Genomic DNA, 144,179 nt, shown 5'->3' with positions numbered 1-144,179 from the left:
GAAAAATGCATCCTGAATCAAGTCTGAGGGCTAAAACCTCTGTTTCGGGTTTTACCACATTGAGCTCAGAACGTAAGGTCCGGACCTGAAATTTGGAGCCAAAATTGAAATTTTCACTTTGGCTGAAATTGCATGAAATATGTGTCCCCCGTGGAAGCCCATGCCATCCCAGGTGAGAAAATGCATCCTGAATCAAGCCTGAGGGCTAAATCCTCTGTTTCGGGTTTTACCACATTGAGCCCAGAACGTAAGGGCCGGACCTGAAATTTGGAGCCAAAATTCAAATTTTCACTTTGGCTGAAATTGCATGAAATATGTGTCCCCTGTGGAAGCCCATGCCATCCCAGGTGAGAAAAATGCATCCTGAATCAAGTCTGAGGGCTAAATCCTCTGTTTCGGGTTTTACCACATTGAGCCCAGAACGTAAGGGCCGGACCTGAAATTTGGAGCCAAAATTCAAATTTTCACTTTGGCTGAAATTGCATGAAATATGTGTCCCCTGTGGAAGCCCATGCCATCCCAGGTGAGAAAAATGCATCCTGAATCAAGTCTGAGGGCTAAAACCTCTGTTTCGGGTTTTACCACATTGAGCCCAGAACGTAAGGTCCGGACCTGAAATTTGGAGCCAAAATTCAAATTTTCACTTTGGCTGAAATTGCATGAAATATGTGTCCCCCGTGGAAGCCCATGCCATCCCAGGTGAGAAAAATGCATCCTGAATCAAGTCTGAGGGCTTACACCTCTGTTTCGGGTTTTACCACACTGAGCTCAGAACGTAAGGGCGGGACCTGAAATTTGGAGCCAAAATTGAAATTTTCACTTTGGCTGAAATTGCATGAAATATGTGTTCCCCGTGGAAGCCCATGCCATCCCAGGTGAGAAAAATGCATCCTGAATCAAGTCTGAGGGCTAAATCCTCTGTTTCGGGTTTTACCACATTGAGCCCAGAACGTAAGGTCCGGACCTGAAATTTGGAGCCAAAATTCAAATTTCACTTTGGCTGAAATTGCATGAAATTTGTGTTCCCTGTGGAAGCCCATGCCATCCCGGGTGAGAAAAATGCATCCTGAATCAAGTCTGAGGGCTAAAACCTCTGTTTCGGGTTTTACCACATTGAGCCCAGAACGTAAGGGCCGGACCTGAAATTTGGAGCCAAAATTGAAATTTTCACTTTGGCTGAAATTGCATGGAATATGTGTCCCCCGTGGAAGCCCATGCCATCCCAGGTGAGAAAAATGCATCCTGAATCAAGTCTGAGGGCTAACACCTCTGTTTCAGGTTTTACCACACTGAGCTCAGAACGTAAGGTCTGGACCTGAAATTTGGAGCCAAAATTGAAATTTTCACTTTGGCTGAAATTGCATGAAATATGTGTCCCCCGTGGAAGCCCATGCCATCCCAGGTGAGAAAAATGCATCCTGAATCAAGTCTGAGGGCTAAAACCTCTGTTTCGGGTTTTACCACATTGAGCTCAGGACGTAAGGTCTGGACCTGAAATTTGGAGCCAAAATTGAAATTTTCACTTTGGCTGAAATTGCATGAAATATGTGTCCCCCGTGGAAGCCCATGTCATCCCAGGTGAGAAAAATGCATCCTGAATCAAGTCTGAGGGCTAAAACCTCTGTTTCGGGTTTTACCACATTGAGCCCAGAACGTAAGGTCCGGACCTGAAATTTGGAGCCAAAATTCAAATTTTCACTTTGGCTGAAATTGCATGAAATATGTGTCCCCCGTGGAAGCCCATGCCATCCCAGGTGAGAAAAATGCATCCTGAATCAAGTCTGAGGGCTTACACCTCTGTTTCGGGTTTTACCACACTGAGCTCAGAACGTAAGGTCCGGACCTGAAATTTGGAGCCAAAATTCAAATTTTAACTTTGGCTGAAATTGCATGAAATATGTGTCCCCCGTGGAAGCCCATGCCATCCCAGGTGAGAAAAATGCATCCTGAATCAAGTCTGAGGGCTAAATCCTCTGTTTCGGGTTTTACCACATTGAGCCCAGAACGTAAGGGCCGGACCTGAAATTTGGAGCCAAAATTGAAATTTTCAATTTGGCTGAAATTGCATGAAATATGTGTCTCCCCTGGAAGCCCATGCCATCCCAGGTGAGAAAAATGCATCCTGAATCAAGTCTGAGGGCTAAAACCTCTGTTTCGGGTTTTACCACATTGAGCCCAGAACGTAAGGGCCGGACCTGAAATTTGGAGCCAAAATTGAAATTTTCACTTTGGCTGAAATTGCATGAAATATGTGTCCCCCGTGGAAGCCTATGCCATCCCAGGTGAGAAAAATGCATCCTGAATCAAGTCTGAGGGCTAAAACCTCTGTTTCGGGTTTTACCACATTGAGCCCAGAACGTAAGGTCCGGACCTGAAATTTGGAGCCAAAATTCAAATTTCACTTTGGCTGAAATTGCATGAAATATGTGTCCCCCGTGGAAGCCCATGCCATCCCAGGTGAGAAAAATGCATCCTGAATCAAGTCTGAGGGCTAAAACCTCTGTTTCGGGTTTTACCACATTGAGCCCAGAACGTAAGGGCCGGACCTGAAATTTGGAGCCAAAATTGAAATTTTCACTTTGGCTGAAATTGCATGAAATTTGTGTTACCCGTGGAAGCCCATGCCATCCCGGGTGAGAAAAATGCATCCTGAATCAAGTCTGAGGGCTAAAACCTCTGTTTCGGGTTTTACCACATTGAGCCCAGAACATAAGGGCCGGACCTGAAATTTGGAGCCAAAATTGAAATTTTCACTTTGGCTGAAATTGCATGAAATATGTGTCTCCCGTGGAAGCCCATGCCATCCCAGGTGAGAAAAATGCATCCTGAATCAAGTCTGAGGGCTAAAACCTCTGTTTCGGGTTTTACCACATTGAGCCCAGAACGTAAGGGCCGGACCTGAAATTTGGAGCCAAAATTCAAATTTTCACTTTGGCTGAAATTGCATGAAATATGTGTCCCCCGTGGAAGCCCATGCCATCCCAGGTGAGGAAAATGCATCCTGAATCAAGTCTGAGAGCTAAAACCTCTGTTTCGGGTTTTACCACATTGAGCCCAGAACGTAAGGGCCGGACCTGAAATTTGGAGCCAAAATTGAAATTTTCAATTTGGCTGAAATTGCATGAAATATGTGTCTCCCCTGGAAGCCCATGCCATCCCAGGTGAGAAAAATGCATCCTGAATCAAGTCTGAGGGCTAAAACCTCTGTTTCGGGTTTTACCACATTGAGCCCAGAACGTAAGGGCCGGACCTGAAATTTGGAGCCAAAATTGAAATTTTCTCTTTGGCTGAAATTGCATGAAATATGTGTCCCCCGTGGAAGCCCATGCCATCCCAGGTGAGAAAAATGCATCCTGAATCAAGTCTGAGGGCTAAAACCTCTGTTTCGGGTTTTACCACATTGAGCCCAGAACGTAAGGGCCGGACCTGAAATTTGGAGCCGAAATTGAAATTTTCACTTTGGCTGAAATTGCATGAAATTTGTGTTACCCGTGGAAGCCCATGCCATCCCAGGTGAGAAAAATGCATTCTGAATCAAGTCTGAGGGCTAAAACCTCTGTTTCGGGTTTTACCACATTGAGCCCAGAACGTAAGGGCCGGACCTGAAATTTGGAGCCAAAATTGAAATTTTCACTTTGGCTGAAATGGCATGAATAATGTGTCCCCCGTGGAAGCCCATGCCATCCCAGGTGAGAAAAATGCATCCTGAATCAAGTCTGAGGGCTAACACCTCTGTTTCGGGTTTTACCACATTGAGCCCAGAACGTAAGGGCCGGACCTGAAATTTGGAGCCGAAATTGAAATTTTCACTTTGGCTGAAATTGCATGAAATATGTGTCCCCCGTGGAAGCCCATGCCATCCCAGGTGAGAAAAATGCATCCTGAATCAAGTCTGAGGGCTAAAACCTCTGTTTCGGGTTTTACCACATTGAGCCCAGAACGTAAGGGCCGGACCTGAAATTTGGAGCCAAAATTGAAATTTTCACTTTGGCTGAAATTGCATGAAATTTGTGTTACCCGTGGAAGCCCATGCCATCCCAGGTGAGAAAAATGCATCCTGAATCAAGTCTTAGGGCTAAAACCTCTGTTTCGGGTTTTACCACATTGAGCCCAGAACATAAGGGCCGGACCTGAAATTTGGAGCCGAAATTGAAATTTTCACTTTGGCTGAAATTGCATGAAATATGTGTCTCCCGTGGAAGCCCATGCCATCCCAGGTGAGAAAAATGCATCCTGAATCAAGTCTGAGGGCTAAAACCTCTGTTTGGGGTTTTACCACATTGAGCCCAGAACGTAAGGGCCGGACCTGAAATTTGGAGCCAAAATTCAAATTTTAACTTTGGCTGAAATTGCATGAAATATGTGTCCCCCGTGGAAGCCCATGCCATCCCAGGTGAGAAAAATGCATCCTGAATCAAGTCTGAGGGCTAAAACCTCTGTTTCGGGTTTTACCACATTGAGCCCAGAACGTAAGGGCCGGACCTGAAATTTGGAGCCAAAATTGAAATTTTCTCTTTGGCTGAAATTGCATGAAATATGTGTCCCCCGTGGAAGCCCATGCCATCCCAGGTGAGAAAAATGCATCCTGAATCAAGTCTGAGGGCTTACACCTCTGTTTCGGGTTTTACCACACTGAGCTCAGAACGTAAGGTCCGGACCTGAAATTTGGAGCCAAAATTCAAATTTTAACTTTGGCTGAAATTGCATGAAATATGTGTCCCCCGTGGAAGCCCATGCCATCCCAGGTGAGAAAAATGCATCCTGAATCAAGTCTGAGGGCTAAATCCTCTGTTTCGGGTTTTACCACATTGAGCCCAGAACGTAAGGGCCGGACCTGAAATTTGGAGCCAAAATTGAAATTTTCAATTTGGCTGAAATTGCATGAAATATGTGTCTCCCCTGGAAGCCCATGCCATCCCAGGTGAGAAAAATGCATCCTGAATCAAGTCTGAGGGCTAAAACCTCTGTTTCGGGTTTTACCACATTGAGCCCAGAACGTAAGGGCCGGACCTGAAATTTGGAGCCAAAATTGAAATTTTCACTTTGGCTGAAATTGCATGAAATATGTGTCCCCCGTGGAAGCCTATGCCATCCCAGGTGAGAAAAATGCATCCTGAATCAAGTCTGAGGGCTAAAACCTCTGTTTCGGGTTTTACCACATTGAGCCCAGAACGTAAGGTCCGGACCTGAAATTTGGAGCCAAAATTGAAATTTTCACTTTGGCTGAAATTGCATGAAATATGTGTCCCCCGTGGAAGCCCATGCCATCCCAGGTGAGAAAAATGCATCCTGAATCAAGTCTGAGGGCTAAAACCTCTGTTTCGGGTTTTACCACATTGAGCCCAGAACATAAGGGCCGGACCTCAAATTTGGAGCCGAAATTGAAATTTTCACTTTGGCTGAAATTGCATGAAATATGTGTCTCCCGTGGAAGCCCATGCCATCCCAGGTGAGCAAATGCATCCTGAATCAAGTCTGAGGGCTAAAACCTCTGTTTCGGGTTTTACCACATTGATCCCAGAACGTAAGGGCCGGACCTGAAATTTGGAGCCAAAATTCAAATTTTCACTTTGGCTGAAATTGCATGAAATATGTGTCCCCCGTGGAAGCCCATGCCATCCCAGGTGAGGAAAATGCATCCTGAATCAAGTCTGAGAGCTAAAACCTCTGTTTCGGGTTTTACCACATTGAGCCCAGAACGTAAGGGCCGGACCTGAAATTTGGAGTCAAAATTGAAATTTTCAATTTGGCTGAAATTGCATGAAATATGTGTCTCCCCTGGAAGCCCATGCCATCCCAGGTGAGAAAAATGCATCCTGAATCAAGTCTGAGGGCTAAAACCTCTGTTTCGGGTTTTACCACATTGAGCCCAGAACGTAAGGTCCGGACCTGAAATTTGGAGCCAAAATTGAAATTTTCTCTTTGGCTGAAATTGCATGAAATATGTGTCCCCCGTGGAAGCCCATGCCATCCCAGGTGAGAAAAATGCATCCTGAATCAAGTCTGAGGGCTAAAACCTCTGTTTCGGGTTTTACCACATTGAGCCCAGAACGTAAGGGCCGGACCTGAAATTTGGAGCAAAAATTGAAATTTTCACTTTGGCTGAAATTGCATGAAATTTGTGTTCCCTGTGGAAGCCCATGCCATCCCGGGTGAGAAAAATGCATCCTGAGTCAAGTCTGAGGGCTAAAACCTCTGTTTCGGGTTTTACCACATTGAGCCCAGAACGTAAGGGCCGGACCTGAAATTTGGAGCCAAAATTGAAATTTTCACTTTGGCTGAAATTGCATGAAATTTGTGTTCCCTGTGGAAGCCCATGCCATCCCAGGTGAGAAAAATGCATCCTGAATCAAGTCTGAGGGCTAAAACCTCTGTTTCGGGTTTTACCACATTGAGCCCAGAACGTAAGGTCCGGACCTGAAATTTGGAGCCAAAATTGAAATTTTCACTTTGGCTGAAATTGCATGAAATATGTGTCCCGTGGAAGCCCATGCCATCCCAGGTGAGAAAAATGCATCCTGAATCAAGTCTGAGAGCTAAAACCTCTGTTTCGGGTTTTACCACATTGAGCCCAGAACGTAAGGTCCGGACCTGAAATTTGGAGTCAAAATTGAAATTTTCAATTTGGCTGAAATTGCATGAAATATGTGTCTCCCCTGGAAGCCCATGCCATCCCAGGTGAGAAAAATGCATCCTGAATCAAGTCTGAGGGCTAAAACCTCTGTTTCGGGTTTTACCACATTGAGCCCAGAACGTAAGGTCCGGACCTGAAATTTGGAGCCAAAATTGAAATTTTCACTTTGGCTGAAATTGCATGAAATTTGTGTTCCCTGTGGAAGCCCATGCCATCCCGGGTGAGAAAAATGCATCCTGAATCAAGTCTGAGGGCTAAAACCTCTGTTTCGGGTTTTACCACATTGAGCCCAGAACGTAAGGGCCGGACCTGAAATTTGGAGCCAAAATTGAAATTTTCACTTTGGCTGAAATGGCATGAATAATGTGTCCCCCGTGGAAGCCCATGCCATCCCAGGTGAGAAAAATGCATCCTGAATCAAGTCTGAGGGCTAACACCTCTGTTTCGGGTTTTACCACATTGAGCCCAGAACGTAAGGGCCGGACCTGAAATTTGGAGCCAAAATTGAAATTTTCACTTTGGCTGAAATTGCATGAAATTTGTGATCCCCGTGGAAGCCCATGCCATCCCGGGTGAGAAAAATGCATCCTGAATCAAGTCTGAGGGCTAAAACCTCTGCTTCGGGTTTAACCACATTGGGCTCAGAACGTAAGGGCCGGACCTGAAATTTGGAGCCAAAATTGAAATCTTCAGTTTGGCTGAAATTGCATGAAATATGTGTCCCCCGTGGAAGCCCATGCCATCCCAGGTGAGAAAAATGCATCCTGAATCAAGTCTGAGGGCTAAAACCTCTGTTTCGGGTTTTACCACATTGAGCCCAGAACGTAAGGTCCGGACCTGAAATTTGGAGCCAAAATTGAAATTTTCACTTTGGCTGAAATTGCATGAAATATGTGTCCCCCGTGGAAGCCCATGCCATCCCAGGTGAGAAAAATGCATCCTGAATCAAGTCTGAGGGCTAAAACCTCTGTTTGGGGTTTTACCACATTGAGCCCAGAACGTAAGGGCCGGACCTGAAATTAAGAGCCAAAATTGAAATTTTCACTTTGGCTGAAATTGCATGAAATTTGTGTTCCCTGTGGAAGCCCATGCCATCCCAGGTGAGAAAAATGCATCCTGAATCAAGTCTGAGGGCTAAAACCTCTGTTTCGGGTTTTACCACATTGAGCCCAGAACGTAAGGTCCGGACCTGAAATTTGGAGCCAAAATTGAAATTTTCACTTTGGCTGAAATTGCATGAAATATGTGTCCCGTGGAAGCCCATGCCATCCCAGGTGAGAAAAATGCATCCTGAATCAAGTCTGAGAGCTAAAACCTCTGTTTCGGGTTTTACCACATTGAGCCCAGAACGTAAGGTCCGGACCTGAAATTTGGAGTCAAAATTGAAATTTTCAATTTGGCTGAAATTGCATGAAATATGTGTCTCCCCTGGAAGCCCATGCCATCCCAGGTGAGAAAAATGCATCCTGAATCAAGTCTGAGGGCTAAAACCTCTGTTTCGGGTTTTACCACATTGAGCCCAGAACGTAAGGTCCGGACCTGAAATTTGGAGCCAAAATTGAAATTTTCACTTTGGCTGAAATTGCATGAAATATGTGTCCCCCGTGGAAGCCCATGCCATCCCAGGTGAGAAAAATGCATCCTGAATCAAGTCTGAGGGCTAAAAACTCTGTTTCGGGTTTTACCACATTGAGCCCAGAACGTAAGGGCCGGACCTGAAATTTGGAGCCAAAATTGAAATTTTCAATTTGGCTGAAATTGCATGAAATATGTGTCTCCCCTGGAAGCCCATGCCATCCCAGGTGAGAAAAATGCATCCTGAATCAAGTCTGAGGGCTAAAACCTCTGTTTCGGGTTTTACCACATTGAGCCCAGAACGTAAGGGCCGGACCTGAAATTTGGAGCCAAAATTGAAATTTTCTCTTTGGCTGAAATTGCATGAAATATGTGTCCCCCGTGGAAGCCCATGCCATCCCAGGTGAGAAAAATGCATCCTGAATCAAGTCTTAGGGCTAAAACATCTGTTTCGGGTTTTACCACATTGAGCCCAGAACGTAAGGGCCGGACCTGAAATTTGGAGCCGAAATTGAAATTTTCACTTTGGCTGAAATTGCATGAAATTTGTGTTACCCGTGGAAGCCCATGCCATCCCAGGTGAGAAAAATGCATTATGAATCAAGTCTGAGGGCTAAAACCTCTGTTTCGGGTTTTACCACATTGAGCCCAGAACATAAGGGCCGGACCTGAAATTTGGAGCCAAAATTGAAATTTTCACTTTGGCTGAAATGGCATGAATAATGTGTCCCCCGTGGAAGCCCATGCCATCCCAGGTGAGAAAAATGCATCCTGAATCAAGTCTGAGGGCTAACACCTCTGTTTCGGGTTTTACCACATTGAGCCCAGAACGTAAGGGCTGGAATAAAAATTTTGACCCAAAATTCAAATTTTCACTTTGGCTGAAATTGCATGAAATATGTGTCCCCCGTGGAAGCCCATGCCATCCCAGGTGAGAAAAATGCATCCTGAATCAAGTCTGAGGGCTAAAACCTCTGTTTCGGGTTTTACCACATTGAGCCCAGAACGTAAGGGCCGGACCTGAAATTTGGAGCCAAAATTGAAATTTTCACTTTGGCTGAAATTGCATGAAATTTGTGTTACCCGTGGAAGCCCATGCCATCCCGGGTGAGAAAAATGCATCCTGAATCAAGTCTTAGGGCTAAAACCTCTGTTTCGGGTTTTACCACATTGAGCCCAGAACATAAGGGCCGGACCTGAAATTTGGAGCCGAAATTGAAATTTTCACTTTGGCTGAAATTGCATGAAATATGTGTCTCCCGTGGAAGCCCATGCCATCCCAGGTGAGAAAAATGCATCCTGAATCAAGTCTGAGGGCTAAAACCTCTGTTTCGGGTTTTACCACATTGAGCCCAGAACGTAAGGGCCGGACCTGAAATTTGGAGCCAAAATTCAAATTTTAACTTTGGCTGAAATTGCATGAAATATGTGTCCCCCGTGGAAGCCCATGCCATCCCAGGTGAGAAAAATGCATCCTGAATCAAGTCTGAGGGCTAAAACCTCTGTTTCGGGTTTTACCACATTGAGCCCAGAACGTAAGGGCCGGACCTGAAATTTGGAGCCAAAATTGAAATTTTCTCTTTGGCTGAAATTGCATGAAATATGTGTCCCCCGTGGAAGCCCATGCCATCCCAGGTGAGAAAAATGCATCCTGAATCAAGTCTGAGGGCTTACACCTCTGTTTCGGGTTTTACCACACTGAGCTCAGAACGTAAGGTCCGGACCTGAAATTTGGAGCCAAAATTGAAATTTTAACTTTGGCTGAAATTGCATGAAATATGTGTCCCCCGTGGAAGCCCATGCCATCCCAGGTGAGAAAAATGCATCCTGAATCAAGTCTGAGGGCTAAATCCTCTGTTTCGGGTTTTACCACATTGAGCCCAGAACGTAAGGGCCGGACCTGAAATTTGGAGCCAAAATTGAAATTTTCACTTTGGCTGAAATGGCATGAATAATGTGTCCCCCGTGGAAGCCCATGCCATCCCAGGTGAGAAAAATGCATCCTGAATCAAGTCTGAGGGCTAACACCTCTGTTTCGGGTTTTACCACATTGAGCCCAGAACGTAAGGGCCGGACCTGAAATTTGGAGCCAAAATTGAAATTTTCACTTTGGCTGAAATTGCATGAAATTTGTGATCCCCGTGGAAGCCCATGCCATCCCGGGTGAGAAAAATGCATCCTGAATCAAGTCTGAGGGCTAAAACCTCTGCTTCGGGTTTAACCACATTGGGCTCAGAACGTAAGGGCCGGACCTGAAATTTGGAGCCAAAATTGAAATCTTCAATTTGGCTGAAATTGCATGAAATATGTGTCCCCCGTGGAAGCCCATGCCATCCCAGGTGAGAAAAATGCATCCTGAATCAAGTCTGAGGGCTAAAACCTCTGTTTCGGGTTTTACCACATTGAGCCCAGAACGTAAGGTCCGGACCTGAAATTTGGAGCCAAAATTGAAATTTTCACTTTGGCTGAAATTGCATGAAATATGTGTCCCCCGTGGAAGCCCATGCCATCCCAGGTGAGAAAAATGCATCCTGAATCAAGTCTGAGGGGTAAAACCTCTGTTTCGGGTTTTACCACATTGAGCCCAGAACGTAAGGGCCGGACCTGAAATTTGGAGCCAAAATTGAAATTTTCAATTTGGCTGAAATTGCATGAAATATGTGTCTCCCCTGGAAGCCCATGCCATCCCAGGTGAGAAAAATGCATCCTGAATCAAGTCTGAGGGCTAAAACCTCTGTTTCGGGTTTTACCACATTGAGCCCAGAACGTAAGGTCCGGACCTGAAATTTGGAGCCAAAATTGAAATTTTCACTTTGGCTGAAATTGCATGAAATATGTGTCCCCCGTGGAAGCCCATGCCATCCCAGGTGAGAAAAATGCATCCTGAATCAAGTCTGAGGGCTAACACCTCTGTTTCGGGTTTTACCACACTGAGCTCAGAACGTAAGGTCCGGACCTGAAATTTGGAGCCAAAATTGAAATTTTCACTTTGGCTGAAATTGCATGAAATATGTGTCCCCCGTGGAAGCCCATGCCATCCCAGGTGAGAAAAATGCATCCTGAATCAAGCCTGAGGGCTAAATCCTCTGTTTCGGGTTTTACCACATTGAGCCCAGAACGTAAGGGCCGGACCTGAAATTTGGAGCCAAAATTCAAATTTCACTTTGGCTGAAATTGCATGAAATATGTGTCCCCTGTGGAAGCCCATGCCATCCCAGGTGAGAAAAATGCATCCTGAATCAAGTCTGAGGGCTAAAACCTCTGTTTCGGGTTTTACCACATTGAGCCCAGAACGTAAGGTCCGGACCTGAAATTTGGAGCCAAAATTCAAATTTTCACATTGGCTGAAATTGCATGAAATATGTGTCCCCCTTGGAAGCCCATGCCATCCCAGGTGAGAAAAATGCATCCTGAATCAAGTCTGAGGGCTAAAACCTCTGTTTCGGGTTTTACCACACTGAGCCCAGAACATAAGGGCCGGACCTGAAATTTGGAGCCAAAATTGAAATTTTCACTTTGGCTGAAATTGCATGAAATATGTGTCCCCTGTGGAAGCCCATGCCATCCCAGGTGAGAAAAATGCATCCTGAATCAAGTCTGAGGGCTAAAACCTCTGTTTCGGGTTTTACCACATTGAGCCCAGAATGTAAGGTCCGGACCTGAAATTTGGAGCCAAAATTGAAATTTTCACTTTGGCTGAAATTGCATGAAATTTGTGTTCCCTGTGGAAGCCCATGCCATCCCGGGTGAGAAAAATGCATCCTGAATCAAGTCTGAGGGCTAAAACCTCTGTTTCGGGTTTTACCACATTGAGCCCAGAACGTAAGGTCCGGACCTGAAATTTGGAGCCAAAATTGAAATTTTCACTTTGGCTGAAATTGCATGAAATATGTGTCTCCCCTGGAAGCCCATGCCATCCCAGGTGAGAAAAATGCATCCTGAATCAAGTCTGAGGGCTAACACCTCTGTTTCAGGTTTTACCACACTGAGCTCAGAACGTAAGGTCTGGACCTGAAATTTGGAGCCAAAATTGAAATTTTCACTTTGGCTGAAATTGCATGAAATATGTGTCCCCCGTGGAAGCCCATGCCATCCCAGGTGAGAAAAATGCATCCTGAATCAAGTCTGAGGGCTAAAACCTCTGTTTCGGGTTTTACCACATTGAGCCCAGAACGTAAGGTCCGGACCTGAAATTTGGAGCCAAAATTGAAATTTTCACTTTGGCTGAAATTGCATGAAATATGTGACTCCCGTGGAAGCCCATGCCATCCCAGGTGAGAAAAATGCATCCTGAATCAAGTCTGAGGGCTAAATCCTCTGTTTCGGGTTTTACCACATTGAGCCCAGAACGTAAGGGCCGGACCTGAAATTTGGAGCCAAAATTGAAATTTTCAATTTGGCTGAAATTGCATGAAATATGTGTCCCCCATGGAAGCCCATGCCATCCCAGGTGAGAAAAATGCATCCTGAATCAAGTCTGAGGGCTAAAACCTCTGTTTCGGGTTTTACCACATTGAGCCCAGAACGTAAGGTCCGGACCTGAAATTTGGAGCCAAAATTGAAATTTTCACTTTGGCTGAAATTGCATGAAATATGTGACCCCCGTGGAAGCCCATGCCATCCCAGGTGAGAAAAATGCATCCTGAATCAAGTCTGAGGGCTAAAACCTCTGTTTCGGGTTTTACCACATTGAGCCTAGAACGTAAGGGCCGGACCTGAAATTTGGAGCCAAAATTGAAATTTTCACTTTGGCTGAAATTGCATGGAATATGTGTCCCCCGTGGAAGCCCATGCCATCCCAGGTGAGAAAAATGCATCCTGAATCAAGTCTGAGGGCTAACACCTCTGTTTCGGGTTTTACCACACTGAGCTCAGAACGTAAGGTCCGGACCTGAAATTTGGAGCCAAAATTGAAATTTTCACTTTGGCTGAAATTGCATGAAATATGTGTCCCCCGTGGAAGCCCATGCCATCCCAGGTGAGAAAAATGCATCCTGAATCAAGTCTGAGGGCTAAAACCTCTGTTTCGGGTTTTACCACATTGAGCCCAGAACGTAAGGTCCGGACCTGAAATTTGGAGCCAAAATTGAAATTTTCACTTTGGCTGAAATTGCATGAAATATGTGACTCCCGTGGAAGCCCATGCCATCCCAGGTGAGAAAAATGCATCCTGAATAAAGTCTGAGGGCGAAATCCTCTGTTTCGGGTTTTACCACATTGAGCCCAGAACGTAAGGGCCGGACCTGAAATTTGGAGCCAAAATTGAAATTTTCACTTTGGCTGAAATTGCATGAAATATGTGTCTCCCCTGGAAGCCCATGCCATCCCAGGTGAGAAAAATGCATCCTGAATCAAGTCTGAGGGCTAAAACCTTTGTTTCGGGTTTTACCACATTGAGCCCAGAACGTAAGGTCTGGACCTGAAATTTGGAGCCAAAATTGAAATTTTCACTTTGGCTGAAATTGCATGGAATATGTGTCCCCCGTGGAAGCCTATGCCATCCCAGGTGAGAAAAATGCATCCTGAATCAAGTCTGAGGGCTAAAACCTCTGTTTCGGGTTTTACCACATTGAGCCCAGAACGTAAGGGCCGGACCTGAAATTTGGAGCCAAAATTGAAATTTTCACTTTGGCTGAAATTGCATGAAATATGTGTCCCCCGTGGAAGCCCATGCCATCCCAGGTGAGAAAAATGCATCCTGAATCAAGTCTGAGGGCTTACACCTCTGTTTCGGGTTTTACCACATTGAGCTCAGGACGTAAGGTCTGGACCTGAAATTTGGAGCCAAAATTGAAATTTTCACTTTGGCTGAAATTGCATGAAATATGTGTCCCCCGTGGAAGCCCATGCCATCCCAGGTGAGAAAAATGCATCCTGAATCAAGTCTGAGGGCTAACACCTCTGTTTCGGGTTTTACCACACTGAGCTCAGAACGTAAGGTCCGGACCTGAAATTTGGAGCCAAAATTGAAATTTTCACTTTGGCTGAAATTGCATGAAATATGTGTCCCCCGTGGAAGCCCATGCCATCCCAGGTGAGAAAAATGCATCCTGAATCAAGTCTGAGGGCTAAAACCTCTGTTTCGGGTTTTACCACATTGAGCCCAGAACGTAAGGGCCGGACCTGAAATTTGGAGCCAAAATTGAAATTTTCAATTTGGCTGAAATTGCATGAAATATGTGTCCCCCGTGGAAGCCCATGCCATCCCAGGTGAGAAAAATGCATCCTGAATCAAGTCTGAGGGCTAACACCTCTGTTTCGGGTTTTACCACACTGAGCTCAGAACGTAAGGTCCGGACCTGAAATTTGGAGCCAAAATTTAAATTTTCACTTTGGCTGAAATTGCATGAAATATGTGTCCCCCGTGGAAGCCCATGCCATCCCAGGTGAGAAAAATGCATCCTGAATCAAGTCTGAGGGCTAAAACCTCTGTTTCGGGTTTTACCACATTGAGCCCAGAACGTAAGGTCCGGACCTGAAATTTGGAGCCAAAATTGAAATTTTCACTTTGGCTGAAATTGCATGGAATATGTGTCCCCCGTGGAAGCCTATGCCATCCCAGGTGAGAAAAATGCATCCTGAATCAAGTGTGAGGGCTAAAACCTCTGTTTCGGGTTTTACCACATTGAGCCCAGAACGTAAGGGCTGGACCTGAAATTTGGAGCCAAAATTCAAATTTTCACTTTGGCTGAAATCGCATGAAATATGTGTCCCCCGTGGAAGCCTATGCCATCCCAGGTGAGAAAAATGCATCCTGAATCAAGTCTGAGGGCTAAAACCTCTGTTTCGGGTTTTACCACATTGAGCCCAGAACGTAAGGGCCGGACCTGAAATTTGGAGCCAAAATTGAAATTTTCACTTTGGCTGAAATTGCATGAAATATGTGTCCCCCGTGGAAGCCCATGTCATCCCAGGTGAGAAAAATGCATCCTGAATCAAGTCTGAGGGCTAAAACCTCTGTTTCGGGTTTTACCACATTGAGCCCAGAACGTAAGGTCCGGACCTGAAATTTGGAGCCAAAATTCAAATTTTCACTTTGGCTGAAATTGCATGAAATATGTGTCCCCCGTGGAAGCCCATGCCATCCCAGGTGAGAAAAATGCATCCTGAATCAAGTCTGAGGGCTTACACCTCTGTTTCGGGTTTTACCACACTGAGCTCAGAACGTAAGGTCCGGACCTGAAATTTGGAGCCAAAATTCAAATTTTAACTTTGGCTGAAATTGCATGAAATATGTGTCCCCCGTGGAAGCCCATGCCATCCCAGGTGAGAAAAATGCATCCTGAATCAAGTCTGAGGGCTAAATCCTCTGTTTCGGGTTTTACCACATTGAGCCCAGAACGTAAGGGCCGGACCTGAAATTTGGAGCCAAAATTGAAATTTTCAATTTGGCTGAAATTGCATGAAATATGTGTCTCCCCTGGAAGCCCATGCCATCCCAGGTGAGAAAAATGCATCCTGAATCAAGTCTGAGGGCTAAAACCTCTGTTTCGGGTTTTACCACATTGAGCCCAGAACGTAAGGGCCGGACCTGAAATTTGGAGCCAAAATTCAAATTTTCACTTTGGCTGAAATTGCATGAAATATGTGTCCCCCGTGGAAGCCCATGCCATCCCAGGTGAGAAAAATGCATCCTGAATCAAGTCTGAGGGCTAAAACCTCTGTTTCGGGTTTTACCACATTGAGCCCAGAACGTAAGGGCCGGACCTGAAATTTGGAGCCAAAATTCAAATTTTCACTTTGGCTGAAATTGCATGGAATATGTGTCCCCCGTGGAAGCCCATGCCATCCCAGGTGAGAAAAATGCATCCTGAATCAAGTCTGAGGGCTAACACCTCTGTTTCGGGTTTTACCACACTGAGCTCAGAACGTAAGGTCCGGACCTGAAATTTGGAGCCAAAATTGAAATTTTCACTTTGGCTGAAATTGCATGAAATTTGTGTTACCCATGGAAGCCCATGCCATCCCGGGTGAGAAAAATGCATCCTGAATCAAGTCTTAGGGCTAAAACCTCTGTTTCGGGTTTTACCACATTGAGCCCAGAACATAAGGGCCGGACCTGAAATTTGGAGCCGAAATTGAAATTTTCACTTTGGCTGAAATTGCATGAAATATGTGTCTCCCGTGGAAGCCCATGCCATCCCAGGTGAGAAAAATGCATCCTGAATCAAGTCTGAGGGCTAAAACCTCTGTTTCGGGTTTTACCACATTGAGCCCAGAACGTAAGGGCCGGACCTGAAATTTGGAGCCAAAATTCAAATTTTAACTTTGGCTGAAATTGCATGAAATATGTGTCCCCCGTGGAAGCCCATGCCATCCCAGGTGAGGAAAATGCATCCTGAATCAAGTCTGAGAGCTAAAACCTCTGTTTCGGGTTTTACCACATTGAGCCCAGAACGTAAGGGCCGGACCTGAAATTTGGAGCCAAAATTGAAATTTTCACTTTGGCTGAAATGGCATGAATAATGTGTCCCCCGTGGAAGCCCATGCCATCCCAGGTGAGAAAAATGCATCCTGAATCAAGTCTGAGGGCTAACACCTCTGTTTCGGGTTTTACCACATTGAGCCCAGAACGTAAGGGCCGGAATAAAAATTTTGACCCAAAATTCAAATTTTCACTTTGGCTGAAATTGCATGAAATATGTGTCCCCCGTGGAAGCCCATGCCATCCCAGGTGAGAAAAATGCATCCTGAATCAAGTCTGAGGGCTAAAACCTCTGTTTCGGGTTTTACCACATTGAGCCCAGAACGTAAGGGCCGGACCTGAAATTTGGAGCCAAAATTGAAATTTTCACTTTGGCTGAAATTGCATGAAATTTGTGTTACCCGTGGAAGCCCATGCCATCCCGGGTGAGAAAAATGCATCCTGAATCAAGTCTTAGGGCTAAAACCTCTGTTTCGGGTTTTACCACATTGAGCCCAGAACATAAGGGCCGGACCTGAAATTTGGAGCCGAAATTGAAATTTTCACTTTGGCTGAAATTGCATGAAATATGTGTCTCCCGTGGAAGCCCATGCCATCCCAGGTGAGAAAAATGCATCCTGAATCAAGTCTGAGGGCTAAAACCTCTGTTTCGGGTTTTACCACATTGAGCCCAGAACGTAAGGGCCGGACCTGAAATTTGGAGCCAAAATTCAAATTTTAACTTTGGCTGAAATTGCATGAAATATGTGTCCCCCGTGGAAGCCCATGCCATCCCAGGTGAGAAAAATGCATCCTGAATCAAGTCTGAGGGCTAAAACCTCTGTTTCGGGTTTTACCACATTGAGCCCAGAACGTAAGGGCCGGACCTGAAATTTGGAGCCAAAATTGAAATTTTCTCTTTGGCTGAAATTGCATGAAATATGTGTCCCCCGTGGAAGCCCATGCCATCCCAGGTGAGAAAAATGCATCCTGAATCAAGTCTGAGGGCTTACACCTCTGTTTCGGGTTTTACCACACTGAGCTCAGAACGTAAGGTCCGGACCTGAAATTTGGAGCCAAAATTGAAATTTTAACTTTGGCTGAAATTGCATGAAATATGTGTCCCCCGTGGAAGCCCATGCCATCCCAGGTGAGAAAAATGCATCCTGAATCAAGTCTGAGGGCTAAATCCTCTGTTTCGGGTTTTACCACATTGAGCCCAGAACGTAAGGGCCGGACCTGAAATTTGGAGCCAAAATTGAAATTTTCACTTTGGCTGAAATTGCATGAAATATGTGTCTCCCCTGGAAGCCCATGCCATCCCAGGTGAGAAAAATGCATCCTGAATCAAGTCTGAGGGCTAAAACCTCTGTTTCGGGTTTTACCACATTGAGCCCAGAACGTAAGGGCCGGACCTGAAATTTGGAGCCAAAATTGAAATTTTCACTTTGGCTGAAATTGCATGAAATATGTGTCCCCCGTGGAAGCCTATGCCATCCCAGGTGAGAAAAATGCATCCTGAATCAAGTCTGAGGGCTAAAACCTCTGTTTCGGGTTTTACCACATTGAGCCCAGAACGTAAGGTCCGGACCTGAAATTTGGAGCCAAAATTCAAATTTTCACTTTGGCTGAAATTGCATGAAATATGTGTCCCCCGTGGAAGCCCATGCCATCCCAGGTGAGAAAAATGCATCCTGAATCAAGTCTGAGGGCTAAAACCTCTGTTTCGGGTTTTACCACATTGAGCCCAGAACATAAGGGCCGGACCTCAAATTTGGAGCCGAAATTGAAATTTTCTCTTTGGCTGAAATTGCATGAAATATGTGTCTCTCGTGGAAGCCCATGCCATCCCAGGTGAGAAAAATGCATCCTGAATCAAGTCTGAGGGCTAAAACCTCTGTTTCGGGTTTTACCACATTGAGCCCAGAACGTAAGGGCCGGACCTGAAATTTGGAGCCAAAATTCAAATTTTCACTTTGGCTGAAATTGCATGAAATATGTGTCCCCCGTGGAAGCCCATGCCATCCCAGGTGAGGAAAATGCATCCTGAATCAAGTCTGAGAGCTAAAACCTCTGTTTCTGGTTTTACCACATTGAGCCCAGAACGTAAGGGCCGGACCTGAAATTTGGAGTCAAAATTGAAATTTTCAATTTGGCTGAAATTGCATGAAATATGTGTCTCCCCTGGAAGCCCATGCCATCCCAGGTGAGAAAAATGCATCCTGAATCAAGTCTGAGGGCTAAAACCTCTGTTTCGGGTTTTACCACATTGAGCCCAGAACGTAAGGTCCGGACCTGAAATTTGGAGCCAAAATTGAAATTTTCTCTTTGGCTGAAATTGCATGAAATATGTGTCCCCCGTGGAAGCCCATGCCATCCCAGGTGAGAAAAATGCATCCTGAATCAAGTCTGAGGGCTAAAACCTCTGTTTCGGGTTTTACCACATTGAGCCCAGAACGTAAGGGCCGGACCTGAAATTTGGAGCAAAAATTGAAATTTTCACTTTGGCTGAAATTGCATGAAATTTGTGTTCCCTGTGGAAGCCCATGCCATCCCGGGTGAGAAAAATGCATCCTGAATCAAGTCTGAGGGCTAAAACCTCTGTTTCGGGTTTTACCACATTGAGCCCAGAACGTAAGGGCCGGACCTGAAATTTGGAGCCAAAATTGAAATTTTCACTTTGGCTGAAATGGCATGAATAATGTGTCCCCCGTGGAAGCCCATGCCATCCCAGGTGAGAAAAATGCATCCTGAATCAAGTCTGAGGGCTAACACCTCTGTTTCGGGTTTTACCACATTGAGCCCAGAACGTAAGGGCCGGACCTGAAATTTGGAGCCAAAATTGAAATTTTCACTTTGGCTGAAATTGCATGAAATTTGTGATCCCCGTGGAAGCCCATGCCATCCCGGGTGAGAAAAATGCATCCTGAATCAAGTCTGAGGGCTAAAACCTCTGCTTCGGGTTTAACCACATTGGGCTCAGAACGTAAGGGCCGGACCTGAAATTTGGAGCCAAAATTGAAATCTTCAATTTGGCTGAAATTGCATGAAATATGTGTCCCCCGTGGAAGCCCATGCCATCCCAGGTGAGAAAAATGCATCCTGAATCAAGTCTGAGGGCTAAAACCTCTGTTTCGGGTTTTACCACATTGAGCCCAGAACGTAAGGTCCGGACCTGAAATTTGGAGCCAAAATTGAAATTTTCACTTTGGCTGAAATTGCATGAAATATGTGTCCCCCGTGGAAGCCCATGCCATCCCAGGTGAGAAAAATGCATCCTGAATCAAGTCTGAGGGCTAAAACCTCTGTTTGGGGTTTTACCACATTGAGCCCAGAACGTAAGGTCCGGACCTGAAATTAAGAGCCAAAATTGAAATTTTCACTTTGGCTGAAATTGCATGAAATATGTGTCCCGTGGAAGCCCATGCCATCCCAGGTGAGAAAAATGCATCCTGAATCAAGTCTGAGGGCTAAAACCTCTGTTTCGGGTTTTACCACATTGAGCCCAGAACGTAAGGGCCGGACCTGAAATTTGGAGCCAAAATTGAAATTTTCAATTTGGCTGAAATTGCATGAAATATGTGTCTCCCCTGGAAGCCCATGCCATCCCAGGTGAGAAAAATGCATCCTGAATCAAGTCTGAGGGCTAAAACCTCTGTTTCGGGTTTTACCACATTGAGCCCAGAACGTAAGGTCCGGACCTGAAATTTGGAGCCAAAATTGAAATTTTCACTTTGGCTGAAATTGCATGAAATATGTGTCCCCCGTGGAAGCCCATGCCATCCCAGGTGAGAAAAATGCATCCTGAATCAAGTCTGAGGGCTAACACCTCTGTTTCGGGTTTTACCACACTGAGCTCAGAACGTAAGGTCCGGACCTGAAATTTGGAGCCAAAATTGAAATTTTCACTTTGGCTGAAATTGCATGAAATATGTGTCCCCCGTGGAAGCCCATGCCATCCCAGGTGAGAAAAATGCATCCTGAATCAAGCCTGAGGGCTAAATCCTCTGTTTCGGGTTTTACCACATTGAGCCCAGAACGTAAGGGCCGGACCTGAAATTTGGAGCCAAAATTCAAATTTCACTTTGGCTGAAATTGCATGAAATATGTGTCCCCTGTGGAAGCCCATGCCATCCCAGGTGAGAAAAATGCATCCTGAATCAAGTCTGAGGGCTAAAACCTCTGTTTCGGGTTTTACCACATTGAGCCCAGAACGTAAGGTCCGGACCTGAAATTTGGAGCCAAAATTCAAATTTTCACATTGGCTGAAATTGCATGAAATATGTGTCCCCCTTGGAAGCCCATGCCATCCCAGGTGAGAAAAATGCATCCTGAATCAAGTCTGAGGGCTAAAACCTCTGTTTCGGGTTTTACCACACTGAGCCCAGAACATAAGGGCCGGACCTGAAATTTGGAGCCAAAATTGAAATTTTCACTTTGGCTGAAATTGCATGAAATATGTGTCCCCTGTGGAAGCCCATGCCATCCCAGGTGAGAAAAATGCATCCTGAATCAAGTCTGAGGGCTAAAACCTCTGTTTCGGGTTTTACCACATTGAGCCCAGAACGTAAGGTCCGGACCTGAAATTTGGAGCCAAAATTGAAATTTTCACTTTGGCTGAAATTGCATGAAATTTGTGTTCCCTGTGGAAGCCCATGCCATCCCAGGTGAGAAAAATGCATCCTGAATCAAGTCTGAGGGCTAAAACCTCTGTTTCGGGTTTTACCACATTGAGCCCAGAACGTAAGGTCCGGACCTGAAATTTGGAGCCAAAATTGAAATTTTCACTTTGGCTGAAATTGCATGAAATATGTGTCTCCCCTGGAAGCCCATGCCATCCCAGGTGAGAAAAATGCATCCTGAATCAAGTCTGAGGGCTAACACCTCTGTTTCAGGTTTTACCACACTGAGCTCAGAACGTAAGGTCTGGACCTGAAATTTGGAGCCAAAATTGAAATTTTCACTTTGGCTGAAATTGCATGAAATATGTGTCCCCCGTGGAAGCCCATGCCATCCCAGGTGAGAAAAATGCATCCTGAATCAAGTCTGAGGGCTAAAACCTCTGTTTCGGGTTTTACCACATTGAGCCCAGAACGTAAGGTCCGGACCTGAAATTTGGAGCCAAAATTGAAATTTTCACTTTGGCTGAAATTGCATGAAATATGTGACTCCCCTGGAAGCCCATGCCATCCCAGGTGAGAAAAATGCATCCTGAATCAAGTCTGAGGGCTAAATCCTCTGTTTCGGGTTTTACCACATTGAGCCTAGAACGTAAGGGCCGGACCTGAAATTTGGAGCCAAAATTGAAATTTTCAATTTGGCTGAAATTGCATGAAATATGTGTCTCCCCTGGAAGCCCATGCCATCCCAGGTGAGAAAAATGCATCCTGAATCAAGTCTGAGGGCTAAAACCTCTGTTTCGGGTTTTACCACATTGAGCCCAGAACGTAAGGGCCGGACCTGAAATTTGGAGCCAAAATTGAAATTTTCACTTTGGCTGAAATTGCATGAAATATGTGTCCCCCATGGAAGCCCATGCCATCCCAGGTGAGAAAAATGCATCCTGAATCAAGTCTGAGGGCTAAAACCTCTGTTTCGGGTTTTACCACATTGAGCCCAGAACGTAAGGTCCGGACCTGAAATTTGGAGCCAAAATTGAAATTTTCACTTTGGCTGAAATTGCATGAAATATGTGACTCCCGTGGAAGCCCATGCCATCCCAGGTGAGAAAAATGCATCCTGAATCAAGTCTGAGGCTAAAACCTCTGTTTCGGGTTTTACCACATTGAGCCTAGAACGTAAGGGCCGGACCTGAAATTTGGAGCCAAAATTGAAATTTTCAATTTGGCTGAAATTGCATGAAATATGTGTCTCCCCTGGAAGCCCATGCCATCCCAGGTGAGAAAAATGCATCCTGAATCAAGTCTGAGGGCTAAAACCTCTGTTTCGGGTTTTACCACATTGAGCCCAGAACGTAAGGGCCGGACCTGAAATTTGGAGCCAAAATTGAAATTTTCACTTTGGCTGAAATTGCATGGAATATGTGTCCCCCGTGGAAGCCCATGCCATCCCAGGTGAGAAAAATGCATCCTGAATCAAGTCTGAGGGCTAACACCTCTGTTTCGGGTTTTACCACACTGAGCTCAGAACATAAGGGGCGGACCTGAAATTTGGAGCCAAAATTGAAATTTTCACTTTGGCTGAAATTGCATGAAATATGTGTCCCCCGTGGAAGCCCATGCCATCCCAGGTGAGAAAAATGCATCCTGAATCAGTCTGAGGGCTAAAACCTTTGTTTCGGGTTTTACCACATTGAGCCCAGAACGTAAGGGCCGGACCTGAAATTTGGAGCCAAAATTGAAATTTTCACTTTGGCTGAAATTGCATGAAATATGTGTCCCCCGTGGAAGCCCATGCCATCCCAGGTGAGAAAAATGCATCCTGAATCAAGTCTGAGGGCTAAAACCTCTGTTTCGGGTTTTACCACATTGAGCCCAGAACGTAAGGGCCGGACCTGAAATTTGGAGCCAAAATTGAAATTTTCACTTTGGCTGAAATTGCATGGAATATGTGTCCCCCGTGGAAGCCCATGCCATCCCAGGTGAGAAAAATGCATCCTGAATCAAGTCTGAGGGCTAACACCTCTGTTTCGGGTTTTACCACACTGAGCTCAGAACGTAAGGTCCGGACCTGAAATTTGGAGCCAAAATTGAAATTTTCACTTTGGCTGAAATTGCATGAAATATGTGTCCCCCGTGGAAGCCCATGCCATCCCAGGTGAGAAAAATGCATCCTGAATCAAGTCTGAGGGCTAAAACCTCTGTTTCAGGGTTTACCACATTGAGCCCAGAACGTAAGGTCCGGACCTGAAATTTGGAGCCAAAATTCAAATTTTCACTTTGGCTGAAATTGCATGGAATATGTGTCCCCCGTGGAAGCCCATGCCATCCCAGGTGAGAAAAATGCATCCTGAATCAAGTCTGAGGGCTTACACCTCTGTTTCGGGTTTTACCACATTGAGCCTAGAACGTAAGGGCCGGACCTGAAATTTGGAGCCAAAATTGAAATTTTCAATTTGGCTGAAATTGCATGAAATATGTGTCTCCCCTGGAAGCCCATGCCATCCCAGGTGAGAAAAATGCATCCTGAATCAAGTCTGAGGGCTAAAACCTCTGTTTCGGGTTTTACCACATTGAGCCCAGAACGTAAGGGCCGGACCTGAAATTTGGAGCCAAAATTGAAATTTTCACTTTGGCTGAAATTGCATGGAATATGTGTCCCCCGTGGAAGCCCATGCCATCCCAGGTGAGAAAAATGCATCCTGAATCAAGTCTGAGGGCTAACACCTCTGTTTCGGGTTTTACCACACTGAGCTCAGAACATAAGGGGCGGACCTGAAATTTGGAGCCAAAATTGAAATTTTCACTTTGGCTGAAATTGCATGAAATATGTGTCCCCCGTGGAAGCCCATGCCATCCCAGGTGAGAAAAATGCATCCTGAATCAGTCTGAGGGCTAAAACCTTTGTTTCGGGTTTTACCACATTGAGCCCAGAACGTAAGGGCCGGACCTGAAATTTGGAGCCAAAATTGAAATTTTCACTTTGGCTGAAATTGCATGAAATATGTGTCCCCCGTGGAAGCCCATGCCATCCCAGGTGAGAAAAATGCATCCTGAATCAAGTCTGAGGGCTAAAACCTCTGTTTCGGGTTTTACCACATTGAGCCCAGAACGTAAGGGCCGGACCTGAAATTTGGAGCCAAAATTGAAATTTTCACTTTGGCTGAAATTGCATGGAATATGTGTCCCCCGTGGAAGCCCATGCCATCCCAGGTGAGAAAAATGCATCCTGAATCAAGTCTGAGGGCTAACACCTCTGTTTCGGGTTTTACCACACTGAGCTCAGAACGTAAGGTCCGGACCTGAAATTTGGAGCCAAAATTGAAATTTTCACTTTGGCTGAAATTGCATGAAATATGTGTCCCCCGTGGAAGCCCATGCCATCCCAGGTGAGAAAAATGCATCCTGAATCAAGTCTGAGGGCTAAAACCTCTGTTTCAGGGTTTACCACATTGAGCCCAGAACGTAAGGTCCGGACCTGAAATTTGGAGCCAAAATTCAAATTTTCACTTTGGCTGAAATTGCATGGAATATGTGTCCCCCGTGGAAGCCCATGCCATCCCAGGTGAGAAAAATGCATCCTGAATCAAGTCTGAGGGCTTACACCTCTGTTTCGGGTTTTACCACACTGAGCTCAGAACGTAAGGTCCGGACCTGAAATTTGGAGCCAAAATTCAAATTTTAACTTTGGCTGAAATTGCATGAAATATGTGTCCCCCGTGAAAGCCCATGCCATCCCAGGTGAGAAAAATGCATCCTGAATCAAGTCTGAGGGCTAAAACCTCTGTTTCGGGTTTTACCACATTGAGCCCAGAACGTAAGGGCCGGACCTGAAATTTGGAGCCAAAATTGAAATTTTCACTTTGGCTGAAATTGCATGGAATATGTGTCCCCCGTGGAAGCCCATGCCATCCCAGGTGAGAAAAATGCATCCTGAATCAAGTCTGAGGGCTAACACCTCTGTTTCTGGTTTTACCACACTGAGCTCAGAACGTAAGGTCCGGACCTGAAATTTGGAGCCAAAATTGAAATTTTCACTTTGGCTGAAATTGCATGAAATATGTGTCCCCCGTGGAAGCCCATGCCATCCCAGGTGAGAAAAATGCATCCTGAATCAAGTCTGAGGGCTAAAACCTCTGTTTCGGGTTTTACCACATTGAGCCCAGAACGTAAGGTCCGATCCTGAAATTTGGAGCCAAAATTCAAATTTTCACTTTGGCTGAAATTGCATGAAATATGTGTCTCCCGTGGAAGCCCATGCCATCCCAGGTGAGAAAAATGCATCCTGAATCAAGTCTGAGGGCTTACACCTCTGTTTCGGGTTTTACCACACTGAGCTCAGAACGTAAGGTCCGGACCTGAAATTTGGAGCCAAAATTCAAATTTTCACTTTGGCTGAAATTGCATGAAATATGTGTCCCCCGTGGAAGCCCATGCCATCCCAGGTGAGAAAAATGCATCCTGAATCAAGTCTGAGGGCTAAAACCTCTGTTTCGGGTTTTACCACATTGAGCCCAGAACGTAAGGGCCGGACCTGAAATTTGGAGCCAAAATTGAAATTTTCACTTTGGCTGAAATTGCATGAAATATGTGTCCCCCGTGGAAGCCCATGCCATCCCAGGTGAGAAAAATGCATCCTGAATCAAGTCTGAGGGCTAAAACCTCTGTTTCGGGTTTTACCACATTGAGCCCAGAACGTAAGGTCCGGACCTGAAATTTGGAGCCAAAATTGAAATTTTCACTTTGGCTGAAATTGCATGAAATATGTGTCTCCCGTGGAAGCCCATGCCATCCCAGGTGAGAAAAATGCATCCTGAATCAAGTCTGAGGGCGAAATCCTCTGTTTCGGGTTTTACCACATTGAGCCCAGAACGTAAGGGCCGGACCTGAAATTTGGAGCCAAAATTGAAATTTTCACTTTGGCTGAAATTGCATGAAATATGTGTCTCCCCTGGAAGCCCATGCCATCCCAGGTGAGAAAAATGCATCCTGAATCAAGTCTGAGGGCTAAAACCTTTGTTTCGGGTTTTACCACATTGAGCCCAGAACGTAAGGTCTGGACCTGAAATTTGGAGCCAAAATTGAAATTTTCACTTTGGCTGAAATTGCATGGAATATGTGTCCCCCGTGGAAGCCTATGCCATCCCAGGTGAGAAAAATGCATCCTGAATCAAGTCTGAGGGCTAAAACCTCTGTTTCGGGTTTTACCACATTGAGCCCAGAACGTAAGGGCCGGACCTGAAATTTGGAGCCAAAATTGAAATTTTCACTTTGGCTGAAATTGCATGAAATATGTGTCCCCCGTGGAAGCCCATGCCATCCCAGGTGAGAAAAATGCATCCTGAATCAAGTCTGAGGGCTAAAACCTCTGTTTCGGGTTTTACCACATTGAGCCCAGAACGTAAGGGCCGGACCTGAAATTTGGAGCCAAAATTGAAATTTTCACTTTGGCTGAAATTGCATGGAATATGTGTCCCCCGTGGAAGCCCATGCCATCCCAGGTGAGAAAAATGCATCCTGAATCAAGTCTGAGAGCTAAAACCTCTGTTTCGGGTTTTACCACACTGAGCTCAGAACGTAAGGTCCGGACCTGAAATTTGGAGCCAAAATTGAAATTTTCACTTTGGCTGAAATTGCATGAAATATGTGTCCCCCGTGGAAGCCCATGCCATCCCAGGTGAGAAAAATGCATCCTGAATCAAGTCTGAGGGCTAAAACCTCTGTTTCGGGTTTTACCACATTGAGCCCAGAACGTAAGGTCCGGACCTGAAATTTGGAGCCAAAATTGAAATTTTCACTTTGGCTGAAATTGCATGAAATATGTGTCTCCCGTGGAAGCCCATGCCATCCCAGGTGAGAAAAATGCATCCTGAATCAAGTCTGAGGGCGAAATCCTCTGTTTCGGGTTTTACCACATTGAGCCCAGAACGTAAGGGCCGGACCTGAAATTTGGAGCCAAAATTGAAATTTTCACTTTGGCTGAAATTGCATGAAATATGTGTCTCCCCTGGAAGCCCATGCCATCCCAGGTGAGAAAAATGCATCCTGAATCAAGTCTGAGGGCTAAAACCTTTGTTTCGGGTTTTACCACATTGAGCCCAGAACGTAAGGGCCGGACCTGAAATTTGGAGCCAAAATTGAAATTTTCACTTTGGCTGAAATTGCATGGAATATGTGTCCCCCGTGGAAGCCCATGCCATCCCAGGTGAGAAAAATGCATCCTGAAGCAAGTCTGAGGGCTAAAACCTCTGTTTCGGGTTTTACCCCATTGAGCCCAGAACGTAAGGGCCGGACCTGAAATTTGGAGCCAAAATTGAAATTTTCACTTTGGCTGAAATTGCATGAAATATGTGTCCCCCGTGGAAGCCCATGCCATCCCAGGTGAGAAAAATGCATCCTGAATCAAGTCTGAGGGCTAAAACCTCTGTTTCGGGTTTTACCACATTGAGCCCAGAACGTAAGGTCCGGACCTGAAATTTGGAGCCAAAATTCAAATTTTCACTTTGGCTGAAATTGCATGAAATTTGTGTTACCCGTGGAAGCCCATGCCATCCCAGGTGAGAAAAATGCATCCTGAATCAAGTCTGAGGGCTAAATCCTCTGTTTCGGGTTTTACCACATTGAGCCCAGAACGTAAGGGCCGGACCTGAAATTTGGAGCCAAAATTGAAATTTTCAATTTGGCTGAAATTGCATGAAATATGTGTCTCCCCTGGAAGCCCATGCCATCCCAGGTGAGAAAAATGCATCCTGAATCAAGTCTGAGGGCTAAAACCTCTGTTTCGGGTTTTACCACATTGAGCCCAGAACGTAAGGGCCGGACCTGAAATTTGGAGCCAAAATTGAAATTTTCACTTTGGCTGAAATTGCATGAAATATGTGTCCCCCGTGGAAGCCTATGCCATCCTAGGTGAGAAAAATGCATCCTGAATCAAGTCTGAGGGCTAAAACCTCTGTTTCGGGTTTTACCACATTGAGCCCAGAACGCAAGGTCCGGACCTGAAATTTGGAGCCAAAATTGAAATTTTCACTTTGGCTGAAATTGCATGAAATATGTGTCCCCCGTGGAAGCCCATGCCATCCCAGGTGAGAAAAATGCATCCTGAATCAAGTCTGAGGGCTAAAACCTCTGTTTCGGGTTTTACCACATTGAGCCCAGAACGTAAGGGCTGGACCTGAAATTTGGAGCCAAAATTCAAATTTTCACTTTGGCTGAAATTGCATGAAATTTGTGTCCCCCGTGGAAGCCCATGCCATCCCAGGTGAGAAAAATGCATCCTGAATCAAGTCTGAGGGCTAAAACCTCTGTTTCGGGTTTTACCACATTGAGCTCAGAACGTAAGGTCTGGACCTGAAATTTGGAGCCAAAATTCAAATTTTAACTTTGGCTGAAATTGCATGAAATATGTGTCCCCCGTGGAAGCCCATGCCATCCCAGGTGAGAAAAATGCATCCTGAATCAAGTCTGAGGGCTAAAACCTCTGTTTCGGGTTTTACCACATTGAGCCCAGACAAAAGGGCCGGACCTGAAATTTGGAGCCAAAATTGAAATTTTCACTTTGGCTGAAATTGCATGGAATATGTGTCCCCCGTGGAAGCCCATGCCATCCGAGGTGAGAAAAATGCATCCTGAATCAAGTCTGAGGGCTAACACCTCTGTTTCGGGTTTTACCGCACTGAGCTCAGAACGTAAGGTCCGGACCTGAAATTTGGAGCCAAAATTGAAATTTTCACTTTGGCTGAAATTGCATGAAATATGTGTCCCCCGTGGAAGCCCATGCCATCCCAGGTGAGAAAAATGCATCCTGAATCAAGTCTGAGGGCTAAAACCTCTGTTTCGGGTTTTACCACATTGAGCCCAGAACGTAAGGTCCGGACCTGAAATTTGGAGCCAAAATTGAAATTTTCACTTTGGCTGAAATTGCATGAAATATGTGTCTACCGTGGAAGCCCATGCCATCCCAGGTGAGAAAAATGCATCCTGAATCAAGTCTGAGTGCTAAATCCTCTGTTTCGGGTTTTACCACATTGAGCCCAGAACGTAAGGGCCGGACCTGAAATTTGGAGCCAAAATTGAAATTTTCACTTTGGCTGAAATTGCATGAAATATGTGTCTCCCCTGGAAGCCCATGCCATCCCAGGTGAGAAAAATGCATCCTGAATCAAGTCTGAGGGCTAAAACCTCTGTTTCGGGTTTTACCACATTGAGCCCAGAACGTAAGGGCCGGACCTGAAATTTGGAGCCAAAATTGAAATTTTCACTTTGGCTGAAATTGCATGGAATATGTGTCCCCCGTGGAAGCCTATGCCATCCCAGGTGCGAAAAATGCATCCTGAATCAAGTCTGAGGCTAAAACCTCTGTTTCGGGTTTTACCACATTGAGCCCAGAACGTAAGGTCCGGACCCTGAAATTTGGAGCCAAAATTGAAATTTTCACTTTGGCTGAAATTGCATGAAATATGTGTCCCCCGTGGAAGCCCATGCCATCCCAGGTGAGAAAAATGCATCCTGAATCAAGTCTGAGGGCTAAAACCTCTGTTTCGGGTTTTACCACATTGAGCCCAGAACGTAAGGGCCGGACCTGAAATTTGGAGCCAAAATTGAAATTTTCACTTTGGCTGAAATTGCATGAAATATGTGTCCCCCGTGGAAGCCCATGCCATCCCAGGTGAGAAAAATGCATCCTGAATCAAGTCTGAGGGCTAACACCTCTGTTTCGGGTTTTACCACACTGAGCTCAGAACATAAGGGCCGGACCTGAAATTTGGAGCCAAAACTGAAATTTTCACTTTGGCTGAAATTGCATGAAATATGTGTCCCCCGTGGAAGCCCATGCCATCCCAGGTGAGAAAAATGCATCCTGAATCAGTCTGAGGGCTAAAACCTTTGTTTCGGGTTTTACCACATTGAGCCCAGAACGTAAGGTCCGGACCTGAAATTTGGAGCCAAAATTGAAATTTTCACTTTGGCTGAAATTGCATGAAATATGTGTCCCCCGTGGAAGCCCATGCCATCCCAGGTGAGAAAAATGCATCCTGAATCAAGTCTGAGGGCTAAAACCTCTGTTTCGGGTTTTACCACATTGAGCCCAGAACGTAAGGGCCGGACCTGAAATTTGGAGCCAAAATTGAAATTTTCACTTTGGCTGAAATTGCATGGAATATGTGTCCCCCGTGGAAGCCCATGCCATCCCAGGTGAGAAAAATGCATCCTGAATCAAGTCTGAGGGCTAACACCTCTGTTTCGGGTTTTACCACACTGAGCTCAGAACGTAAGGTCCGGACCTGAAATTTTGAGCCAAAATTGAAATTTTCACTTTGGCTGAAATTGCATGAAATATGTGTCCCCCGTGGAAGCCCATGCCATCCCAGGTGAGAAAAATGCATCCTGAATCAAGTCTGAGGGCTAAAACCTCTGTTTTGGGTTTTACCACATTGAGCCCAGAACGTAAGGGCCGGACCTGAAATTTGGAGCCAAAATTGAAATTTTCACTTTGGCTGAAATTGCATGAAATATGTGTCCCTCGCGGAAGCCCATGCCATCCCAGGTGAGAAAAATGCATCCTGAATCAAGTCTGAGGGCTAAAACCTCTGTTTCGAGTTTTACCACATTGAGCCCAGAACGTAAGGTCCGGACCTGAAATTTGGAGCCAAAATTGAAATTTTCACTTTGGCTGAAATTGCATGAAATATGTGTCCCCCGTGGAAGCCCATGCCATCCCAGGTGAGAAAAATGCATCCTGAATCAAGTCTGAGGGCTAAAACCTCTGTTTCGTGTTTTACCACATTGAGCCCAGAACGTAAGGTCCGGACCTGAAATTTGGAGCCAAAATTGAAATTTTCACTTTGGCTGAAATTGCATGAAATATGTGTCCCCCGTGGAAGCCCATGCCATCCCAGGTGAGAAAAATGCATCCTGAATCAAGTCTGAGGGCTAACACCTCTGTTTCGGGTTTTACCACACTGAGCTCAGAACGTAAGGTCCGGACCTGAAATTTGGAGCCAAAATTGAAATTTTCACTTTGGCTGAAATTGCATGAAATATGTGTCCCCCGTGGAAGCCCATGCCATCCCAGGTGAGAAAAATGCATCCTGAATCAAGTCTGAGGGCTAAAACCTCTGTTTCGGGGTTTACCACATTGAGCCCAGAACGTAAGGGCCGGACCTGAAATTTGGAGCCAAAATTCAAATTTTCACTTTGGCTGAAATTGCATGGAATATGTGTCCCCCGTGGAAGCCCATGCCATCCCAGGTGAGAAAAATGCATCCTGAATCAAGTCTGAGGGCTTACACCTCTGTTTCGGGTTTTACCACACTGAGCTCAGAACGTAAGGTCCGGACCTGAAATTTGGAGCCAAAATTCAAATTTTAACTTTGGCTGAAATTGCATGAAATATGTGTCCCCCGTGGAAGCCCATGCCATCCCAGGTGAGAAAAATGCATCCTGAATCAAGTCTGAGGGCTAAAACCTCTGTTTCGGGTTTTACCACATTGAGCCCAGAACGTAAGGGCCGGACCTGAAATTTGGAGCCAAAATTGAAATTTTCACTTTGGCTGAAATTGCATGGAATATGTGTCCCCCGTGGAAGCCCATGCCATCCCAGGTGAGAAAAATGCATCCTGAATCAAGTCTGAGGGCTAACACCTCTGTTTCGGGTTTTACCACACTGAGCTCAGAACGTAAGGTCCGGACCTGAAATTTGGAGCCAAAATTGAAATTTTCACTTTGGCTGAAATTGCATGAAATATGTGTCCCCCGTGGAAGCCCATGCCATCCCAGGTGAGAAAAATGCATCCTGAATCAAGTCTGAGGGCTAAAACCTCTGTTTCGGGTTTTACCACATTGAGCCCAGAACGTAAGGTCCGGACCTGAAATTTGGAGCCAAAATTGAAATTTTCACTTTGGCTGAAATTGCATGGAATATGTGTCTCCCGTGGAAGCCCATGCCATCCCAGGTGAGAAAAATGCATCCTGAATCAAGTCTGAGGGCTTACACCTCTGTTTCGGGTTTTACCACACTGAGCTCAGAACGTAAGGTCGGGACCTGAAATTTGGAGCCAAAATTGAAATTTTCACTTTGGCTGAAATTGCATGAAATATGTGTCCCCCGTGGAAGCCCATGCCATCCCAGGTGAGAAAAATGCATCCTGAATCAAGTCTGAGGGCTAAAATCTCTGTTTCGGGTTTTACCACATTGAGCCCAGAACGTAAGGTCCGGACCTGAAATTTGGAGCCAAAATTCAAATTTTCACTTTGGCTGAAATTGCATGGAATATGTGTCCCCCGTGGAAGCCCATGCCATCCCAGGTGAGAAAAATGCATCCTGAATCAAGTCTGAGGGCTTACACCTCTGTTTCGGGTTTTACCACACTGAGCTCAGAACGTAAGGTCCGGACCTGAAATTTGGAGCCAAAATTCAAATTTTAACTTTGGCTGAAATTGCATGAAATATGTGTCCCCCGTGGAAGCCCATGCCATCCCAGGTGAGAAAAATGCATCCTGAATCAAGTCTGAGGGCTAAAACCTCTGTTTCGGGTTTTACCACATTGAGCCCAGAACGTAAGGGCCGGACCTGAAATTTGGAGCCAAAATTGAAATTTTCACTTTGGCTGAAATTGCATGGAATATGTGTCCCCCGTGGAAGCCCATGCCATCCCAGGTGAGAAAAATGCATCCTGAATCAAGTCTGAGGGCTAACACCTCTGTTTCGGGTTTTACCACACTGAGCTCAGAACGTAAGGTCCGGACCTGAAATTTGGAGCCAAAATTGAAATTTTCACTTTGGCTGAAATTGCATGAAATATGTGTCCCCCGTGGAAGCCCATGCCATCCCAGGTGAGAAAAATGCATCCTGAATCAAGTCTGAGGGCTAAAACCTCTGTTTCGGGTTTTACCACATTGAGCCCAGAACGTAAGGTCCGGACCTGAAATTTGGAGCCAAAATTGAAATTTTCACTTTGGCTGAAATTGCATGGAATATGTGTCTCCCGTGGAAGCCCATGCCATCCCAGGTGAGAAAAATGCATCCTGAATCAAGTCTGAGGGCTTACACCTCTGTTTCGGGTTTTACCACACTGAGCTCAGAACGTAAGGTCCGGACCTGAAATTTGGAGCCAAAATTCAAATTTTAACTTTGGCTGAAATTGCATGAAATATGTGTCCCCCGTGGAAGCCCATGCCATCCCAGGTGAGAAAAATGCATCCTGAATCAAGTCTGAGGGCTAAAACCTCTGTTTCGGGTTTTACCACATTGAGCCCAGAACGTAAGGGCCGGACCTGAAATTTGGAGCCAAAATTGAAATTTTCACTTTGGCTGAAATTGCATGGAATATGTGTCCCCCGTGGAAGCCCATGCCATCCCAGGTGAGAAAAATGCATCCTGAATCAAGTCTGAGGGCTAACACCTCTGTTTCGGGTTTTACCACACTGAGCTCAGAACGTAAGGGCCGGACCTGAAATTTGGAGCCAAAATTGAAATATTCACTTTGGCTGAAATTGCATGAAATATGTGTCCCCCGTGGAAGCCCATGCCATCCCAGGTGCGAAAAATGCATCCTGAATCAAGTCTGAGGGCTACAACCTCTGTTTCGGTTTTACCACATTGAGCCCAGAACGTAAGGTCCGGACCTGAAATTTGGAGCCAAAATTGAAATTTTCACATTGGCTGAAATTGCATGAAATATGTGTCTCCCGTGGAAGCCCATGCCATCCCAGGTGAGAAAAATGCATCCTGAATAAAGTCTGAGGGCGAAATCCTCTGTTTCGGGTTTTACCACATTGAGCCCAGAACGTAAGGGCCGGACCTGAAATTTGGAGCCAAAATTGAAATTTTCACTTTGGCTGAAATTGCATGAAATATGTGTCTCCCCTGGAAGCCCATGCCATCCCAGGTGAGAAAAATGCATCCTGAATCAAGTCTGAGGGCTAAAACCTTTGTTTCGGGTTTTACCACATTGAGCCCAGAACGTAAGGGCCGGACCTGAAATTTGGAGCCAAAATTGAAATTTTCACTTTGGCTGAAATTGCATGGAATATGTGTCCCCCGTGGAAGCCTATGCCATCCCAGGTGAGAAAAATGCATCCTGAATCAAGTCTGAGGGCTAAAACCTCTGTTTCGGGTTTTACCACATTGAGCCCAGAACGTAAGGGCCGGACCTGAAATTTGGAGCCAAAATTGAAATTTTCACTTTGGCTGAAATTGCATGAAATATGTGTCCCCCGTGGAAGCCCATGCCATCCCAGGTGAGAAAAATGCATCCTGAATCAAGTCTGAGGGCTAAAACCTCTGTTTCGGGTTTTACCACATTGAGCCCAGAACGTAAGGTCCGGACCTGAAATTTGGAGCCAAAATTGAAATTTTCACTTTGGCTGAAATTGCATGAAATATGTGTCTCCCGTGGAAGCCCATGCCATCCCAGGTGAGAAAAATGCATCCTGAATCAAGTCTGAGGGCGAAATCCTCTGTTTCGGGTTTTACCACATTGAGCCCAGAACGTAAGGGCCGGACCTGAAATTTGGAGCCAAAATTGAAATTTTCACTTTGGCTGAAATTGCATGAAATATGTGTCCCCCGTGGAAGCCCATGCCATCCCAGGTGAGAAAAATGCATCCTGAATCAAGTCTGAGGGCTAAAACCTCTGTTTCGGGTTTTACCACATTGAGCCCAGAACGTAAGGTCCGGACCTGAAATTTGGAGCCAAAATTGAAATTTTCACTTTGGCTGAAATTGCATGGAATATGTGTCTCCCGTGGAAGCCCATGCCATCCCAGGTGAGAAAAATGCATCCTGAATCAAGTCTGAGGGCTTACACCTCTGTTTCGGGTTTTACCACACTGAGCTCAGAACGTAAGGTCCGGACCTGAAATTTGGAGCCAAAATTGAAATTTTCACTTTGGCTGAAATTGCATGAAATATGTGTCCCCCGTGGAAGCCCATGCCATCCCAGGTGAGAAAAATGCATCCTGAATCAAGTCTGAGGGCTAAAATCTCTGTTTCGGGTTTTACCACATTGAGCCCAGAACGTAAGGTCCGGACCTGAAATTTGGAGCCAAAATTGAAATTTTCACTTTGGCTGAAATTGCATGGAATATGTGTCCCCCGTGGAAGCCCATGCCATCCCAGGTGAGAAAAATGCATCCTGAATCAAGTCTGAGGGCTTACACCTCTGTTTCGGGTTTTGCCACACTGAGCTCAGAACGTAAGGTCCGGACCTGAAATTTGGAGCCAAAATTCAAATTTTAACTTTGGCTGAAATTGCATGAAATATGTGTCCCCCGTGGAAGCCCATGCCATCCCAGGTGAGAAAAATGCATCCTGAATCAAGTCTGAGGGCTAAAACCTCTGTTTCGGGTTTTACCACATTGAGCCCAGAACGTAAGGGCCGGACCTGAAATTTGGAGCCAAAATTGAAATTTTCACTTTGGCTGAAATTGCATGGAATATGTGTCCCCCGTGGAAGCCCATGCCATCCCAGGTGAGAAAAATGCATCCTGAATCAAGTCTGAGGGCTAACACCTCTGTTTCGGGTTTTACCACACTGAGCTCAGAACGTAAGGTCCGGACCTGAAATTTGGAGCCAAAATTGAAATTTTCACTTTGGCTGAAATTGCATGAAATATGTGTCCCCCGTGGAAGCCCATGCCATCCCAGGTGAGAAAAATGCATCCTGAATCAAGTCTGAGGGCTAAAACCTCTGTTTCGGGTTTTACCACATTGAGCCCAGAACGTAAGGTCCGGACCTGAAATTTGGAGCCAAAATTGAAATTTTCACTTTGGCTGAAATTGCATGGAATATGTGTCTCCCGTGGAAGCCCATGCCATCCCAGGTGAGAAAAATGCATCCTGAATCAAGTCTGAGGGCTTACACCTCTGTTTCGGGTTTTACCACACTGAGCTCAGAACGTAAGGTCCGGACCTGAAATTTGGAGCCAAAATTCAAATTTTAACTTTGGCTGAAATTGCATGAAATATGTGTCCCCCGTGGAAGCCCATGCCATCCCAGGTGAGAAAAATGCATCCTGAATCAAGTCTGAGGGCTAAAACCTCTGTTTCGGGTTTTACCACATTGAGCCCAGAACGTAAGGGCCGGACCTGAAATTTGGAGCCAAAATTGAAATTTTCACTTTGGCTGAAATTGCATGGAATATGTGTCCCCCGTGGAAGCCCATGCCATCCCAGGTGAGAAAAATGCATCCTGAATCAAGTCTGAGGGCTAACACCTCTGTTTCGGGTTTTACCACACTGAGCTCAGAACGTAAGGTCCGGACCTGAAATTTGGAGCCAAAATTGAAATTTTCACTTTGGCTGAAATTGCATGAAATATGTGTCCCCCGTGGAAGCCCATGCCATCCCAGGTGCGAAAAATGCATCCTGAATCAAGTCTGAGGGCTACAACCTCTGTTTCGGTTTTACCACATTGAGCCCAGAACGTAAGGTCCGGACCTGAAATTTGGAGCCAAAATTGAAATTTTCACTTTGGCTGAAATTGCATGAAATATGTGTCTCCCGTGGAAGCCCATGCCATCCCAGGTGAGAAAAATGCATCCTGAATAAAGTCTGAGGGCGAAATCCTCTGTTTCGGGTTTTACCACATTGAGCCCAGAACATAAGGGCCGGACCTGAAATTTGGAGCCAAAATTGAAATTTTCACTTTGGCTGAAATTGCATGAAATTTGTGTCTCCCCTGGAAGCCCATGCCATCCCAGGTGAGAAAAATGCATCCTGAATCAAGTCTGAGGGCTAAAACCTTTGTTTCAGGTTTTACCACATTGAGCCCAGAACGTAAGGGCCGGACCTGAAATTTGGAGCCAAAATTGAAATTTTCACTTTGGCTGAAATTGCATGGAATATGTGTCCCCCGTGGAAGCCTATGCCATCCCAGGTGAGAAAAATGCATCCTGAATCAAGTCTGAGGGCTAAAACCTCTGTTTCGGGTTTTACCACACTGAGCCCAGAACGTAAGGGCCGGACCTGAAATTTGGAGCCAAAATTGAAATTTTCACTTTGGCTGAAATTGCATGAAATATGTGTCCCCCATGGAAGCCCATGCCATCCCAGGTGAGAAAAATGCATCCTGAATCAAGTCTGAGGGCTAAAACCTCTGTTTCGGGTTTTACCACATTGAGCCCAGAACGTAAGGTCCGGACCTGAAATTTGGAGCCAAAATTGAAATTTTCACTTTGGCTGAAATTGCATGAAATATGTGTCTCCCGTGGAAGCCCATGCCATCCCAGGTGAGAAAAATGCATCCTGAATCAAGTCTGAGGGCGAAATCCTCTGTTTCGGGTTTTACCACATTGAGCCCAGAACGTAAGGGCCGGACCTGAAATTTGGAGCCAAAATTGAAATTTTCACTTTGGCTGAAATTGCATGAAATATGTGTCTCCCCTGGAAGCCCATGCCATCCCAGGTGAGAAAAATGCATCCTGAATAAAGTCTGAGGGCTAAAACCTTTGTTTCGGGTTTTACCACATTGAGCCCAGAACGTAAGGGCCGGACCTGAAATTTGGAGCCAAAATTGAAATTTTCACTTTGGCTGAAATTGCATGGAATATGTGTCCCCCGTGGAAGCCTATGCCATCCCAGGTGAGAAAAATGCATCCTGAATCAAGTCTGAGGGCTAAAACCTCTGTTTCGGGTTTTACCACATTGAGCCCAGAACGTAAGGGCCGGACCTGAAATTTGGAGCCAAAATTGAAAGTTTCACTTTGGCTGAAATTGCATGAAATATGTGTCCCCCGTGGAAGCCCATGCCATCCTAGGTGAGAAAAATGCATCCTGAATCAAGTCTGAGAGCTAAAACCTCTGTTTCGGGTTTTACCACATTGAGCCCAGAACGTAAGGGACGGACCTGAAATTTGGAGCCAAAATTGAAATTTTCACTTTGGCTGAAATTGCATGAAATATGTGTCCCTCGCGGAAGCCCATGCCATCCCAGGTGAGAAAAATGCATCCTGAATCAAGTCTGAGGGCTAAAACCTTTGTTTCGGGTTTTACCACATTGAGCCCAGAACGTAAGGGCCGGACCTGAAATTTGGAGCCAAAATTGAAATTTTCACTTTGGCTGAAATTGCATGAAATATGTGTCTCCCGTGGAAGCCCATGCCATCCCAGGTGAGAAAAGTGCATCCTGAATCAAGTCTGAGGGCTTACACCTCTGTTTCGGGTTTTACCACACTGAGCTCAGAACGTAAGGTCCGGACCTGAAATTTGGAGCCAAAATTCAAATTTTAACTTTGGCTGAAATTGCATGAAATATGTGTCTCCCGTGGAAGCCCATGCCATCCCAGGTGAGAAAAATGCATCCTGAATCAAGTCTGAGGGCTAAAACCTCTGTTTCGGGTTTTACCACATTGAGCCCAGAACGTAAGGGCCGGACCTGAAATTTGGAGCCAAAATTGAAATTTTCACTTTGGCTGAAATTGCATGGAATATGTGTCCCCCGTGGAAGCCCATGCCATCCCAGGTGAGAAAAATGCATCCTGAATCAAGTCTGAGGGCTAACACCTCTGTTTCGGGTTTTACCACACTGAGCTCAGAACGTAAGGTCCGGACCTGAAATTTGGAGCCAAAATTGAAATTTTCACTTTGGCTGAAATTGCATGAAATATGTGTCCCCCGTGGAAGCCCATGCCATCCCAGGTGAGAAAAATGCATCCTGAATCAAGTCTGAGGGCTAAAACCTCTGTTTCGGGTTTTACCACATTGAGCCCAGAACGTAAGGTCCGGACCTGAAATTTGGAGCCAAAATTGAAATTTTCACTTTGGCTGAAATTGCATGGAATATGTGTCTCCCGTGGAAGCCCATGCCATCCCAGGTGAGAAAAATGCATCCTGAATCAAGTCTGAGGGCTTACACCTCTGTTTCGGGTTTTACCACATTGAGCCCAGAACGTAAGGGCCGGACCTGAAATTTGGAGCCAAAATTGAAATTTTCACTTTGGCTGAAATTGCATGGAATATGTGTCCCCCGTGGAAGCCTATGCCATCCCAGGTGAGAAAAATGCATCCTGAATCAAGTCTGAGGGCTAAAACCTCTGTTTCGGGTTTTACCACATTGAGCCCAGAACGTAAGGGCCGGACCTGAAATTTGGAGCCAAAATTGAAATTTTCACTTTGGCTGAAATTGCATGGAATATGTGTCCCCCGTGGAAGCCCATGCCATCCCAGGTGAGAAAAATGCATCCTGAATCAAGTCTGAGGGCTAAAACCTTTGTTTCGGGTTTTACCACATTGAGCCCAGAACGTAAGGGCCGGACCTGAAATTTGGAGCCAAAATTGAAATTTTCACTTTGGCTAAAATTGCATGAAATATGTGTCTCCCGTGGAAGCCCATGCCATCCCAGGTGAGAAAAATGCATCCTGAATCAAGTCTGAGGGCGAAATCCTCTGTTTCGGGTTTTACCACATTGAGCCCAGAACGTAAGGGCCGGACCTGAAATTTGGAGCCAAAATTGAAATTTTCACTTTGGCTGAAATTGCATGAAATATGTGTCTCCCCTGGAAGCCCATGCCATCCCAGGTGAGAAAAATGCATCCTGAATCAAGTCTGAGGGCTAAAACCTTTGTTTCGGGTTTTACCACATTGAGCCCAGAACGTAAGGGCCGGACCTGAAATTTGGAGCCAAAATTGAAATTTTCACTTTGGCTGAAATTGCATGGAATATGTGTCCCCCGTGGAAGCCTATGCCATCCCAGGTGAGAAAAATGCATCCTGAATCAAGTCTGAGGGCTAAAACCTCTGTTTCGGGTTTTACCACATTGAGCCCAGAACGTAAGGTCCGGACCTGAAATTTGGAGCCAAAATTGAAATTTTCACTTTGGCTGAAATTGCATGAAATATGTGTCCCCCGTGGAAGCCCATGCCATCCCAGGTGAGAAAAATGCATCCTGAATCAAGTCTGAGAGCTAAAACCTCTGTTTCGGGTTTTACCACACTGAGCCCAGAACGTAAGGGCCGGACCTGAAATTTGGAGTCAAAATTGAAATTTTCACTTTGGCTGAAATTGCATGAAATATGTGTCCCCCGTGGAAGCCCATGCCATCCCAGGTGAGAAAAATGCATCCTGAATCAAGTCTGAGGGCTAACACCTCTGTTTCGGGTTTTACCACACTGAGCTCAGAACGTAAGGTCCGGACCTGAAATTTGGAGCCAAAATTGAAATTTTCACTTTGGCTGAAATTGCATGAAATATGTGTCCCCCGTGGAAGCCTATGCCATCCCAGGTGAGAAAAATGCATCCTGATTCAAGTCTGAGGGCTAAAACCTCTGTTTCGGGTTTTACCACATTGAGCCCAGAACGTAAGGTCCGGACCTGAAATTTGGAGCCAAAATTGAAATTTTCACTTTGGCTGAAATTGCATGAAATATGTGTCTCCCGTGGAAGCCCATGCCATCCCAGGTGAGAAAAATGCATCCTGAATCAAGTCTGAGGGCTAACACCTCTGTTTAGGGTTTTACCACATTGAGCCCAGAACGTAAAGGCCGGACCTGAAATTTGGAGCCAAAATTGAAATTTTCACTTTGGCTGAAATTGCATGAAATTTGTGTTACCCGTGGAAGCCCATGCCATCCCAGGTGAGAAAAATGCATCCTGAATCAAGTCTGAGGGCTAAAACCTTTGTTTCGGGATTTACCACATTGAGCACAGAACGTAAGGGCCGGACCTGAAATTTGGAGCCAAAATTGAAATTTTCACTTTGGCTAAAATTGCATGAAATATGTGTCTCCCGTGGAAGCCCATGCCATCCCAGGTGAGAAAAATGCATCCTGAATCAAGTCTGAGGGCGAAATCCTCTGTTTCGGGTTTTACCACATTGAGCCCAGAACGTAAGGGCCGGACCTGAAATTTGGAGCCAAAATTGAAATTTTCACTTTGGCTGAAATTGCATGAAATATGTGTCTCCCCTGGAAGCCCATGCCATCCCAGGTGAGAAAAATGCATCCTGAATCAAGTCTGAGGGCTAAAACCTTTGTTTCGGGTTTTACCACATTGAGCCCAGAACGTAAGGGCCGGACCTGAAATTTGGAGCCAAAATTGAAATTTTCACTTTGGCTGAAATTGCATGGAATATGTGTCCCCCGTGGAAGCCTATGCCATCCCAGGTGAGAAAAATGCATCCTGAATCAAGTCTGAGGGCTAAAACCTCTGTTTCGGGTTTTACCACATTGAGCCCAGAACGTAAGGTCCGGACCTGAAATTTGGAGCCAAAATTGAAATTTTCACTTTGGCTGAAATTGCATGAAATATGTGTCCCCCGTGGAAGCCCATGCCATCCCAGGTGAGAAAAATGCATCCTGAATCAAGTCTGAGAGCTAAAACCTCTGTTTCGGGTTTTACCACACTGAGCCCAGAACGTAAGGTCCGGACCTGAAATTTGGAGCCAAAATTGAAATTTTCACTTTGGCTGAAATTGCATGAAATATGTGTCCCCCGTGGAAGCCCATGCCATCCCAGGTGAGAAAAATGCATCCTGAATCAAGTCTGAGGGCTAACACCTCTGTTTCGGGTTTTACCACACTGAGCTCAGAACGTAAGGTCCGGACCTGAAATTTGGAGCCAAAATTGAAATTTTCACTTTGGCTGAAATTGCATGAAATATGTGTCCCCCGTGGAAGCCTATGCCATCCCAGGTGAGAAAAATGCATCCTGATTCAAGTCTGAGGGCTAAAACCTCTGTTTCGGGTTTTACCACATTGAGCCCAGAACGTAAGGTCCGGACCTGAAATTTGGAGCCAAAATTGAAATTTTCACTTTGGCTGAAATTGCATGAAATATGTGTCTCCCGTGGAAGCCCATGCCATCCCAGGTGAGAAAAATGCATCCTGAATCAAGTCTGAGGGCTAACACCTCTGTTTAGGGTTTTACCACATTGAGCCCAGAACGTAAAGGCCGGACCTGAAATTTGGAGCCAAAATTGAAATTTTCACTTTGGCTGAAATTGCATGAAATTTGTGTTACCCGTGGAAGCCCATGCCATCCCAGGTGAGAAAAATGCATCCTGAATCAAGTCTGAGGGCTAAAACCTTTGTTTCGGGATTTACCACATTGAGCACAGAACGTAAGGGCCGGACCTGAAATTTGGAGCCAAAATTGAAATTTTCACTTTGGCTAAAATTGCATGAAATATGTGTCTCCCGTGGAAGCCCATGCCATCCCAGGTGAGAAAAATGCATCCTGAATCAAGTCTGAGGGCGAAATCCTCTGTTTCGGGTTTTACCACATTGAGCCCAGAACGTAAGGGCCGGACCTGAAATTTGGAGCCAAAATTGAAATTTTCACTTTGGCTGAAATTGCATGAAATATGTGTCTCCCCTGGAAGCCCATGCCATCCCAGGTGAGAAAAATGCATCCTGAATCAAGTCTGAGGGCTAAAACCTTTGTTTCGGGTTTTACCACATTGAGCCCAGAACGTAAGGGCCGGACCTGAAATTTGGAGCCAAAATTGAAATTTTCACTTTGGCTGAAATTGCATGGAATATGTGTCCCCCGTGGAAGCCTATGCCATCCCAGGTGAGAAAAATGCATCCTGAATCAAGTCTGAGGGCTAAAACCTCTGTTTCGGGTTTTACCACATTGAGCCCAGAACGTAAGGTCCGGACCTGAAATTTGGAGCCAAAATTGAAATTTTCACTTTGGCTGAAATTGCATGAAATATGTGTCCCCCGTGGAAGCCCATGCCATCCCAGGTGAGAAAAATGCATCCTGAATCAAGTCTGAGAGCTAAAACCTCTGTTTCGGGTTTTACCACACTGAGCCCAGAACGTAAGGGCCGGACCTGAAATTTGGAGTCAAAATTGAAATTTTCACTTTGGCTGAAATTGCATGAAATATGTGTCCCCCGTGGAAGCCCATGCCATCCCAGGTGAGAAAAATGCATCCTGAATCAAGTCTGAGGGCTAACACCTCTGTTTCGGGTTTTACCACACTGAGCTCAGAACGTAAGGTCCGGACCTGAAATTTGGAGCCAAAATTGAAATTTTCACTTTGGCTGAAATTGCATGAAATATGTGTCCCCCGTGGAAGCCTATGCCATCCCAGGTGAGAAAAATGCATCCTGATTCAAGTCTGAGGGCTAAAACCTCTGTTTCGGGTTTTACCACATTGAGCCCAGAACGTAAGGTCCGGACCTGAAATTTGGAGCCAAAATTGAAATTTTCACTTTGGCTGAAATTGCATGAAATATGTGTCTCCCGTGGAAGCCCATGCCATCCCAGGTGAGAAAAATGCATCCTGAATCAAGTCTGAGGGCTAACACCTCTGTTTAGGGTTTTACCACATTGAGCCCAGAACGTAAGGGCCGGACCTGAAATTTGGAGCCAAAATTGAAATTTTCACTTTGGCTGAAATTGCATGAAATTTGTGTTACCCGTGGAAGCCCATGCCATCCCAGGTGAGAAAAATGCATCCTGAATCAAGTCTGAGGGCTAAAACCTTTGTTTCGGGATTTACCACATTGAGCACAGAACGTAAGGGCCGGACCTGAAATTTGGAGCCAAAATTGAAATTTTCACTTTGGCTGAAATTGCATGAAATATGTGTCCCCCGTGGAAGCCTATGCCATCCCAGGTGAGAAAAATGCATCCTGAATCAAGTCTGAGGGCTAAAACCTCTGTTTCGGGTTTTACCACATTGAGCCCAGAACGTAAGGGCCGGACCTGAAATTTGGAGCCAAAATTGAAATTTTCACTTTGGCTGAAATTGCATGAAATATGTGTCCCCCGTGGAAGCCCATGCCATCCCAGGTGAGAAAAATGCATCCTGAATCAAGTCTGAGAGCTAAAACCTCTGTTTCGGGTTTTACCACATTGAGCCCAGAACGTAAGGGCCGGACCTGAAATTTGGAGTCAAAATTGAAATTTTCAATTTGGCTGAAATTGCATGAAATATGTGTCTCCCCTGGAAGCCCATGCCATCCCAGGTGAGAAAAATGCATCCTGAATCAAGTCTGAGGGCTAAAACCTCTGTTTCGGGTTTTACCACATTGAGCCCAGAACGTAAGGTCCGGACCTGAAATTTGGAGCCAAAATTGAAATTTTCACTTTGGCTGAAATTGCATGAAATTTGTGTTACCCGTGGAAGCCCATGCCATCCCAGGTGAGAAAAATGCATCCTGAATCAAGTCTGAGGGCTAAAACCTCTGTTTCGGGTTTTACCACATTGAGCCCAGAACATAAGGGCCGGACCTGAAATTTGGAGCCAAAATTGAAATTTTCACTTTGGCTGAAATGGCATGAATAATGTGTCCCCCTTGGAAGCCCATGCCATCCCAGGTGAGAAAAATGCATCCTGAATCAAGTCTGAGGGCTAACACCTCTGTTTCGGGTTTTACCACATTGAGCCAAGAACGTAAGGGCCGGACCTGAAATTTGGAGCCAAAATTGAAATTTTCACTTTGGCTGAAATTGCATGAAATTTGTGTTCCCCGTGGAAGCCCATGCCATCCCAGGTGAGAAAAATGCATCCTGAATCAAGTCTGAGGGCGAAATCCTCTGTTTCGGGTTTTACCACATTGAGCCCAGAACGTAAGGGCCGGACCTGAAATTTGGAGCCAAAATTGAAATTTTCACTTTGGCTGAAATTGCATGAAATATGTGTCCCCCGTGGAAGCCCATGCCATCCCAGGTGAGAAAAATGCATCCTGAATCAAGTCTGAGGGCTAAAACCTCTGTTTCGGGTTTTACCACACTGAGCCCAGAACGTAAGGGCCGGACCTGAAATTTGGAGCCAAAATTGAAATTTTCACTTTGGCTGAAATTGCATGAAATATGTGTCCCCCGTGGAAGCCCATGCCATCCCAGGTGAGAAAAATGCATCCTGAATCAAGCCTGAGGGCTAAATCCTCTGTTTCGGGTTTTACCACATTGAGCCCAGAACGTAAGGTCCGGACCTGAAATTTGGAGCCAAAATTGAAATTTTCACTTTGGCTGAAATTGCATGAAATATGTGTCCCCCGTGGAAGCCCATGCAATCCCAGGTGAGAAAAATGCATCCTGAATCAAGTCTGAGGGCTAAAACCTCTGTTTCGGGTTTTACCACATTGAGCCCAGAACGTAAGGTCCGGACCTGAAATTTGGAGCCAAAATTGAAATTTTAACTTTGGCTGAAATTGCATGAAATATGTGTCTCCCCTGGAAGCCCATGCCATCCCAGGTGAGAAAAATGCATCCTGAATCAAGTCTGAGGGCGAAATCCTCTGTTTCGGGTTTTACCACATTGAGCCCAGAACGTAAGGGCTGGACCTGAAATTTGGAGCCAAAATTGAAATTTTCAATTTGGCTGAAATTGCATGAAATATGTGTCTCCCCTGGAAGCCCATGCCATCCCAGGTGAGAAAAATGCATCCTGAATCAAGTCTGAGGGCTAAAACCTTTGTTTCGGGTTTTACCACATTGAGCCCAGAACGTAAGGGCCGGACCTGAAATTTGGAGCCAAAATTGAAATTTTCACTTTGGCTGAAATTGCATGAAATATGTGTCCCCCGTGGAAGCCTATGCCATCCCAGGTGAGAAAAATGCATCCTGAATCAAGTCTGAGGGCGAAATCCTCTGTTTCGGGTTTTACCACATTGAGCCCAGAACGTAAGGGCCGGACCTGAAATTTGGAGCCAAAATTGAAATTTTCACTTTGGCTGAAATTGCATGAAATATGTGTCTCCCGTGGAAGCCCATGCCATCCCAGGTGAGAAAAATGCATCCTGAATCAAGTCTGAGGGCGAAATCCTCTGTTTCGGGTTTTACCACATTGAGCCCAGAACGTAAGGGCCGGACCTGAAATTTGGAGCCAAAATTGAAATTTTCACTTTGGCTGAAATTGCATGAAATATGTGTCTCCCCTGGAAGCCCATGCCATCCCAGGTGAGAAAAATGCATCCTGAATCAAGTCTGAGGGCTAAAACCTTTGTTTCGGGTTTTACCACATTGAGCCCAGAACGTAAGGGCCGGACCTGAAATTTGGAGCCAAAATTGAAATTTTCACTTTGGCTGAAATTGCATGGAATATGTGTCCCCCGTGGAAGCCTATGCCATCCCAGGTGAGAAAAATGCATCCTGAAGCAAGTCTGAGGGCTAAAACCTCTGTTTCGGGTTTTACCCCATTGAGCCCAGAACGTAAGGGCCGGACCTGAAATTTGGAGCCAAAATTGAAATTTTCACTTTGGCTGAAATTGCATGAAATATGTGTCCCCCGTGGAAGCCCATGCCATCCCAGGTGAGAAAAATGCATCCTGAATCAAGTCTGAGAGCTAAAACCTCTGTTTCGGGTTTTACCACATTGAGCCCAGAACGTAAGGTCCGGACCTGAAATTTGGAGCCAAAATTGAAATTTTCACTTTGGCTGAAATTGCATGGAATATGTGTCCCCCGTGGAAGCCTATGCCATCCCAGGTGAGAAAAATGCATCCTGAATCAAGTGTGAGGGCTAAAACCTCTGTTTCGGGTTTTACCACATTGAGCCCAGAACGTAAGGGCTGGACCTGAAATTTGGAGCCAAAATTCAAATTTTCACTTTGGCTGAAATCGCATGAAATATGTGTCCCCCGTGGAAGCCCATGCCATCCCAGGTGAGAAAAATGCATCCTGAATCAAGTCTGAGGGCTAAAACCTCTATTTCGGGTTTTACCACATTGAGCCCAGAACGTAAGGGCCGGACCTGAAATTTGGAGCCAAAATTGAAATTTTCACTTTGGCTGAAATTGCATGAAATATGTGTCTCCCGTGGAAGCCCATGCCATCCCAGGTGAGAAAAATGCATCCTGAATCAAGTCTGAGGGCGAAATCCTCTGTTTCGGGTTTTACCACATTGAGCCCAGAACGTAAGGGCCGGACCTGAAATTTGGAGCCAAAATTGAAATTTTCACTTTGGCAGAAATTGCATGAAATATGTGTCTCCCCTGGAAGCCCATGCCATCCCAGGTGAGAAAAATGCATCCTGAATCAAGTCTGAGGGCTAAAACCTTTGTTTCGGGTTTTACCACATTGAGCCCAGAACGTAAGGGCCGGACCTGAAATTTGGAGCCAAAATTGAAATTTTTACTTTGGCTGAAATTGCATGGAATATGTGTCCCCCGTGGAAGCCTATGCCATCCCAGGTGAGAAAAATGCATCCTGAATCACGTCTGAGGGCTAAATCCTCTGTTTCGGGTTTTACCACATTGAGCCCAGAACGTAAGGTCCGGACCTGAAATTTGGAGCCAAAATTCAAATTTTCACTTTGGCTGAAATTGCATGGAATATGTGTCCCCCGTGGAAGCCTATGCCATCCCGGGTGAGAAAAATGCATCCTGAATCAAGTCTGAGGGCTAAAACCTCTGCTTCGGGTTTAACCACATTGGGCTCAGAACGTAAGGTCCGGACCTGAAATTTGGAGCCAAAATTGAAATTTTCACTTTGGCTGAAATTGCATGAAATATGTGTCTCCCGTGGAAGCCCATGCCATCCCAGGTGAGAAAAATGCATCCTGAATAAAGTCTGAGGGCGAAATCCTCTGTTTCGGGTTTTACCACATTGAGCCCAGAACGTAAGGGCCGGACCTGAAATTTGGAGCCAAAATTGAAATTTTCACTTTGGCTGAAATTGCATGAAATATGTGTCTCCCCTGGAAGCCCATGCCATCCCAGGTGAGAAAAATGCATCCTGAATCAAGTCTGAGGGCTAAAACCTTTGTTTCGGGTTTTACCACATTGAGCCCAGAACGTAAGGTCTGGACCTGAAATTTGGAGCCAAAATTTAAATTTTCACTTTGGCTGAAATTGCATGGAATATGTGTCCCCCGTGGAAGCCTATGCCATCCCAGGTGAGAAAAATGCATCCTGAATCAAGTCTGAGGGCTAAAACCTCTGTTTCGGGTTTTACCACATTGAGCCCAGAACGTAAGGGCCGGACCTGAAATTTGGAGCCAAAATTGAAATTTTCACTTTGGCTGAAATTGCATGAAATATGTGTCCCCCGTGGAAGCCCATGCCATCCCAGGTGAGAAAAATGCATCCTGAATCAAGTCTGAGGGCTAAAACCTCTGTTTCGGGTTTTACCACATTGAGCTCAGGACGTAAGGTCTGGACCTGAAATTTGGAGCCAAAATTGAAATTTTCACTTTGGCTGAAATTGCATGAAATATGTGTCCCCCGTGGAAGCCCATGCCATCCCAGGTGAGAAAAATGCATCCTGAATCAAGTCTGAGGGCTAACACCTCTGTTTCGGGTTTTACCACACTGAGCTCAGAACGTAAGGTCCGGACCTGAAATTTGGAGCCAAATTGAAATTTTCACTTTGGCTGAAATTGCATGAAATATGTGTCCCCCGTGGAAGCCCATGCCATCCCAGGTGAGAAAAATGCATCCTGAATCAAGTCTGAGGGCTAACACCTCTGTTTCGGGTTTTACCACATTGAGCCCAGAACGTAAGGGCCGGACCTGAAATTTGGAGCCAAAATTGAAATTTTCACTTTGGCTGAAATTGCATGAAATATGTGTCCCCCGTGGAAGCCCATGCCATCCCAGGTGAGAAAAATGCATCCTGAATCAAGTCTGAGGGCTAACACCTCTGTTTCGGGTTTTACCACACTGAGCTCAGAACGTAAGGTACGGACCTGAAATTTGGAGCCAAAATTTAAATTTTCACTTTGGCTGAAATTGCATGAAATATGTGTCCCCCGTGGAAGCCCATGCCATCCCAGGTGAGAAAAATGCATCCTGAATCAAGTCTGAGGGCTAAAACCTCTGTTTCGGGTTTTACCACATTGAGCCCAGAACGTAAGGTCCGGACCTGAAATTTGGAGCCAAAATTGAAATTTTCACTTTGGCTGAAATTGCATGGAATATGTGTCCCCCGTGGAAGCCTATGCCATCCCAGGTGAGAAAAATGCATCCTGAATCAAGTGTGAGGGCTAAAACCTCTGTTTCGGGTTTTACCACATTGAGCCCAGAACGTAAGGGCTGGACCTGAAATTTGGAGCCAAAATTCAAATTTTCACTTTGGCTGAAATCGCATGAAATATGTGTCCCCCGTGGAAGCCTATGCCATCCCAGGTGAGAAAAATGCATCCTGAATCAAGTGTGAGGGCTAAAACCTCTGTTTCGGGTTTTACCACATTGAGCCCAGAACGTAAGGGCTGGACCTGAAATTTGGAGCCAAAATTCAAATTTTCACTTTGGCTGAAATCGCATGAAATATGTGTCCCCCGTGGAAGCCTATGCCATCCCGGGTGAGAAAAATGCATCCTGAATCAAGTCTGAGGGCTAAAACCTCTGTTTCGGGTTTTACCACATTGAGCCCAGAACGTAAGGGCCGGACCTGAAATTTGGAGCCAAAATTGAAATTTTCACTTTGGCTGAAATTGCATGAAATATGTGTCCCCCGTGGAAGCCCATGTCATCCCAGGTGAGAAAAATGCATCCTGAATCAAGTCTGAGGGCTAAAACCTCTGTTTCGGGTTTTACCACATTGAGCCCAGAACGTAAGGTCCGGACCTGAAATTTGGAGCCAAAATTCAAATTTTCACTTTGGCTGAAATTGCATGAAATATGTGTCCCCCGTGGAAGCCCATGCCATCCCAGGTGAGAAAAATGCATCCTGAATCAAGTCTGAGGGCTTACACCTCTGTTTCGGGTTTTACCACACTGAGCTCAGAACGTAAGGTCCGGACCTGAAATTTGGAGCCAAAATTCAAATTTTAACTTTGGCTGAAATTGCATGAAATATGTGTCCCCCGTGGAAGCCCATGCCATCCCAGGTGAGAAAAATGCATCCTGAATCAAGTCTGAGGGCTAAATCCTCTGTTTCGGGTTTTACCACATTGAGCCCAGAACGTAAGGGCCGGACCTGAAATTTGGAGCCAAAATTGAAATTTTCAATTTGGCTGAAATTGCATGAAATATGTGTCTCCCCTGGAAGCCCATGCCATCCCAGGTGAGAAAAATGCATCCTGAATCAAGTCTGAGGGCTAAAACCTCTGTTTCGGGTTTTACCACATTGAGCCCAGAACGTAAGGGCCGGACCTGAAATTTGGAGCCAAAATTGAAATTTTCACTTTGGCTGAAATTGCATGAAATATGTGTCCCCCGTGGAAGCCTATGCCATCCCAGGTGAGAAAAATGCATCCTGAATCAAGTCTGAGGGCTAAAACCTCTGTTTCGGGTTTTACCACATTGAGCCCAGAACGTAAGGTCCGGACCTGAAATTTGGAGCCAAAATTCAAATTTTCACTTTGGCTGAAATTGCATGAAATATGTGTCCCCCGTGGAAGCCCATGCCATCCCAGGTGAGAAAAATGCATCCTGAATCAAGTCTGAGGGCTAAAACCTCTGTTTCGGGTTTTACCACATTGAGCCCAGAACGTAAGGGCCGGACCTGAAATTTGGAGCCAAAATTGAAATTTTCACTTTGGCTGAAATTGCATGAAATTTGTGTTACCCGTGGAAGCCCATGCCATCCCGGGTGAGAAAAATGCATCCTGAATCAAGTCTTAGGGCTAAAACCTCTGTTTCGGGTTTTACCACATTGAGCCCAGAACATAAGGGCCGGACCTGAAATTTGGAGCCGAAATTGAAATTTTCACTTTGGCTGAAATTGCATGAAATATGTGTCTCCCGTGGAAGCCCATGCCATCCCAGGTGAGAAAAATGCATCCTGAATCAAGTCTGAGGGCTAAAACCTCTGTTTCGGGTTTTACCACATTGAGCCCAGAACGTAAGGGCCGGACCTGAAATTTGGAGCCAAAATTCAAATTTTCACTTTGGCTGAAATTGCATGAAATATGTGTCCCCCGTGGAAGCCCATGCCATCCCAGGTGAGGAAAATGCATCCTGAATCAAGTCTGAGAGCTAAAACCTCTGTTTCGGGTTTTACCACATTGAGCCCAGAACGTAAGGGCCGGACCTGAAATTTGGAGCCAAAATTGAAATTTTCAATTTGGCTGAAATTGCATGAAATATGTGTCTCCCCTGGAAGCCCATGCCATCCCAGGTGAGAAAAATGCATCCTGAATCAAGTCTGAGGGCTAAAACCTCTGTTTCGGGTTTTACCACATTGAGCCCAGAACGTAAGGGCCGGACCTGAAATTTGGAGCCAAAATTGAAATTTTCTCTTTGGCTGAAATTGCATGAAATATGTGTCCCCCGTGGAAGCCCATGCCATCCCAGGTGAGAAAAATGCATCCTGAATCAAGTCTGAGGGCTAAAACCTCTGTTTCGGGTTTTACCACATTGAGCCCAGAACGTAAGGGCCGGACCTGAAATTTGGAGCCGAAATTGAAATTTTCACTTTGGCTGAAATTGCATGAAATTTGTGTTACCCGTGGAAGCCCATGCCATCCCAGGTGAGAAAAATGCATCCTGAATCAAGTCTGAGGGCTAAAACCTCTGTTTCGGGTTTTACCACATTGAGCCCAGAACGTAAGGGCCGGACCTGAAATTTGGAGCCAAAATTGAAATTTTCACTTTGGCTGAAATGGCATGAATAATGTGTCCCCCGTGGAAGCCCATGCCATCCCAGGTGAGAAAAATGCATCCTGAATCAAGTCTGAGGGCTAACACCTCTGTTTCGGGTTTTACCACATTGAGCCCAGAACGTAAGGGCCGGAATAAAAATTTTGACCCAAAATTCAAATTTTCACTTTGGCTGAAATTGCATGAAATATGTGTCCCCCGTGGAAGCCCATGCCATCCCAGGTGAGAAAAATGCATCCTGAATCAAGTCTGAGGGCTAAAACCTCTGTTTCGGGTTTTACCACATTGAGCCCAGAACGTAAGGGCCGGACCTGAAATTTGGAGCCAAAATTGAAATTTTCACTTTGGCTGAAATTGCATGAAATTTGTGTTACCCGTGGAAGCCCATGCCATCCCGGGTGAGAAAAATGCATCCTGAATCAAGTCTTAGGGCTAAAACCTCTGTTTCGGGTTTTACCACATTGAGCCCAGAACATAAGGGCCGGACCTGAAATTTGGAGCCGAAATTGAAATTTTCACTTTGGCTGAAATTGCATGAAATATGTGTCTCCCGTGGAAGCCCATGCCATCCCAGGTGAGAAAAATGCATCCTGAATCAAGTCTGAGGGCTAAAACCTCTGTTTCGGGTTTTACCACATTGAGCCCAGAACGTAAGGGCCGGACCTGAAATTTGGAGCCAAAATTCAAATTTTAACTTTGGCTGAAATTGCATGAAATATGTGTCCCCCGTGGAAGCCCATGCCATCCCAGGTGAGGAAAATGCATCCTGAATCAAGTCTGAGAGCTAAAACCTCTGTTTCGGGTTTTACCACACTGAGCCCAGAACGTAAGGGCCGGACCTGAAATTTGGAGTCAAAATTGAAATTTTCAATTTGGCTGAAATTGCATGAAATATGTGTCTCCCCTGGAAGCCCATGCCATCCCAGGTGAGAAAAATGCATCCTGAATCAAGTCTGAGGGCTAAAACCTCTGTTTCGGGTTTTACCACATTGAGCCCAGAACGTAAGGTCCGGACCTGAAATTTGGAGCCAAAATTGAAATTTTCTCTTTGGCTGGAATTGCATGAAATATGTGTCCCCCGTGGAAGCCCATGCCATCCCAGGTGAGAAAAATGCATCCTGAATCAAGTCTGAGGGCTAAAACCTCTGTTTCGGGTTTTACCACATTGAGCCCAGAACGTAAGGGCCGGACCTGAAATTTGGAGCAAAAATTGAAATTTTCACTTTGGCTGAAATTGCATGAAATTTGTGTTCCCTGTGGAAGCCCATGCCATCCCGGGTGAGAAAAATGCATCCTGAATCAAGTCTGAGGGCTAAAACCTCTGTTTCGGGTTTTACCACATTGAGCCCAGAACGTAAGGTCCGGACCTGAAATTTGGAGCCAAAATTGAAATTTTCACTTTGGCTGAAATGGCATGAATAATGTGTCCCCCGTGGAAGCCCATGCCATCCCAGGTGAGAAAAATGCATCCTGAATCAAGTCTGAGGGCTAACACCTCTGTTTCGGGTTTTACCACATTGAGCCCAGAACGTAAGGGCCGGACCTGAAATTTGGAGCCAAAATTGAAATTTTCACTTTGGCTGAAATTGCATGAAATTTGTGATCCCCGTGGAAGCCCATGCCATCCCGGGTGAGAAAAATGCATCCTGAATCAAGTCTGAGGGCTAAAACCTCTGTTTCGGGTTTAACCACATTGGGCTCAGAACGTAAGGGCCGGACCTGAAATTTGGAGCCAAAATTGAAATCTTCAATTTGGCTGAAATTGCATGAAATATGTGTCCCCCGTGGAAGCCCATGCCATCCCAGGTGAGAAAAATGCATCCTGAATCAAGTCTGAGGGCTAAAACCTCTGTTTCGGGTTTTACCACATTGAGCCCAGAACGTAAGGTCCGGACCTGAAATTTGGAGCCAAAATTGAAATTTTCACTTTGGCTGAAATTGCATGAAATATGTGTCCCCCGTGGAAGCCCATGCCATCCCAGGTGAGAAAAATGCATCCTGAATCAAGTCTGAGGGCTAAAACCTCTGTTTGGGGTTTTACCACATTGAGCCCAGAACGTAAGGGCCGGACCTGAAATTAAGAGCCAAAATTGAAATTTTCACTTTGGCTGAAATTGCATGAAATTTGTGTTCCCTGTGGAAGCCCATGCCATCCCAGGTGAGAAAAATGCATCCTGAATCAAGTCTGAGGGCTAAAACCTCTGTTTCGGGTTTTACCACATTGAGCCCAGAACGTAAGGTCCGGACCTGAAATTTGGAGCCAAAATTGAAATTTTCACTTTGGCTGAAATTGCATGAAATATGTGTCCCGTGGAAGCCCATGCCATCCCAGGTGAGAAAAATGCATCCTGAATCAAGTCTGAGGGCTAAAACCTCTGTTTCGGGTTTTACCACATTGAGCCCAGAACGTAAGGGCCGGACCTGAAATTTGGAGCCAAAATTGAAATTTTCAATTTGGCTGTAATTGCATGAAATATGTGTCTCCCCTGGAAGCCCATGCCATCCCAGGTGAGAAAAATGCATCCTGAATCAAGTCTGAGGGCTAAAACCTCTGTTTCGGGTTTGACCACATTGAGCCCAGAACGTAAGGTCCGGACCTGAAATTTGGAGCCAAAATTGAAATTTTCACTTTGGCTGAAATTGCATGAAATATGTGTCCCCCGTGGAAGCCCATGCCATCCCAGGTGAGAAAAATGCATCCTGAATCAAGTCTGAGGGCTAACACCTCTGTTTCGGGTTTTACCACACTGAGCTCAGAACGTAAGGTCCGGACCTGAAATTTGGAGCCAAAATTGAAATTTTCACTTTGGCTGAAATTGCATGAAATATGTGTCCCCCGTGGAAGCCCATGCCATCCCAGGTGAGAAAAATGCATCCTGAATCAAGCCTGAGGGCTAAATCCTCTGTTTCGGGTTTTACCACATTGAGCCCAGAACGTAAGGGCCGGACCTGAAATTTGGAGCCAAAATTCAAATTTCACTTTGGCTGAAATTGCATGAAATATGTGTCCCCTGTGGAAGCCCATGCCATCCCAGGTGAGAAAAATGCATCCTGAATCAAGTCTGAGGGCTAAAACCTCTGTTTCGGGTTTTACCACATTGAGCCCAGAACGTAAGGTCCGGACCTGAAATTTGGAGCCAAAATTCAAATTTTCACATTGGCTGAAATTGCATGAAATATGTGTCCCCCTTGGAAGCCCATGCCATCCCAGGTGAGAAAAATGCATCCTGAATCAAGTCTGAGGGCTAAAACCTCTGTTTCGGGTTTTACCACACTGAGCCCAGAACATAAGGGCCGGACCTGAAATTTGGAGCCAAAATTGAAATTTTCACTTTGGCTGAAATTGCATGAAATATGTGTCCCCTGTGGAAGCCCATGCCATCCCAGGTGAGAAAAATGCATCCTGAATCAAGTCTGAGGGCTAAAACCTCTGTTTCGGGTTTTACCACATTGAGCCCAGAACGTAAGGTCCGGACCTGAAATTTGGAGCCAAAATTGAAATTTTCACTTTGGCTGAAATTGCATGAAATTTGTGTTCCCTGTGGAAGCCCATGCCATCCCAGGTGAGAAAAATGCATCCTGAATCAAGTCTGAGGGCTAAAACCTCTGTTTCGGGTTTTACCACATTGAGCCCAGAACGTAAGGTCCGGACCTGAAATTTGGAGCCAAAATTGAAATTTTCACTTTGGCTGAAATTGCATGAAATATGTGTCTCCCCTCGAAGCCCATGCCATCCCAGGTGAGAAAAATGCATCCTGAATCAAGTCTGAGGGCTAAAACCTCTGTTTCAGGTTTTACCACACTGAGCTCAGAACGTAAGGTCTGGACCTGAAATTTGGAGCCAAAATTGAAATTTTCACTTTGGCTGAAATTGCATGAAATATGTGTCCCCCGTGGAAGCCCATGCCATCCCAGGTGAGAAAAATGCATCCTGAATCAAGTCTGAGGGCTAAAACCTCTGTTTCGGGTTTTACCACATTGAGCCCAGAACGTAAGGTCCGGACCTGAAATTTGGAGCCAAAATTGAAATTTTCACTTTGGCTGAAATTGCATGAAATATGTGACTCCCGTGGAAGCCCATGCCATCCCAGGTGAGAAAAATGCATCCTGAATCAAGTCTGAGGGCTAAATCCTCTGTTTCGGGTTTTACCACATTGAGCCTAGAACGTAAGGGCCGGACCTGAAATTTGGAGCCAAAATTGAAATTTTCAATTTGGCTGAAATTGCATGAAATATGTGTCTCCCCTGGAAGCCCATGCCATCCCAGGTGAGAAAAATGCATCCTGAATCAAGTCTGAGGGCTAAAACCTCTGTTTCGGGTTTTACCACATTGAGCCCAGAACGTAAGGGCCGGACCTGAAATTTGGAGCCAAAATTGAAATTTTCACTTTGGCTGAAATTGCATGAAATATGTGTCCCCCATGGAAGCCCATGCCATCCCAGGTGAGAAAAATGCATCCTGAATCAAGTCTGAGGGCTAAAACCTCTGTTTCGGGTTTTACCACATTGAGCCCAGAACGTAAGGTCCGGACCTGAAATTTGGAGCCAAAATTGAAATTTTCACTTTGGCTGAAATTGCATGAAATATGTGACTCCCGTGGAAGCCCATGCCATCCCAGGTGAGAAAAATGCATCCTGAATCAAGTCTGAGGGCTAAAACCTCTGTTTCGGGTTTTACCACATTGAGCCTAGAACGTAAGGGCCGGACCTGAAATTTGGAGCCAAAATTGAAATTTTCAATTTGGCTGAAATTGCATGAAATATGTGTCTCCCCTGGAAGCCCATGCCATCCCAGGTGAGAAAAATGCATCCTGAATCAAGTCTGAGGGCTAAAACCTCTGTTTCGGGTTTTACCACATTGAGCCCAGAACGTATGGGCCGGACCTGAAATTTGGAGCCAAAATTGAAATTTTCACTTTGGCTGAAATTGCATGGAATATGTGTCCCCCGTGGAAGCCCATGCCATCCCAGGTGAGAAAAATGCATCCTGAATCAAGTCTGAGGGCTAACACCTCTGTTTCGGGTTTTACCACACTGAGCTCAGAACATAAGGGGCGGACCTGAAATTTGGAGCCAAAATTGAAATTTTCACTTTGGCTGAAATTGCATGAAATATGTGTCCCCCGTGGAAGCCCATGCCATCCCAGGTGAGAAAAATGCATCCTGAATCAGTCTGAGGGCTAAAACCTTTGTTTCGGGTTTTACCACATTGAGCCCAGAACGTAAGGGCCGGACCTGAAATTTGGAGCCAAAATTGAAATTTTCACTTTGGCTGAAATTGCATGAAATATGTGTCCCCCGTGGAAGCCCATGCCATCCCAGGTGAGAAAAATGCATCCTGAATCAAGTCTGAGGGCTAAAACCTCTGTTTCGGGTTTTACCACATTGAGCCCAGAACGTAAGGGCCGGACCTGAAATTTGGAGCCAAAATTGAAATTTTCACTTTGGCTGAAATTGCATGGAATATGTGTCCCCCGTGGAAGCCCATGCCATCCCAGGTGAGAAAAATGCATCCTGAATCAAGTCTGAGGGCTAACACCTCTGTTTCGGGTTTTACCACACTGAGCTCAGAACGTAAGGTCCGGACCTGAAATTTGGAGCCAAAATTGAAATTTTCACTTTGGCTGAAATTGCATGAAATATGTGTCCCCCGTGGAAGCCCATGCCATCCCAGGTGAGAAAAATGCATCCTGAATCAAGTCTGAGGGCTAAAACCTCTGTTTCAGGGTTTACCACATTGAGCCCAGAACGTAAGGGCCGGACCTGAAATTTGGAGCCAAAATTGAAATTTTCACTTTGGCTGAAATTGCATGGAATATGTGTCCCCCGTGGAAGCCTATGCCATCCCAGGTGAGAAAAATGCATCCTGAATCAAGTCTGAGGGCTAAAACCTCTGTTTCGGGTTTTACCACATTGAGCCCAGAACGTAAGGTCCGGACCTGAAATTTGGAGCCAAAATTGAAATTTTCACTTTGGCTGAAATTGCATGAAATATGTGTCCCCCGTGGAAGCCCATGCCATCCCAGGTGAGAAAAATGCATCCTGAATCAAGTCTGAGAGCTAAAACCTCTGTTTCGGGTTTTACCACACTGAGCCCAGAACGTAAGGGCCGGACCTGAAATTTGGAGTCAAAATTGAAATTTTCACTTTGGCTGAAATTGCATGAAATATGTGTCCCCCGTGGAAGCCCATGCCATCCCAGGTGAGAAAAATGCATCCTGAATCAAGTCTGAGGGCTAACACCTCTGTTTCGGGTTTTACCACACTGAGCTCAGAACGTAAGGTCCGGACCTGAAATTTGGAGCCAAAATTGAAATTTTCACTTTGGCTGAAATTGCATGAAATATGTGTCCCCCGTGGAAGCCTATGCCATCCCAGGTGAGAAAAATGCATCCTGATTCAAGTCTGAGGGCTAAAACCTCTGTTTCGGGTTTTACCACATTGAGCCCAGAACGTAAGGTCCGGACCTGAAATTTGGAGCCAAAATTGAAATTTTCACTTTGGCTGAAATTGCATGAAATATGTGTCTCCCGTGGAAGCCCATGCCATCCCAGGTGAGAAAAATGCATCCTGAATCAAGTCTGAGGGCTAACACCTCTGTTTAGGGTTTTACCACATTGAGCCCAGAACGTAAGGGCCGGACCTGAAATTTGGAGCCAAAATTGAAATTTTCACTTTGGCTGAAATTGCATGAAATTTGTGTTACCCGTGGAAGCCCATGCCATCCCAGGTGAGAAAAATGCATCCTGAATCAAGTCTGAGGGCTAAAACCTTTGTTTCGGGATTTACCACATTGAGCACAGAACGTAAGGGCCGGACCTGAAATTTGGAGCCAAAATTGAAATTTTCACTTTGGCTGAAATTGCATGAAATATGTGTCCCCCGTGGAAGCCTATGCCATCCCAGGTGAGAAAAATGCATCCTGAATCAAGTCTGAGGGCTAAAACCTCTGTTTCGGGTTTTACCACATTGAGCCCAGAACGTAAGGGCCGGACCTGAAATTTGGAGCCAAAATTGAAATTTTCACTTTGGCTGAAATTGCATGAAATATGTGTCCCCCGTGGAAGCCCATGCCATCCCAGGTGAGAAAAATGCATCCTGAATCAAGTCTGAGAGCTAAAACCTCTGTTTCGGGTTTTACCACATTGAGCCCAGAACGTAAGGGCCGGACCTGAAATTTGGAGTCAAAATTGAAATTTTCAATTTGGCTGAAATTGCATGAAATATGTGTCTCCCCTGGAAGCCCATGCCATCCCAGGTGAGAAAAATGCATCCTGAATCAAGTCTGAGGGCTAAAACCTCTGTTTCGGGTTTTACCACATTGAGCCCAGAACGTAAGGTCCGGACCTGAAATTTGGAGCCAAAATTGAAATTTTCACTTTGGCTGAAATTGCATGAAATTTGTGTTACCCGTGGAAGCCCATGCCATCCCAGGTGAGAAAAATGCATCCTGAATCAAGTCTGAGGGCTAAAACCTCTGTTTCGGGTTTTACCACATTGAGCCCAGAACATAAGGGCCGGACCTGAAATTTGGAGCCAAAATTGAAATTTTCACTTTGGCTGAAATGGCATGAATAATGTGTCCCCCTTGGAAGCCCATGCCATCCCAGGTGAGAAAAATGCATCCTGAATCAAGTCTGAGGGCTAACACCTCTGTTTCGGGTTTTACCACATTGAGCCAAGAACGTAAGGGCCGGACCTGAAATTTGGAGCCAAAATTGAAATTTTCACTTTGGCTGAAATTGCATGAAATTTGTGTTCCCCGTGGAAGCCCATGCCATCCCAGGTGAGAAAAATGCATCCTGAATCAAGTCTGAGGGCGAAATCCTCTGTTTCGGGTTTTACCACATTGAGCCCAGAACGTAAGGGCCGGACCTGAAATTTGGAGCCAAAATTGAAATTTTCACTTTGGCTGAAATTGCATGAAATATGTGTCCCCCGTGGAAGCCCATGCCATCCCAGGTGAGAAAAATGCATCCTGAATCAAGTCTGAGGGCTAAAACCTCTGTTTCGGGTTTTACCACACTGAGCCCAGAACGTAAGGGCCGGACCTGAAATTTGGAGCCAAAATTGAAATTTTCACTTTGGCTGAAATTGCATGAAATATGTGTCCCCCGTGGAAGCCCATGCCATCCCAGGTGAGAAAAATGCATCCTGAATCAAGCCTGAGGGCTAAATCCTCTGTTTCGGGTTTTACCACATTGAGCCCAGAACGTAAGGTCCGGACCTGAAATTTGGAGCCAAAATTGAAATTTTCACTTTGGCTGAAATTGCATGAAATATGTGTCCCCCGTGGAAGCCCATGCAATCCCAGGTGAGAAAAATGCATCCTGAATCAAGTCTGAGGGCTAAAACCTCTGTTTCGGGTTTTACCACATTGAGCCCAGAACGTAAGGTCCGGACCTGAAATTTGGAGCCAAAATTGAAATTTTAACTTTGGCTGAAATTGCATGAAATATGTGTCTCCCCTGGAAGCCCATGCCATCCCAGGTGAGAAAAATGCATCCTGAATCAAGTCTGAGGGCGAAATCCTCTGTTTCGGGTTTTACCACATTGAGCCCAGAACGTAAGGGCTGGACCTGAAATTTGGAGCCAAAATTGAAATTTTCAATTTGGCTGAAATTGCATGAAATATGTGTCTCCCCTGGAAGCCCATGCCATCCCAGGTGAGAAAAATGCATCCTGAATCAAGTCTGAGGGCTAAAACCTTTGTTTCGGGTTTTACCACATTGAGCCCAGAACGTAAGGGCCGGACCTGAAATTTGGAGCCAAAATTGAAATTTTCACTTTGGCTGAAATTGCATGAAATATGTGTCCCCCGTGGAAGCCTATGCCATCCCAGGTGAGAAAAATGCATCCTGAATCAAGTCTGAGGGCGAAATCCTCTGTTTCGGGTTTTACCACATTGAGCCCAGAACGTAAGGGCCGGACCTGAAATTTGGAGCCAAAATTGAAATTTTCAATTTGGCTGAAATTGCATGAAATATGTGTCTCCCGTGGAAGCCCATGCCATCCCAGGTGAGAAAAATGCATCCTGAATCAAGTCTGAGGGCGAAATCCTCTGTTTCGGGTTTTACCACATTGAGCCCAGAACGTAAGGGCCGGACCTGAAATTTGGAGCCAAAATTGAAATTTTCACTTTGGCTGAAATTGCATGAAATATGTGTCTCCCCTGGAAGCCCATGCCATCCCAGGTGAGAAAAATGCATCCTGAATCAAGTCTGAGGGCTAAAACCTTTGTTTCGGGTTTTACCACATTGAGCCCAGAACGTAAGGGTCGGACCTGAAATTTGGAGTCAAAATTGAAATTTTCACTTTGGCTGAAATTGCATGGAATATGTGTCCCCCGTGGAAGCCTATGCCATCCCAGGTGAGAAAAATGCATCCTGAAGCAAGTCTGAGGGCTAAAACCTCTGTTTCGGGTTTTACCCCATTGAGCCCAGAACGTAAGGGCCGGACCTGAAATTTGGAGCCAAAATTGAAATTTTCACTTTGGCTGAAATTGCATGAAATATGTGTCCCCCGTGGAAGCCCATGCCATCCCAGGTGAGAAAAATGCATCCTGAATCAAGTCTGAGAGCTAAAACCTCTGTTTCGGGTTTTACCACATTGAGCCCAGAACGTAAGGGCCGGACCTGAAATTTGGAGCCAAAATTGAAATTTTCACTTTGGCTGAAATTGCATGAAATATGTGTCCCCCGTGGAAGCCCATGCCATCCCAGGTGAGAAAAATGCATCCTGAATCAAGTCTGAGGGCTAAAACCTCTATTTCGGGTTTTACCACATTGAGCCCAGAACGTAAGGGCCGGACCTGAAATTTGGAGCCAAAATTGAAATTTTCACTTTGGCTGAAATTGCATGAAATATGTGTCTCCCGTGGAAGCCCATGCCATCCCAGGTGAGAAAAATGCATCCTGAATCAAGTCTGAGGGCGAAATCCTCTGTTTCGGGTTTTACCACATTGAGCCCAGAACGTAAGGGCCGGACCTGAAATTTGGAGCCAAAATTGAAATTTTCACTTTGGCAGAAATTGCATGAAATATGTGTCTCCCCTGGAAGCCCATGCCATCCCAGGTGAGAAAAATGCATCCTGAATCAAGTCTGAGGGCGAAATCCTCTGTTTCGGGTTTTACCACATTGAGCCCAGAACGTAAGGGCCGGACCTGAAATTTGGAGCCAAAATTGAAATTTTCACTTTGGCAGAAATTGCATGAAATATGTGTCTCCCCTGGAAGCCCATGCCATCCCAGGTGAGAAAAATGCATCCTGAATCAAGTCTGAGGGCTAAAACCTTTGTTTCGGGTTTTACCACATTGAGCCCAGAACGTAAGGGCCGGACCTGAAATTTGGAGCCAAAATTGAAATTTTTACTTTGGCTGAAATTGCATGGAATATGTGTCCCCCGTGGAAGCCTATGCCATCCCAGGTGAGAAAAATGCATCCTGAATCACGTCTGAGGGCTAAATCCTCTGTTTCGGGTTTTACCACATTGAGCCCAGAACGTAAGGTCCGGACCTGAAATTTGGAGCCAAAATTCAAATTTTCACTTTGGCTGAAATTGCATGGAATATGTGTCCCCCGTGGAAGCCTATGCCATCCCGGGTGAGAAAAATGCATCCTGAATCAAGTCTGAGGGCTAAAACCTCTGCTTCGGGTTTAACCACATTGGGCTCAGAACGTAAGGTCAGGACCTGAAATTTGGAGCCAAAATTGAAATTTTCACTTTGGCTGAAATTGCATGAAATATGTGTCTCCCGTGGAAGCCCATGCCATCCCAGGTGAGAAAAATGCATCCTGAATAAAGTCTGAGGGCGAAATCCTCTGTTTCGGGTTTTACCACATTGAGCCCAGAACGTAAGGGCCGGACCTGAAATTTGGAGCCAAAATTGAAATTTTCACTTTGGCTGAAATTGCATGAAATATGTGTCTCCCCTGGAAGCCCATGCCATCCCAGGTGAGAAAAATGCATCCTGAATCAAGTCTGAGGGCTAAAACCTTTGTTTCGGGTTTTACCACATTGAGCCCAGAACGTAAGGTCTGGACCTGAAATTTGGAGCCAAAATTTAAATTTTCACTTTGGCTGAAATTGCATGGAATATGTGTCCCCCGTGGAAGCCTATGCCATCCCAGGTGAGAAAAATGCATCCTGAATCAAGTCTGAGGGCTAAAACCTCTGTTTCGGGTTTTACCACATTGAGCCCAGAACGTAAGGGCCGGACCTGAAATTTGGAGCCAAAATTGAAATTTTCACTTTGGCTGAAATTGCATGAAATATGTGTCCCCCGTGGAAGCCCATGCCATCCCAGGTGAGAAAAATGCATCCTGAATCAAGTCTGAGGGCTAAAACCTCTGTTTCGGGTTTTACCACATTGAGCTCAGGACGTAAGGTCTGGACCTGAAATTTGGAGCCAAAATTGAAATTTTCACTTTGGCTGAAATTGCATGAAATATGTGTCCCCCGTGGAAGCCCATGCCATCCCAGGTGAGAAAAATGCATCCTGAATCAAGTCTGAGGGCTAACACCTCTGTTTCGGGTTTTACCACACTGAGCTCAGAACGTAAGGTCCGGACCTGAAATTTGGAGCCAAATTGAAATTTTCACTTTGGCTGAAATTGCATGAAATATGTGTCCCCCGTGGAAGCCCATGCCATCCCAGGTGAGAAAAATGCATCCTGAATCAAGTCTGAGGGCTAACACCTCTGTTTCGGGTTTTACCACATTGAGCCCAGAACGTAAGGGCCGGACCTGAAATTTGGAGCCAAAATTGAAATTTTCACTTTGGCTGAAATTGCATGAAATATGTGTCCCCCGTGGAAGCCCATGCCATCCCAGGTGAGAAAAATGCATCCTGAATCAAGTCTGAGGGCTAACACCTCTGTTTCGGGTTTTACCACACTGAGCTCAGAACGTAAGGTACGGACCTGAAATTTGGAGCCAAAATTTAAATTTTCACTTTGGCTGAAATTGCATGAAATATGTGTCCCCCGTGGAAGCCCATGCCATCCCAGGTGAGAAAAATGCATCCTGAATCAAGTCTGAGAGCTAAAACCTCTGTTTCGGGTTTTACCACATTGAGCCCAGAACGTAAGGGCCGGACCTGAAATTTGGAGCCAAAATTGAAATTTTCACTTTGGCTGAAATTGCATGAAATATGTGTCCCCCGTGGAAGCCCATGCCATCCCAGGTGAGAAAAATGCATCCTGAATCAAGTCTGAGGGCTAAAACCTCTATTTCGGGTTTTACCACATTGAGCCCAGAACGTAAGGGCCGGACCTGAAATTTGGAGCCAAAATTGAAATTTTCACTTTGGCTGAAATTGCATGAAATATGTGTCTCCCGTGGAAGCCCATGCCATCCCAGGTGAGAAAAATGCATCCTGAATCAAGTCTGAGGGCGAAATCCTCTGTTTCGGGTTTTACCACATTGAGCCCAGAACGTAAGGGCCGGACCTGAAATTTGGAGCCAAAATTGAAATTTTCACTTTGGCAGAAATTGAATGAAATATGTGTCTCCCCTGGAAGCCCATGCCATCCCAGGTGAGAAAAATGCATCCTGAATCAAGTCTGAGGGCGAAATCCTCTGTTTCGGGTTTTACCACATTGAGCCCAGAACGTAAGGGCCGGACCTGAAATTTGGAGCCAAAATTGAAATTTTCACTTTGGCAGAAATTGCATGAAATATGTGTCTCCCCTGGAAGCCCATGCCATCCCAGGTGAGAAAAATGCATCCTGAATCAAGTCTGAGGGCTAAAACCTTTGTTTCGGGTTTTACCACATTGAGCCCAGAACGTAAGGGCCGGACCTGAAATTTGGAGCCAAAATTGAAATTTTTACTTTGGCTGAAATTGCATGGAATATGTGTCCCCCGTGGAAGCCTATGCCATCCCAGGTGAGAAAAATGCATCCTGAATCAAGTCTGAGGGCTAAAACCTCTGTTTCGGGTTTTACCACATTGAGCCCAGAACGTAAGGTCCGGACCTGAAATTTGGAGCCAAAATTCAAATTTTCACTTTGGCTGAAATTGCATGGAATATGTGTCCCCCGTGGAAGCCTATGCCATCCCGGGTGAGAAAAATGCATCCTGAATCAAGTCTGAGGGCTAAAACCTCTGCTTCGGGTTTAACCACATTGGGCTCAGAACGTAAGGTCAGGACCTGAAATTTGGAGCCAAAATTGAAATTTTCACTTTGGCTGAAATTGCATGAAATATGTGTCTCCCGTGGAAGCCCATGCCATCCCAGGTGAGAAAAATGCATCCTGAATAAAGTCTGAGGGCGAAATCCTCTGTTTCGGGTTTTACCACATTGAGCCCAGAACGTAAGGGCCGGACCTGAAATTTGGAGCCAAAATTGAAATTTTCACTTTGGCTGAAATTGCATGAAATATGTGTCTCCCCTGGAAGCCCATGCCATCCCAGGTGAGAAAAATGCATCCTGAATCAAGTCTGAGGGCTAAAACCTTTGTTTCGGGTTTTACCACATTGAGCCCAGAACGTAAGGTCTGGACCTGAAATTTGGAGCCAAAATTTAAATTTTCACTTTGGCTGAAATTGCATGGAATATGTGTCCCCCGTGGAAGCCTATGCCATCCCAGGTGAGAAAAATGCATCCTGAATCAAGTCTGAGGGCTAAAACCTCTGTTTCGGGTTTTACCACATTGAGCCCAGAACGTAAGGGCCGGACCTGAAATTTGGAGCCAAAATTGAAATTTTCACTTTGGCTGAAATTGCATGAAATATGTGTCCCCCGTGGAAGCCCATGCCATCCCAGGTGAGAAAAATGCATCCTGAATCAAGTCTGAGGGCTAAAACCTCTGTTTCGGGTTTTACCACATTGAGCTCAGGACGTAAGGTCTGGACCTGAAATTTGGAGCCAAAATTGAAATTTTCACTTTGGCTGAAATTGCATGAAATATGTGTCCCCCGTGGAAGCCCATGCCATCCCAGGTGAGAAAAATGCATCCTGAATCAAGTCTGAGGGCTAACACCTCTGTTTCGGGTTTTACCACACTGAGCTCAGAACGTAAGGTCCGGACCTGAAATTTGGAGCCAAATTGAAATTTTCACTTTGGCTGAAATTGCATGAAATATGTGTCCCCCGTGGAAGCCCATGCCATCCCAGGTGAGAAAAATGCATCCTGAATCAAGTCTGAGGGCTAACACCTCTGTTTCGGGTTTTACCACATTGAGCCCAGAACGTAAGGGCCGGACCTGAAATTTGGAGCCAAAATTGAAATTTTCACTTTGGCTGAAATTGCATGAAATATGTGTCCCCCGTGGAAGCCCATGCCATCCCAGGTGAGAAAAATGCATCCTGAATCAAGTCTGAGGGCTAACACCTCTGTTTCGGGTTTTACCACACTGAGCTCAGAACGTAAGGTACGGACCTGAAATTTGGAGCCAAAATTTAAATTTTCACTTTGGCTGAAATTGCATGAAATATGTGTCCCCCGTGGAAGCCCATGCCATCCCAGGTGAGAAAAATGCATCCTGAATCAAGTCTGAGGGCTAAAACCTCTGTTTCGGGTTTTACCACATTGAGCCCAGAACGTAAGGTCCGGACCTGAAATTTGGAGCCAAAATTGAAATTTTTACTTTGGCTGAAATTGCATGGAATATGTGTCCCCCGTGGAAGCCTATGCCATCCCAGGTGAGAAAAATGCATCCTGAATCAAGTGTGAGGGCTAAAACCTCTGTTTCGGGTTTTACCACATTGAGCCCAGAACGTAAGGGCTGGACCTGAAATTTGGAGCCAAAATTCAAATTTTCACTTTGGCTGAAATCGCATGAAATATGTGTCCCCCGTGGAAGCCTATGCCATCCCAGGTGAGAAAAATGCATCCTGAATCAAGTGTGAGGGCTAAAACCTCTGTTTCGGGTTTTACCACATTGAGCCCAGAACGTAAGGGCTGGACCTGAAATTTGGAGCCAAAATTCAAATTTTCACTTTGGCTGAAATCGCATGAAATATGTGTCCCCCGTGGAAGCCTATGCCATCCCGGGTGAGAAAAATGCATCCTGAATCAAGTCTGAGGGCTAAAACCTCTGTTTCGGGTTTTACCACATTGAGCCCAGAACGTAAGGGCCGGACCTGAAATTTGGAGCCAAAATTGAAATTTTCACTTTGGCTGAAATTGCATGAAATATGTGTCCCCCGTGGAAGCCCATGTCATCCCAGGTGAGAAAAATGCATCCTGAATCAAGTCTGAGGGCTAAAACCTCTGTTTCGGGTTTTACCACATTGAGCCCAGAACGTAAGGTCCGGACCTGAAATTTGGAGCCAAAATTCAAATTTTCACTTTGGCTGAAATTGCATGAAATATGTGTCCCCCGTGGAAGCCCATGCCATCCCAGGTGAGAAAAATGCATCCTGAATCAAGTCTGAGGGCTTACACCTCTGTTTCGGGTTTTACCACACTGAGCTCAGAACGTAAGGTCCGGACCTGAAATTTGGAGCCAAAATTCAAATTTTAACTTTGGCTGAAATTGCATGAAATATGTGTCCCCCGTGGAAGCCCATGCCATCCCAGGTGAGAAAAATGCATCCTGAATCAAGTCTGAGGGCTAAATCCTCTGTTTCGGGTTTTACCACATTGAGCCCAGAACGTAAGGGCCGGACCTGAAATTTGGAGCCAAAATTGAAATTTTCAATTTGGCTGAAATTGCATGAAATATGTGTCTCCCCTGGAAGCCCATGCCATCCCAGGTGAGAAAAATGCATCCTGAATCAAGTCTGAGGGCTAAAACCTCTGTTTCGGGTTTTACCACATTGAGCCCAGAACGTAAGGGCCGGACCTGAAATTTGGAGCCAAAATTGAAATTTTCACTTTGGCTGAAATTGCATGAAATATGTGTCCCCCGTGGAAGCCTATGCCATCCCAGGTGAGAAAAATGCATCCTGAATCAAGTCTGAGGGCTAAAACCTCTGTTTCGGGTTTTACCACATTGAGCCCAGAACGTAAGGTCCGGACCTGAAATTTGGAGCCAAAATTCAAATTTTCACTTTGGCTGAAATTGCATGAAATATGTGTCCCCCGTGGAAGCCCATGCCATCCCAGGTGAGAAAAATGCATCCTGAATCAAGTCTGAGGGCTAAAACCTCTGTTTCGGGTTTTACCACATTGAGCCCAGAACGTAAGGGCCGGACCTGAAATTTGGAGCCAAAATTGAAATTTTCACTTTGGCTGAAATTGCATGAAATTTGTGTTACCCGTGGAAGCCCATGCCATCCCGGGTGAGAAAAATGCATCCTGAATCAAGTCTTAGGGCTAAAACCTCTGTTTCGGGTTTTACCACATTGAGCCCAGAACATAAGGGCCGGACCTGAAATTTGGAGCCGAAATTGAAATTTTCACTTTGGCTGAAATTGCATGAAATATGTGTCTCCCGTGGAAGCCCATGCCATCCCAGGTGAGAAAAATGCATCCTGAATCAAGTCTGAGGGCTAAAACCTCTGTTTCGGGTTTTACCACATTGAGCCCAGAACGTAAGGGCCGGACCTGAAATTTGGAGCCAAAATTCAAATTTTCACTTTGGCTGAAATTGCATGAAATATGTGTCCCCCGTGGAAGCCCATGCCATCCCAGGTGAGGAAAATGCATCCTGAATCAAGTCTGAGAGCTAAAACCTCTGTTTCGGGTTTTACCACATTGAGCCCAGAACGTAAGGGCCGGACCTGAAATTTGGAGCCAAAATTGAAATTTTCAATTTGGCTGAAATTGCATGAAATATGTGTCTCCCCTGGAAGCCCATGCCATCCCAGGTGAGAAAAATGCATCCTGAATCAAGTCTGAGGGCTAAAACCTCTGTTTCGGGTTTTACCACATTGAGCCCAGAACGTAAGGGCCGGACCTGAAATTTGGAGCCAAAATTGAAATTTTCTCTTTGGCTGAAATTGCATGAAATATGTGTCCCCCGTGGAAGCCCATGCCATCCCAGGTGAGAAAAATGCATCCTGAATCAAGTCTGAGGGCTAAAACCTCTGTTTCGGGTTTTACCACATTGAGCCCAGAACGTAAGGGCCGGACCTGAAATTTGGAGCCGAAATTGAAATTTTCACTTTGGCTGAAATTGCATGAAATTTGTGTTACCCGTGGAAGCCCATGCCATCCCAGGTGAGAAAAATGCATCCTGAATCAAGTCTGAGGGCTAAAACCTCTGTTTCGGGTTTTACCACATTGAGCCCAGAACGTAAGGGCCGGACCTGAAATTTGGAGCCAAAATTGAAATTTTCACTTTGGCTGAAATGGCATGAATAATGTGTCCCCCGTGGAAGCCCATGCCATCCCAGGTGAGAAAAATGCATCCTGAATCAAGTCTGAGGGCTAACACCTCTGTTTCGGGTTTTACCACATTGAGCCCAGAACGTAAGGGCCGGAATAAAAATTTTGACCCAAAATTCAAATTTTCACTTTGGCTGAAATTGCATGAAATATGTGTCCCCCGTGGAAGCCCATGCCATCCCAGGTGAGAAAAATGCATCCTGAATCAAGTCTGAGGGCTAAAACCTCTGTTTCGGGTTTTACCACATTGAGCCCAGAACGTAAGGGCCGGACCTGAAATTTGGAGCCAAAATTGAAATTTTCACTTTGGCTGAAATTGCATGAAATTTGTGTTACCCGTGGAAGCCCATGCCATCCCGGGTGAGAAAAATGCATCCTGAATCAAGTCTTAGGGCTAAAACCTCTGTTTCGGGTTTTACCACATTGAGCCCAGAACATAAGGGCCGGACCTGAAATTTGGAGCCGAAATTGAAATTTTCACTTTGGCTGAAATTGCATGAAATATGTGTCTCCCGTGGAAGCCCATGCCATCCCAGGTGAGAAAAATGCATCCTGAATCAAGTCTGAGGGCTAAAACCTCTGTTTCGGGTTTTACCACATTGAGCCCAGAACGTAAGGGCCGGACCTGAAATTTGGAGCCAAAATTCAAATTTTAACTTTGGCTGAAATTGCATGAAATATGTGTCCCCCGTGGAAGCCCATGCCATCCCAGGTGAGGAAAATGCATCCTGAATCAAGTCTGAGAGCTAAAACCTCTGTTTCGGGTTTTACCACACTGAGCCCAGAACGTAAGGGCCGGACCTGAAATTTGGAGTCAAAATTGAAATTTTCAATTTGGCTGAAATTGCATGAAATATGTGTCTCCCCTGGAAGCCCATGCCATCCCAGGTGAGAAAAATGCATCCTGAATCAAGTCTGAGGGCTAAAACCTCTGTTTCGGGTTTTACCACATTGAGCCCAGAACGTAAGGTCCGGACCTGAAATTTGGAGCCAAAATTGAAATTTTCTCTTTGGCTGGAATTGCATGAAATATGTGTCCCCCGTGGAAGCCCATGCCATCCCAGGTGAGAAAAATGCATCCTGAATCAAGTCTGAGGGCTAAAACCTCTGTTTCGGGTTTTACCACATTGAGCCCAGAACGTAAGGGCCGGACCTGAAATTTGGAGCAAAAATTGAAATTTTCACTTTGGCTGAAATTGCATGAAATTTGTGTTCCCTGTGGAAGCCCATGCCATCCCGGGTGAGAAAAATGCATCCTGAATCAAGTCTGAGGGCTAAAACCTCTGTTTCGGGTTTTACCACATTGAGCCCAGAACGTAAGGTCCGGACCTGAAATTTGGAGCCAAAATTGAAATTTTCACTTTGGCTGAAATGGCATGAATAATGTGTCCCCCGTGGAAGCCCATGCCATCCCAGGTGAGAAAAATGCATCCTGAATCAAGTCTGAGGGCTAACACCTCTGTTTCGGGTTTTACCACATTGAGCCCAGAACGTAAGGGCCGGACCTGAAATTTGGAGCCAAAATTGAAATTTTCACTTTGGCTGAAATTGCATGAAATTTGTGATCCCCGTGGAAGCCCATGCCATCCCGGGTGAGAAAAATGCATCCTGAATCAAGTCTGAGGGCTAAAACCTCTGTTTCGGGTTTAACCACATTGGGCTCAGAACGTAAGGGCCGGACCTGAAATTTGGAGCCAAAATTGAAATCTTCAATTTGGCTGAAATTGCATGAAATATGTGTCCCCCGTGGAAGCCCATGCCATCCCAGGTGAGAAAAATGCATCCTGAATCAAGTCTGAGGGCTAAAACCTCTGTTTCGGGTTTTACCACATTGAGCCCAGAACGTAAGGTCCGGACCTGAAATTTGGAGCCAAAATTGAAATTTTCACTTTGGCTGAAATTGCATGAAATATGTGTCCCCCGTGGAAGCCCATGCCATCCCAGGTGAGAAAAATGCATCCTGAATCAAGTCTGAGGGCTAAAACCTCTGTTTGGGGTTTTACCACATTGAGCCCAGAACGTAAGGGCCGGACCTGAAATTAAGAGCCAAAATTGAAATTTTCACTTTGGCTGAAATTGCATGAAATTTGTGTTCCCTGTGGAAGCCCATGCCATCCCAGGTGAGAAAAATGCATCCTGAATCAAGTCTGAGGGCTAAAACCTCTGTTTCGGGTTTTACCACATTGAGCCCAGAACGTAAGGTCCGGACCTGAAATTTGGAGCCAAAATTGAAATTTTCACTTTGGCTGAAATTGCATGAAATATGTGTCCCGTGGAAGCCCATGCCATCCCAGGTGAGAAAAATGCATCCTGAATCAAGTCTGAGGGCTAAAACCTCTGTTTCGGGTTTTACCACATTGAGCCCAGAACGTAAGGGCCGGACCTGAAATTTGGAGCCAAAATTGAAATTTTCAATTTGGCTGTAATTGCATGAAATATGTGTCTCCCCTGGAAGCCCATGCCATCCCAGGTGAGAAAAATGCATCCTGAATCAAGTCTGAGGGCTAAAACCTCTGTTTCGGGTTTGACCACATTGAGCCCAGAACGTAAGGTCCGGACCTGAAATTTGGAGCCAAAATTGAAATTTTCACTTTGGCTGAAATTGCATGAAATATGTGTCCCCCGTGGAAGCCCATGCCATCCCAGGTGAGAAAAATGCATCCTGAATCAAGTCTGAGGGCTAACACCTCTGTTTCGGGTTTTACCACACTGAGCTCAGAACGTAAGGTCCGGACCTGAAATTTGGAGCCAAAATTGAAATTTTCACTTTGGCTGAAATTGCATGAAATATGTGTCCCCCGTGGAAGCCCATGCCATCCCAGGTGAGAAAAATGCATCCTGAATCAAGCCTGAGGGCTAAATCCTCTGTTTCGGGTTTTACCACATTGAGCCCAGAACGTAAGGGCCGGACCTGAAATTTGGAGCCAAAATTCAAATTTCACTTTGGCTGAAATTGCATGAAATATGTGTCCCCTGTGGAAGCCCATGCCATCCCAGGTGAGAAAAATGCATCCTGAATCAAGTCTGAGGGCTAAAACCTCTGTTTCGGGTTTTACCACATTGAGCCCAGAACGTAAGGTCCGGACCTGAAATTTGGAGCCAAAATTCAAATTTTCACATTGGCTGAAATTGCATGAAATATGTGTCCCCCTTGGAAGCCCATGCCATCCCAGGTGAGAAAAATGCATCCTGAATCAAGTCTGAGGGCTAAAACCTCTGTTTCGGGTTTTACCACACTGAGCCCAGAACATAAGGGCCGGACCTGAAATTTGGAGCCAAAATTGAAATTTTCACTTTGGCTGAAATTGCATGAAATATGTGTCCCCTGTGGAAGCCCATGCCATCCCAGGTGAGAAAAATGCATCCTGAATCAAGTCTGAGGGCTAAAACCTCTGTTTCGGGTTTTACCACATTGAGCCCAGAACGTAAGGTCCGGACCTGAAATTTGGAGCCAAAATTGAAATTTTCACTTTGGCTGAAATTGCATGAAATTTGTGTTCCCTGTGGAAGCCCATGCCATCCCAGGTGAGAAAAATGCATCCTGAATCAAGTCTGAGGGCTAAAACCTCTGTTTCGGGTTTTACCACATTGAGCCCAGAACGTAAGGTCCGGACCTGAAATTTGGAGCCAAAATTGAAATTTTCACTTTGGCTGAAATTGCATGAAATATGTGTCTCCCCTCGAAGCCCATGCCATCCCAGGTGAGAAAAATGCATCCTGAATCAAGTCTGAGGGCTAACACCTCTGTTTCAGGTTTTACCACACTGAGCTCAGAACGTAAGGTCTGGACCTGAAATTTGGAGCCAAAATTGAAATTTTCACTTTGGCTGAAATTGCATGAAATATGTGTCCCCCGTGGAAGCCCATGCCATCCCAGGTGAGAAAAATGCATCCTGAATCAAGTCTGAGGGCTAAAACCTCTGTTTCGGGTTTTACCACATTGAGCCCAGAACGTAAGGTCCGGACCTGAAATTTGGAGCCAAAATTGAAATTTTCACTTTGGCTGAAATTGCATGAAATATGTGACTCCCGTGGAAGCCCATGCCATCCCAGGTGAGAAAAATGCATCCTGAATCAAGTCTGAGGGCTAAATCCTCTGTTTCGGGTTTTACCACATTGAGCCTAGAACGTAAGGGCCGGACCTGAAATTTGGAGCCAAAATTGAAATTTTCAATTTGGCTGAAATTGCATGAAATATGTGTCTCCCCTGGAAGCCCATGCCATCCCAGGTGAGAAAAATGCATCCTGAATCAAGTCTGAGGGCTAAAACCTCTGTTTCGGGTTTTACCACATTGAGCCCAGAACGTAAGGGCCGGACCTGAAATTTGGAGCCAAAATTGAAATTTTCACTTTGGCTGAAATTGCATGAAATATGTGTCCCCCATGGAAGCCCATGCCATCCCAGGTGAGAAAAATGCATCCTGAATCAAGTCTGAGGGCTAAAACCTCTGTTTCGGGTTTTACCACATTGAGCCCAGAACGTAAGGTCCGGACCTGAAATTTGGAGCCAAAATTGAAATTTTCACTTTGGCTGAAATTGCATGAAATATGTGACTCCCGTGGAAGCCCATGCCATCCCAGGTGAGAAAAATGCATCCTGAATCAAGTCTGAGGGCTAAAACCTCTGTTTCGGGTTTTACCACATTGAGCCTAGAACGTAAGGGCCGGACCTGAAATTTGGAGCCAAAATTGAAATTTTCAATTTGGCTGAAATTGCATGAAATATGTGTCTCCCCTGGAAGCCCATGCCATCCCAGGTGAGAAAAATGCATCCTGAATCAAGTCTGAGGGCTAAAACCTCTGTTTCGGGTTTTACCACATTGAGCCCAGAACGTATGGGCCGGACCTGAAATTTGGAGCCAAAATTGAAATTTTCACTTTGGCTGAAATTGCATGGAATATGTGTCCCCCGTGGAAGCCCATGCCATCCCAGGTGAGAAAAATGCATCCTGAATCAAGTCTGAGGGCTAACACCTCTGTTTCGGGTTTTACCACACTGAGCTCAGAACATAAGGGGCGGACCTGAAATTTGGAGCCAAAATTGAAATTTTCACTTTGGCTGAAATTGCATGAAATATGTGTCCCCCGTGGAAGCCCATGCCATCCCAGGTGAGAAAAATGCATCCTGAATCAGTCTGAGGGCTAAAACCTTTGTTTCGGGTTTTACCACATTGAGCCCAGAACGTAAGGGCCGGACCTGAAATTTGGAGCCAAAATTGAAATTTTCACTTTGGCTGAAATTGCATGAAATATGTGTCCCCCGTGGAAGCCCATGCCATCCCAGGTGAGAAAAATGCATCCTGAATCAAGTCTGAGGGCTAAAACCTCTGTTTCGGGTTTTACCACATTGAGCCCAGAACGTAAGGGCCGGACCTGAAATTTGGAGCCAAAATTGAAATTTTCACTTTGGCTGAAATTGCATGGAATATGTGTCCCCCGTGGAAGCCCATGCCATCCCAGGTGAGAAAAATGCATCCTGAATCAAGTCTGAGGGCTAACACCTCTGTTTCGGGTTTTACCACACTGAGCTCAGAACGTAAGGTCCGGACCTGAAATTTGGAGCCAAAATTGAAATTTTCACTTTGGCTGAAATTGCATGAAATATGTGTCCCCCGTGGAAGCCCATGCCATCCCAGGTGAGAAAAATGCATCCTGAATCAAGTCTGAGGGCTAAAACCTCTGTTTCAGGGTTTACCACATTGAGCCCAGAACGTAAGGTCCGGACCTGAAATTTGGAGCCAAAATTCAAATTTTCACTTTGGCTGAAATTGCATGGAATATGTGTCCCCCGTGGAAGCCCATGCCATCCCAGGTGAGAAAAATGCATCCTGAATCAAGTCTGAGGGCTTACACCTCTGTTTCGGGTTTTACCACACTGAGCTCAGAACGTAAGGTCCGGACCTGAAATTTGGAGCCAAAATTCAAATTTTAACTTTGGCTGAAATTGCATGAAATATGTGTCCCCCGTGAAAGCCCATGCCATCCCAGGTGAGAAAAATGCATCCTGAATCAAGTCTGAGGGCTAAAACCTCTGTTTCGGGTTTTACCACATTGAGCCCAGAACGTAAGGGCCGGACCTGAAATTTGGAGCCAAAATTGAAATTTTCACTTTGGCTGAAATTGCATGGAATATGTGTCCCCCGTGGAAGCCCATGCCATCCCAGGTGAGAAAAATGCATCCTGAATCAAGTCTGAGGGCTAACACCTCTGTTTCTGGTTTTACCACACTGAGCTCAGAACGTAAGGTCCGGACCTGAAATTTGGAGCCAAAATTGAAATTTTCACTTTGGCTGAAATTGCATGAAATATGTGTCCCCCGTGGAAGCCCATGCCATCCCAGGTGAGAAAAATGCATCCTGAATCAAGTCTGAGGGCTAAAACCTCTGTTTCGGGTTTTACCACATTGAGCCCAGAACGTAAGGTCCGATCCTGAAATTTGGAGCCAAAATTCAAATTTTCACTTTGGCTGAAATTGCATGGAATATGTGTCTCCCGTGGAAGCCCATGCCATCCCAGGTGAGAAAAATGCATCCTGAATCAAGTCTGAGGGCTTACACCTCTGTTTCGGGTTTTACCACACTGAGCTCAGAACGTAAGGTCCAGACCTGAAATTTGGAGCCAAAATTCAAATTTTCACTTTGGCTGAAATTGCATGAAATATGTGTCCCCCGTGGAAGCCCATGCCATCCCAGGTGAGAAAAATGCATCCTGAATCAAGTCTGAGGGCTAAAACCTCTGTTTCGGGTTTTACCACATTGAGCCCAGAACGTAAGGGCCGGACCTGAAATTTGGAGCCAAAATTGAAATTTTCACTTTGGCTTAAATTGCATGAAATATGTGTCCCCCGTGGAAGCCCATGCCATCCCAGGTGAGAAAAATGCATCCTGAATCAAGTCTGAGGGCGAAATCCTCTGTTTCGGGTTTTACCACATTGAGCCCAGAACGTAAGGTCCGGACCTGAAATTTGGAGCCAAAATTGAAATTTTCACTTTGGCTGAAATTGCATGAAATATGTGTCTCCCGTGGAAGCCCATGCCATCCCAGGTGAGAAAAATGCATCCTGAATAAAGTCTGAGGGCGAAATCCTCTGTTTCGGGTTTTACCACATTGAGCACAGAACGTAAGGGCCGGACCTGAAATTTGGAGCCAAAATTGAAATTTTCACTTTGGCTGAAATTGCATGAAATATGTGTCTCCCCTGGAAGCCCATGCCATCCCAGGTGAGAAAAATGCATCCTGAATCAAGTCTGAGGGCTAAAACCTTTGTTTCGGGTTTTACCACATTGAGCCCAGAACGTAAGGTCTGGACCTGAAATTTGGAGCCAAAATTGAAATTTTCACTTTGGCTGAAATTGCATGGAATATGTGTCCCCCGTGGAAGCCTATGCCATCCCAGGTGAGAAAAATGCATCCTGAATCAAGTCTGAGGGCTAAAACCTCTGTTTCGGGTTTTACCACATTGAGCCCAGAACGTAAGGGCCGGACCTGAAATTTGGAGCCAAAATTGAAATTTTCACTTTGGCTGAAATTGCATGAAATATGTGTCCCCCGTGGAAGCCCATGCCATCCCAGGTGAGAAAAATGCATCCTGAATCAAGTCTGAGGGCTAAAACCTCTGTTTCGGGTTTTACCACATTGAGCCCAGAACGTAAGGGCCGGACCTGAAATTTGGAGCCAAAATTGAAATTTTCACTTTGGCTGAAATTGCATGAAATATGTGTCCCCCGTGGAAGCCCATGCCATCCCAGGTGAGAAAAATGCATCCTGAATCAAGTCTGAGGGCTAAAACCTCTGTTTCGGGTTTTACCAAATTGAGCCCAGAACGTAAGGTCCGATCCTGAAATTTGGAGCCAAAATTCAAATTTTCACTTTGGCTGAAATTGCATGGAATATGTGTCTCCCGTGGAAGCCCATGCCATCCCAGGTGAGAAAAATGCATCCTGAATCAAGTCTGAGGGCTTACACCTCTGTTTCGGGTTTTACCACACTGAGCTCAGAACGTAAGGTCCGGACCTGAAATTTGGAGCCAAAATTGAAATTTTCACTTTGGCTGAAATTGCATGAAATATGTGTCTCCCGTGGAAGCCCATGCCATCCCAGGTGAGAAAAATGCATCCTGAATCAAGTCTGAGGGCGAAATCCTCTGTTTCGGGTTTTACCACATTGAGCCCAGAACGTAAGGGCCGGACCTGAAATTTGGAGCCAAAATTGAAATTTTCACTTTGGCTGAAATTGCATGAAATATGTGTCTCCCCTGGAAGCCCATGCCATCCCAGGTGAGAAAAATGCATCCTGAATCAAGTCTGAGGGCTAAAACCTTTGTTTCGGGTTTTACCACATTGAGCCCAGAACGTAAGGGCCGGACCTGAAATTTGGAGCCAAAATTGAAATTTTCACTTTGGCTGAAATTGCATGGAATATGTGTCCCCCGTGGAAGCCCATGCCATCCCAGGTGAGAAAAATGCATCCTGAAGCAAGTCTGAGGGCTAAAACCTCTGTTTCGGGTTTTACCCCATTGAGCCCAGAACGTAAGGGCCGGACCTGAAATTTGGAGCCAAAATTGAAATTTTCACTTTGGCTGAAATTGCATGAAATATGTGTCCCCCGTGGAAGCCCATGCCATCCCAGGTGAGAAAAATGCATCCTGAATCAAGTCTGAGAGCTAAAACCTCTGTTTCGGGTTTTACCACATTGAGCCCAGAACGTAAGGGCCGGACCTGAAATTTGGAGCCAAAATTGAAATTTTCACTTTGGCTGAAATTGCATGAAATTTGTGTTACCCGTGGAAGCCCATGCCATCCCAGGTGAGAAAAATGCATCCTGAATCAAGTCTGAGGGCTAAAACCTTTGTTTCGGGTTTTACCACATTGAGCCCAGAACGTAAGGGCCGGACCTGAAATTTGGAGCCAAAATTGAAATTTTCACTTTGGCTGAAATTGCATGAAATATGTGTCTCCCGTGGAAGCCCATGCCATCCCAGGTGAGAAAAATGCATCCTGAATCAAGTCTGAGGGCGAAATCCTCTGTTTCGGGTTTTACCACATTGAGCCCAGAACGTAAGGGCCGGACCTGAAATTTGGAGCCAAAATTCAAATTTTCACTTTGGCTGAAATTGCATGAAATATGTGTCCCCCGTGGAAGCCCATGCCATCCCAGGTGAGAAAAATGCATCCTGAATCATGTCTGAGGGCTAAATCCTCTGTTTCGGGTTTTACCACATTGAGCCCAGAACGTAAGGTCCGGACCTGAAATTTGGAGCCAAAATTGAAATTTTCAATTTGGCTGAAATTGCATGAAATATGTGTCTCCCCTGGAAGCCCATGCCATCCCGGGTGAGAAAAATGCATCCTGAATCAAGTCTGAGGGCTAAAACCTCTGTTTCGGGTTTTACCACATTGAGCCCAGAACGTAAGGGCCGGACCTGAAATTTGGAGCCAAAATTGAAATTTTCACTTTGGCTGAAATTGCATGAAATATGTGACTCCCGTGGAAGCCTATGCCATCCCAGGTGAGAAAAATGCATCCTGAATCAAGTCTGAGGGCTAAAACCTCTGTTTCGGGTTTTACCACATTGAGCCCAGAACGTAAGGGCCGGACCTGAAATTTGGAGCCAAAATTGAAATTTTCACTTTGGCTGAAATTGCATGGAATATGTGTCCCCCGTGGAAGCCCATGCCATCCCAGGTGAGAAAAATGCATCCTGAATCAAGTCTGAGGGCTAACACCTCTGTTTCGGGTTTTACCACACTGAGCTCAGAACGTAAGGTCCGGACCTGAAATTTGGAGCCAAAATTGAAATTTTCACTTTGGCTGAAATTGCATGAAATATGTGTCCCCCGTGGAAGCCCATGCCATCCCAGGTGAGAAAAATGCATCCTGAATCAAGTCTGAGGGCTAAAACCTCTGTTTCGGGTTTTACCACATTGAGCCCAGAACGTAAGGGCCGGACCTGAAATTTGGAGCCAAAATTCAAATTTTCACTTTGGCTGAAATTGCATGAAATATGTGTCCCCCATGGAAGCCCATGCCATCCCAGGTGAGAAAAATGCATCCTGAATCAAGTCTGAGGGCTAAAACCTCTGTTTCGGGTTTTACCACATTGAGCCCAGAACGTAAGGTCCGGACCTGAAATTTGGAGCCAAAATTGAAATTTTCACTTTGGCTGAAATTGCATGGAATATGTGTCCCCCGTGGAAGCCTATGCCATCCCAGGTGAGAAAAATGCATCCTGAATCAAGTGTGAGGGCTAAAACCTCTGTTTCGGGATTTACCACATTGAGCTCAGAACGTAAGGGCTGGACCTGAAATTTGGAGCCAAAATTGAAATTTTCACTTTGGCTGAAATCGCATGAAATATGTGTCCCCCGTGGAAGCCTATGCCATCCCAGGTGAGAAAAATGCATCCTGAATCAAGTCTGAGGGCTAAAACCTCTGTTTCGGGTTTTACCACATTGAGCCCAGAACGTAAGGGCCGGACCTGAAATTTGGAGCCAAAATTCAAATTTTCACTTTGGCTGAAATTGCATGAAATATGTGTCCCCCGTGGAAGCCCATGCCATCCCAGGTGAGAAAAATGCATCCTGAATCAAGTCTGAGGGCTAAAACCTCTGTTTCGGGTTTTACCACATTGAGCCCAGAACGTAAGGTCCGGACCTGAAATTTGGAGCCAAAATTCAAATTTTCACTTTGGCTGAAATTGCATGAAATTTGTGTCCCCCGTGGAAGCCCATGCCATCCCAGGTGAGAAAAATGCATCCTGAATCAAGTCTGAGGGCTAAAACCTCTGTTTCGGGTTTTACCACATTGAGCTCAGAACGTAAGGTCTGGACCTGAAATTTGGAGCCAAAATTCAAATTTTAACTTTGGCTGAAATTGCATGAAATATGTGTCCCCCGTGGAAGCCCATGCCATCCCAGGTGAGAAAAATGCATCCTGAATCAAGTCTGAGGGCTAAAACCTCTGTTTCGGGTTTTACCACATTGAGCCCAGACAAAAGGGCCGGACCTGAAATTTGGAGCCAAAATTGAAATTTTCACTTTGGCTGAAATTGCATGGAATATGTGTCCCCCGTGGAAGCCCATGCCATCCCAGGTGAGAAAAATGCATCCTGAATCAAGTCTGAGGGCTAACACCTCTGTTTCGGGTTTTACCGCACTGAGCTCAGAACGTAAGGTCCGGACCTGAAATTTGGAGCCAAAATTGAAATTTTCACTTTGGCTGAAATTGCATGAAATATGTGTCCCCCGTGGAAGCCCATGCCATCCCAGGTGAGAAAAATGCATCCTGAATCAAGTCTGAGGGCTAAAACCTCTGTTTCGGGTTTTACCACATTGAGCCCAGAACGTAAGGTCCGGACCTGAAATTTGGAGCCAAAATTGAAATTTTCACTTTGGCTGAAATTGCATGAAATATGTGTCTACCGTGGAAGCCCATGCCATCCCAGGTGAGAAAAATGCATCCTGAATCAAGTCTGAGTGCTAAATCCTCTGTTTCGGGTTTTACCACATTGAGCCCAGAACGTAAGGGCCGGACCTGAAATTTGGAGCCAAAATTGAAATTTTCACTTTGGCTGAAATTGCATGAAATATGTGTCTCCCCTGGAAGCCCATGCCATCCCAGGTGAGAAAAATGCATCCTGAATCAAGTCTGAGGGCTAAAACCTCTGTTTCGGGTTTTACCACATTGAGCCCAGAACGTAAGGTCCGGACCTGAAATTTGGAGCCAAAATTGAAATTTTCACTTTGGCTGAAATTGCATGAAATATGTGTCCCCCGTGGAAGCCTATGCCATCCCAGGTGCGAAAAATGCATCCTGAATCAAGTCTGAGGCTAAAACCTCTGTTTCGGGTTTTACCACATTGAGCCCAGAACGTAAGGTCCGGACCTGAAATTTGGAGCCAAAATTGAAATTTTCACTTTGGCTGAAATTGCATGAAATATGTGTCCCCCGTGGAAGCCCATGCCATCCCAGGTGAGAAAAATGCATCCTGAATCAAGTCTGAGGGCTAAAACCTCTGTTTCGGGTTTTACCACATTGAGCCCAGAACGTAAGGTCCGGACCTGAAATTTGGAGCCAAAATTGAAATTTTCACTTTGGCTGAAATTGCATGAAATATGTGTCCCCCGTGGAAGCCCATGCCATCCCAGGTGAGAAAAATGCATCCTGAATCAAGTCTGAGGGCTAAAACCTCTGTTTCGGGTTTTACCACATTGAGCCCAGAACGTAAGGTCCGGACCTGAAATTTGGAGCCAAAATTGAAATTTTCACTTTGGCTGAAATTGCATGGAATATGTGTCTCCCGTGGAAGCCCATGCCATCCCAGGTGAGAAAAATGCATCCTGAATCAAGTCTGAGGGCTTACACCTCTGTTTCGGGTTTTACCACACTGAGCTCAGAACGTAAGGTCCGGACCTGAAATTTGGAGCCAAAATTGAAATTTTCACTTTGGCTGAAATTGCATGAAATATGTGTCCCCCGTGGAAGCCCATGCCATCCCAGGTGAGAAAAATGCATCCTGAATCAAGTCTGAGGGCTAAAATCTCTGTTTCGGGTTTTACCACATTGAGCCCAGAACGTAAGGTCCGGACCTGAAATTTGGAGCCAAAATTCAAATTTTCACTTTGGCTGAAATTGCATGGAATATGTGTCCCCCGTGGAAGCCCATGCCATCCCAGGTGAGAAAAATGCATCCTGAATCAAGTCTGAGGGCTAACACCTCTGTTTCGGGTTTTACCACACTGAGCTCAGAACGTAAGGGCCGGACCTGAAATTTGGAGCCAAAATTGAAATTTTCACTTTGGCTGAAATTGCATGAAATATGTGTCCCCCGTGGAAGCCCATGCCATCCCAGGTGCGAAAAATGCATCCTGAATCAAGTCTGAGGGCTACAACCTCTGTTTCGGTTTTACCACATTGAGCCCAGAACGTAAGGTCCGGACCTGAAATTTGGAGCCAAAATTGAAATTTTCACATTGGCTGAAATTGCATGAAATATGTGTCTCCCGTGGAAGCCCATGCCATCCGAGGTGAGAAAAATGCATCCTGAATAAAGTCTGAGGGCGAAATCCTCTGTTTCGGGTTTTACCACATTGAGCCCAGAACGTAAGGGCCGGACCTGAAATTTGGAGCCAAAATTGAAATTTTCACTTTGGCTGAAATTGCATGAAATATGTGTCTCCCCTGGAAGCCCATGCCATCCCAGGTGAGAAAAATGCATCCTGAATCAAGTCTGAGGGCTAAAACCTTTGTTTCGGGTTTTACCACATTGAGCCCAGAACGTAAGGGCCGGACCTGAAATTTGGAGCCAAAATTGAAATTTTCACTTTGGCTGAAATTGCATGGAATATGTGTCCCCCGTGGAAGCCTATGCCATCCCAGGTGAGAAAAATGCATCCTGAATCAAGTCTGAGGGCTAAAACCTCTGTTTCGGGTTTTACCACATTGAGCCCAGAACGTAAGGGCCGGACCTGAAATTTGGAGCCAAAATTGAAATTTTCACTTTGGCTGAAATTGCATGAAATATGTGTCCCCCGTGGAAGCCCATGCCATCCCAGGTGAGAAAAATGCATCCTGAATCAAGTCTGAGGGCTAAAACCTCTGTTTCGGGTTTTACCACATTGAGCCCAGAACGTAAGGTCCGGACCTGAAATTTGGAGCCAAAATTGAAATTTTCACTTTGGCTGAAATTGCATGAAATATGTGTCTCCCGTGGAAGCCCATGCCATCCCAGGTGAGAAAAATGCATCCTGAATCAAGTCTGAGGGCGAAATCCTCTGTTTCGGGTTTTACCACATTGAGCCCAGAACGTAAGGGCCGGACCTGAAATTTGGAGCCAAAATTGAAATTTTCACTTTGGCTGAAATTGCATGAAATATGTGTCCCCCGTGGAAGCCCATGCCATCCCAGGTGAGAAAAATGCATCCTGTATCAAGTCTGAGGGCTAAAACCTCTGTTTCGGGTTTTACCACATTGAGCCCAGAACGTAAGGTCCGGACCTGAAATTTGGAGCCAAAATTGAAATTTTCACTTTGGCTGAAATTGCATGGAATATGTGTCTCCCGTGGAAGCCCATGCCATCCCAGGTGAGAAAAATGCATCCTGAATCAAGTCTGAGGGCTTACACCTCTGTTTCGGGTTTTACCACACTGAGCTCAGAACGTAAGGTCCGGACCTGAAATTTGGAGCCAAAATTGAAATTTTCACTTTGGCTGAAATTGCATGAAATATGTGTCCCCCGTGGAAGCCCATGCCATCCCAGGTGAGAAAAATGCATCCTGAATCAAGTCTGAGGGCTAAAATCTCTGTTTCGGGTTTTACCACATTGAGCCCAGAACGTAAGGTCCGGACCTGAAATTTGGAGCCAAAATTCAAATTTTCACTTTGGCTGAAATTGCATGGAATATGTGTCCCCCGTGGAAGCCCATGCCATCCCAGGTGAGAAAAATGCATCCTGAATCAAGTCTGAGGGCTTACACCTCTGTTTCGGGTTTTACCACACTGAGCTCAGAACGTAAGGTCCGGACCTGAAATTTGGAGCCAAAATTCAAATTTTAACTTTGGCTGAAATTGCATGAAATATGTGTCCCCCGTGGAAGCCCATGCCATCCCAGGTGAGAAAAATGCATCCTGAATCAAGTCTGAGGGCTAAAACCTCTGTTTCGGGTTTTACCACATTGAGCCCAGAACGTAAGGGCCGGACCTGAAATTTGGAGCCAAAATTGAAATTTTCACTTTGGCTGAAATTGCATGGAATATGTGTCCCCCGTGGAAGCCCATGCCATCCCAGGTGAGAAAAATGCATCCTGAATCAAGTCTGAGGGCTAACACCTCTGTTTCGGGTTTTACCACACTGAGCTCAGAACGTAAGGTCCGGACCTGAAATTTGGAGCCAAAATTGAAATTTTCACTTTGGCTGAAATTGCATGAAATATGTGTCCCCCGTGGAAGCCCATGCCATCCCAGGTGAGAAAAATGCATCCTGAATCAAGTCTGAGGGCTAAAACCTCTGTTTCGGGTTTTACCACATTGAGCCCAGAACGTAAGGTCCGGACCTGAAATTTGGAGCCAAAATTGAAATTTTCACTTTGGCTGAAATTGCATGGAATATGTGTCTCCCGTGGAAGCCCATGCCATCCCAGGTGAGAAAAATGCATCCTGAATCAAGTCTGAGGGCTTACACCTCTGTTTCGGGTTTTACCACACTGAGCTCAGAACGTAAGGTCCGGACCTGAAATTTGGAGCCAAAATTCAAATTTTAACTTTGGCTGAAATTGCATGAAATATGTGTCCCCCGTGGAAGCCCATGCCATCCCAGGTGAGAAAAATGCATCCTGAATCAAGTCTGAGGGCTAAAACCTCTGTTTCGGGTTTTACCACATTGAGCCCAGAACGTAAGGGCCGGACCTGAAATTTGGAGCCAAAATTGAAATTTTCACTTTGGCTGAAATTGCATGGAATATGTGTCCCCCGTGGAAGCCCATGCCATCCCAGGTGAGAAAAATGCATCCTGAATCAAGTCTGAGGGCTAACACCTCTGTTTCGGGTTTTACCACACTGAGCTCAGAACGTAAGGTCCGGACCTGAAATTTGGAGCCAAAATTGAAATTTTCACTTTGGCTGAAATTGCATGAAATATGTGTCCCCCGTGGAAGCCCATGCCATCCCAGGTGCGAAAAATGCATCCTGAATCAAGTCTGAGGGCTACAACCTCTGTTTCGGTTTTACCACATTGAGCCCAGAACGTAAGGTCCGGACCTGAAATTTGGAGCCAAAATTGAAATTTTCACTTTGGCTGAAATTGCATGAAATATGTGTCTCCCGTGGAAGCCCATGCCATCCCAGGTGAGAAAAATGCATCCTGAATAAAGTCTGAGGGCGAAATCCTCTGTTTCGGGTTTTACCACATTGAGCCCAGAACATAAGGGCCGGACCTGAAATTTGGAGCCAAAATTGAAATTTTCACTTTGGCTGAAATTGCATGAAATATGTGTCTCCCCTGGAAGCCCATGCCATCCCAGGTGAGAAAAATGCATCCTGAATCAAGTCTGAGGGCTAAAACCTTTGTTTCGGGTTTTACCACATTGAGCCCAGAACGTAAGGGCCGGACCTGAAATTTGGAGCCAAAATTGAAATTTTCACTTTGGCTGAAATTGCATGGAATATGTGTCCCCCGTGGAAGCCTATGCCATCCCAGGTGAGAAAAATGCATCCTGAATCAAGTCTGAGGGCTAAAACCTCTGTTTCGGGTTTTACCACATTGAGCCCAGAACGTAAGGGCCGGACCTGAAATTTGGAGCCAAAATTGAAATTTTCACTTTGGCTGAAATTGCATGAAATATGTGTCCCCCGTGGAAGCCCATGCCATCCCAGGTGAGAAAAATGCATCCTGAATAAAGTCTGAGGGCTAAAACCTCTGTTTCGGGTTTTACCACATTGAGCCCAGAACGTAAGGTCCGGACCTGAAATTTGGAGCCAAAATTGAAATTTTCACTTTGGCTGAAATTGCATGGAATATGTGTCCCCCGTGGAAGCCCATGCCATCCCAGGTGAGAAAAATGCATCCTGAATCAAGTCTGAGGGCTAACACCTCTGTTTCGGGTTTTACCACACTGAGCTCAGAACGTAAGGTCCGGACCTGAAATTTGGAGCCAAAATTGAAATTTTCACTTTGGCTGAAATTGCATGAAATATGTGTCCCCCGTGGAAGCCCATGCCATCCCAGGTGCGAAAAATGCATCCTGAATCAAGTCTGAGGGCTACAACCTCTGTTTCGGTTTTACCACATTGAGCCCAGAACGTAAGGTCCGGACCTGAAATTTGGAGCCAAAATTGAAATTTTCACTTTGGCTGAAATTGCATGAAATATGTGTCTCCCGTGGAAGCCCATGCCATCCCAGGTGAGAAAAATGCATCCTGAATCAAGTCTGAGGGCTTACACCTCTGTTTCGGGTTTTACCACACTGAGCTCAGAACGTAAGGTCCGGACCTGAAATTTGGAGCCAAAATTCAAATTTTAACTTTGGCTGAAATTGCATGAAATATGTGTCCCCCGTGGAAGCCCATGCCATCCCAGGTGAGAAAAATGCATCCTGAATCAAGTCTGAGGGCTAAAACCTCTGTTTCGGGTTTTACCACATTGAGCCCAGAACGTAAGGGCCGGACCTGAAATTTGGAGCCAAAATTGAAATTTTCACTTTGGCTGAAATTGCATGGAATATGTGTCCCCCGTGGAAGCCCATGCCATCCCAGGTGAGAAAAATGCATCCTGAATCAAGTCTGAGGGCTAACACCTCTGTTTCGGGTTTTACCACACTGAGCTCAGAACGTAAGGTCCGGACCTGAAATTTGGAGCCAAAATTGAAATTTTCACTTTGGCTGAAATTGCATGAAATATGTGTCCCCCGTGGAAGCCCATGCCATCCCAGGTGCGAAAAATGCATCCTGAATCAAGTCTGAGGGCTACAACCTCTGTTTCGGTTTTACCACATTGAGCCCAGAACGTAAGGTCCGGACCTGAAATTTGGAGCCAAAATTGAAATTTTCACTTTGGCTGAAATTGCATGAAATATGTGTCTCCCGTGGAAGCCCATGCCATCCCAGGTGAGAAAAATGCATCCTGAATAAAGTCTGAGGGCGAAATCCTCTGTTTCGGGTTTTACCACATTGAGCCCAGAACATAAGGGCCGGACCTGAAATTTGGAGCCAAAATTGAAATTTTCACTTTGGCTGAAATTGCATGAAATATGTGTCTCCCCTGGAAGCCCATGCCATCCCAGGTGAGAAAAATGCATCCTGAATCAAGTCTGAGGGCTAAAACCTTTGTTTCGGGTTTTACCACATTGAGCCCAGAACGTAAGGGCCGGACCTGAAATTTGGAGCCAAAATTGAAATTTTCACTTTGGCTGAAATTGCATGGAATATGTGTCCCCCGTGGAAGCCTATGCCATCCCAGGTGAGAAAAATGCATCCTGAATCAAGTCTGAGGGCTAAAACCTTTGTTTCGGGTTTTACCACATTGAGCCCAGAACGTAAGGGCCGGACCTGAAATTTGGAGCCAAAATTGAAATTTTCACTTTGGCTGAAATTGCATGGAATATGTGTCCCCCGTGGAAGCCTATGCCATCCCAGGTGAGAAAAATGCATCCTGAATCAAGTCTGAGGGCTAAAACCTCTGTTTCGGGTTTTACCACATTGAGCCCAGAACGTAAGGGCCGGACCTGAAATTTGGAGCCAAAATTGAAATTTTCACTTTGGCTGAAATTGCATGAAATATGTGTCTCCTGTGGAAGCCCATGCCATCCCAGGTGAGAAAAATGCATCCTGAATCAAGTCTGAGGGCGAAATCCTCTGTTTCGGGTTTTACCACATTGAGCCCAGAACGTAAGGGCCGGACCTGAAATTTGGAGCCAAAATTGAAATTTTCACTTTGGCTGAAATTGCATGAAATATGTGTCTCCCCTGGAAGCCCATGCCATCCCAGGTGAGAAAAATGCATCCTGAATCAAGTCTGAGGGCTAAAACCTTTGTTTCGGGTTTTACCACATTGAGCCCAGAACGTAAGGGCCGGACCTGAAATTTGGAGCCAAAATTGAAATTTTCACTTTGGCTGAAATTGCATGGAATATGTGTCCCCCGTGGAAGCCTATGCCATCCCAGGTGAGAAAAATGCATCCTGAATCAAGTCTGAGGGCTAAAACCTCTGTTTCAGGTTTTACCACATTGAGCCCAGAACGTAAGGGCCGGACCTGAAATTTGGAGCCAAAATTGAAAGTTTCACTTTGGCTGAAATTGCATGAAATATGTGTCCCCCGTGGAAGCCCATGCCATCCTAGGTGAGAAAAATGCATCCTGAATCAAGTCTGAGAGCTAAAACCTCTGTTTCGGGTTTTACCACATTGAGCCCAGAACGTAAGGGCCGGACCTGAAATTTGGAGCCAAAATTGAAATTTTCACTTTGGCTGAAATTGCATGAAATATGTGTCCCTCGCGGAAGCCCATGCCATCCCAGGTGAGAAAAATGCATCCTGAATCAAGTCTGAGGGCTAAAACCTTTGTTTCGGGTTTTACCACATTGAGCCCAGAACGTAAGGGCCGGACCTGAAATTTGGAGCCAAAATTGAAATTTTCACTTTGGCTGAAATTGCATGAAATATGTGTCTCCCGTGGAAGCCCATGCCATCCCAGGTGAGAAAAATGCATCCTGAATCAAGTCTGAGGGCTTACACCTCTGTTTCGGGTTTTACCACATTGAGCTCAGAACGTAAGGTCCGGACCTGAAATTTGGAGCCAAAATTCAAATTTTAACTTTGGCTGAAATTGCATGAAATATGTGTCCCCCGTGGAAGCCCATGCCATCCCAGGTGAGAAAAATGCATCCTGAATCAAGTCTGAGGGCTAAAACCTCTGTTTCGGGTTTTACCACATTGAGCCCAGAACGTAAGGGCCGGACCTGAAATTTGGAGCCAAAATTGAAATTTTCACTTTGGCTGAAATTGCATGGGATATGTGTCCCCCGTGGAAGCCCATGCCATCCCAGGTGAGAAAAATGCATCCTGAATCAAGTCTGAGGGCTAACACCTCTGTTTCGGGTTTTACCACACTGAGCTCAGAACGTAAGGTCCGGACCTGAAATTTGGAGCCAAAATTGAAATTTTCACTTTGGCTGAAATTGCATGAAATATGTGTCCCCCGTGGAAGCCCATGCCATCCCAGGTGAGAAAAATGCATCCTGAATCAAGTCTGAGGGCTAAAACCTCTGTTTCGGGTTTTACCACATTGAGCCCAGAACGTAAGGTCCGGACCTGAAATTTGGAGCCAAAATTGAAATTTTCACTTTGGCTGAAATTGCATGGAATATGTGTCTCCCGTGGAAGCCCATGCCATCCCAGGTGAGAAAAATGCATCCTGAATCAAGTCTGAGGGCTAACACCTCTGTTTCGGGTTTTACCACATTGAGCCCAGAACGTAAGGGCCGGACCTGAAATTTGGAGCCAAAATTGAAATTTTCACTTTGGCTGAAATTGCATGGAATATGTGTCCCCCGTGGAAGCCTATGCCATCCCAGGTGAGAAAAATGCATCCTGAATCAAGTCTGAGGGCTAAAACCTCTGTTTCGGGTTTTACCACATTGAGCCCAGAACGTAAGGGCCGGACCTGAAATTTGGAGCCAAAATTGAAATTTTCACTTTGGCTGAAATTGCATGGAATATGTGTCCCCCGTGGAAGCCCATGCCATCCCAGGTGAGAAAAATGCATCCTGAATCAAGTCTGAGGGCTAAAACCTTTGTTTCGGGTTTTACCACATTGAGCCCAGAACGTAAGGGCCGGACCTGAAATTTGGAGCCAAAATTGAAATTTTCACTTTGGCTAAAATTGCATGAAATATGTGTCTCCCGTGGAAGCCCATGCCATCCCAGGTGAGAAAAATGCATCCTGAATCAAGTCTGAGGGCGAAATCCTCTGTTTCGGGTTTTACCACATTGAGCCCAGAACGTAAGGGCCGGACCTGAAATTTGGAGCCAAAATTGAAATTTTCACTTTGGCTGAAATTGCATGAAATATGTGTCTCCCCTGGAAGCCCATGCCATCCCAGGTGAGAAAAATGCATCCTGAATCAAGTCTGAGGGCTAAAACCTTTGTTTCGGGTTTTACCACATTGAGCCCAGAACGTAAGGGCCGGACCTGAAATTTGGAGCCAAAATTGAAATTTTCACTTTGGCTGAAATTGCATGGAATATGTGTCCCCCGTGGAAGCCTATGCCATCCCAGGTGAGAAAAATGCATCCTGAATCAAGTCTGAGGGCTAAAACCTCTGTTTCGGGTTTTACCACATTGAGCCCAGAACGTAAGGTCCGGACCTGAAATTTGGAGCCAAAATTGAAATTTTCACTTTGGCTGAAATTGCATGAAATATGTGTCCCCCGTGGAAGCCCATGCCATCCCAGGTGAGAAAAATGCATCCTGAATCAAGTCTGAGAGCTAAAACCTCTGTTTCGGGTTTTACCACATTGAGCCCAGAACGTAAGGGCCGGACCTGAAATTTGGAGTCAAAATTGAAATTTTCACTTTGGCTGAAATTGCATGAAATATGTGTCCCCCGTGGAAGCCCATGCCATCCCAGGTGAGAAAAATGCATCCTGAATCAAGTCTGAGGGCTAACACCTCTGTTTCGGGTTTTACCACACTGAGCTCAGAACGTAAGGTCCGGACCTGAAATTTGGAGCCAAAATTGAAATTTTCACTTTGGCTGAAATTGCATGAAATATGTGTCCCCCGTGGAAGCCTATGCCATCCCAGGTGAGAAAAATGCATCCTGAATCAAGTCTGAGGGCTAAAACCTCTGTTTCGGGTTTTACCACATTGAGCCCAGAACGTAAGGTCCGGACCTGAAATTTGGAGCCAAAATTGAAATTTTCACTTTGGCTGAAATTGCATGAAATATGTGTCTCCCGTGGAAGCCCATGCCATCCCAGGTGAGAAAAATGCATCCTGAATCAAGTCTGAGGGCTAACACCTCTGTTTAGGGTTTTACCACATTGAGCCCAGAACGTAAGGGCCGGACCTGAAATTTGGAGTCAAAATTGAAATTTTCAATTTGGCTGAAATTGCATGAAATATGTGTCTCCCCTGGAAGCCCATGCCATCCCAGGTGAGAAAAATGCATCCTGAATCAAGTCTGAGGGCTAAAACCTCTGTTTCGGGTTTTACCACATTGAGCCCAGAACGTAAGGTCCGGACCTGAAATTTGGAGCCAAAATTGAAATTTTCACTTTGGCTGAAATTGCATGAAATTTGTGTTACCCGTGGAAGCCCATGCCATCCCAGGTGAGAAAAATGCATCCTGAATCAAGTCTGAGGGCTAAAACCTCTGTTTCGGGTTTTACCACATTGAGCCCAGAACATAAGGGCCGGACCTGAAATTTGGAGCCAAAATTGAAATTTTCACTTTGGCTGAAATGGCATGAATAATGTGTCCCCCTTGGAAGCCCATGCCATCCCAGGTGAGAAAAATGCATCCTGAATCAAGTCTGAGGGCTAACACCTCTGTTTCGGGTTTTACCACATTGAGCCAAGAACGTAAGGGCCGGACCTGAAATTTGGAGCCAAAATTGAAATTTTCACTTTGGCTGAAATTGCATGAAATTTGTGTTCCCCGTGGAAGCCCATGCCATTCCAGGTGAGAAAAATGCATCCTGAATCAAGTCTGAGGGCTAAAACCTCTGCTTCGGGTTTAACCACATTGAGCCCAGAACGTAAGGTCCGGACCTGAAATTTGGAGCCAAAATTGAAATTTTCAATTTGGCTGAAATTGCATGAAATATGTGTCCCCCGTGGAAGCCCATGCCATCCCAGGTGAGAAAAATGCATCCTGAATCAAGTCTGAGGGCGAAATCCTCTGTTTCGGGTTTTACCACATTGAGCCCAGAACGTAAGGGCCGGACCTGAAATTTGGAGCCAAAATTGAAATTTTCACTTTGGCTGAAATTGCATGAAATATGTGTCCCCCGTGGAAGCCCATGCCATCCCAGGTGAGAAAAATGCATCCTGAATCAAGTCTGAGGGCTAAAACCTCTGTTTCGGGTTTTACCACATTGAGCCCAGAACGTAAGGGCCGGACCTGAAATTTGGAGCCAAAATTGAAATTTTCACTTTGGCTGAAATTGCATGAAATTTGTGTTACCCGTGGAAGCCCATGCCATCCCGGGTGAGAAAAATGCATCCTGAATCAAGTCTGAGGGCTAACACCTCTGTTTCGTGTTTTACCACACTGAGCTCAGAACGTAAGGGCCGGACCTGAAATTTGGAGCCAAAATTGAAATTTTCACTTTGGCTGAAATTGCATGAAATATGTGTCCCCCGTGGAAGCCCATGCCATCCCAGGTGAGAAAAATGCATCCTGAATCAAGCCTGAGGGCTAAATCCTCTGTTTCGGGTTTTACCACATTGAGCCCAGAACGTAAGGTCCGGACCTGAAATTTGGAGCCAAAATTGAAATTTTCACTTTGGCTGAAATTGCATGAAATATGTGTCCCCTGTGGAAGCCCATGCAATCCCAGGTGAGAAAAATGCATCCTGAATCAAGTCTGAGGGCTAAAACCTCTGTTTAGGGTTTTACCACATTGAGCCCAGAACGTAAGGTCCGGACCTGAAATTTGGAGCCAAAATTGAAATTTTCACTTTGGCTGAAATTGCATGAAATATGTGTCTCCCGTGGAAGCCTATGCCATCCCAGGTGAGAAAAATGCATCCTGAATCAAGTCTGAGGGCGAAATCCTCTGTTTCGGGTTTTACCACATTGAGCCCAGAACGTAAGGGCCGGACCTGAAATTTGGAGCCAAAATTGAAATTTTCAATTTGGCTGAAATTGCATGAAATATGTGTCTCCCCTGGAAGCCCATGCCATCCCAGGTGAGAAAAATGCATCCTGAATCAAGTCTGAGGGCTAAAACCTTTGTTTCGGGTTTTACCACATTGAGCCCAGAACGTAAGGGCCGGACCTGAAATTTGGAGCCAAAATTGAAATTTTCACTTTGGCTGAAATTGCATGAAATATGTGTCCCCCGTGGAAGCCTATGCCATCCCAGGTGAGAAAAATGCATCCTGAATCAAGTCTGAGGGCTAAAACCTCTGTTTCGGGTTTTACCACATTGAGCCCAGAACGTAAGGGCCGGACCTGAAATTTGGAGCCAAAATTGAAATTTTCACTTTGGCTGAAATTGCATGAAATATGTGTCCCCCGTGGAAGCCCATGCCATCCCAGGTGAGAAAAATGCATCCTGAATCAAGTCTGAGAGCTAAAACCTCTGTTTCGGGTTTTACCAAATTGAGCCCAGAACGTAAGGTCCGGACCTGAAATTTGGAGTCAAAATTGAAATTTTCAATCTGGCTGAAATTGCATGAAATATGTGTCTCCCCTGGAAGCCCATGCCATCCCGGGTGAGAAAAATGCATCCTGAATCAAGTCTGAGGGCGAAATCCTCTGTTTCGGGTTTTACCACATTGAGCCCAGAACGTAAGGGCCGGACCTGAAATTTGGAGCCAAAATTGAAATTTTCACTTTGGCTGAAATTGCATGAAATATGTGTCTCCCGTGGAAGCCCATGCCATCCCAGGTGAGAAAAATGCATCCTGAATCAAGTCTGAGGGCGAAATCCTCTGTTTCGGGTTTTACCACATTGAGCCCAGAACGTAAGGGCCGGACCTGAAATTTGGAGCCAAAATTGAAATTTTCACTTTGGCTGAAATTGCATGAAATATGTGTCTCCCCTGGAAGCCCATGCCATCCCAGGTGAGAAAAATGCATCCTGAATCAAGTCTGAGGGCTAAAACCTTTGTTTCGGGTTTTACCACATTGAGCCCAGAACGTAAGGGCCGGACCTGAAATTTGGAGCCAAAATTGAAATTTTCACTTTGGCTGAAATTGCATGGAATATGTGTCCCCCGTGGAAGCCTATGCCATCCCAGGTGAGAAAAATGCATCCTGAAGCAAGTCTGAGGGCTAAAACCTCTGTTTCGGGTTTTACCCCATTGAGCCCAGAACGTAAGGGCCGGACCTGAAATTTGGAGCCAAAATTGAAATTTTCACTTTGGCTGAAATTGCATGAAATATGTGTCCCCCGTGGAAGCCCATGCCATCCCAGGTGAGAAAAATGCATCCTGAATCAAGTCTGAGAGCTAAAACCTCTGTTTCGGGTTTTACCACATTGAGCCCAGAACGTAAGGGCCGGACCTGAAATTTGGAGCCAAAATTGAAATTTTCACTTTGGCTGAAATTGCATGAAATATGTGTCCCCCGTGGAAGCCCATGCCATCCCAGGTGAGAAAAATGCATCCTGAATCAAGTCTGAGGGCTAAAACCTCTATTTCAGGTTTTACCACATTGAGCCCAGAACGTAAGGGCCGGACCTGAAATTTGGAGCCAAAATTGAAATTTTCACTTTGGCTGAAATTGCATGAAATATGTGTCTCCCGTGGAAGCCCATGCCATCCCAGGTGAGAAAAATGCATCCTGAATCAAGTCTGAGGGCGAAATCCTCTGTTTCGGGTTTTACCACATTGAGCCCAGAACGTAAGGGCCGGACCTGAAATTTGGAGCCAAAATTGAAATTTTCACTTTGGCAGAAATTGCATGAAATATGTGTCTCCCCTGGAAGCCCATGCCATCCCAGGTGAGAAAAATGCATCCTGAATCAAGTCTGAGGGCTAAAACCTTTGTTTCGGGTTTTACCACATTGAGCCCAGAACGTAAGGGCCGGACCTGAAATTTGGAGCCAAAATTGAAATTTTTACTTTGGCTGAAATTGCATGGAATATGTGTCCCCCGTGGAAGCCTATGCCATCCCAGGTGAGAAAAATGCATCCTGAATCAAGTCTGAGGGCTAAAACCTTTGTTTCGGGTTTTACCACATTGAGCCCAGAACGTAAGGTCCGGACCTGAAATTTGGAGCCAAAATTGAAATTTTCACTTTGGCTGAAATTGCATGGAATATGTGTCCCCCGTGGAAGCCTATGCCATCCCAGGTGAGAAAAATGCATCCTGAATCAAGTCTGAGGGCTAAAACCTCTGTTTCGGGTTTTACCACATTGAGCCCAGAACGTAAGGGCTGGACCTGAAATTTGGAGCCAAAATTGAAATTTTCAATTTGGCTGAAATCGCATGAAATATGTGTCCCCCGTGGAAGCCTATGCCATCCCAGGTGAGAAAAATGCATCCTGAATCAAGTCTGAGGGCTAAAACCTCTGTTTCGGGTTTTACCACATTGAGCCCAGAACGTAAGGGCCGGACCTGAAATTTGGAGCCAAAATTCAAATTTTCACTTTGGCTGAAATTGCATGAAATATGTGTCCCCCGTGGAAGCCCATGCCATCCCAGGTGAGAAAAATGCATCCTGAATCAAGTCTGAGGGCTAAAACCTCTGTTTCGGGTTTTTCCACATTGAGCCCAGAACGTAAGGTCCGGACCTGAAATTTGGAGCCAAAATTCAAATTTTCACTTTGGCTGAAATTGCATGAAATATGTGTCCCCCGTGGAAGCCCATGCCATCACAGGTGAGAAAAATGCATCCTGAATCAAGTCTGAGGGCTTACACCTCTGTTTCGGGTTTTACCACACTGAGCTCAGAACGTAAGGTCCGGACCTGAAATTTGGAGCCAAAATTCAAATTTTAACTTTGGCTGAAATTGCATGAAATATGTGTCCCCCGTGGAAGCCCATGCCATCCCAGGTGAGAAAAATGCATCCTGAATCAAGTCTGAGGGCTAAATCCTCTGTTTCGGGTTTTACCACATTGAGCCCAGAACGTAAGGTCCGGACCTGAAATTTGGAGCCAAAATTGAAATTTTCACTTTGGCTGAAATTGCATGAAATATGTGTCTCCCCTGGAAGCCCATGCCATCCCAGGTGAGAAAAATGCATCCTGAATCAAGTCTGAGGGCTAAAACCTCTGTTTCGGGTTTTACCACATTGAGCCCAGAACGTAAGGGCCGGACCTGAAATTTGGAGCCAAAATTGAAATTTTCACTTTGGCTGAAATTGCATGAAATATGTGACTCCCGTGGAAGCCTATGCCATCCCAGGTGAGAAAAATGCATCCTGAATCAAGTCTGAGGGCTAAATCCTCTGTTTCGGGTTTTACCACATTGAGCCTAGAACGTAAGGGCCGGACCTGAAATTTGGAGCCAAAATTGAAATTTTCAATTTGGCTGAAATTGCATGAAATATGTGTCTCCCCTGGAAGCCCATGCCATCCCAGGTGAGAAAAATGCATCCTGAATCAAGTCTGAGGGCTAAAACCTCTGTTTCGGGTTTTACCACATTGAGCCCAGAACGTAAGGGCCGGACCTGAAATTTGGAGCCAAAATTGAAATTTTCACTTTGGCTGAAATTTCATGAAATATGTGTCTCCCCTGGAAGCCTATGCCATCCCAGGTGAGAAAAATGCATCCTGAATCAAGTCTGAGGGCTAAAACCTCTGTTTCGGGTTTTACCACATTGAGCCCAGAACGCAAGGTCCGGACCTGAAATTTGGAGCCAAAATTGAAATTTTCACTTTGGCTGAAATTGCATGAAATATGTGTCCCCCGTGGAAGCCCATGCCATCCCAGGTGAGAAAAATGCATCCTGAATCAAGTCTGAGGGCTAAATCCTCTGTTTCGGGTTTTACCACATTGAGCACAGAACGTAAGGGCCGGACCTGAAATTTGGAGCCAAAATTGAAATTTTCACTTTGGCTGAAATTGCATGAAATATGTGTCCCCCGTGGAAGCCTATGCCATCCCAGGTGAGAAAAATGCATCCTGAATCAAGTCTGAGGGCTAAAACCTCTGTTTCGGGTTTTACCACATTGAGCCCAGAACGTAAGGGCCGGACCTGAAATTTGGAGCCAAAATTGAAATTTTCACTTTGGCTGAAATTGCATGAAATATGTGTCCCCCGTGGAAGCCCATGCCATCCCAGGTGAGAAAAATGCATCCTGAATCAAGTCTGAGGGCTAAAACCTCTGCTTCGGGTTTAACCACATTGGGCTCAGAACGTAAGGGCCGGACCTGAAATTTGGAGCCAAAAGTGAAATCTCCAATTTGGCTGAAATTGCATGAAATATGTGTCCCTTGTGGAAGCCCATGCCATCCCAGGTGAGAAAAATGCATCCTGAATCAAGTCTGAGGGCTAAAACCTCTGTTTCGGGTTTTACCACATTGAGCCCAGAACGTAAGGTCCGGACCTGAAATTTGGAGCCAAAATTGAAATTTTCACTTTGGCTGAAATTGCATGAAATATGTGTCCCCCGTGGAAGCCCATGCCATCCCAGGTGAGAAAAATGCATCCTGAATCAAGTCTGAGGGCTAAAACCTCTGTTTCAGGTTTTACCACATTGAGCCCAGAACGTAAGGGCCGGACCTGAAATTAAGAGCCAAAATTGAAATTTTCACTTTGGCTGAAATTGCATGAAATTTGTGTTCCCTGTGGAAGCCCATGCCATCCCAGGTGAGAAAAATGCATCCTGAATCAAGTCTGAGGGCTAAAACCTCTGTTTCGGGTTTTACCACATTGAGCCCAGAACGTAAGGGCTGGACCTGAAATTTGGAGCCAAAATTGAAATTTTCAATTTGGCTGAAATCGCATGAAATATGTGTCCCCCGTGGAAGCCTATGCCATCCCAGGTGAGAAAAATGCATCCTGAATCAAGTCTGAGGGCTAAAACCTCTGTTTCGGGTTTTACCACATTGAGCCCAGAACGTAAGGGCCGGACCTGAAATTTGGAGCCAAAATTCAAATTTTCACTTTGGCTGAAATTGCATGAAATATGTGTCCCCCGTGGAAGCCCATGCCATCCCAGGTGAGAAAAATGCATCCTGAATCAAGTCTGAGGGCTAAAACCTCTGTTTCGGGTTTTTCCACATTGAGCCCAGAACGTAAGGTCCGGACCTGAAATTTGGAGCCAAAATTCAAATTTTCACTTTGGCTGAAATTGCATGAAATATGTGTCCCCCGTGGAAGCCCATGCCATCACAGGTGAGAAAAATGCATCCTGAATCAAGTCTGAGGGCTTACACCTCTGTTTCGGGTTTTACCACACTGAGCTCAGAACGTAAGGTCCGGACCTGAAATTTGGAGCCAAAATTCAAATTTTAACTTTGGCTGAAATTGCATGAAATATGTGTCCCCCGTGGAAGCCCATGCCATCCCAGGTGAGAAAAATGCATCCTGAATCAAGTCTGAGGGCTAAATCCTCTGTTTCGGGTTTTACCACATTGAGCCCAGAACGTAAGGTCCGGACCTGAAATTTGGAGCCAAAATTGAAATTTTCACTTTGGCTGAAATTGCATGAAATATGTGTCTCCCCTGGAAGCTCATGCCATCCCAGGTGAGAAAAATGCATCCTGAATCAAGTCTGAGGGCTAAAACCTCTGTTTCGGGTTTTACCACATTGAGCCCAGAACGTAAGGGCCGGACCTGAAATTTGGAGCCAAAATTGAAATTTTCACTTTGGCTGAAATTGCATGAAATATGTGACTCCCGTGGAAGCCTATGCCATCCCAGGTGAGAAAAATGCATCCTGAATCAAGTCTGAGGGCTAAATCCTCTGTTTCGGGTTTTACCACATTGAGCCTAGAACGTAAGGGCCGGACCTGAAATTTGGAGCCAAAATTGAAATTTTCAATTTGGCTGAAATTGCATGAAATATGTGTCTCCCCTGGAAGCCCATGCCATCCCAGGTGAGAAAAATGCATCCTGAATCAAGTCTGAGGGCTAAAACCTCTGTTTCGGGTTTTACCACATTGAGCCCAGAACGTAAGGGCCGGACCTGAAATTTGGAGCCAAAATTGAAATTTTCACTTTGGCTGAAATTTCATGAAATATGTGTCTCCCCTGGAAGCCTATGCCATCCCAGGTGAGAAAAATGCATCCTGAATCAAGTCTGAGGGCTAAAACCTCTGTTTCGGGTTTTACCACATTGAGCCCAGAACGCAAGGTCCGGACCTGAAATTTGGAGCCAAAATTGAAATTTTCACTTTGGCTGAAATTGCATGAAATATGTGTCCCCCGTGGAAGCCCATGCCATCCCAGGTGAGAAAAATGCATCCTGAATCAAGTCTGAGGGCTAAATCCTCTGTTTCGGGTTTTACCACATTGAGCACAGAACGTAAGGGCCGGACCTGAAATTTGGAGCCAAAATTGAAATTTTCACTTTGGCTGAAATTGCATGAAATATGTGTCCCCCGTGGAAGCCTATGCCATCCCAGGTGAGAAAAATGCATCCTGAATCAAGTCTGAGGGCTAAAACCTCTGTTTCGGGTTTTACCACATTGAGCCCAGAACGTAAGGGCCGGACCTGAAATTTGGAGCCAAAATTGAAATTTTCACTTTGGCTGAAATTGCATGAAATATGTGTCCCCCGTGGAAGCCCATGCCATCCCAGGTGAGAAAAATGCATCCTGAATCAAGTCTGAGGGCTAAAACCTCTGCTTCGGGTTTAACCACATTGGGCTCAGAACGTAAGGGCCGGACCTGAAATTTGGAGCCAAAAGTGAAATCTCCAATTTGGCTGAAATTGCATGAAATATGTGTCCCTTGTGGAAGCCCATGCCATCCCAGGTGAGAAAAATGCATCCTGAATCAAGTCTGAGGGCTAAAACCTCTGTTTCGGGTTTTACCACATTGAGCCCAGAACGTAAGGTCCGGACCTGAAATTTGGAGCCAAAATTGAAATTTTCACTTTGGCTGAAATTGCATGAAATATGTGTCCCCCGTGGAAGCCCATGCCATCCCAGGTGAGAAAAATGCATCCTGAATCAAGTCTGAGGGCTAAAACCTCTGTTTCAGGTTTTACCACATTGAGCCCAGAACGTAAGGGCCGGACCTGAAATTAAGAGCCAAAATTGAAATTTTCACTTTGGCTGAAATTGCATGAAATTTGTGTTCCCTGTGGAAGCCCATGCCATCCCAGGTGAGAAAAATGCATCCTGAATCAAGTCTGAGGGCTAAAACCTCTGTTTCGGGTTTTACCACATTGAGCCTAGAACGTAAGGGCCGGACCTGAAATTTGGAGCCAAAATTGAAATTTTCACTTTGGCTGAAATTGCATGAAATATGTGTCCCCCGTGGAAGCCCATGCCATCCCAGGTGAGAAAAATGCATCCTGAATCAAGTCTGAGAGCTAAAACCTCTGTTTCGGGTTTTACCAAATTGAGCCCAGAACGTAAGGTCCGGACCTGAAATTTGGAGTCAAAATTGAAATTTTCAATTTGGCTGAAATTTCATGAAATATGTGTCTCCCCTGGAAGCCCATGCCATCCCAGGTGAGAAAAATGCATCCTGAATCAAGTCTGAGGGCTAAAACCTCTGTTTCGGGTTTTACCACATTGAGCCAAGAACGTAAGGGCCGGACCTGAAATTTGGAGCCAAAATTGAAATTTTCACTTTGGCTGAAATTGCATGAAATATGTGTCCCCCGTGGAAGCCCATGCCATCCCAGGTGAGAAAAATGCATCCTGAATCAAGTCTGAGGGCTAAAACCTCTGTTTCGGGTTTTACCACACTGAGCTCAGAACGTAAGGTCCGGACCTGAAATTTGGAGCCAAAATTGAAATTTTCACTTTGGCTGAAATTGCATGAAATATGTGTCCCCCGTGGAAGCCCATGCCATCCCAGGTGAGAAAAATGCATCCTGAATCAAGCCTGAGGGCTAAATCCTCTGTTTCGGGTTTTACCACATTGAGCCCAGAACGTAAGGTCCGGACCTGAAATTTGGAGCCAAAATTGAAATTTTCACTTTGGCTGAAATTGCATGAAATATGTGTCCCCCGTGGAAGCCCATGCCATCCCAGGTGAGAAAAATGCATCCTGAATCAAGTCTGAGGGCTAAAACCTCTGTTTCGGGTTTTACCACATTGAGCCCAGAACGCAAGGTCCGGACCTGAAATTTGGAGCCAAAATTGAAATTTTCACTTTGGCTGAAATTGCATGAAATATGTGTCTCCCGTGGAAGCCTATGCCATCCCAGGTGAGAAAAATGCATCCTGAATCAAGTCTGAGGGTGAAATCCTCTGTTTCGGGTTTTACCACATTGAGCCCAGAACGTAAGGGCCGGACCTGAAATTTGGAGCCAAAATTGAAATTTTCAATTTGGCTGAAATTGCATGAAATATGTGTCCCCCGTGGAAGCCCATGCCATCCCAGGTGAGAAAAATGCATCCTGAATCAAGTCTGAGGGCTAAAACCTTTGTTTCGGGTTTTACCACATTGAGCACAGAACGTAAGGGCCGGACCTGAAATTTGGAGCCAAAATTGAAATTTTCACTTTGGCTGAAATTGCATGAAATATGTGTCCCCCGTGGAAGCCTATGCCATCCCAGGTGAGAAAAATGCATCCTGAATCAAGTCTGAGGGCTAAAACCTCTGTTTCGGGTTTTACCACATTGAGCCCAGAACGTAAGGGCCGGACCTGAAATTTGGAGCCAAAATTGAAATTTTCACTTTGGCTGAAATTGCATGAAATATGTGTCCCCCGTGGAAGCCCATGCCATCCCAGGTGAGAAAAATGCATCCTGAATCAAGTCTGAGAGCTAAAACCTCTGTTTCGGGTTTTACCAAATTGAGCCCAGAACGTAAGGGCCGGACCTGAAATTTGGAGTCAAAATTGAAATTTTCAATTTGGCTGAAATTGCATGAAATATGTGTCTCCCCTGGAAGCCCATGCCATCCCGGGTGAGAAAAATGCATCCTGAATCAAGTCTGAGGGCTAAAACCTCTGTTTCGGGTTTTACCACATTGAGCCCAGAACGTAAGGGCCGGACCTGAAATTTGGAGCCAAAATTGAAATTTTCACTTTGGCTGAAATGGCATGAATAATGTGTCCCCCGTGGAAGCCCATGCCATCCCAGGTGAGAAAAATGCATCCTGAATCAAGTCTGAGGGCTTAAACCTCTGTTTCAGGTTTTACCACATTGAGCCCAGAACTAAAGGGCCGGACCTGAAATTTGGAGCCTAAATTCAAATTTTCACTTTGGCTGAAATTGCATGAAATATGTGTCTCCCCTGGAAGCCCATGCCATCCCAGGTGAGAAAAATGCATCCTGAATCAAGTCTGAGGGCTAACACCTCTGTTTCTGGTTTTACCACACTGAGCTCAGAACGTAAGGGCCGGACCTGAAATTTGGAGCCAAAATTGAAATTTTCACTTTGGCTGAAATTGCATGAAATATGTGTCCCCCGTGGAAGCCCATGCCATCCCAGGTGAGAAAAATGCATCCTGAATCAAGTCTGAGGGCTAAAACCTCTGTTTCGGGTTTTACCACATTGAGCTCAGAACGTAAGGTCTGGACCTGAAATTTGGAGCCAAAATTGAAATTTTCACTTTGGCTGAAATTGCATGGAATATGTGTCCCCCGTGGAAGCCCATGCCATCCCAGGTGAGAAAAATGCATCCTGAATCAAGTCTGAGGGCTAACACCTCTGTTTCGGGTTTTACCACACTGAGCTCAGAACGTAAGGTCCGGACCTGAAATTTGGAGCCAAAATTGAAATTTTCACTTTGGCTGATATTGCATGAAATATGTGTCCCCCGTGGAAGCCCATGCCATCCCAGGTGAGAAAAATGCATCCTGAATCAAGTCTGAGGGCTAAAACCTCTGTTTCGGGTTTTACCACATTGAGCCCAGAACGTAAGGGCCGGACCTGAAATTTGGAGCCAAAATTGAAATTTTCACTTTGGCTGAAATTGCATGAAATTTGTGTTCCCCATGGAAGCCCATGCCATCCCGGGTGAGAAAAATGCATCCTGAATCAAGTCTGAGGGCTAAAACCTCTGTTTCGGGTTTTTCCACATTGAGCCCAGAACGTAAGGGCCGGACCTGAAATTTGGAGCCAAAATTCAAATTTTCACTTTGGCTGAAATTGCATGAAATATGTGTTCCCCGTGGAAGCCCATGCCGTCCCAGGTGAGAAAAATGCATCCTGAATCAAGTCTGAGAGCTAAAACCTCTGTTTCGGGTTTTACCACATTGAGCCCAGAACGTAAGGGTCGGACCTGAAATTTGGAGTCAAAATTGAAATTTTCAATTTGGCTGAAATTGCATGAAATATGTGTCTCCCCTGGAAGCCCATGCCATCCCAGGTGAGAAAAATGCATCCTGAATCAAGTCTGAGGGCTAAAACCTCTGTTTCGGGTTTTACCACATTGAGCCCAGAACGTAAGGTCCGACCCTGAAATTTGGAGCCAAAATTGAAATTTTCACTTTGGCTGAAATTGCATGGAATATGTGTCCCCCGTGGAAGCCCATGCCATCCCAGGTGAGAAAAATGCATCCTGAATCAAGTCTGAGGGCTAAAACCTCTGTTTCGGGTTTTACCACATTGAGCCCAGAACGTAAGGGCCGGACCTGAAATTTGGAGCCAAAATTGAAATTTTCACTTTGGCTGAAATTGCATGAAATTTGTGTTACCCGTGGAAGCCCATGCCATCCCGGGTGAGAAAAATGCATCCTGAATCAAGTCTGAGGGCTAACACCTCTGTTTCGGGTTTTACCACACTGAGCTCAGAACGTAAGGTCCGGACCTGAAATTTGGAGCCAAAATTCAAATTTTCACTTTGGCTGAAATTGCATGAAATATGTGTCCCCCGTGGAAGCCCATGCCATCCCAGGTGAGAAAAATGCATCCTGAATCAAGTCTGAGGGCTAAATCCTCTGTTTCGGGTTTTACCACATTGAGCCCAGAACGTAAGGGCCGGACCTGAAATTTGGAGCCAAAATTGAAATTTTCACTTTGGCTGAAATTGCATGAAATATGTGTCCCCTGTGGAAGCCCATGCCATCCCAGGTGAGAAAAATGCATCCTGAATCAAGTCTGAGGGCTAAAACCTCTGTTTCGGGTTTTACCACATTGAGCCCAGAACGTAAGGTCCGGACCTGAAATTTGGAGCCAAAATTCAAATTTTCACATTGGCTGAAATTGCATGAAATATGTGTCCCCCGTGGAAGCCCATGCCATCCCAGGTGAGAAAAATGCATCCTGAATCAAGTCTGAGGGCTAAAACCTCTGTTTCGGGTTTTACCACACTGAGCTCAGAACGTAAGGGCGGGACCTGAAATTTGGAGCCAAAATTGAAATTTTCACTTTGGCTGAAATTGCATGAAATATGTGTTCCCCGTGGAAGCCCATGCCATCCCAGGTGAGAAAAATGCATCCTGAATCAAGTCTGAGGGCTAAAACCTCTGTTTCGGGTTTTACCACATTGAGCCCAGAATGTAAGGTCCGGACCTGAAATTTGGAGCCAAAATTGAAATTTTCACTTTGGCTGAAATTGCATGAAATTTGTGTTCCCTGTGGAAGCCCATGCCATCCCGGGTGAGAAAAATGCATCCTGAATCAAGTCTGAGGGCTAAAACCTCTGTTTCGGGTTTTACCACATTGAGCCCAGAACGTAAGGGCCGGACCTGAAATTTATGAGCCAAAATTCAAATTTTCACTTTGGCTGAAATTGCATGGAATATGTGTCCCCCGTGGAAGCCCATGCCATCCCAGGTGAGAAAAATGCATCCTGAATCAAGTCTGAGGGCTAACACCTCTGTTTCAGGTTTTACCAAATTGAGCCCAGAACGTAAGGTCCGGACCTGAAATTTGGAGTCAAAATTGAAATTTTCAATCTGGCTGAAATTGCATGAAATATGTGTCTCCCCTGGAAGCCCATGCCATCCCGGGTGAGAAAAATGCATCCTGAATCAAGTCTGAGGGCTAAAACCTCTGTTTCGGGTTTTACCACATTGAGCCCAGAACGTAAGGGCCGGACCTGAAATTTGGAGCCAAAATTGAAATTTTCACTTTGGCTGAAATTGCATGAAATTTGTGTTCCCCGTGGAAGCCCATGCCATCCCGGGTGAGAAAAATGCATCCTGAATCAAGTCTGAGGGCTAAAACCTCTGCTTCGGGTTTAACCACATTGGGCTCAGAACGTAAGGGCCGGACCTGAAATTTTGAGCCAAAAGTGAAATCTCCAATTTGGCTGAAATTGCATGAAATATGTGTCCCTTGTGGAAGCCCATGCCATCCCAGGTGAGAAAAATGCATCCTGAATCAAGTCTGAGGGCTAACACCTCTGTTTCAGGTGTTACCACACTGAGCTCAGAACGTAAGGGCCGGACCTGAAATTTGGAGCCAAAATTGAAATTTTCACTTTGGCTGAAATTGCATGAAATATGTGTCCCCCGTGGAAGCCCATGCCATCCCAGGTGAGAAAAATGCATCCTGAATCAAGTCTGAGGGCTAAAACCTCTGTTTCGGGTTTTACCACATTGAGCTCAGAACGTAAGGGCCGGACCTGAAATTTGGAGCCAAAATTGAAATTTTCACTTTGGCTGAAATTGCATGGAATATGTGTCCCCCGTGGAAGCCCATGCCATCCCAGGTGAGAAAAATGCATCCTGAATCAAGTCTGAGGGCTAACACCTCTGTTTCGGGTTTTACCACACTGAGCTCAGAACGTAAGGTCCGGACCTGAAATTTGGAGCCAAAATTGAAATTTTCACTTTGGCTGATATTGCATGAAATATGTGTCCCCCGTGGAAGCCCATGCCATCCCAGGTGAGAAAAATGCATCCTGAATCAAGTCTGAGGGCTAAAACCTCTGTTTCGGGTTTTACCACATTGAGCCCAGAACGTAAGGGCCGGACCTGAAATTTGGAGCCAAAATTGAAATTTTCACTTTGGCTGAAATTGCATGAAATTTGTGTTCCCCGTGGAAGCCCATGCCATCCCGGGTGAGAAAAATGCATCCTGAATCAAGTCTGAGGGCTAAAACCTCTGTTTCGGGTTTTTCCACATTGAGCCCAGAACGTAAGGGCCGGACCTGAAATTTGGAGCCAAAATTCAAATTTTCACTTTGGCTGAAATTGCATGAAATATGTGTTCCCCGTGGAAGCCCATGCGGTCCCAGGTGAGAAAAATGCATCCTGAATCAAGTCTGAGAGCTAAAACCTCTGTTTCGGGTTTTACCACATTGAGCCCAGAACGTAAGGGTCGGACCTGAAATTTGGAGTCAAAATTGAAATTTTCAATTTGGCTGAAATTGCATGAAATATGTGTCTCCCCTGGAAGCCCATGCCATCCCAGGTGAGAAAAATGCATCCTGAATCAAGTCTGAGGGCTAAAACCTCTGTTTCGGGTTTTACCACATTGAGCCCAGAACGTAAGGTCTGACCCTGAAATTTGGAGCCAAAATTGAAATTTTCACTTTGGCTGAAATTGCATGGAATATGTGTCCCCCGTGGAAGCCCATGCCATCCCAGGTGAGAAAAATGCATCCTGAATCAAGTCTGAGGGCTAAAACCTCTGTTTCGGGTTTTACCACATTGAGCCCAGAACGTAAGGGCCGGACCTGAAATTTGGAGCCAAAATTGAAATTTTCACTTTGGCTGAAATTGCATGAAATTTGTGTTACCCGTGGAAGCCCATGCCATCCCAGGTGAGAAAAATGCATCCTGAATCAAGTCTGAGGGCTAACACCTCTGTTTCGGGTTTCACCACACTGAGCTCAGAACGTAAGGTCCGGACCTGAAATTTGGAGCCAAAATTCAAATTTTCACTTTGGCTGAAATTGCATGAAATATGTGTCCCCCGTGGAAGCCCATGCCATCCCAGGTGAGAAAAATGCATCCTGAATCAAGTCTGAGGGCTAAATCCTCTGTTTCGGGTTTTACCACATTGAGCCCAGAACGTAAGGGCCGGACCTGAAATTTGGAGCCAAAATTGAAATTTTCACTTTGGCTGAAATTGCATGAAATATGTGTCCCCTGTGGAAGCCCATGCCATCCCAGGTGAGAAAAATGCATCCTGAATCAAGTCTGAGGGCTAAAACCTCTGTTTCGGGTTTTACCACACTGAGCTCAGAACGTAAGGGCGGGACCTGAAATTTGGAGCCAAAATTGAAATTTTCACTTTGGCTGAAATTGCATGAAATATGTGTTCCCCGTGGAAGCCCATGCCATCCCAGGTGAGAAAAATGCATCCTGAATCAAGTCTGAGGGCTAAAACCTCTGTTTCGGGTTTTACCACATTGAGCCCAGAATGTAAGGTCCGGACCTGAAATTTGGAGCCAAAATTGAAATTTTCACTTTGGCTGAAATTGCATGAAATTTGTGTTCCCTGTGGAAGCCCATGCCATCCCGGGTGAGAAAAATGCATCCTGAATCAAGTCTGAGGGCTAAAACCTCTGTTTCGGGTTTTACCACATTGAGCCCAGAACGTAAGGGCCGGACCTGAAATTTATGAGCCAAAATTCAAATTTTCACTTTGGCTGAAATTGCATGGAATATGTGTCCCCCGTGGAAGCCCATGCCATCCCAGGTGAGAAAAATGCATCCTGAATCAAGTCTGAGGGCTAACACCTCTGTTTCAGGTTTTACCACACTGAGCTCAGAACGTAAGGTCTGGACCTGAAATTTGGAGCCAAAATTGAAATTTTCACTTTGGCTGAAATTGCATGAAATATGTGTCCCCCATGGAAGCCCATGCCATCCCAGGTGAGAAAAATGCATCCTGAATCAAGTCTGAGGGCTAAAACCTCTGTTTCGGGTTTTACCACATTGAGCTCAGAACGTAAGGGCTGGACCTGAAATTTGGAGCCAAAATTGAAATTTTCACTTTGGCTGAAATTGCATGGAATATGTGTCCCCAGTGGAAGCCCATGCCATCCCAGGTGAGAAAAATGCATCCTGAATCAAGTCTGAGGGCTAACACCTCTGTTTCGGGTTTTACCACACTGAGCTCAGAACATAAGGTCCGGACCTGAAATTTGGAGCCAAAATTGAAATTTTCACTTTGGCTGAAATTGCATGAAATATGTGTCCCCCGTGGAAGCCCATGCCATCCCAGGTGAGAAAAATGCATCCTGAATCAAGTCTGAGGGCTAAAACCTCTGTTTCGGGTTTTACCACATTGAGCCCAGAACGTAAGGGCCGGACCTGAAATTTGGAGCCAAAATTGAAATTTTCACTTTGGCTGAAATTGCATGGAATATGTGTCCCCCGTGGAAGCCCATGCCATCCCAGGTGAGAAAAATGCATCCTGAATCAAGTCTGAGGGCTAAAACCTCTGTTTCGGGTTTTACCACATTGAGCCCAGAACGTAAGGTCCGGACCTGAAATTTGGAGCCAAAATTGAAATTTTCACTTTGGCTGAAATTGCATGAAATATGTGTCCCCCGTGGAAGCCCATGCCATCCCAGGTGAGAAAAATGCATCCTGAATCAAGTCTGAGGGCTAAAACCTCTGTTTCGGGTTTTACCACATTGAGCCCAGAACGCAAGGTCCGGACCTGAAATTTGGAGCCAAAATTGAAATTTTCACTTTGGCTGAAATTGCATGAAATATGTGTCTCCCGTGGAAGCCTATGCCATCCCAGGTGAGAAAAATGCATCCTGAATCAAGTCTGAGGGTGAAATCCTCTGTTTCGGGTTTTACCACATTGAGCCCAGAACGTAAGGGCCGGACCTGAAATTTGGAGCCAAAATTGAAATTTTCAATTTGGCTGAAATTGCATGAAATATGTGTCCCCCGTGGAAGCCCATGCCATCCCAGGTGAGAAAAATGCATCCTGAATCAAGTCTGAGGGCTAAAACCTTTGTTTCGGGTTTTACCACATTGAGCACAGAACGTAAGGGCCGGACCTGAAATTTGGAGCCAAAATTGAAATTTTCACTTTGGCTGAAATTGCATGAAATATGTGTCCCCCGTGGAAGCCTATGCCATCCCAGGTGAGAAAAATGCATCCTGAATCAAGTCTGAGGGCTAAAACCTCTGTTTCAGGTTTTACCACATTGAGCCCAGAACGTAAGGGCCGGACCTGAAATTTGGAGCCAAAATTGAAATTTTCACTTTGGCTGAAATTGCATGAAATATGTGTCCCCCGTGGAAGCCCATGCCATCCCAGGTGAGAAAAATGCATCCTGAATCAAGTCTGAGAGCTAAAACCTCTGTTTCGGGTTTTACCAAATTGAGCCCAGAACGTAAGGGCCGGACCTGAAATTTGGAGTCAAAATTGAAATTTTCAATTTGGCTGAAATTGCATGAAATATGTGTCTCCCCTGGAAGCCCATGCCATCCCGGGTGAGAAAAATGCATCCTGAATCAAGTCTGAGGGCTAAAACCTCTGTTTCGGGTTTTACCACATTGAGCCCAGAACGTAAGGGCCGGACCTGAAATTTGGAGCCAAAATTGAAATTTTCACTTTGGCTGAAATTGCATGAAATATGTGTCCCCCGTGGAAGCCTATGCCATCCCAGGTGAGAAAAATGCATCCTGAATCAAGTCTGAGGGCTAAAACCTCTGTTTCGGGTTTTACCAAATTGAGCCCAGAACGTAAGGTCCGGACCTGAAATTTGGAGTCAAAATTGAAATTTTCAATTTGGCTGAAATTTCATGAAATATGTGTCTCCCCTGGAAGCCCATGCCATCCCAGGTGAGAAAAATGCATCCTGAATCAAGTCTGAGGGCTAAAACCTCTGTTTCGGGTTTTACCACATTGAGCCAAGAACGTAAGGGCCGGACCTGAAATTTGGAGCCAAAATTGAAATTTTCACTTTGGCTGAAATTGCATGAAATATGTGTCCCCCGTGGAAGCCCATGCCATCCCAGGTGAGAAAAATGCATCCTGAATCAAGTCTGAGGGCTAACACCTCTGTTTCGTGTTTTACCACACTGAGCTCAGAACGTAAGGTCCGGACCTGAAATTTGGAGCCAAAATTGAAATTTTCACTTTGGCTGAAATTGCATGAAATATGTGTCCCCCGTGGAAGCCCATGCCATCCCAGGTGAGAAAAATGCATCCTGAATCAAGCCTGAGGGCTAAATCCTCTGTTTCGGGTTTTACCACATTGAGCCCAGAACGTAAGGTCCGGACCTGAAATTTGGAGCCAAAATTGAAATTTTCACTTTGGCTGAAATTGCATGAAATATGTGTCCCCCGTGGAAGCCCATGCCATCCCAGGTGAGAAAAATGCATCCTGAATCAAGTCTGAGGGCTAAAACCTCTGTTTCGGGTTTTACCACATTGAGCCCAGAACGCAAGGTCCGGACCTGAAATTAAGAGCCAAAATTGAAATTTTCACTTTGGCTGAAATTGCATGAAATATGTGTCTCCCGTGGAAGCCTATGCCATCCCAGGTGAGAAAAATGCATCCTGAATCAAGTCTGAGGGTGAAATCCTCTGTTTCGGGTTTTACCACATTGAGCCCAGAACGTAAGGGCCGGACCTGAAATTTGGAGCCAAAATTGAAATTTTCAATTTGGCTGAAATTGCATGAAATATGTGTCTCCCCTGGAAGCCCATGCCATCCCAGGTGAGAAAAATGCATCCTGAATCAAGTCTGAGGGCTAAAACCTTTGTTTCGGGTTTTACCACATTGAGCCCAGAACGTAAGGGCCGGACCTGAAATTTGGAGCCAAAATTGAAATTTTCACTTTGGCTGAAATTGCATGAAATATGTGTCCCCCGTGGAAGCCTATGCCATCCCAGGTGAGAAAAATGCATCCTGAATCAAGTCTGAGGGCTAAAACCTCTGTTTCGGGTTTTACCACATTGAGCCCAGAACGTAAGGGCCGGACCTGAAATTTGGAGCCAAAATTGAAATTTTCACTTTGGCTGAAATTGCATGAAATATGTGTCCCCCGTGGAAGCCCATGCCATCCCAGGTGAGAAAAATGCATCCTGAATCAAGTCTGAGAGCTAAAACCTCTGTTTCGGGTTTTACCAAATTGAGCCCAGAACGTAAGGGCCGGACCTGAAATTTGGAGTCAAAATTGAAATTTTCAATTTGGCTGAAATTGCATGAAATATGTGTCTCCCCTGGAAGCCCATGCCATCCCGGGTGAGAAAAATGCATCCTGAATCAAGTCTGAGGGCTAAAACCTCTGTTTCGGGTTTTACCACATTGAGCCCAGAACGTAAGGGCCGGACCTGAAATTTGGAGCCAAAATTGAAATTTTCACTTTGGCTGAAATGGCATGAATAATGTGTCCCCCGTGGAAGCCCATGCCATCCCAGGTGAGAAAAATGCATCCTGAATCAAGTCTGAGGGCTTAAACCTCTGTTTCAGGTTTTACCACATTGAGCCCAGAACGTAAGGGCCGGACCTGAAATTTGGAGCCTAAATTCAAATTTTCACTTTGGCTGAAATTGCATGAAATATGTGTCTCCCCTGGAAGCCCATGCCATCCCAGGTGAGAAAAATGCATCCTGAATCAAGTCTGAGGGCTAACACCTCTGTTTCAGGTGTTACCACACTGAGCTCAGAACGTAAGGGCCGGACCTGAAATTTGGAGCCAAAATTGAAATTTTCACTTTGGCTGAAATTGCATGAAATATGTGTCCCCCGTGGAAGCCCATGCCATCCCAGGTGAGAAAAATGCATCCTGAATCAAGTCTGAGGGCTAAAACCTCTGTTTCGGGTTTTACCACATTGAGCTCAGAACGTAAGGGCCGGACCTGAAATTTGGAGCCAAAATTGAAATTTTCACTTTGGCTGAAATTGCATGGAATATGTGTCCCCCGTGGAAGCCCATGCCATCCCAGGTGAGAAAAATGCATCCTGAATCAAGTCTGAGGGCTAACACCTCTGTTTCGGGTTTTACCACACTGAGCTCAGAACGTAAGGTCCGGACCTGAAATTTGGAGCCAAAATTGAAATTTTCACTTTGGCTGATATTGCATGAAATATGTGTCCCCCGTGGAAGCCCATGCCATCCCAGGTGAGAAAAATGCATCCTGAATCAAGTCTGAGGGCTAAAACCTCTGTTTCGGGTTTTACCACATTGAGCCCAGAACGTAAGGGCCGGACCTGAAATTTGGAGCCAAAATTGAAATTTTCACTTTGGCTGAAATTGCATGAAATTTGTGTTCCCCGTGGAAGCCCATGCCATCCCGGGTGAGAAAAATGCATCCTGAATCAAGTCTGAGGGCTAAAACCTCTGTTTCGGGTTTTTCCACATTGAGCCCAGAACGTAAGGGCCGGACCTGAAATTTGGAGCCAAAATTCAAATTTTCACTTTGGCTGAAATTGCATGAAATATGTGTTCCCCGTGGAAGCCCATGCCGTCCCAGGTGAGAAAAATGCATCCTGAATCAAGTCTGAGAGCTAAAACCTCTGTTTCGGGTTTTACCACATTGAGCCCAGAACGTAAGGGTCGGACCTGAAATTTGGAGTCAAAATTGAAATTTTCAATTTGGCTGAAATTGCATGAAATATGTGTCTCCCCTGGAAGCCCATGCCATCCCAGGTGAGAAAAATGCATCCTGAATCAAGTCTGAGGGCTAAAACCTCTGTTTCGGGTTTTACCACATTGAGCCCAGAACGTAAGGTCTGACCCTGAAATTTGGAGCCAAAATTGAAATTTTCACTTTGGCTGAAATTGCATGGAATATGTGTCCCCCGTGGAAGCCCATGCCATCCCAGGTGAGAAAAATGCATCCTGAATCAAGTCTGAGGGCTAAAACCTCTGTTTCGGGTTTTACCACATTGAGCCCAGAACGTAAGGGCCGGACCTGAAATTTGGAGCCAAAATTGAAATTTTCACTTTGGCTGAAATTGCATGAAATTTGTGTTACCCGTGGAAGCCCATGCCATCCCAGGTGAGAAAAATGCATCCTGAATCAAGTCTGAGGGCTAACACCTCTGTTTCGGGTTTCACCACACTGAGCTCAGAACGTAAGGTCCGGACCTGAAATTTGGAGCCAAAATTCAAATTTTCACTTTGGCTGAAATTGCATGAAATATGTGTCCCCCGTGGAAGCCCATGCCATCCCAGGTGAGAAAAATGCATCCTGAATCAAGTCTGAGGGCTAAATCCTCTGTTTCGGGTTTTACCACATTGAGCCCAGAACGTAAGGGCCGGACCTGAAATTTGGAGCCAAAATTGAAATTTTCACTTTGGCTGAAATTGCATGAAATATGTGTCCCCTGTGGAAGCCCATGCCATCCCAGGTGAGAAAAATGCATCCTGAATCAAGTCTGAGGGCTAAAACCTCTGTTTCGGGTTTTACCACACTGAGCTCAGAACGTAAGGGCGGGACCTGAAATTTGGAGCCAAAATTGAAATTTTCACTTTGGCTGAAATTGCATGAAATATGTGTTCCCCGTGGAAGCCCATGCCATCCCAGGTGAGAAAAATGCATCCTGAATCAAGTCTGAGGGCTAAAACCTCTGTTTCGGGTTTTACCACATTGAGCCCAGAATGTAAGGTCCGGACCTGAAATTTGGAGCCAAAATTGAAATTTTCACTTTGGCTGAAATTGCATGAAATTTGTGTTCCCTGTGGAAGCCCATGCCATCCCGGGTGAGAAAAATGCATCCTGAATCAAGTCTGAGGGCTAAAACCTCTGTTTCGGGTTTTACCACATTGAGCCCAGAACGTAAGGGCCGGACCTGAAATTTATGAGCCAAAATTCAAATTTTCACTTTGGCTGAAATTGCATGGAATATGTGTCCCCCGTGGAAGCCCATGCCATCCCAGGTGAGAAAAATGCATCCTGAATCAAGTCTGAGGGCTAACACCTCTGTTTCAGGTTTTACCACACTGAGCTCAGAACGTAAGGTCTGGACCTGAAATTTGGAGCCAAAATTGAAATTTTCACTTTGGCTGAAATTGCATGAAATATGTGTCCCCCATGGAAGCCCATGCCATCCCAGGTGAGAAAAATGCATCCTGAATCAAGTCTGAGGGCTAAAACCTCTGTTTCGGGTTTTACCACATTGAGCTCAGAACGTAAGGGCTGGACCTGAAATTTGGAGCCAAAATTGAAATTTTCACTTTGGCTGAAATTGCATGGAATATGTGTCCCCAGTGGAAGCCCATGCCATCCCAGGTGAGAAAAATGCATCCTGAATCAAGTCTGAGGGCTAACACCTCTGTTTCGGGTTTTACCACACTGAGCTCAGAACATAAGGTCCGGACCTGAAATTTGGAGCCAAAATTGAAATTTTCACTTTGGCTGAAATTGCATGAAATATGTGTCCCCCGTGGAAGCCCATGCCATCCCAGGTGAGAAAAATGCATCCTGAATCAAGTCTGAGGGCTAAAACCTCTGTTTCGGGTTTTACCACATTGAGCCCAGAACGTAAGGGCCGGACCTGAAATTTGGAGCCAAAATTGAAATTTTCACTTTGGCTGAAATTGCATGGAATATGTGTCCCCCGTGGAAGCCCATGCCATCCCAGGTGAGAAAAATGCATCCTGAATCAAGTCTGAGGGCTAAAACCTCTGTTTCGGGTTTTACCACATTGAGCCCAGAACGTAAGGTCCGGACCTGAAATTTGGAGCCAAAATTGAAATTTTCACTTTGGCTGAAATTGCATGAAATATGTGTCCCCCGTGGAAGCCCATGCCATCCCAGGTGAGAAAAATGCATCCTGAATCAAGTCTGAGGGCTAAAACCTCTGTTTCGGGTTTTACCACATTGAGCCCAGAACGCAAGGTCCGGACCTGAAATTTGGAGCCAAAATTGAAATTTTCACTTTGGCTGAAATTGCATGAAATATGTGTCTCCCGTGGAAGCCTATGCCATCCCAGGTGAGAAAAATGCATCCTGAATCAAGTCTGAGGGTGAAATCCTCTGTTTCGGGTTTTACCACATTGAGCCCAGAACGTAAGGGCCGGACCTGAAATTTGGAGCCAAAATTGAAATTTTCAATTTGGCTGAAATTGCATGAAATATGTGTCCCCCGTGGAAGCCCATGCCATCCCAGGTGAGAAAAATGCATCCTGAATCAAGTCTGAGGGCTAAAACCTTTGTTTCGGGTTTTACCACATTGAGCACAGAACGTAAGGGCCGGACCTGAAATTTGGAGCCAAAATTGAAATTTTCACTTTGGCTGAAATTGCATGAAATATGTGTCCCCCGTGGAAGCCTATGCCATCCCAGGTGAGAAAAATGCATCCTGAATCAAGTCTGAGGGCTAAAACCTCTGTTTCGGGTTTTACCACATTGAGCCCAGAACGTAAGGGCCGGACCTGAAATTTGGAGCCAAAATTGAAATTTTCACTTTGGCTGAAATTGCATGAAATATGTGTCCCCCGTGGAAGCCCATGCCATCCCAGGTGAGAAAAATGCATCCTGAATCAAGTCTGAGAGCTAAAACCTCTGTTTCGGGTTTTACCAAATTGAGCCCAGAACGTAAGGGCCGGACCTGAAATTTGGAGTCAAAATTGAAATTTTCAATTTGGCTGAAATTGCATGAAATATGTGTCTCCCCTGGAAGCCCATGCCATCCCGGGTGAGAAAAATGCATCCTGAATCAAGTCTGAGGGCTAAAACCTCTGTTTCGGGTTTTACCACATTGAGCCCAGAACGTAAGGGCCGGACCTGAAATTTGGAGCCAAAATTGAAATTTTCACTTTGGCTGAAATTGCATGAAATATGTGTCCCCCGTGGAAGCCTATGCCATCCCAGGTGAGAAAAATGCATCCTGAATCAAGTCTGAGGGCTAAAACCTCTGTTTCGGGTTTTACCACATTGAGCCCAGAACGTAAGGGCCGGACCTGAAATTTGGAGCCAAAATTGAAATTTTCACTTTGGCTGAAATTGCATGAAATATGTGTCCCCCGTGGAAGCCCATGCCATCCCAGGTGAGAAAAATGCATCCTGAATCAAGTCTGAGAGCTAAAACCTCTGTTTCGGGTTTTACCAAATTGAGCCCAGAACGTAAGGGCCGGACCTGAAATTTGGAGTCAAAATTGAAATTTTCAATTTGGCTGAAATTGCATGAAATATGTGTCTCCCCTGGAAGCCCATGCCATCCCGGGTGAGAAAAATGCATCCTGAATCAAGTCTGAGGGCTAAAACCTCTGTTTCGGGTTTTACCACATTGAGCCCAGAACGTAAGGGCCGGACCTGAAATTTGGAGCCAAAATTGAAATTTTCACTTTGGCTGAAATGGCATGAATAATGTGTCCCCCGTGGAAGCCCATGCCATCCCAGGTGAGAAAAATGCATCCTGAATCAAGTCTGAGGGCTTAAACCTCTGTTTCAGGTTTTACCACATTGAGCCCAGAACGTAAGGGCCGGACCTGAAATTTGGAGCCTAAATTCAAATTTTCACTTTGGCTGAAATTGCATGAAATATGTGTCTCCCCTGGAAGCCCATGCCATCCCAGGTGAGAAAAATGCATCCTGAATCAAGTCTGAGGGCTAACACCTCTGTTTCAGGTGTTACCACACTGAGCTCAGAACGTAAGGGCCGGACCTGAAATTTGGAGCCAAAATTGAAATTTTCACTTTGGCTGAAATTGCATGAAATATGTGTCCCCCGTGGAAGCCCATGCCATCCCAGGTGAGAAAAATGCATCCTGAATCAAGTCTGAGGGCTAAAACCTCTGTTTCGGGTTTTACCACATTGAGCTCAGAACGTAAGGTCTGGACCTGAAATTTGGAGCCAAAATTGAAATTTTCACTTTGGCTGAAATTGCATGGAATATGTGTCCCCCGTGGAAGCCCATGCCATCCCAGGTGAGAAAAATGCATCCTGAATCAAGTCTGAGGGCTAACACCTCTGTTTCGGGTTTTACCACACTGAGCTCAGAACGTAAGGTCCGGACCTGAAATTTGGAGCCAAAATTGAAATTTTCACTTTTGCTGATATTGCATGAAATATGTGTCCCCCGTGGAAGCCCATGCCATCCCAGGTGAGAAAAATGCATCCTGAATCAAGTCTGAGGGCTAAAACCTCTGTTTCGGGTTTTACCACATTGAGCCCAGAACGTAAGGGCCGGACCTGAAATTTGGAGCCAAAATTGAAATTTTCACTTTGGCTGAAATTGCATGAAATTTGTGTCTCCCGTGGAAGCCCATGCCATCCCGGGTGAGAAAAATGCATCCTGAATCAAGTCTGAGGGCTAAAACCTCTGTTTCGGGTTTTTCCACATTGAGCCCAGAACGTAAGGGCCGGACCTGAAATTTGGAGCCAAAATTCAAATTTTCACTTTGGCTGAAATTGCATGAAATATGTGTTCCCCGTGGAAGCCCATGCCGTCCCAGGTGAGAAAAATGCATCCTGAATCAAGTCTGAGAGCTAAAACCTCTGTTTCGGGTTTTACCACATTGAGCCCAGAACGTAAGGGTCGGACCTGAAATTTGGAGTCAAAATTGAAATTTTCAATTTGGCTGAAATTGCATGAAATATGTGTCTCCCCTGGAAGCCCATGCCATCCCAGGTGAGAAAAATGCATCCTGAATCAAGTCTGAGGGCTAAAACCTCTGTTTCGGGTTTTACCACATTGAGCCCAGAACGTAAGGTCCGACCCTGAAATTTGGAGCCAAAATTGAAATTTTCACTTTGGCTGAAATTGCATGGAATATGTGTCCCCCGTGGAAGCCCATGCCATCCCAGGTGAGAAAAATGCATCCTGAATCAAGTCTGAGGGCTAAAACCTCTGTTTCGGGTTTTACCACATTGAGCCCAGAACGTAAGGGCCGGACCTGAAATTTGGAGCCAAAATTGAAATTTTCACTTTGGCTGAAATTGCATGAAATTTGTGTTACCCGTGGAAGCCCATGCCATCCCGGGTGAGAAAAATGCATCCTGAATCAAGTCTGAGGGCTAACACCTCTGTTTCGGGTTTTACCACACTGAGCTCAGAACGTAAGGTCCGGACCTGAAATTTGGAGCCAAAATTCAAATTTTCACTTTGGCTGAAATTGCATGAAATATGTGTCCCCCGTGGAAGCCCATGCCATCCCAGGTGAGAAAAATGCATCCTGAATCAAGTCTGAGGGCTAAATCCTCTGTTTCGGGTTTTACCACATTGAGCCCAGTACGTAAGGGCCGGACCTGAAATTTGGAGCCAAAATTGAAATTTTCACTTTGGCTGAAATTGCATGAAATATGTGTCCCCTGTGGAAGCCCATGCCATCCCAGGTGAGAAAAATGCATCCTGAATCAAGTCTGAGGGCTAAAACCTCTGTTTCGGGTTTTACCACATTGAGCCCAGAACGTAAGGTCCGGACCTGAAATTTGGAGCCAAAATTCAAATTTTCACATTGGCTGAAATTGCATGAAATATGTGTCCCCCGTGGAAGCCCATGCCATCCCAGGTGAGAAAAATGCATCCTGAATCAAGTCTGAGGGCTAAAACCTCTGTTTCGGGTTTTACCACACTGAGCTCAGAACGTAAGGGCGGGACCTGAAATTTGGAGCCAAAATTGAAATTTTCACTTTGGCTGAAATTGCATGAAATATGTGTTCCCCGTGGAAGCCCATGCCATCCCAGGTGAGAAAAATGCATCCTGAATCAAGTCTGAGGGCTAAAACCTCTGTTTCGGGTTTTACCACATTGAGCCCAGAATGTAAGGTCCGGACCTGAAATTTGGAGCCAAAATTGAAATTTTCACTTTGGCTGAAATTGCATGAAATTTGTGTTCCCTGTGGAAGCCCATGCCATCCCGGGTGAGAAAAATGCATCCTGAATCAAGTCTGAGGGCTAAAACCTCTGTTTCGGGTTTTACCACATTGAGCCCAGAACGTAAGGGCCGGACCTGAAATTTATGAGCCAAAATTCAAATTTTCACTTTGGCTGAAATTGCATGGAATATGTGTCCCCCGTGGAAGCCCATGCCATCCCAGGTGAGAAAAATGCATCCTGAATCAAGTCTGAGGGCTAACACCTCTGTTTCAGGTTTTACCAAATTGAGCCCAGAACGTAAGGTCCGGACCTGAAATTTGGAGTCAAAATTGAAATTTTCAATCTGGCTGAAATTGCATGAAATATGTGTCTCCCCTGGAAGCCCATGCCATCCCGGGTGAGAAAAATGCATCCTGAATCAAGTCTGAGGGCTAAAACCTCTGTTTCGGGTTTTACCACATTGAGCCCAGAACGTAAGGGCCGGACCTGAAATTTGGAGCCAAAATTGAAATTTTCACTTTGGCTGAAATTGCATGAAATATGTGTCTCCCGTGGAAGCCCATGCCATCCCAGGTGAGAAAAATGCATCCTGAATCAAGTCTGAGGGCGAAATCCTCTGTTTCGGGTTTTACCACATTGAGCCCAGAACATAAGGGCCGGACCTGAAATTTGGAGCCAAAATTGAAATTTTCAATTTGGCTGAAATTGCATGAAATATGTGTCTCCCCTGGAAGCCCATGCCATCCCAGGTGAGAAAAATGCATCCTGAATCAAGTCTGAGGGCTAAAACCTTTGTTTCGGGTTTTACCACATTGAGCCCAGAATGTAAGGGCCGGACCTGAAATTTGGAGCCAAAATTGAAATTTTCACTTTGGCTGAAATTGCATGGAATATGTGTCCCCCGTGGAAGCCTATGCCATCCCAGGTGAGAAAATGCATCCTGAAGCAAGTCTGAGGGCTAAAACCTCTGTTTCGGGTTTTACCCCATTGAGCCCAGAACGTAAGGGCCGGACCTGAAATTTGGAGCCAAAATTGAAATTTTCACTTTGGCTGAAATTGCATGAAATATGTGTCCCCCGTGGAAGCCCATGCCATCCCAGGTGAGAAAAATGCATCCTGAATCAAGTCTGAGAGCTAAAACCTCTGTTTCGGGTTTTACCACATTGAGCCCAGAACGTAAGGGCCGGACCTGAAATTTGGAGCCAAAATTGAAATTTTCACTTTGGCTGAAATTGCATGAAATATGTGTCCCCCGTGGAAGCCCATGCCATCCCAGGTGAGAAAAATGCATCCTGAATCAAGTCTGAGGGCTAAAACCTCTATTTCGGGTTTTACCACATTGAGCCCAGAACGTAAGGGCCGGACCTGAAATTTGGAGCCAAAATTGAAATTTTCACTTTGGCTGAAATTGCATGAAATATGTGTCTCCCGTGGAAGCCCATGCCATCCCAGGTGAGAAAAATGCATCCTGAATCAAGTCTGAGGGCGAAATCCTCTGTTTCGGGTTTTACCACATTGAGCCCAGAACGTAAGGGCCGGACCTGAAATTTGGAGCCAAAATTGAAATTTTCACTTTGGCAGAAATTGCATGAAATATGTGTCTCCCCTGGAAGCCCATGCCATCCCAGGTGAGAAAAATGCATCCTGAATCAAGTCTGAGGGCTAAAACCTTTGTTTCGGGTTTTACCACATTGAGCCCAGAACGTAAGGGCCGGACCTGAAATTTGGAGCCAAAATTGAAATTTTTACTTTGGCTGAAATTGCATGGAATATGTGTCCCCCGTGGAAGCCTATGCCATCCCAGGTGAGAAAAATGCATCCTGAATCAAGTCTGAGGGCTAAAACCTTTGTTTCGGGTTTTACCACATTGAGCCCAGAACGTAAGGTCTGGACCTGAAATTTGGAGCCAAAATTCAAATTTGAACTTTGGCTGAAATTGCATAAAATATGTGTCCCCCGTGGAAGCCCATGCCATCCCAGGTGAGAAAAATGCATCCTGAATCAAGTCTGAGGGCTAAAACCTCTGTTTCGGGTTTTACCACATTGAGCCCAGAACGTAAGGGCCGAACCTGAAATTTGGAGCCAAAATTCAAATTTTAACTTTGGCTGAAATTGCATGAAATATGTGTCCCCCGTGGAAGCCCATGCCATCCCAGGTGAGAAAAATGCATCCTGAATCAAGTCTGAGGGCTAAAACCTCTGTTTCGGGTTTTACCACATTGAGCCCAGAACGTAAGGTCCGGACCTGAAATTTGGAGCCAAAATTGAAATTTTCACTTTGGCTGAAATTGCATGAAATATGTGTCTCCCGTGGAAGCCCATGCCATCCCAGGTGAGAAAAATGCATCCTGAATCAAGTCTGAGGGCTAACACCTCTGTTTCGGGTTTTACCACATTGAGCCCAGAACGTAAGGGCCGGACCTGAAATTTGGAGCCAAAATTGAAATTTTCACTTTGGCTGAAATTGCATGAAATATGTGTCCCCCGTGGAAGCCCATGCCATCCCAGGTGAGAAAAATGCATCCTGAATCAAGTCTGAGGGCTAAAACCTTTGTTTCGGGTTTTACCACATTGAGCACAGAACGTAAGGGCCGGACCTGAAATTTGGAGCCAAAATTGAAATTTTCACTTTGGCTGAAATTGCATGAAATATGTGTCCCCCGTGGAAGCCTATGCCATCCCAGGTGAGAAAAATGCATCCTGAATCAAGTCTGAGGGCTAAAACCTCTGTTTCGGGTTTTACCACATTGAGCCCAGAACGTAAGGGCCGGACCTGAAATTTGGAGCCAAAATTGAAATTTTCACTTTGGCTGAAATTGCATGAAATATGTGTCCCCCGTGGAAGCCCATGCCATCCCAGGTGAGAAAAATGCATCCTGAATCAAGTCTGAGAGCTAAAACCTCTGTTTTGGGTTTTACCACATTGAGCCCAGAACGTAAGGGCCGGACCTGAAATTTGGAGTCAAAATTGAAATTTTCAATTTGGCTGAAATTGCATGAAATATGTGTCTCCCCTGGAAGCCCATGCCATCCCAGGTGAGAAAAATGCATCCTGAATCAAGTCTGAGGGCTAAAACCTCTGTTTCGGGTTTTACCACATTGAGCCCAGAACGTAAGGTCCGGACCTGAAATTTGGAGCCAAAATTGAAATTTTCACTTTGGCTGAAATTGCATGAAATTTGTGTTACCCGTGGAAGCCCATGCCATCCCAGGTGAGAAAAATGCATCCTGAATCAAGTCTGAGGGCTAAAACCTCTGTTTCGGGTTTTACCACATTGAGCCCAGAACATAAGTGCCGGACCTGAAATTTGGAGCCAAAATTGAAATTTTCACTTTGGCTGAAATGGCATGAATAATGTGTCCCCCGTGGAAGCCCATGCCATCCCAGGTGAGAAAAATGCATCCTGAATCAAGTCTGAGGGCTAACACCTCTGTTTCGGGTTTTACCACATTGAGCCAAGAACGTAAGGGCCGGACCTGAAATTTGGAGCCAAAATTGAAATTTTCACTTTGGCTGAAATTGCATGAAATTTGTGTTCCCCGTGGAAGCCCATGCCATCCCGGGTGAGAAAAATGCATCCTGAATCAAGTCTGAGGGCTAAAACCTCTGCTTCGGGTTTAACCACATTGGGCTCAGAACGTAAGGGCCGGACCTGAAATTTTGAGCCAAAAGTGAAATCTCCAATTTGGCTGAAATTGCATGAAATATGTGTCCCTTGTGGAAGCCCATGCCATCCCAGGTGAGAAAAATGCATCCTGAATCAAGTCTGAGGGCTAAAACCTCTGTTTCGGGTTTTACCACATTGAGCCCAGAACGTAAGGTCCGGACCTGAAATTTGGAGCCAAAATTGAAATTTTCACTTTGGCTGAAATTGCATGAAATATGTGTCCCCCGTGGAAGCCCATGCCATCCCAGGTGAGAAAAATGCATCCTGAATCAAGTCTGAGGGCTAAAACCTCTGTTTCAGGTTTTACCACATTGAGCCCAGAACGTAAGGGCCGGACCTGAAATTAAGAGCCAAAATTGAAATTTTCAATTTGGCTGAAATTGCATGAAATTTGTGTTCCCTGTGGAAGCCCATGCCATCCCAGGTGAGAAAAATGCATCCTGAATCAAGTCTGAGGGCTAAAACCTCTGTTTCGGGTTTTACCACATTGAGCCTAGAACGTAAGGGCCGGACCTGAAATTTGGAGCCAAAATTGAAATTTTCACTTTGGCTGAAATTGCATGAAATATGTGTCCCCCGTGGAAGCCCATGCCATCCCAGGTGAGAAAAATGCATCCTGAATCAAGTCTGAGAGCTAAAACCTCTGTTTCGGGTTTTACCAAATTGAGCCCAGAACGTAAGGTCCGGACCTGAAATTTGGAGTCAAAATTGAAATTTTCAATTTGGCTGAAATTTCATGAAATATGTGTCTCCCCTGGAAGCCCATGCCATCCCAGGTGAGAAAAATGCATCCTGAATCAAGTCTGAGGGCTAAAACCTCTGTTTCGGGTTTTACCACATTGAGCCAAGAACGTAAGGGCCGGACCTGAAATTTGGAGCCAAAATTGAAATTTTCACTTTGGCTGAAATTGCATGAAATATGTGTCCCCCGTGGAAGCCCATGCCATCCCAGGTGAGAAAAATGCATCCTGAATCAAGCCTGAGGGCTAAATCCTCTGTTTCGGGTTTTACCACATTGAGCCCAGAACGTAAGGTCCGGACCTGAAATTTGGAGCCAAAATTGAAATTTTCACTTTGGCTGAAATTGCATGAAATATGTGTCCCCCGTGGAAGCCCATGCCATCCCAGGTGAGAAAAATGCATCCTGAATCAAGTCTGAGGGCTAAAACCTCTGTTTCGGGTTTTACCACATTGAGCCCAGAACGCAAGGTCCGGACCTGAAATTTGGAGCCAAAATTGAAATTTTCACTTTGGCTGAAATTGCATGAAATATGTGTCTCCCGTGGAAGCCTATGCCATCCCAGGTGAGAAAAATGCATCCTGAATCAAGTCTGAGGGTGAAATCCTCTGTTTCGGGTTTTACCACATTGAGCCCAGAACGTAAGGGCCGGACCTGAAATTTGGAGCCAAAATTGAAATTTTCAATTTGGCTGAAATTGCATGAAATATGTGTCTCCCCTGGAAGCCCATGCCATCCCAGGTGAGAAAAATGCATCCTGAATCAAGTCTGAGGGCTAAAACCTTTGTTTCGGGTTTTACCACATTGAGCCCAGAACGTAAGGGCCGGACCTGAAATTTGGAGCCAAAATTGAAATTTTCACTTTGGCTGAAATTGCATGAAATATGTGTCCCCCGTGGAAGCCTATGCCATCCCAGGTGAGAAAAATGCATCCTGAATCAAGTCTGAGGGCTAAAACCTCTGTTTCGGGTTTTACCACATTGAGCCCAGAACGTAAGGGCCGGACCTGAAATTTGGAGCCAAAATTGAAATTTTCACTTTGGCTGAAATTGCATGAAATATGTGTCCCCCGTGGAAGCCCATGCCATCCCAGGTGAGAAAAATGCATCCTGAATCAAGTCTGAGAGCTAAAACCTCTGTTTCGGGTTTTACCAAATTGAGCCCAGAACGTAAGGGCCGGACCTGAAATTTGGAGTCAAAATTGAAATTTTCACTTTGGCTGAAATTGCATGAAATATGTGTCCCCCGTGGAAGCCCATGCCATCCCAGGTGAGAAAAATGCATCCTGAATCAAGTCTGAGGGCTAAAACCTCTGTTTCGGGTTTTACCACATTGAGCCCAGAACGTAAGGTCCGGACCTGAAATTTGGAGCCAAAATTGAAATTTTCACTTTGGCTGAAATTGCATGAAATTTGTGTTACCCGTGGAAGCCCATGCCATCCCAGGTGAGAAAAATGCATCCTGAATCAAGTCTGAGGGCTAAAACCTCTGTTTCGGGTTTTACCACATTGAGCCCAGAACATAAGTGCCGGACCTGAAATTTGGAGCCAAAATTGAAATCTTCACTTTGGCTGAAATGGCATGAATAATGTGTCCCCCGTGGAAGCCCATGCCATCCCAGGTGAGAAAAATGCATCCTGAATCAAGTCTGAGGGCTAACACCTCTGTTTCGGGTTTTACCACATTGAGCCAAGAACGTAAGGGCCGGACCTGAAATTTGGAGCCAAAATTGAAATTTTCACTTTGGCTGAAATTGCATGAAATTTGTGTTCCCCGTGGAAGCCCATGCCATCCCGGGTGAGAAAAATGCATCCTGAATCAAGTCTGAGGGCTAAAACCTCTGCTTCGGGTTTAACCACATTGGGCTCAGAACGTAAGGGCCGGACCTGAAATTTTGAGCCAAAAGTGAAATCTCCAATTTGGCTGAAATTGCATGAAATATGTGTCCCTTGTGGAAGCCCATGCCATCCCAGGTGAGAAAAATGCATCCTGAATCAAGTCTGAGGGCTAAAACCTCTGTTTCGGGTTTTACCACATTGAGCCCAGAACGTAAGGTCCGGACCTGAAATTTGGAGCCAAAATTGAAATTTTCACTTTGGCTGAAATTGCATGAAATATGTGTCCCCCGTGGAAGCCCATGCCATCCCAGGTGAGAAAAATGCATCCTGAATCAAGTCTGAGGGCTAAAACCTCTGTTTCAGGTTTTACCACATTGAGCCCAGAACGTAAGGGCCGGGCCTGAAATTAAGAGCCAAAATTGAAATTTTCACTTTGGCTGAAATTGCATGAAATTTGTGTTCCCTGTGGAAGCCCATGCCATCCCAGGTGAGAAAAATGCATCCTGAATCAAGTCTGAGGGCTAAAACCTCTGTTTCGGGTTTTACCACATTGAGCCTAGAACGTAAGGGCCGGACCTGAAATTTGGAGCCAAAATTGAAATTTTCACTTTGGCTGAAATTGCATGAAATTTGTGTTCCCCGTGGAAGCCCATGCCATCCCGGGTGAGAAAAATGCATCCTGAATCAAGTCTGAGGGCTAAAACCTCTGCTTCGGGTTTAACCACATTGGGCTCAGAACGTAAGGGCCGGACCTGAAATTTTGAGCCAAAAGTGAAATCTCCAATTTGGCTGAAATTGCATGAAATATGTGTCCCTTGTGGAAGCCCATGCCATCCCAGGTGAGAAAAATGCATCCTGAATCAAGTCTGAGGGCTAAAACCTCTGTTTCGGGTTTTACCACATTGAGCCCAGAACGTAAGGTCCGGACCTGAAATTTGGAGCCAAAATTGAAATATTCACTTTGGCTGAAATTGCATGAAATATGTGTCCCCCGTGGAAGCCCATGCCATCCCAGGTGAGAAAAATGCATCCTGAATCAAGTCTGAGGGCTAAAACCTCTGTTTCAGGTTTTACCACATTGAGCCCAGAACGTAAGGGCCGGACCTGAAATTAAGAGCCAAAATTGAAATTTTCAATTTGGCTGAAATTGCATGAAATTTGTGTTCCCTGTGGAAGCCCATGCCATCCCAGGTGAGAAAAATGCATCCTGAATCAAGTCTGAGGGCTAAAACCTCTGTTTCGGGTTTTACCACATTGAGCCTAGAACGTAAGGGCCGGACCTGAAATTTGGAGCCAAAATTGAAATTTTCACTTTGGCTGAAATTGCATGAAATATGTGTCCCCCGTGGAAGCCCATGCCATCCCAGGTGAGAAAAATGCATCCTGAATCAAGTCTGAGAGCTAAAACCTCTGTTTCGGGTTTTACCAAATTGAGCCCAGAACGTAAGGTCCGGACCTGAAATTTGGAGTCAAAATTGAAATTTTCAATTTGGCTGAAATTTCATGAAATATGTGTCTCCCCTGGAAGCCCATGCCATCCCAGGTGAGAAAAATGCATCCTGAATCAAGTCTGAGGGCTAAAACCTCTGTTTCGGGTTTTACCACATTGAGCCAAGAACGTAAGGGCCGGACCTGAAATTTGGAGCCAAAATTGAAATTTTCACTTTGGCTGAAATTGCATGAAATATGTGTCCCCCGTGGAAGCCCATGCCATCCCAGGTGAGAAAAATGCATCCTGAATCAAGCCTGAGGGCTAAAACCTCTGTTTCGGGTTTTACCACATTGAGCCCAGAACGTAAGGTCCGGACCTGAAATTTGGAGCCAAAATTGAAATTTTCACTTTGGCTGAAATTGCATGAAATATGTGTCCCCCGTGGAAGCCCATGCCATCCCAGGTGAGAAAAATGCATCCTGAATCAAGTCTGAGGGCTAAAACCTCTGTTTCGGGTTTTACCACATTGAGCCCAGAACGCAAGGTCCGGACCTGAAATTTGGAGCCAAAATTGAAATTTTCACTTTGGCTGAAATTGCATGAAATATGTGTCTCCCGTGGAAGCCTATGCCATCCCAGGTGAGAAAAATGCATCCTGAATCAAGTCTGAGGGTGAAATCCTCTGTTTCGGGTTTTACCACATTGAGCCCAGAACGTAAGGGCCGGACCTGAAATTTGGAGCCAAAATTGAAATTTTCAATTTGGCTGAAATTGCATGAAATATGTGTCTCCCCTGGAAGCCCATGCCATCCCAGGTGAGAAAAATGCATCCTGAATCAAGTCTGAGGGCTAAAACCTTTGTTTCGGGTTTTACCACATTGAGCCCAGAACGTAAGGGCCGGACCTGAAATTTGGAGCCAAAATTGAAATTTTCACTTTGGCTGAAATTGCATGAAATATGTGTCCCCCGTGGAAGCCTATGCCATCCCAGGTGAGAAAAATGCATCCTGAATCAAGTCTGAGGGCTAAAACCTCTGTTTCGGGTTTTACCACATTGAGCCCAGAACGTAAGGGCCGGACCTGAAATTTGGAGCCAAAATTCAAATTTTCACTTTGGCTGAAATTGCATGAAATATGTGTCCCCCGTGGAAGCCCATGCCATCCCAGGTGAGAAAAATGCATCCTGAATCAAGTCTGAGAGCTAAAACCTCTGTTTCGGGTTTTACCAAATTGAGCCCAGAACGTAAGGGCCGGACCTGAAATTTGGAGTCAAAATTGAAATTTTCACTTTGGCTGAAATTGCATGAAATATGTGTCCCCCGTGGAAGCCCATGCCATCCCAGGTGAGAAAAATGCATCCTGAATCAAGTCTGAGGGCTAAAACCTCTGTTTCGGGTTTTACCACATTGAGCCCAGAACGTAAGGTCCGGACCTGAAATTTGGAGCCAAAATTGAAATTTTCACTTTGGCTGAAATTGCATGAAATTTGTGTTACCCGTGGAAGCCCATGCCATCCCAGGTGAGAAAAATGCATCCTGAATCAAGTCTGAGGGCTAAAACCTCTGTTTCGGGTTTTACCACATTGAGCCCAGAACATAAGTGCCGGACCTGAAATTTGGAGCCAAAATTGAAATTTTCACTTTGGCTGAAATGGCATGAATAATGTGTCCCCCGTGGAAGCCCATGCCATCCCAGGTGAGAAAAATGCATCCTGAATCAAGTCTGAGGGCTAACACCTCTGTTTCGGGTTTTACCACATTGAGCCAAGAACGTAAGGGCCGGACCTGAAATTTGGAGCCAAAATTGAAATTTTCACTTTGGCTGAAATTGCATGAAATTTGTGTTCCCCGTGGAAGCCCATGCCATCCCGGGTGAGAAAAATGCATCCTGAATCAAGTCTGAGGGCTAAAACCTCTGCTTCGGGTTTAACCACATTGGGCTCAGAACGTAAGGGCCGGACCTGAAATTTGGAGCCAAAAGTGAAATCTCCAATTTGGCTGAAATTGCATGAAATATGTGTCCCTTGTGGAAGCCCATGCCATCCCAGGTGAGAAAAATGCATCCTGAATCAAGTCTGAGGGCTAAAACCTCTGTTTCGGGTTTTACCACATTGAGCCCAGAACGTAAGGTCCGGACCTGAAATTTGGAGCCAAAATTGAAATTTTCACTTTGGCTGAAATTGCATGAAATATGTGTCCCCCGTGGAAGCCCATGCCATCCCAGGTGAGAAAAATGCATCCTGAATCAAGTCTGAGGGCTAAAACCTCTGTTTCAGGTTTTACCACATTGAGCCCAGAACGTAAGGGCCGGACCTGAAATTAAGAGCCAAAATTGAAATTTTCACTTTGGCTGAAATTGCATGAAATTTGTGTTCCCTGTGGAAGCCCATGCCATCCCAGGTGAGAAAAATGCATCCTGAATCAAGTCTGAGGGCTAAAACCTCTGTTTCGGGTTTTACCACATTGAGCCTAGAACGTAAGGGCCGGACCTGAAATTTGGAGCCAAAATTGAAATTTTCACTTTGGCTGAAATTGCATGAAATATGTGTCCCCCGTGGAAGCCCATGCCATCCCAGGTGAGAAAAATGCATCCTGAATCAAGTCTGAGAGCTAAAACCTCTGTTTCGGGTTTTACCAAATTGAGCCCAGAACGTAAGGTCCGGACCTGAAATTTGGAGTCAAAATTGAAATTTTCAATTTGGCTGAAATTTCATGAAATATGTGTCTCCCCTGGAAGCCCATGCCATCCCAGGTGAGAAAAATGCATCCTGAATCAAGTCTGAGGGCTAAAACCTCTGTTTCGGGTTTTACCACATTGAGCCAAGAACGTAAGGGCCGGACCTGAAATTTGGAGCCAAAATTGAAATTTTCACTTTGGCTGAAATTGCATGAAATATGTGTCCCCCGTGGAAGCCCATGCCATCCCAGGTGAGAAAAATGCATCCTGAATCAAGCCTGAGGGCTAAATCCTCTGTTTCGGGTTTTACCACATTGAGCCCAGAACGTAAGGTCCGGACCTGAAATTTGGAGCCAAAATTGAAATTTTCACTTTGGCTGAAATTGCATGAAATATGTGTCCCCCGTGGAAGCCCATGCCATCCCAGGTGAGAAAAATGCATCCTGAATCAAGTCTGAGGGCTAAAACCTCTGTTTCGGGTTTTACCACATTGAGCCCAGAACGCAAGGTCCGGACCTGAAATTAAGAGCCAAAATTGAAATTTTCACTTTGGCTGAAATTGCATGAAATATGTGTCTCCCGTGGAAGCCTATGCCATCCCAGGTGAGAAAAATGCATCCTGAATCAAGTCTGAGGGTGAAATCCTCTGTTTCGGGTTTTACCACATTGAGCCCAGAACGTAAGGGCCGGACCTGAAATTTGGAGCCAAAATTGAAATTTTCACTTTGGCTGAAATTGCATGAAATATGTGTCCCCCGTGGAAGCCCATGCCATCCCAGGTGAGAAAAATGCATCCTGAATCAAGTCTGAGAGCTAAAACCTCTGTTTCGGGTTTTACCAAATTGAGCCCAGAACGTAAGGGCCGGACCTGAAATTTGGAGTCAAAATTGAAATTTTCAATTTGGCTGAAATTGCATGAAATATGTGTCTCCCCTGGAAGCCCATGCCATCCCGGGTGAGAAAAATGCATCCTGAATCAAGTCTGAGGGCTAAAACCTCTGTTTCGGGTTTTACCACATTGAGCCCAGAACGTAAGGGCCGGACCTGAAATTTGGAGCCAAAATTGAAATTTTCACTTTGGCTGAAATGGCATGAATAATGTGTCCCCCGTGGAAGCCCATGCCATCCCAGGTGAGAAAAATGCATCCTGAATCAAGTCTGAGGGCTTAAACCTCTGTTTCAGGTTTTACCACATTGAGCCCAGAACGTAAGGGCCGGACCTGAAATTTGGAGCCTAAATTCAAATTTTCACTTTGGCTGAAATTGCATGAAATTTGTGTTACCCGTGGAAGCCCATGCCATCCCAGGTGAGAAAAATGCATCCTGAATCAAGTCTGAGGGCTAACACCTCTGTTTCGGGTTTCACCACACTGAGCTCAGAACGTAAGGTCCGGACCTGAAATTTGGAGCCAAAATTCAAATTTTCACTTTGGCTGAAATTGCATGAAATATGTGTCCCCCGTGGAAGCCCATGCCATCCCAGGTGAGAAAAATGCATCCTGAATCAAGTCTGAGGGCTAAATCCTCTGTTTCGGGTTTTACCACATTGAGCCCAGAACGTAAGGGCCGGACCTGAAATTTGGAGCCAAAATTGAAATTTTCACTTTGGCTGAAATTGCATGGAATATGTGTCCCCCGTGGAAGCCCATGCCATCCCAGGTGAGAAAAATGCATCCTGAATCAAGTCTGAGGGCTAACACCTCTGTTTCGGGTTTTACCACACTGAGCTCAGAACGTAAGGTCCGGACCTGAAATTTGGAGCCAAAATTGAAATTTTCACTTTGGCTGATATTGCATGAAATATGTGTCCCCCGTGGAAGCCCATGCCATCCCAGGTGAGAAAAATGCATCCTGAATCAAGTCTGAGGGCTAAAACCTCTGTTTCGGGTTTTACCACATTGAGCCCAGAACGTAAGGGCCGGACCTGAAATTTGGAGCCAAAATTGAAATTTTCACTTTGGCTGAAATTGCATGAAATTTGTGTTCCCCGTGGAAGCCCATGCCATCCCGGGTGAGAAAAATGCATCCTGAATCAAGTCTGAGGGCTAAAACCTCTGTTTCGGGTTTTTCCACATTGAGCCCAGAACGTAAGGGCCGGACCTGAAATTTGGAGCCAAAATTCAAATTTTCACTTTGGCTGAAATTGCATGAAATATGTGTTCCCCGTGGAAGCCCATGCCGTCCCAGGTGAGAAAAATGCATCCTGAATCAAGTCTGAGAGCTAAAACCTCTGTTTCGGGTTTTACCACATTGAGCCCAGAACGTAAGGGTCGGACCTGAAATTTGGAGTCAAAATTGAAATTTTCAATTTGGCTGAAATTGCATGAAATATGTGTCTCCCCTGGAAGCCCATGCCATCCCAGGTGAGAAAAATGCATCCTGAATCAAGTCTGAGGGCTAAAACCTCTGTTTCGGGTTTTACCACATTGAGCCCAGAACGTAAGGTCTGACCCTGAAATTTGGAGCCAAAATTGAAATTTTCACTTTGGCTGAAATTGCATGGAATATGTGTCCCCCGTGGAAGCCCATGCCATCCCAGGTGAGAAAAATGCATCCTGAATCAAGTCTGAGGGCTAAAACCTCTGTTTCGGGTTTTACCACATTGAGCCCAGAACGTAAGGGCCGGACCTGAAATTTGGAGCCAAAATTGAAATTTTCACTTTGGCTGAAATTGCATGAAATTTGTGTTACCCGTGGAAGCCCATGCCATCCCAGGTGAGAAAAATGCATCCTGAATCAAGTCTGAGGGCTAACACCTCTGTTTCGGGTTTCACCACACTGAGCTCAGAACGTAAGGTCCGGACCTGAAATTTGGAGCCAAAATTCAAATTTTCACTTTGGCTGAAATTGCATGAAATATGTGTCCCCCGTGGAAGCCCATGCCATCCCAGGTGAGAAAAATGCATCCTGAATCAAGTCTGAGGGCTAAATCCTCTGTTTCGGGTTTTACCACATTGAGCCCAGAACGTAAGGGCCGGACCTGAAATTTGGAGCCAAAATTGAAATTTTCACTTTGGCTGAAATTGCATGAAATATGTGTCCCCTGTGGAAGCCCATGCCATCCCAGGTGAGAAAAATGCATCCTGAATCAAGTCTGAGGGCTAAAACCTCTGTTTCGGGTTTTACCACACTGAGCTCAGAACGTAAGGGCGGGACCTGAAATTTGGAGCCAAAATTGAAATTTTCACTTTGGCTGAAATTGCATGAAATATGTGTTCCCCGTGGAAGCCCATGCCATCCCAGGTGAGAAAAATGCATCCTGAATCAAGTCTGAGGGCTAAAACCTCTGTTTCGGGTTTTACCACATTGAGCCCAGAATGTAAGGTCCGGACCTGAAATTTGGAGCCAAAATTGAAATTTTCACTTTGGCTGAAATTGCATGAAATTTGTGTTCCCTGTGGAAGCCCATGCCATCCCGGGTGAGAAAAATGCATCCTGAATCAAGTCTGAGGGCTAAAACCTCTGTTTCGGGTTTTACCACATTGAGCCCAGAACGTAAGGGCCGGACCTGAAATTTATGAGCCAAAATTCAAATTTTCACTTTGGCTGAAATTGCATGGAATATGTGTCCCCCGTGGAAGCCCATGCCATCCCAGGTGAGAAAAATGCATCCTGAATCAAGTCTGAGGGCTAACACCTCTGTTTCAGGTTTTACCACACTGAGCTCAGAACGTAAGGTCTGGACCTGAAATTTGGAGCCAAAATTGAAATTTTCACTTTGGCTGAAATTGCATGAAATATGTGTCCCCCATGGAAGCCCATGCCATCCCAGGTGAGAAAAATGCATCCTGAATCAAGTCTGAGGGCTAAAACCTCTGTTTCGGGTTTTACCACATTGAGCTCAGAACGTAAGGGCTGGACCTGAAATTTGGAGCCAAAATTGAAATTTTCACTTTGGCTGAAATTGCATGGAATATGTGTCCCCAGTGGAAGCCCATGCCATCCCAGGTGAGAAAAATGCATCCTGAATCAAGTCTGAGGGCTAACACCTCTGTTTCGGGTTTTACCACACTGAGCTCAGAACATAAGGTCCGGACCTGAAATTTGGAGCCAAAATTGAAATTTTCACTTTGGCTGAAATTGCATGAAATATGTGTCCCCCGTGGAAGCCCATGCCATCCCAGGTGAGAAAAATGCATCCTGAATCAAGTCTGAGGGCTAAAACCTCTGTTTCGGGTTTTACCACATTGAGCCCAGAACGTAAGGGCCGGACCTGAAATTTGGAGCCAAAATTGAAATTTTCACTTTGGCTGAAATTGCATGGAATATGTGTCCCCCGTGGAAGCCCATGCCATCCCAGGTGAGAAAAATGCATCCTGAATCAAGTCTGAGGGCTAACACCTCTGTTTCGGGTTTTACCACGCTGAGCTCAGAATGTAAGGTCCGGACCTGAAATTTGGAGCCAAAATTGAAATTTTCACTTTGGCTGAAATTGCATGAAATATGTGTCCCCCGTGGAAGCCTATGCCATCCCAGGTGAGAAAAATGCATCCTGAATCAAGTCTGAGGGCTAAAACCTCTGTTTCGGGTTTTACCACATTGAGCCCAGAACGTAAGGGCCGGACCTGAAATTTGGAGCCAAAATTGAAATTTTCACTTTGGCTGAAATTGCATGGAATATGTGTCCCCCGTGGAAGCCCATGCCATCCCAGGTGAGAAAAATGCATCCTGAATCAAGTCTGAGGGCTAACACCTCTGTTTCGGGTTTTACCACACTGAGCTCAGAACATAAGGTCCGGACCTGAAATTTGGAGCCAAAATTGAAATTTTCACTTTGGCTGAAATTGCATGAAATATGTGTCCCCCGTGGAAGCCTATGCCATCCCAGGTGAGAAAAATGCATCCTGAATCAAGTCTGAGGGCTAACACCTCTGTTTCGGGTTTTACCACATTGAGCCCAGAATGTAAGGTCCGGACCTGAAATTTGGAGCCAAAATTGAAATTTTCACTTTGGCTGAAATTGCATGAAATATGTGTCTCCCGTGGAAGCCCATGCCATCCCAGGTGAGAAAAATGCATCCTGAATCAAGTCTGAGGGCTAACACCTCTGTTTCGGGTTTTACCACATTGAGCCCAGAACGTAAGGGCCGGACCTGAAATTTGGAGCCAAAATTGAAATTTTCACTTTGGCTGAAATTGCATGAAATTTGTGTTACCCGTGGAAGCCCATGCCATCCCAGGTGAGAAAAATGCATCCTGAATCAAGTCTGAGGGCTAAAACCTTTGTTTCGGGTTTTACCACATTGAGCACAGAACGTAAGGGCCGGACCTGAAATTTGGAGCCAAAATTGAAATTTTCACTTTGGCTGAAATTGCATGAAATATGTGTCCCCCGTGGAAGCCTATGCCATCCCAGGTGAGAAAAATGCATCCTGAATCAAGTCTGAGGGCTAAAACCTCTGTTTCGGGTTTTACCACATTGAGCCCAGAACGTAAGGGCCGGACCTGAAATTTGGAGCCAAAATTGAAATTTTCACTTTGGCTGAAATTGCATGAAATTTGTGTTCCCCGTGGAAGCCCATGCCATTCCAGGTGAGAAAAATGCATCCTGAATCAAGTCTGAGGGCTAAAACCTCTGCTTCGGGTTTAACCACATTGGGCTCAGAACGTAAGGGCTGGACCTGAAATTTGGAGCCAAAAGTGAAATTTTCAATTTGGCTGAAATTGCATGAAATATGTGTCCCCCGTGGAAGCCCATGCCATCCCAGGTGAGAAAAATGCATCCTGAATCAAGTCTGAGGGCTAAAACCTCTGTTTCGGGTTTTACCACATTGAGCCCAGAACGTAAGGTCCGGACCTGAAATTTGGAGCCAAAATTGAAATTTTCACTTTGGCTGAAATTGCATGAAATATGTGTCCCCCGTGGAAGCCCATGCCATCCCAGGTGAGAAAAATGCATCCTGAATCAAGTCTGAGGGCTAAAACCTCTGTTTCAGGTTTTACCACATTGAGCCCAGAACGTAAGGGCCGGACCTGAAATTAAGAGCCAAAATTGAAATTTTCACTTTGGCTGAAATTGCATGAAATTTGTGTTCCCTGTGGAAGCCCATGCTATCCCAGGTGAGAAAAATGCATCCTGAATCAAGTCTGAGGGCTAAAACCTCTGTTTCGGGTTTTACCACATTGAGCCCAGAACGTAAAGGCCGGACCTGAAATTTGGAGCCAAAATTGAAATTTTCACTTTGGCTGAAATTGCATGAAATATGTGTCCCCCGTGGAAGCCCATGCCATCCCAGGTGAGAAAAATGCATCCTGAATCAAGTCTGAGAGCTAAAACCTCTGTTTCGGGTTTTACCAAATTGAGCCCAGAACGTAAGGTCCGGACCTGAAATTTGGAGTCAAAATTGAAATTTTCAATTTGGCTGAAATTGCATGAAATATGTGTCTCCCCTGGAAGCCCATGCCATCCCAGGTGAGAAAAATGCATCCTGAATCAAGTCTGAGGGCTAAAACCTCTGTTTCGGGTTTTACCACATTGAGCCCAGAACGTAAGGGCCGGACCTGAAATTTGGAGCCAAAATTGAAATTTTCACTTTGGCTGAAATTGCATGAAATATGTGTCCCCCGTGGAAGCCCATGCCATCCCAGGTGAGAAAAATGCATCCTGAATCAAGTCTGAGGGCTAAAACCTCTGTTTCGGGTTTTACCACATTGAGCCCAGAACGTAAGGGCCGGACCTGAAATTTGGAGCCAAAATTGAAATTTTCACTTTGGCTCAAATTGCATGAAATTTGTGTTACCCGTGGAAGCCCATGCCATCCCGGGTGAGAAAAATGCATCCTGAATCAAGTCTGAGGGCTAACACCTCTGTTTCGTGTTTTACCACACTGAGCTCAGAACGTAAGGTCCGGACCTGAAATTTGGAGCCAAAATTGAAATTTTCACTTTGGCTGAAATTGCATGAAATATGTGTCCCCCGTGGAAGCCCATGCCATCCCAGGTGAGAAAAATGCATCCTGAATCAAGTCTGAGGGCGAAATCCTCTGTTTCGGGTTTTACCACATTGAGCCCAGAACGTAAGGTCCGGACCTGAAATTTGGAGCCAAAATTGAAATTTTCACTTTGGCTGAAATTGCATGAAATATGTGTCCCCCGTGGAAGCCCATGCCATCCCAGGTGAGAAAAATGCATCCTGAATCAAGTCTGAGGGCTAAAACCTCTGTTTCGGGTTTTACCACATTGACCCCAGAACGTAAGGTCCGGACCTGAAATTTGGAGCCAAAATTGAAATATTCACTTTGGCTGAAATTGCATGAAATATGTGTCTCCCGTGGAAGCCTATGCCATCCCAGGTGAGAAAAATGCATCCTGAATCAAGTCTGAGGGCGAAATCCTCTGTTTCGGGTTTTACCACATTGAGCCCAGAACGTAAGGGCCGGACCTGAAATTTGGAGCCAAAATTGAAATTTTCAATTTGGCTGAAATTGCATGGAATATGTGTCCCCCGTGGAAGCCCATGCCATCCCAGGTGAGAAAAATGCATCCTGAAGCAAGTCTGAGGGCTAAAACCTCTGTTTCGGGTTTTACCACATTGAGCCCAGAACGTAAGGGCCGGACCTGAAATTTGGAGCCAAAATTGAAATTTTCACTTTGGCTGAAATTGCATGAAATATGTGTCCCCCGTGGAAGCCTATGCCATCCCAGGTGAGAAAAATGCATCCTGAATCAAGTCTGAGGGCTAAAACCTCTGTTTCGGGTTTTACCACATTGAGCCCAGAACGTAAGGGCCGGACCTGAAATTTGGAGCCAAAATTGAAATTTTCACTTTGGCTGAAATTGCATGAAATATGTGTCCCCCGTGGAAGCCCATGCCATCCCAGGTGAGAAAAATGCATCCTGAATCAAGTCTGAGAGCTAAAACCTCTGTTTCGGGTTTTACCACATTGAGCCCAGAACGTAAGGGCCGGACCTGAAATTTGGAGTCAAAATTGAAATTTTCAATTTGGCTGAAATTGCATGAAATATGTGTCTCCCCTGGAAGCCTATGCCATCCCAGGTGAGAAAAATGCATCCTGAATCAAGTCTGAGGGCTAAAACCTCTGTTTCGGGTTTTACCACATTGAGCCCAGAATGTAAGGGCCGGACCTGAAATTTGGAGCCAAAATTGAAATTTTCACTTTGGCTGAAATTGCATGAAATATGTGTCCCCCGTGGAAGCCCATGCCATCCCAGGTGAGAAAAATGCATCCTGAATCAAGTCTGAGGGCTAAAACCTCTGTTTCGGGTTTTACCACATTGAGCCCAGAACGTAAGGTCCGGACCTGAAATTTGGAGCCAAAATTGAAATTTTCACTTTGGCTGAAATTGCATGAAATATGTGTCTCCCGTGGAAGCCCATGCCATCCCAGGTGAGAAAAATGCATCCTGAATCAAGTCTGAGGGCGAAATCCTCTGTTTCGGGTTTTACCACATTGAGCCCAGAACGTAAGGGCCGGACCTGAAATTTGGAGCCAAAATTGAAATTTTCACTTTGGCTGAAATTGCATGAAATATGTGTCTCCCCTGGAAGCCCATGCCATCCCAGGTGAGAAAAATGCATCCTGAATAAAGTCTGAGGGCTAAAACCTTTGTTTCGGGTTTTACCACATTGAGCCCAGAACGTAAGGGCCGGACCTGAAATTTGGAGCCAAAATTGAAATTTTCACTTTGGCTGAAATTGCATGGAATATGTGTCCCCCGTGGAAGCCTATGCCATCCCAGGTGAGAAAAATGCATCCTGAATCAAGTCTGAGGGCTAAAACCTCTGTTTCAGGTTTTACCACATTGAGCCCAGAACGTAAGGGCCGGACCTGAAATTTGGAGCCAAAATTGAAAGTTTCACTTTGGATGAAATTGCATGAAATATGTGTCCCCCGTGGAAGCCCATGCCATCCTAGGTGAGAAAAATGCATCCTGAATCAAGTCTGAGAGCTAAAACCTCTGTTTCGGGTTTTACCACATTGAGCCCAGAACGTAAGGGCCGGACCTGAAATTTGGAGCCAAAATTGAAATTTTCACTTTGGCTGAAATTGCATGAAATATGTGTCCCTCGCGGAAGCCCATGCCATCCCAGGTGAGAAAAATGCATCCTGAATCAAGTCTGAGGGCTAAAACCTTTGTTTCGGGTTTTACCACATTGAGCCCAGAACGTAAGGGCCGGACCTGAAATTTGGAGCCAAAATTGAAATTTTCACTTTGGCTGAAATTGCATGAAATATGTGTCTCCCGTGGAAGCCCATGCCATCCCAGGTGAGAAAAATGCATCCTGAATCAAGTCTGAGGGCTTACACCTCTGTTTCGGGTTTTACCACACTGAGCTCAGAACGTAAGGTCCGGACCTGAAATTTGGAGCCAAAATTCAAATTTTAACTTTGGCTGAAATTGCATGAAATATGTGTCCCCCGTGGAAGCCCATGCCATCCCAGGTGAGAAAAATGCATCCTGAATCAAGTCTGAGGGCTAAAACCTCTGTTTCGGGTTTTACCACATTGAGCCCAGAACGTAAGGGCCGGACCTGAAATTTGGAGCCAAAATTGAAATTTTCACTTTGGCTGAAATTGCATGGAATATGTGTCCCCCGTGGAAGCCCATGCCATCCCAGGTGAGAAAAATGCATCCTGAATCAAGTCTGAGGGCTAACACCTCTGTTTCGGGTTTTACCACACTGAGCTCAGAACGTAAGGTCCGGACCTGAAATTTGGAGCCAAAATTGAAATTTTCACTTTGGCTGAAATTGCATGAAATATGTGTCCCCCGTGGAAGCCCATGCCATCCCAGGTGAGAAAAATGCATCCTGAATCAAGTCTGAGGGCTAAAACCTCTGTTTCGGGTTTTACCACATTGAGCCCAGAACGTAAGGTCCGGACCTGAAATTTGGAGCCAAAATTGAAATTTTCACTTTGGCTGAAATTGCATGGAATATGTGTCTCCCGTGGAAGCCCATGCCATCCCAGGTGAGAAAAATGCATCCTGAATCAAGTCTGAGGGCTTACACCTCTGTTTCGAGTTTTACCACATTGAGCCCAGAACGTAAGGGCCGGACCTGAAATTTGGAGCCAAAATTGAAATTTTCACTTTGGCTGAAATTGCATGGAATATGTGTCCCCCGTGGAAGCCTATGCCATCCCAGGTGAGAAAAATGCATCCTGAATCAAGTCTGAGGGCTAAAACCTCTGTTTCGGGTTTTACCACATTGAGCCCAGAACGTAAGGGCCGGACCTGAAATTTGGAGCCAAAATTGAAATTTTCACTTTGGCTGAAATTGCATGGAATATGTGTCCCCCGTGGAAGCCCATGCCATCCCAGGTGAGAAAAATGCATCCTGAATCAAGTCTGAGGGCTAAAACCTTTGTTTCGGGTTTTACCACATTGAGCACAGAACGTAAGGGCCGGACCTGAAATTTGGAGCCAAAATTGAAATTTTCACTTTGGCTGAAATTGCATGAAATATGTGTCCCCCGTGGAAGCCTATGCCATCCCAGGTGAGAAAAATGCATCCTGAATCAAGTCTGAGGGCTAAAACCTCTGTTTCGGGTTTTACCACATTGAGCCCAGAACGTAAGGGCCGGACCTGAAATTTGGAGCCAAAATTGAAATTTTCACTTTGGCTGAAATTGCATGAAATATGTGTCCCCCGTGGAAGCCCATGCCATCCCAGGTGAGAAAAATGCATCCTGAATCAAGTCTGAGAGCTAAAACCTCTGTTTCGGGTTTTACCACATTGAGCCCAGAACGTAAGGGCCGGACCTGAAATTTGGAGTCAAAATTGAAATTTTCAATTTGGCTGAAATTGCATGAAATATGTGTCTCCCCTGGAAGCCCATGCCATCCCAGGTGAGAAAAATGCATCCTGAATCAAGTCTGAGGGCTAAAACCTCTGTTTCGGGTTTTACCACATTGAGCCCAGAACGTAAGGTCCGGACCTGAAATTTGGAGCCAAAATTGAAATTTTCACTTTGGCTGAAATTGCATGAAATTTGTGTTACCCGTGGAAGCCCATGCCATCCCAGGTGAGAAAAATGCATCCTGAATCAAGTCTGAGGGCTAAAACCTCTGTTTCGGGTTTTACCACATTGAGCCCAGAACATAAGGGCCGGACCTGAAATTTGGAGCCAAAATTGAAATTTTCACTTTGGCTGAATTGGCATGAATAATGTGTCCCCCTTGGAAGCCCATGCCATCCCAGGTGAGAAAAATGCATCCTGAATCAAGTCTGAGGGCTAACACCTCTGTTTCGGGTTTTACCACATTGAGCCAAGAACGTAAGGGCCGGACCTGAAATTTGGAGCCAAAATTGAAATTTTCACTTTGGCTGAAATTGCATGAAATTTGTGTTCCCCGTGGAAGCCCATGCCATTCCAGGTGAGAAAAATGCATCCTGAATCAAGTCTGAGGGCTAAAACCTCTGCTTCGGGTTTAACCACATTGGGCTCAGAACGTAAGGGCTGGACCTGAAATTTGGAGCCAAAAGTGAAATTTTCAATTTGGCTGAAATTGCATGAAATATGTGTCCCCCGTGGAAGCCCATGCCATCCCAGGTGAGAAAAATGCATCCTGAATCAAGTCTGAGGGCGAAATCCTCTGTTTCGGGTTTTACCACATTGAGCCCAGAACGTAAGGGCCGGACCTGAAATTTGGAGCCAAAATTGAAATTTTCACTTTGGCTGAAATTGCATGAAATATGTGTCCCCCGTGGAAGCCCATGCCATCCCAGGTGAGAAAAATGCATCCTGAATCAAGTCTGAGGGCTAAAACCTCTGTTTCGGGTTTTACCACATTGAGCCCAGAACGTAAGGGCCGGACCTGAAATTTGGAGCCAAAATTGAAATTTTCACTTTGGCTGAAATTGCATGAAATTTGTGTTACCCGTGGAAGCCCATGCCATCCCGGGTGAGAAAAATGCATCCTGAATCAAGTCTGAGGGCTAACACCTCTGTTTCGTGTTTTACCACACTGAGCTCAGAACGTAAGGTCCGGACCTGAAATTTGGAGCCAAAATTGAAATTTTCACTTTGGCTGAAATTGCATGAAATATGTGTCCCCCGTGGAAGCCCATGCCATCCCAGGTGAGAAAAATGCATCCTGAATCAAGCCTGAGGGCTAAATCCTCTGTTTCGGGTTTTACCACATTGAGCCCAGAACGTAAGGTCCGGACCTGAAATTTGGAGCCAAAATTGAAATTTTCACTTTGGCTGATATTGCATGAAATATGTGTCCCCCGTGGAAGCCCATGCAATCCCAGGTGAGAAAAATGCATCCTGAATCAAGTCTGAGGGCTAAAACCTCTGTTTCGGGTTTTACCACATTGAGCCCAGAACGTAAGGTCCGGACCTGAAATTTGGAGCCAAAATTGAAATTTTCACTTTGGCTGAAATTGCATGAAATATGTGTCTCCCGTGGAAGCCTATGCCATCCCAGGTGAGAAAAATGCATCCTGAATCAAGTCTGAGGGCGAAATCCTCTGTTTCGGGTTTTACCACATTGAGCCCAGAACGTAAGGGCCGGACCTGAAATTTGGAGCCAAAATTGAAATTTTCAATTTGGCTGAAATTGCATGAAATATGTGTCTCCCCTGGAAGCCCATGCCATCCCAGGTGAGAAAAATGCATCCTGAATCAAGTCTGAGGGCTAAAACCTTTGTTTCGGGTTTTACCACATTGAGCCCAGAACGTAAGGTCCGGACCTGAAATTTGGAGCCAAAATTGAAATTTTCACTTTGGCTGAAATTGCATGAAATATGTGTCCCCCGTGGAAGCCTATGCCATCCCAGGTGAGAAAAATGCATCCTGAATCAAGTCTGAGGGCTAAAACCTCTGTTTCGGGTTTTACCACATTGAGCCCAGAACGTAAGGGCCGGACCTGAAATTTGGAGCCAAAATTCAAATTTTCACTTTGGCTGAAATTGCATGAAATATGTGTCCCCCGTGGAAGCCCATGCCATCCCAGGTGAGAAAAATGCATCCTGAATCAAGTCTGAGGGCTAAAACCTCTGTTTCGGGTTTTTCCACATTGAGCCCAGAACGTAAGGTCCGGACCTGAAATTTGGAGCCAAAATTCAAATTTTCACTTTGGCTGAAATTGCATGAAATATGTGTCCCCCGTGGAAGCCCATGCCATCACAGGTGAGAAAAATGCATCCTGAATCAAGTCTGAGGGCTTACACCTCTGTTTCGGGTTTTACCACACTGAGCTCAGAACGTAAGGTCCGGACCTGAAATTTGGAGCCAAAATTCAAATTTTCACTTTGGCTGAAATTGCATGAAATATGTGTCCCCCGTGGAAGCCCATGCCATCCCAGGTGAGAAAAATGCATCCTGAATCAAGTCTGAGGGCTAAATCCTCTGTTTCGGGTTTTACCACATTGAGCCCAGAACGTAAGGTCCGGACCTGAAATTTGGAGCCAAAATTGAAATTTTCACTTTGGCTGAAATTGCATGAAATATGTGTCTCCCCTGGAAGCCCATGCCATCCCAGGTGAGAAAAATGCATCCTGAATCAAGTCTGAGGGCTAAATCCTCTGTTTCGGGTTTTACCACATTGAGCCCAGAACGTAAGGGCCGGACCTGAAATTTGGAGCCAAAATTGAAATTTTCACTTTGGCTGAAATTGCATGAAATATGTGACTCCCGTGGAAGCCTATGCCATCCCAGGTGAGAAAAATGCATCCTGAATCAAGTCTGAGGGCTAAATCCTCTGTTTCGGGTTTTACCACATTGAGCCTAGAACGTAAGGGCCGGACCTGAAATTTGGAGCCAAAATTGAAATTTTCAATTTGGCTGAAATTGCATGAAATATGTGTCTCCCCTGGAAGCCCATGCCATCCCAGGTGAGAAAAATGCATCCTGAATCAAGTCTGAGGGCTAAAACCTCTGTTTCGGGTTTTACCACATTGAGCCCAGAACGTAAGGGCCGGACCTGAAATTTGGAGCCAAAATTGAAATTTTCACTTTGGCTGAAATTTCATGAAATATGTGTCTCCCCTGGAAGCCTATGCCATCCCAGGTGAGAAAAATGCATCCTGAATCAAGTCTGAGGGCTAAAACCTCTGTTTCGGGTTTTACCACATTGAGCCCAGAACGCAAGGTCCGGACCTGAAATTTGGAGCCAAAATTGAAATTTTCACTTTGGCTGAAATTGCATGAAATATGTGTCCCCCGTGGAAGCCCATGCCATCCCAGGTGAGAAAAATGCATCCTGAATCAAGTCTGAGGGCTAAAACCTCTGTTTCGGGTTTTACCACATTGAGCCCAGAACGTAAGGTCCGGACCTGAAATTTGGAGCCAAAATTCAAATTTGAACTTTGGCTGAAATTGCATGAAATATGTGTCCCCCGTGGAAGCCCATGCCATCCCAGGTGAGAAAAATGCATCCTGAATCAAGTCTGAGGGCTAAAACCTCTGTTTCGGGTTTTACCACATTGAGCCCAGAACGCAAGGTCCGGACCTGAAATTTGGAGCCAAAATTCAAATTTTAACTTTGGCTGAAATTGCATGAAATATGTGTCCCCCGTGGAAGCCCATGCCATCCCAGGTGAGAAAAATGCATCCTGAATCAAGTCTGAGGGCTAAAACCTCTGTTTCGGGTTTTACCACATTGAGCCCAGAACGTAAGGTCCGGACCTGAAATTTGGAGCCAAAATTGAAATTTTCACTTTAGCTGAAATTGCATGAAATATGTGTCTCCCGTGGAAGCCCATGCCATCCCAGGTGAGAAAAATGCATCCTGAATCAAGTCTGAGGGCTAACACCTCTGTTTCGGGTTTTACCACATTGAGCCCAGAACGTAAGGGCCGGACCTGAAATTTGGAGCCAAAATTGAAATTTTCACTTTAGCTGAAATTGCATGAAATATGTGTCCCCCGTGGAAGCCCATGCCATCCCAGGTGAGAAAAATGCATCCTGAATCAAGTCTGAGGGCTAAAACCTTTGTTTCGGGTTTTACCACATTGAGCACAGAACGTAAGGGCCGGACCTGAAATTTGGAGCCAAAATTGAAATTTTCACTTTGGCTGAAATTGCATGAAATATGTGTCCCCCGTGGAAGCCTATGCCATCCCAGGTGAGAAAAATGCATCCTGAATCAAGTCTGAGGGCTAAAACCTCTGTTTCGGGTTTTACCACATTGAGCCCAGAACGTAAGGGCCGGACCTGAAATTTGGAGCCAAAATTGAAATTTTCACTTTGGCTGAAATTGCATGAAATATGTGTCCCCCGTGGAAGCCCATGCCATCCCAGGTGAGAAAAATGCATCCTGAATCAAGTCTGAGAGCTAAAACCTCTGTTTTGGGTTTTACCACATTGAGCCCAGAACGTAAGGGCCGGACCTGAAATTTGGAGTCAAAATTGAAATTTTCAATTTGGCTGAAATTGCATGAAATATGTGTCTCCCCTGGAAGCCCATGCCATCCCAGGTGAGAAAAATGCATCCTGAATCAAGTCTGAGGGCTAAAACCTCTGTTTCGGGTTTTACCACATTGAGCCCAGAACGTAAGGTCCGGACCTGAAATTTGGAGCCAAAATTGAAATTTTCACTTTGGCTGAAATTGCATGAAATTTGTGTTACCCGTGGAAGCCCATGCCATCCCAGGTGAGAAAAATGCATCCTGAATCAAGTCTGAGGGCTAAAACCTCTGTTTCGGGTTTTACCACATTGAGCCCAGAACATAAGTGCCGGACCTGAAATTTGGAGCCAAAATTGAAATTTTCACTTTGGCTGAAATGGCATGAATAATGTGTCCCCCGTGGAAGCCCATGCCATCCCAGGTGAGAAAAATGCATCCTGAATCAAGTCTGAGGGCTAACACCTCTGTTTCGGGTTTTACCACATTGAGCCAAGAACGTAAGGGCCGGACCTGAAATTTGGAGCCAAAATTGAAATTTTCACTTTGGCTGAAATTGCATGAAATTTGTGTTCCCCGTGGAAGCCCATGCCATCCCGGGTGAGAAAAATGCATCCTGAATCAAGTCTGAGGGCTAAAACCTCTGCTTCGGGTTTAACCACATTGGGCTC

Source organism: Halichoeres trimaculatus, unplaced genomic scaffold, assembly GCF_033239565.1.
Source record: "Halichoeres trimaculatus isolate MK-OKI-2021-1 unplaced genomic scaffold, fHalTri1.1 fHalTri1_scaffold_18, whole genome shotgun sequence".
Taxonomy (NCBI): domain Eukaryota; kingdom Metazoa; phylum Chordata; class Actinopteri; order Labriformes; family Labridae; genus Halichoeres; species Halichoeres trimaculatus.
Note: the sequence above shows the minus strand (reverse complement) of the source record.